Genomic DNA, 144,179 nt, shown 5'->3' with positions numbered 1-144,179 from the left:
GAAGCACTATATGAGGGATCCAAAATCTTGGGTACTGCCACAATTTGTTGTCATTAGCCTCTCTGTGCTGTTTCCTAATCTGCAGAAAAAGAGGATCCAGCTCAGAGATGATCCTTAAAGCCTGCATCAGCAATAACATTGGGTTCTGTCCCCACCCCTTTACGGTGCTTATTTGCCAGTCAATGAATAAGCATTTAATTGTTGCTTAATATGTATCTAGGAGGGATGAATTTCTTAGTGGCTAAATAAATCTCTTTCCTAACTGAGGCCAGGTCTATAAATGGTAAGTAAATTAAACCAATAACATGAGGATTGCTCTACTCAGATTTCTTCAGGTTTTCTCTGAAGAGTAACTGAGGGTCAGGGAGCTACTGTATGCATGGGTCTGGCTGCTAAGTTAGCATCTGAGGAGTGGTGCTAATCCAGGATAATTGCTTTTCAGGTCCAGTTTACCCTGGGTGTTCAAATATGGCCATTATTCAGATTATGTCCTATAATAGCTTTCAAGTGATGGAGGAGGAGAAGATATGAATCATATGAGTAGACATAATTACATGTAGTAAAAAAAAAAGTATTGAGAAAGTTCAATTAAAGCCACAAATATACACACAGTAGATGTGTTTAATCAGGACTGGAATTGCCCATGGGGCTGTAGAGAGTCATTAATGGGTTGACTGAGTTGATCTATTTTTAGATAAAAATGTGTTTTCTCTCCACATGTCTCACCCACAGCTCAGTAAAGGATTCTCAACATTCCACCATCAAGAAATGAGTCCTTTTAGTTAAACCAAACTCTGCTTCCTCACATGAACATATCTTTGTTCGTTCTTTTTTTTTTTTTACATATGTGTATTTTCCCTCATGTGAAACATATTTTTTGTTGTTTTTATGAAATGCAATGGATCCTATTTTTCTGAACTATATATCAATATATGTTAATATGTATTATGTGTGCATTCTTTTTTATTTTTTTTATTTTCAATTATAGTTGATATTCAATATTACAATAGTTTTAGGTGCACAATATAGTGGTTAGATATTTATATAACTTACAAAGTGATCCCCCTTAAAAGTCTAGTACTCTACTAACACCATACATAGTTATTACAATATTATCGACTATATTCCTTGTGCTTTAACTTACATTCCTGTGCCTATTTTGTAACTGCTAATTTGTACTTTTTAACACCTTTTCACCAAGCCTCCCAACTCCCCTCCTATCTAGCAGCCATCAGTTTGTTCTCTGTATTTATGAGTTTGTTTCTGTTTTGTTTGTTCATTTATTTTGTTTTTATGATTCACATGTTAGTGAAATCATATTACTTGTCTTTCTCGGTCTGGCTTATTTCACTTAGCATAGTACCCTCAAGGTCCATCCCACATGGACATATCTTTGGAGCGGTAGTCCCCAAATGCTTTTAAGCTCTCTCAGTAGGACTTTTCTGTTTTCAGTGTGATAGCAACGTGAGGCACTCTTTAAGCATGTATAGCACAATACATTTTGACATGGGCTAGGGAGATACCAAATTTGAGTGGCTGGGGAAGCATAGGTCTGGGAAAATGTCACTGTGGAGATAAATGGGAATCAGAAAGGTTCAGAAGGGAAGCCTCAGACCTCAGGAGTAAACAAAAAGAGAAGACGGAAAATTAACAAAATATATACTTAGTCAAATTCCTGCCTATTTGGAGCCTATTGTTGGCTTATGTTTATATCTTGGATATTTTTTGATAAAACTTTGATTCTGATTCTTCTGAGTACTTACAGCATTTTATTTACATTTTTACCACTTGAGAACTTAGGTGAGGCAAAGTTTTCTTATTAATTCTGCTCACTTATAAAGGTAACTCTATGTTGGTTGATTAATTTATTTAAATCTAATGTGGAGATAAAACACCACTTTTCCTAATTTCTAGAAAGCTCAATGGTTAAAGGGCAAGTAGGTAAAGAAGACTCATTCCCAAAATACTAGCAAAGTTTAAACTAGTACAGATAAATGCTATATGTTAAAGATCTCTGTAGCAATCTTTATAGAGTCTATAGTAATATCAGCCCACTTTATTGCATGCTAAAATGCTACATGGTTAATCTCCTTTCACCCTGCCAACTCTGGAAAATGGATACTATTTGCAGCCCATTTTACATATAAGAAAAGAAAGGCTTAGAGATGCAAAGTCACTTAGTCAAATTTACTCTGCTATGTAGGAAACACAGCAGAGATTCCAATCCAGGCCCTGAGACCTTGGAGGTGAAGTGTTAAACAACTCTGGGAGATGGCTCATACAATTGAGAAAAAGAAAACAAACAGACAAAAACCAAAACTAAAGATAATTATTTGCTACAGCACTTATGGAATCATGTAAATATACATAAGTTTATAGACTTGGGGCCTGAGGTTAAATTGAATCAAGCTGAACTAAAATTGTCACTAACCAGCACTCCTACAGCGCCTTTCAGATTGACTGATGGGCTCACCATTATACAAACTGAAGTAAGAGGTCATTGCCAAATGTAGGAACTTAGAGTAGACTTGTCACTAAGTAAGAAATTTCAGGGGGGGGGGAAATGGAAATTACAGCTGATAGTATTACTAATTCAGCATTGTTGTTATTCTCTGAGTCTCTGCTAGTGTTCTTTTAGGAGGAGCACTGATGGGAAAATTCCTCTGGCTGGTTCAAATACTGTGGCCTAATTCGTTCCTGGTGCCTTTCAGCGAAACTGTGCTTTTGGTTCCTGTGACCACACGTGTAGGATAACATTGCCATCGTGGCATCTGTGGCCGAGACACACAGCTAAGTCTGGGAGGTTTATTCCATTTAGCCCTCACTTGTTCTAGTTCTCTGCACTTTTTTCCATGGGGGTTTTGTTATTTGATGTCAACTCAGCAGGATCTGGACTTTATACCAAATTTCTCTCAGCCCCAATTTAAGATAAAAAAGTAACATAAAGGAGTAACTTGGATAATAAATGTCATCCATGTCCCAAGGTAGGCTGTTGGTTGAAATGATCTATATGGCTAAGAACAGGTGTTGTGTTCCTGTGTGACCTAGGAATACACCTGAGGGCTGAGACAAATAAAAACAACAATATATCTAGACATCTTTCCCAGGCTTTCTGCACCTTGCTTACCACTGTTCTCCCATGATGAGAGTTCCTTTTTCAAATACAACTATGTCTATAAATTAGCAAGAAAAAGACATAGAAAACCATAGAAAATTTTAATAGGTAATTTGTCAAAGAGGGTATATAGAAAACTAATAAACACATGAAGAGATGTTCAATCTCATTATCATCAACATAATACAACTTTAAATTATGGTGAGACATTATTATATACACACACAAAAATATTTATAACAAACAGGCAAATAAAACTAAGGGAGAAATTGGAAAAAAACAAAAAACAAACTCTTACACTCTGTATTGGTTATTCATTTGGAAAAACTTTTTGTGAGTCTCTACTAAAGCTGAAAACATATGTGTATACTATAACCTAGCAAGTCCACTCTAAGTTATATATCCACCAGAAATGCAAAGTTATGTTCACACAAAAAATATATAAACAAAAATCATGTGAAGAATATTCATAATACTATTCATAGTACCCTAAACTAGAAACTACCCAAATGCCAATCAGCAATAAAATGAATAAGAAATGTGGTATATTTATACAATGGAATATTTTATATACAATCAGAATGATTCACAAAGACATGCCCCCATATAGCGGAATTTTACAGGCAGAATGTTGAGTGAAAGATGCTAGACAGAAAAGAGTGCATATGGAATTGTTCAATTCAAATAAAGTATAAAATAGATTATAGTTATGCTGTTGGAAGTTAGAATAGTTCAGACTCTTGGAGATGTAGTGCTTGGAAAGATTTTTCGGGCTGTTGGCAATGTTCTCTTTCTTGATATGAGTGCTGATTATATGTGTGTGTTCACTACCATGGAATTGCACACTTCTGACTAAAGCACACTTCCTGAATCTAAGTTATGTCTTCAATAAAATCATTGTGTAAAAGGGGAGGGTGTATATTAATCTGTGTATCACATCAATGAGGTTGCATTTATCAGATTAGCTAGCAAGCTCCTTAAAAAGCAGACCACGGAGTCCTAATAGGACAAGAAAGATTTTATATGGATGGGAAAAAGGCAGAGAATCTGACAGTTTCTGCGTATAAGACAGCTCACATTAGGCCCAGATGAAGATCTATTGTGTGTGTGGCTGCATCTGGAAGGCAAATACTTTAAAGGGCCTGCATCAGGGCAGGTGTAAGCAGGTATGATAATGGGAGAGAGAAACATATGCTGGAATATAAAATAGAAAGCTAGAGCACGGGACTTTTAAAAAACTTCTCTGATTTCAAAATTTACCCAGGACTAGACATACTCAGAAATAAGGCTAATGTAATTTCAAGTGACATAGAGCTTAATTAAGCTTTCCCTAATAGTTCAGAACAGTATGCCTTTCAAGCCTTGGTGATCTTACATGGTGCCTTTTCTTAGTTCTTTATTAATAATTCACTAGGAGAGGAGCTGAGAATGGGGGGAAGAAAGTGGAATGAAATCCATAGAACATTTGTTCTATAAGGAGTATGGACAGTGAAGGTTGACCAGCAGAACTATGTGATTTTTATACATGAATGTAATGCAATTCAAAATAGTTTCAATACTAAATACAAGGGCTTAAACTAATAATGTTATTCAGAAGTTAATTTTAGAGAAACATTTTATATATTTATGCATTATTTATTTCATAAATAGTTTATGAACTCTTATCATATGCTGCTATTAGATACTGTTTTTCAAACCTATAAGAATCATGAGCAGTCGCAAAATTTCTCAAAGAATTTGAAATTATTGCTATAATACAAATTACAAAATTTTTAAATAAAAGAGTGGAATGCATCTGAAATAGAATGTGCTCTTTAGAATCTTTCTGATGAGTTTAAAATATATATATATATGGCAGATAATTGAGAAAGAAATAAAATAGTATAAAATATCCTGAACTCTAAGTTTTGTTGAATATGTTCCTAATACCAGTTAAAAAATGTTTACTTTTTTTTTTCTGTATGTCTAACTGGTATCACCATACAAATATTGAGTCCTTGTAAGAAACTCTTACGGTGTTTATTTTTGTCGATGTGATGAAGCGGCACTATTTCTACTGGCAGGACATGCAGTGGAGTGGTCACTTTTTTTTCATTTCACTTTTCTGGGACTTGTTACTTTTTTTGGTTGCAATGAAGACCATGGTGCCCACCGTTGATTTTAATCTCAGGGAATTCCAATCCTTCTTTTGGTCAGGGAGAGCAACGGTGGTCTCACATCAGGCTCTGCAAACTGAAGTTAACCAGAAACATTCCACTTTTTTCCTCTCTGAGTGAGCAGGTCCTCGTGGCAAATCTGCTTTTGTCTTTCAACAACAATGTTGCTTAATCTCCACAGGGTTTACTCCTGCCATTCCTTTCTTTTTCCTACAGCCGATTTCCCCATTTGTAACAAAGATACCTGCGTCTTCAAACTTTGAAATAGAAACATATATTTTTAAAATAAACAAGCTGTTTTGAACGTAGAAAGTGGAGCCCCATCAACTGATATCTGTCTGAGGAATTCATATTTCTTAGAAAAGGGCTGGCCAACCTTTCCTGGGCTAACCTGGCCCTGAGTCTTAGAAACATACTTCTGAGACACTCCACTCTCTCTACCGGTATAGGAAACTTTATATAAGTATCTGCAATTGCAATAAACAGAGCTCTGGAACAGAATCCTAAGTGAGATATAAAATCATGCTTTGAAAGTTGTACATTGTTTTGATTCTATTTTCCATGGGCCATCAGGCTACTTTTTGTTTATTGTTTGTCATAATTCTGCTCCTTATCTAACCCTCCTCTTCCTCGTAGCAAATAAAAAAGGACTTATAATGACTAATTCCAATGTCAATGGAATACTGTAATTCTCTTTAATGATACCTTGTGTGATATGTTACATTAAATCTAGAGCCATGAAGAGAACTAAGTTTCATTAATGTCTATAGCCAATGCCTTGAGAAGGTTACTGAACCTTCATGTTTTCCTCACCAATTAAATTAAAATATTTCTTCATGACATTAAGGATCTTAAAATTTTTCTAGTTTACAGAAAGTATAATTTGGGGTCGATCTGGCACTTTCAGTGTAACCAAGAATTCAGATAGTTAATAATCATGTTTCCCCAAAGAATTTTTCTTTACCAACCATAAAATGAAAAACAATTCAAGATTTCTAAAATGGCACAAATTAAATGCAGAAATTGCGAAACATGTCATTCATAAAAGTAGATCTATAATAAATTACAACTTATTATTATTAAAGAACAAAATGAAAATAACCTTTATTAAAGATTGAACACATAAATTCAAATAGAATGGAATGCAACATAATAAAAGTAATTCATCATTTAAGAAATATTAACAACTCAAGCTCTGAATTCAGTCTACTGGGGGAAAAATATATTCCAGTCTCCTTGGGAGGCCTATTAATATCCTTGAAGCCTCAGTTATGGCATTTAAAAAGTGGCTTAATAATGATACCTACCTCATTATTTAAATAAGATAATGGGAAAGAAATAAGTTAATGCCTGTAAATTATTTGCCACAGTGACTGGTACATAATTGGTACTCAGTAAATTTTAGCTATTTTTGTATTGTCATTATTTTCATTTTACATACACAGAAGATTCTGGTTATTCATTGTAGTTATGTTCTGAAAAGTCCCTTCAAATATTGAATAGCAAACACTGAGTCATTGTCCCTAAGAGAAATATAGGATTATGCTCATTCAAGCCTATATTTTAATCTATTATATTTTAATACATAACCTTGCTTTTATAATATATTATACCTTAATATATATTGTTGATCCATTAACATTGAAGTCAACCAAAAGCAATACAAGTTGTGCCTAAATAAAACTTATAAAGTTTATAACTTCTCCATAAGGAACAACCTAGCCCTCTTGCACTTAGGAATACTAGACTACTGTAGCCCAAACCTCAGAGTACATTTTAAACAGCAAAATCACCACAAAAAGCACAAAAATGTGAAAAAAATCACACTAAATAGGCCATGTAAAGGACACTGGGCATGTGCATTTCAGGTGACTCAAATTTTTTGTAGCCTACGAATGACTGCAAAAGTCCTGTGAGCATTGATTTTGAGATTACAAAGAAATGGTAGGTTATTTAGGATTCCCAAATACAGAATCCATAAATAATGAGGATTAACTGTATTGAACTGAGAATACATTCAGTTTACCTAGATAAAAGTGTTTAAGAGGGAAGCAACAGGAAAATAAATGAGAGATTTATACTCATGCCAGGAAAAGATCTGATATGTTATATTAAAACATTAGTCCTTTTGCTAATTCTGAGACACTATCACTAAAGAGTTTTAAATGAAAAAAAAAGTCAGATTTAGATATCATTTCTAGATAACTGTTTTAGAAAAAGCATTGACACCTAGGATAGAATCACTCTCTAAAATGGTGCCTTGTACTTTGTGTACACTCAATATTTATTGAATAAATTCTGTATTTATTGAATGTTCAAGTGAAGAATAGAGATTAGTTTTATTGGAGCCAGAGGCAGAGCTGGAGGTAGGGAGATATTAAGATTTGGAAACAGCCTAAGTGCCCATTAGCAGATGAGGGGATTAAAAAACTGTGGTACATATACACAATGAAATACTATGCTGCTGTAAAAGAGAAGGAATGCTTACCATTTGCAATAGCTGATCAGCAATATGCTAAGAAAATTAAGCCAATCAGATAAAGATAAAATCACAAGATATCACTCATTTGTAGAATATAATGAACAACATAAACTGATGAACAAAAATAGAACCAGAATCATAGAAGAATCGAGCAGACTGTCTAACCTATGAGGGAAGGCAGGGGGTGAGGGGGTAAGAGATCAACCAAAGGACTTGTATGCATGCATATGAGCATAACCAATGGACACAGATGGAGGCAGGGGTGGCCGGGGAGAGGTCAATGGGGGAAAAAGGAGATGTAAGTAATACTTTCAACAATAAATAATTTAAAATTTAAAAAAAGATACTACCTCTATTTAACATTGTACTAGAGGTTCTTGCCAGGGCAATTAGGCAAGAAAAAAATTGCATTCAGGAAAAAAAAAAAGTAAAACCATCTCTACTTAAAAATTACATGATCTTATACATAGAAATTCCTAAATATTCTACTAAAAATATTAAAAATAATAATCAATTTAATCAAGGTTTCAGGATACAAGAGCAATAAACAAAAACTAACTATATTTCGACACAATAGCAATAAGCACACCAAAAATAAAATAAAACAATTATATTTAAAATAGAATGAAAAAATAAAATATATTTTAATTTAACAAAAAAACACACAATAGTTATACTCTGAATGCTATAAAACAATGTTGAAAGAAATTAAAAATTTTAATAAATGAAAAGATATTCTTATTCATAGACCGAAAAACAAAATAATGTTGATATAATAGTTCCCACATTGATCTACAGATTTTACATAATCCCTATGAAAATTGCAGCTGTTTTTATTGAAGTTGTTGTAGAAATTGACAAGCTGATGCTAAAGTTCATATGAAAAGCATCTGACCCAGAATAGCCAAAACAATACTGAATAAGAACAAAGTTGGAGGACTTACTATGAAGCTATAGTTTTGAAAATCTGCTGTGGTTTGAAACATACTATGGGGCTATGATGGTTTAATGTTGACATAAATATAGACATAAAGACCAATGGAATGGAATTGAGAGTCCAGAAATAGATACTCACATTTGTGGTCAGTTGATTTTCAAAAAGGATGCCAAGACATTTTAATGGGGGAAGAAAACCTTTTCAACAAGTGGTACTGTGATAACTAGATATATCATGCAAAATGAGTTGTGTCCCTAACTCATACCATCTACAAAAATTAACTCAAAATTAATGAAAGATCTACATGTAAGATATAAAACTATAAACTCTTAGAAGAAAACAGAGATATAATTCTCTGTAGTCATGAATTTGCCAATGGTTTCTTGCATATAATATCCAAAGCCTGAGCAATAACAGCAACAAAAGATAAACTGGGCATCACCAAAATCAAAAACTTTTGTGCTTCAAAGAACACCATAAAGAAAAGACTTCACAAAAAATTCAAATTGTATATCTGATAAAGGACTTGTATCTAGAATATGTAAATAATTATTACAACTCAATAATAAAAAAAGAGACAACTAACCCAATTGAAAATAGACAAAGGATCTGAGTGGACAGTTCTCCAAAGAATGTATACAATAGCACACAAAAAGATGCCATCAGAAAAATGCCAATCAAAACCATAATGAGATTTCACTTCATTCTCACTGAAATTGCTATAATCAAAAAGGCAGATAATAACAAATGTTGGCAAGGTTGTGGAGAAATTGGAACCTTCACACTGGTGGGAATATAATGGTATAGTTTCTTTGGAAAACAATATGGTATTTTCTCAAAAAGTTAAACATAGCATTACTATGTGACCAAACAATTTCACTCCTTAGGTAGATACTTAAGAAAAATAAAAACATATGTCCACACAATAATTCTACATGAATATTGATAGCAGCATTATTCACAATATTAAAAAACTAGAAATAGCCATATGACTATCAACTGATGAATAGATAAATACTATAACATATCCACACAATGAAATATGATTGAAGTATATTTAATAAATAAAAAGTAATGAAGAACTGTGAAATAGATAAACCTTGACAACATACTGCTAAGTCAGAGAAGCCTATCATAAAGGTCTGCAGATTGTATGTTTCCATATACATAAAATGTCTATAATAGGCAAGTCAATAGAGACAGAAAGTACATTAGTGGTTTTCAGGGGCTAATGGGACAGGGTTTGGGGTAATGTATGTTAATATGTATGGGGTTTCTTTTTTTAGGTGCTGAAAATTTTTGGAATTAGATAGTGAGGATAGTTTCATAACTTTGTGCATATACTGAAAACCAGAGAACTGTATACCTCAAAGACTGAATTTTATGATCTGTGAATTAAATCTTTAAAACATTTTAAAGAATCTGTAAGACTTCTAATTCCAATCATGACCCAATAGTTGCTGAGAGAACAGTCTTCTCACTGTTAATCACTATAAACATGGATAAAAGTTGTGATAGAGGCTTTGAAGCACTGGGCAACAGGTGTAACGAACTGTCATTGTTGAAAGAATGGAGAAGTATGAGATGAGCCTCATTTTTCCTATACTTGAGCATATGAAGATGGAGCCAAATAGAATATAGGGAGTTTATTTAGCTGATGAGGCAGTTATTTGATTTCTGAAGAAGTAAAGAAGGTGAAATTTGAGAAACAGATTCCCAGTTTTGAGGAAGCTACTCAGAAGGGTGAGGATAAGGATGGGGGTTGCATTGCTTCCTTAGCCATGGCCTGAACTCTGCTCACACAGGGTCAGAATCCATGAAGCTCAGAAGAGCATAGCTCCTATGAGGCAGAACAGTAAATGAAGATTTCAGAGTTTGCTCTGTGTTGGGAGGGTGGGAGGAAGAGAGGGAGAAAAAATGAGTTGAATCACAGATTTACAAGTGGATATATTTCCTAGCAATAGTGGTCATCATCATGAGTTTTAACCTCTCCAGTGATCAAACAAAACAAAAAATGTCTTAAATAATTATTAAGGGTTATTGACAATGTCAATCCATAAAAAAAAATCAAATAATAATGGAAGCTGTTAAATACTGAGTAAATTCCATATCCCAAAGACTCACTAACTGTGAGGAAAACTGCTGTAGAATGAGAATAATAAGAAAGTTAAGTATAAGTATTTAATGAAATTTATTTCTTTAGGCAAACTATTATTTTGTGGAGTGATAGGCTGAAAGAAGATGAGGAATGGAGAAAAAAAAGGAAATTCTAAGATAATTAATACTCAATAAATTATTCTCTCGAACAGAATTCTTCCAGAAATATATTTTTCCAACAAGATCTTATTAATCCATTCACCTAGGTGAAATCTGGTTTAGAGTCAAACTACACACAGTTACGCTAAAAGCACTACTCAATTTTAGAATAAGGGATTCATATCCACGAAGGTGTGAATCAAGCAGTTAATATCTCACCCTCATGTCCTTTCCATTTGAGTAAAGAATACATCTGTCAATTCCAAACATTTATTCACCTATTGGCTGAACAAAAAGGTCAATTGAAAATGAGGTCAGGAAAAACATGAGCCTGGTCTTATCACATTAACAAGTGATTTTAAAAATTGTTTTAGCCTTGTAGTACGTGGTTAGTCATCACCATGTGCGCCACTAACTCAAACTAGATACTTGTTCTTTTGCCAAATAATGTCACTTTAAATGTGTGCAAATATCAATATTACAGTGAAATTCAGGACCTAAATTCTGACAAGGTGTGACCACATGCATGGTAATGAAATTTCATCTGTTCCCTTAAAATTTCTCCTCTAAAGATGCTTTATTTTAGGAGAAATGGAACCCATTTACGTTTAAAATATCCATTCAAGACAGCTATGAAAAAATAAACTGTACTGAAAAAATTCTAGCTCTAAGTATATATGGATTTGTTATTCACTGTAACTCATTTGTAATGTTTTCTAAAGAACTAAATTTTTTAATACATTATGTATGAGAAAGCAAAGTTTCACTGTGTTGTATATTAGGTTAAACCCTTTAAAATAAATACTAGACAGTGAAATTAATCACAATATGCCTCCATTTCACATTTTCCTGCAGTTAATGTTCATTTTTTAAAGGGCTGGCTAAGGGCCCAAAGAGGATCATGTAACATTGAAAAAAATCCTAGATCCCTGGAAAACATTATAGAGACATTCCAATGTATTTAATTTTTTTAAAATGATATTTGTCAAATTGCTAGCCATCTATTAGACTGTGAACTCTGTGAATATACCACCATTTTAAAATGTTGATAATATATCTTATTGGCCTTCCCACTAGCCAAGAGTTCCTGGTAAAATATTTTCCTACCACATAAGCCACTAGTCATCAACCATGTCAAACAATATTTTCAATTTGGATAATGAAATTCTACTTTGACTATACTTAATAAATAATCAAGAGACATATAATCTTAGCCATATAATATTTTAAGCATATTTAAATCAAGTTATATTACATATAGGAATTTAAAACAAAACATTTATATTGATCTCACATACATAAATATATTAACTATGTTTTATAAATATATTATTTTTTAATCTTTTTTGTTCAAATTATTACAGATGTCCCCTTCCCATCTCCGCCCTCCCATAGCTCCCCTCCACTCAGTTCTCACCCCATCCCAAGGCCTTGCCACCCCACTGTCCACATCCACAGGTACATATAAGATCTTTGTTATATCTCTTCCAGCCCCCCCCCCACATCCCCTTCCCCCCCTCCGAGAACTGTCAGTCTGCTCCATTTCCATGTTTCTATTACATTCACCAGTTTATTCTGTTCATCAGATTTTTTATTCATTTGATTTTTAGATTCACTTGTTGATAGATATGTATTTGTTGTCACTTTGTGGTTCATAATTTTTTATCTTTATCACTTTCTCCTCCTCCTCCCTCCTCCTCCTCCTCCTCCTCCTCCTCCTCCTCCTCCTCCTCCTCCTCCTCCTTCTTCTTCTTCTTCTTCTTCTTCTTCTTCTTCTTCTTCTTCTTCTTCTTCTTCTACTTCTTCTTCTTCTAGAATACCTTCAGCAACAACAAGACTGTGCACAAAGCCCACAAAGGAGTGCACCAAGAGTGTCCATATCAGGTGATTGGGGAGGCTGAGCCACTGGGCCCTATAGGACACCTACTCTACAAGGCCACTCTATCAACTCAAATATATAACTTTTAATTCAGTCTTATTTAGAATGGAATTAAATGGCAAATATGTATTTAAAGACTTGGAACTGAAATATGCTAAAAATATCAAGTAAATTAACAAGCTGTGTTCTCTTTGATAAATAGATAAAATATACACAATATAAAAATTACCATTATAATAATTTTAGGTGTACATTTCAGTGCCATTAAGTACATACACCTAGTTGTGAATTATCATCATCCATCTATCTCTAAAACCTTTTTATCTTCCTAGCCTAAAACTCTGTACCTCTTAAACAGTAATGCCTCATTACCTACTCCTGCCAGTACCAGAAAGTATATTCTACTTCCTATCTCTATGAATTTGACTAATCTAGATATTTCATATAAGTGGAATTATACAATGCCTTTCCTTTTGGGACTGGCTTATTTCACTTAGCATAACACTTTCTTCCATTTGTAGTATGTCATACTTTTCTTTCTTTTTAAGATTGGGTAATGCATAAAACCACACTTTGTTTATTCATTTATTCATCAATGGACATCCTTTGGCTCTTGTGAATAATACTACTATGGACATGGGCATTCAAATATATTGGGTCGGCAACTAAGTAATTGCGGATTTTTTAAAGAAAATCAAAGACAATTTTTTTATGGAACTAAATAACTTTATTCTGTAATGTATTGCCCATTTTGATCAATGACCTTTTGCCATCTTTAAGGCAGCATCATAATCCCACGTTCAAAAAACTTCTGGTTTTTATTAGCAAAAAACTGAATCAGGTACGATTTGACATCATCATCATTATTGAAATTTTTACCATTCAAGGAGTTTTGTAAAGATCGAAACAAAAAGTAATCAGATGGTGCAAGGTCAGGACTATATGGTGGATGTGGCAAAACATCCCAACCAAGCTCCATTAATTTTTGCAGAGTGACCAAAGATGTGTGTGGCCTTGCATTGTCATGATGGAATACAACACCTTTTCGATTTGTCAATTTGGGCCGCTTTTCTTTAACTGCATTGTTTAATTTCGTTAGTTGTTCAATGTAGACATCAGAATTGATCGTTTGGTTGGGTGGTAAGAGTTCAAAGTAGACAATTCCTTTGTAATCCCACCAAACTGATAACAAAACCTTCTTTTGATGAATATCAGCTTTTGATGTTGTTTGAGTTGGTTCACCTGGCCTGCTCCACGATCTTTTCCGCTTGATATTGTTGTAAACAACCCATTTTTCATCACCAGTTATCAGTCGTTTTAAAAATGGATCATTTTCATTATGTTTCTTTAGCAAATCGCAGCTGCTAATGCGTTGCGTTAACTGTGATTCTTTCAGTTCGTGAGGAACCCATGTATCTAGTTTTTGAACATAGCCAAGTTGTTTTAAGTGATTTTAAATGCATGTATGTGATACATGAAGCTTCTCTGCAATCTCACGTGTTGTACTGTGACAGTCCGAATTGATTATTGCTTTGATTAGGGTGTCATCAACTTCAACTGGACGACCAGAGCGTTTTTCATCTTTGAGTGAAAAATCACCAGAACGAAATTTGGCAAACCAATTTTGACACTGCCATTCTTTTAAGGCTTTGTCACCATAAACAGCACATAACTTTTTATGAGCTTGGGATACGTTTTTCCCTTTGTGGAAATAAAAAAGCAAAATATGACAAAAATGTTCCTTTTGATTTTCCATTTTTCAACGAACGCCAAACAAAAACTACAAAACAGATCAAAAAACTTTTTTTACTGATTAACAGCTGAATAGCCAACTATCAAATAACAAAATGTGTTTTACATTTGTACTACGTCTGCAAACCTAAAAATTCAACTGAAGCCATATATGTGTGAAACCCGCAATTACTTAGCTGCCGACCCAATACATTCAAGTCCCATTTAATTATTTTGGCTATATATCCATAAGTGAAATTTCTGAGTTCTTTGCAATTTAATTTAAATAAATTATTGATTTACCCATGGGCTCATTATATATTTTAAAGTCAGTTGTTGATATTTTGAGGGACACTTATCATATCTTCCCCTAAAATCTTTATGATCAACACATTTTCTTTCCATAACTCCTTGCCCTGGAAGGATTGATAAGATTTCTTATAGCTCTAACCTGTTTAGCTCAGTGGATAGAGAATTGGCCTGCCAACTGTCTACAACTCTTTATTGTTTTCCAATGGTTAGACCAAGACTGACTTAGCCAAATGCTCTATACACTGCAGATAGCAACGGAGGGAGCACAGCAGTGGATTATGTCTGTGTATTGGATAAGTCATTATCTTTCTTTCCTCACACTTGTATAGCCAGTGTTAGGAAACTCCTCTTTAGGCACAAAGATAACACACACTCAAGAACAATTTAAATTCCTTAGCATATTTTAAAATTCCAAAACAGAAAAAGTAAAGGTTATGATCTCATGTCACAGCTTAGAAAATGAACTTCAGTTCAGTTTCCTTTTTAAAATGTTTTCACAAAATTACAGAAAATTTTGAACAAACCTAGTAAATTTTGTAATTTTTTTGTGAGATATTAAGACAAATTGGATAACAATCTAACTCAGGTAGACTAAATTTGATTCATCCAAGGGCTTTTACAATCTCATTTTACAAGTGAATGAGATTGCTCTCTAGTCTGTAATATTTTTATACAGATGTTTACAGGTAGTCTATTTCATTTGAAAGCAAAAACTAATACCATTGAGAACAGAAGAAAAACACAAGACAAATTCTCACCCCATGATGAACAAGGCAATTTAATTCTAAATCAAATACATTGATTGCCAAAAAAGCAATGGCATCCTGAGGTGTTTAATTTGAACTTTGATTTATAAGAAATGTAACTTGAATTTTAATTTAATCATAATTGACCTTGTTACCCTATATCTGATTGGCTCTGTCTTATTTTCCAATACTCAGGAGGTCCTCCATAGAAGGGCATGCAAATGATCAACCCTCCCTGTTTATCTACTTGTCATGGCTTTAGTAGATTTAGTAGTTAAGTCCTGCTGTTCTGTGTATCATCAGCAAACAGTCAGATGACACCAATCCCCCTGAGGAATAAACCTTTAGAACTGTTAGAGACTCAAGGTATCATTGAAAAGGAGCTTGACAATATGAATGAGAATTTAAGGAGATTGCTTCCAGTCCAGTTGTGAAATAACTGATGGACAGGGGAAGAAAGAAAAAGAGTGACTCAGCTGCAAATGCTGAGAGATCATCTAATTTCACCTGCTTATTCTATAAATGAAAACATGCAGTAACTGATTACTCTTAGATTAGGAGGAGGGCAGGATTTAGGAGGGAAAATCAGTCATTTGAGATTTGAGAAACCTGAATTCCAGACTTAACCTTGCCATTAATATTGGGCAAGATAGTTTCTCTGTGTCTCAGTTGCCACAAATATTAAATGAAAGGGTGGGTTAGAATTCCATGATGTTAATCTTAAACTAGGCTGGTTTAATTCCCAGGCTAATACTACTTCTTCTTGGGAAGAGGTCTGAGGGATAGGCAATGGCCAGCTTGGATAATAAGAGTTTCCAGTGAAATATTACATATTTACAACAACTAAGAACCTTTAAACATTAATATAAATGTATTTATTCAAGGGGACTTTTCCCTTAAAACCCAAACTGACTGTAGGCACTTCTGCCTTCTATGGGGTGAGAGTGTGGAGAGAGTGATATGCACTAGTATGTGTGACTGGGTGTGGGTGTGGGTGTAAGTATGTGGTTTGGCTATGAATATTTCTTAAAAATTGAGTAAAACTTTTCTGTACTCCTCACTTCCCCTTGTAGACATGAGCAAAGGATGGATAATGGGTAGTAGCTGAAATAGATGTTTAATGAGTCCTTGAATGTGTATTAGAAACTCAGCATTGAATTTAGGTCTGGTTAGAGAAAATAGAATTAGCCTATAAAGAAGAGAGTGTTTATTTAGAACAGGGGATATATATAGCTGAGGACCAACATACTTTTATGTAGAGAAATGACAAATATTCAAAATGTTACCTAATTGCTATGTAAAATGCTTTAGTTTCAACAAATTTTCAGTAAAATCTACACTGAAAAATATTTTATTTGCTTTTCTAGAGGGAATCAAGGAAAAGAGTTATGTTCCATGTTTGTTTTCTTTTAAATATATTTTATTGATTTTGTACTGAGAGGAAGGGAGAAAGATAGAGAGTTAGAAACATCGATGAGAGAGAGTCATCGATCAGCTGCCTCTTGCACACCTCCTACTGGGGATATGCCCGCAACCAAGGTACATGCCCTTGACCGGAATCGAACCCGGGACCTTTCAGTCCCCAAGCCGATGCTCTATCCATTGAGCCAAACCAGTTTCAGCTATGTTCCATGTTTGAATGAGCAGAAATGATTGAACAAATAAAGTAGTGAGCCTCAGAATCCTGTGACATCTGGAATTTAGGGCCCGGAAGTGACCATGAAAATGTGTGTCCAGCAAGAATGCATAGATATCTTTCTTAGAAAGCACATGGGATGGGTGACCTTTGAGTTGGCATATTTGTGCATTCATTTTCAGTATCTCATCACTATGAAGTCTCTTAAAGGAAAATAAAGTAATTGGAGGAAGGAAAGAGGCAGGAAGAAGGGGGAGATAGAGAGAGAGAGAGAGAGAGAGACTGATTTCTTTCTAGAAACTATAAGCATCCATGATGCACAAACATCCAATTTGTCAAGAAAAAGAAAAAGTCAAGTTAGTTGTTCAATGCAGAGTAGTCAAATAATTGGCTGATTGGGTAAGTTTTTTACTTTCCAACCACTTGCTTTGGCATAATATAGACATAGCTCAAAAATAAATAAGAGTAGAACCACATTCACTTTACTCCAAATTCTGAGAAATTCAAACATGTTTTTAGTTTTATCAGCAAGAATCCATGTGAATGACTTGTCCCATTTGCTCTGGGATTCTGGAGTTTTAAGTGGGCCAGAGTTTTGAAGTGTTGAAAGATATTATAAAGCACTTACAAGTATTCAGCTAGTCAGACTGCTCAATTAGCTGAACATTTATAACCTCAAAATTTTGACAGAGCATAATTCATGTAAGAACGACCCCTTGGACAACAGATGGCTTTATTGTAGGTATGCCTGAGAGAAAGCATAAAAAGTAAAGTGATTTAAAGGAAATAAAAATGGAACATGTAGAGAAAGTAAAATTAAACTTAGGAGATGAATTGTACTCTTAAGAAAAGGAAATTTTTGAAAAATTTAGCTGATATATTTTTAATGATAGGGTGGTGTTTTTTTTTAATTTTACTTAAGAATATTCAAGACATTCATTTATGTGGGACATACCACAAAAACAAAATAGGCTATAACTAATATCTGGTTACTATCTAGCCAACTCATACTAACTCATATTACAAATCTAAATTAAGTATTCAGAAAAAATAAATAAAAATAACAGGGCTTGAGAAGTAAGAACCAAAATGTCAACTAAAAACCTAAATCCATAGAATTTTCGCTTCTTTTTTTAATTATAGCTATGGGATACTTATATATCAAATTTTAATTTAAAAGGGTTTATTGATTTCTAAAGAAAAAACAAAAGGTGATTGAGCCATCTAAATAAAAGTATGTATTTTCAGGTATGTAAAGTGCTTTTAGAAACTGAAATTAGTACTATCAATACATAGACATTTACTTTAGACGTGAGAAAGAAACATCAGATTCTAAAATATGCTTCATGTAGAATCCATAGAACAAACACAAAATTGCCTAATTTCCTTCTCATTTGGAGCCTATTATGTACATAGTATATTATTGCATATCTCTCTCTCTCTCCCTCTCTCCTCCCTCCTCTCCTCCCTCCTCTCTCTCTCTCTCTCTCTCTCTCTCTCTCTCTCTCTCTCTCTCTCTCTCTCTCTCTCTCTCTCTCTCTCTCTCCCTAAAAGCACAAAGCCACTCATTACTGGGGTGAAAAAAACAAGCAAATAACAACCATGGAACAAGAATAAAGTGAACAAATTCTCTCAGAGGACTAACTTCTCTCCAAAGAGGAGCTGCAAACACTCCCCTGGGAGCATCTGGTCAAACAGCCTCAGGACACGCAGCCAAGTCTAAAGGACAGGCTCTGGTCTCCATGCTCCTTGAAAGGCTTATAGGAGAGTGGATCTCCCAGCCAGAGAGGAGTACTGCCAGGGAGTAACTTCCCTCTGCTCCAAGCATTGGACCTTGAGGAAGTGAATATTGCTCCACCAGAGACTTGCTTTCTGGGTGTTCAGGACCCAGCCTGAGACTAGGCCCTGAGACTAGGCCCTGAGACTAGGCCCCGAGCCTGTAGAGCCCACTCCCGCTTCCTCTGGGCACATCAGGGAAGGGAGCAGGTGGCTCACACCTCTGCCAGCATTCCCTGCAGAGTTCTGACCCCTCAGAGGAGGTGCCTACCCAAGGTTCAGGAGAGCCAGGAGCAGTCCGTGCAGGTGATGGCATTTCCGCGCTTACTGCTCTCAGGTTATAGATGGCAACCCGTGCTACCTGAGGCAGCACAAGGGCTTCCACCTGACTCCACCAATGAGCCACAAGTGAGAACAGAACACAGTCCTTCCCATCGGCACTACTACCTCCTCACCACCGCTACCTAATTACTAAAGGCATAATAAAGTGGTACTGCTGCTTATCAGATTTTCTAAAGGAAATATAAAAATAATTTACAATGGAAAACAAATCAGTTTATACTTTCTCCCCTTTTATTTAGACACCGCCTACTTAACACTATTAAGAAAGAAACAATTTTTATAGACTAGAATCGTACTAATTCTTGACTAATTGTTTACATCAGTGGTTGACAAACCGTGGCTTGCGAGCCACATGAGGCTCTTTGACCCCTTGAGTTTTTAGCAAAGGCCAGCTTAGGAGCACCCTAATTAAGTTAATAACAATGTACTTTCCTATATAGTTGAAGCTTAAAACATTTGGCTCTCAAAAGAAATTGCAGTAGTATTTTGATATTTGGCTCTGGTGACTAATGAGTTTATCGACCACTGGATTACATGAATTATAAATGTGCACTTTAATATTTTTGCACAGTTTTGCGCTTGTTTGACCCTCATTACAAGTACAGTAGGTTAGCCTCATGTTATAGATGAACGCAGAGCTCAAAAAAATAATTTGTCAAAAAATCAAACTGCTAATACAGAGTAGAGTCAATATTCAGGTACAGAACTTCTGACTCTAAATTAGATTTTATCTTCTTTAATTATGTACCTATAACTCTAAGCATTTATAGAAATATTTTTCTAAAAAATAATTTATTATAAACCTGTTATCAATTCATTAGGGACACATTATACATGTATAATTTTAAGTAATTTTCAAAGATTTTATAAAAATGTATCAGTGCTCTAGAGATCACTGGTTGCACATGAAAATACATTTTTTTCAATGTTCATAATTTGAATGACCCAATAAATCAGAAAAAGAGTACCATGCTTCAACAATTTAGACATTCACTGTTAGCTCCTAAACTTTTTCCTTTATACATTTTTTTATAGTTTCAAGAATAATAAAACCTATTAGAAAATTTAGCTGTTGTAAGTATAACTGAATTATAAGAAGAAAAGAAATCAGGAGCATGAGACAGAGAGAGAAGGAGAGAGAGAGAGAGAGAGAGAGAGAGAGAGAGAGAGAGAGAGAGAGAGAGAGAGAGAGAAAGGAATCTAAACATGATACTAAGGTTTGTTTGCTTTTTAAAATCATGATGATTTAAGTTGAGAATAAAATGAAATATCGTGCTCTGTGGGTGCACAAAGCATTAATAAATACAAAAATGACTTAAAATTGGCATTGGGTATAAATGCTGCCCATAAATACATTTTTTAGCTTAAAAACAAATCCAACACACATTACTGATAGAAAATACAATTAAAATGCAGAACAGTTCATTAGCAAGCATAGAATATTCCACAAGTTACTTACTAGGATAAGTTAAGCCCTAACAAGGCTTCTGCGGTCTGCTTCTATGTGAGATATTCCTTGTCACTGTATAGATGTTTTTGCTCTTCTAAATGCTAAATGCTCCATGACTTTCTTGGCAAGACTGAATGTAAGTTATTCTTATCAAACATCAGACTGTCATAATGATGATTTTTAGGATCATCCAAATTAATTACAACTTACAAGTAGTGACACAGACTAAAATAGAAAGAGCTGCTGATGATCTAAGACTACTCTCAGCACGTCCCAGTGAGTTCTTGGACAGGAGCACAGTGTCTTAAAAAAAAGCACATAACCCTTTAGACCCAACAGTCAGCTAAGGCTAGTCATGTCAGCCATCAGCATAAAAAGACCTTTCAATCATTTACATGTAACTTTCCTCTAATTAGTGAGAACTGATTTTAACTTTTCCTCTTTCTTTTCCCAAACAGGACCAGATGGGATCAAGTTTAGAGGCCAGCTGCTTCATTAAAGAAAGAGAGGGAGAAAATGAGACTGAGAGCAAGAGTGGGAGAGAGAAAGAGAGACTGGTAGTTTTTCTTGTCTATCAGACCCCATGATTCTCAAAGAAATGCAGTGAGTAAATGCCTATCAGCGGAGTGGTCTTTAAAGATTTGTAAGGAACTTTGCTGGGGGCTGTGCTGATGTTGTAAAACAATAAGACATTTTCAGAAGTGCCTGGCAAACAGAGTATAAAAATATCAGGGTCTGGTGTCCCAAACTGCTAACTCCTAAGTGGTACAAGTGAGATTGTCTACTCTACTTTGAATGTTCTGTTTCTTGTCAAATAATTATACATAGAACGTTTCAAAATATATTAATTTAAATGTATTATAGTCAAGATAACATCTTTAAGTTGTAGTTATAAAGCAATTTTAAAGGATTTTGAAACATTTAAATAGAATTGGCTCTGGAAGAACTGTAAATTCTATCCAATCTCTAATGCAAACCTGGAGTTGGGGCAATGTTTTGGAAAACTTTCACAAAGCTACAAACATTTCAGTTTTAGTCCATGGGTTTGACAAAGTTCATATAATAAAATTTTATTTTTCTGAAATTTTAATTTTATTGATAGATTTGAGAATATCAACCTCTGGAGGAAAGAATGTTCTGGATCTTTCTAATTGCATTACCTCTTTAATATAATTTTTAAAAATATATTATATATAATTTTATATTATATATATATAATTAATTATATATAAAATTATGTTTTTAGGTCATCAAACTATAAGGAGATACTGGATCCATATACATTTAAAAGTAGAATTAGAAAACTGTGCCTCCTTTCAGGGCTTGATATATTTATTCATTTAAAAATGTTCACTTGGAATTTGTACATGGGAAATTCCAGATGAGGTAGCAAGCAAATGATATTTCTCTAGCAGTTTTTAGACAACACTAACAACAACTAAGATTGACAAAAGAAAACATTAAGAATTTAGTTTTGTTTCTATTCATCCTAACACTATTTGAGACAAACTGCCTAAAGTTCTTTAAAATCCAAATTTTTGTACAGAACCCAATGGTGCCCTCAGTTTTCCTCATGTGGCTTTATTTCAAATAAGAAGCAGATTTACATAATAAATAAAGGTAACTATCCTAAGAAATTCCCCTGAATCGTCTGCATAATCGAAAGAAGATAGGACAAAAACAAAAAACAGAACATCTAAAACCAAAACCAAAAGGGCCAGGTAAAATCAGAGCTCACATAGAACAGCTTCTGCTAACAGACAGGATTCCTTCCATTCTAATAGGATGGAACAAAGAATTCAGTCAACTCAGTTGTCTGGGCCAAAATGTAGGTTCTCATACACCAATGAGTGTGTGCAGCTTTTGAAGGGAGTGGTTGTGAGATCCTCTTCCTGTTTTCCTGCATCTTCAGATTAAGCCACTCTGGAGAAGTCTGAAAGCTCTATAGGAAGAGCTCAGTCCCAAAGTAAGGCAGAGAGGAGCTGGGCTTGCAAAACGCATATCCTAAGGGGTCCCTATGTTTTTCAATACAACAGGCTCCAATGCCAACCTCAGGAGGGGCAAAGAAGAGGATGTCTTGGCCAGCAGGCTTGGTCTTCTCTGCAGCTTCTGGAAGAGTTACCTGTATCCTGTCACCTGCTTTCTGTCTCCTTTCTGCCGACAGCCACTTCTAGTTGGAAAGTATTGTCCCCCAGTTCTGAAACTGTGCACTAAGTAATTCTTGACTCCTTGACCCATACCACATACATAAAATCAGGAGATCATAGTGTCATTCCTGGGCAACTATAATTTTACAAAGGGCTGTGAGAATAGTTTCCTTTTAACTAGCTTCCATGATTTATGCCAGATTTTCCAAATTTAAATCCATGCTATATGACAGAAAGACTTTTCTAAAATTAAATATTTTCTATTTTTTTTTTAAATTTCCTTTCCTACTTTAAATCTTCTATGGCTCTTCGTTACCCATATTGGTAAGAATAATTCTAAACATGGAATCCAGTCCAACAAAGTCATAAAATACCTTCACCTTCAACATACTAGACTTGCTATTTCTAAACACCTCCTGAAGAAGGTTTTCTAGAATGAGGATCTTACTTTCAGACCACCCCACCCCTCTTTCCTGCAGGTAGAGATATAGAACTAAAAGATTGCCAATCAATATGAGAAAAGCCTGATTCTGGAGTGAAGAGCAAAAATCAGTAAGAAGAGAAGAACTACGGAAATGGAAAAGAAAAGAGAAGGCAAGATTTCTCTGCCAATTCTGAAGAGATGGCCTATTAGGTGCCTAATATCAGGTAGAATACTAGGATGGGGGGAGCGTGAGGTAGAGGGGCTGGGATGGGAGGAATAAAGCAGATTGGCTACTTCACAGGGCCTTCTTCCTGGGTACTAATCTGTGCAATTGAACAGGGCCCCACGGTAATGTCCTGCTGTCACTTTCTTGAAAGTCATAATAATTTTATTTTTGAACTTGAGATTTACAAGCAAAGTCTAATGAGACTACTGAGCATTTGAGAGTGGAGATATGCTCAGAATGTGTGTCTACTGTTCGTCGCCTTCCAGTAGCACAAACTCCGGTGCACTCAGTGTGTGGGGGGGTTCATTGAGTCTCTGAGCACAAGCTGAGCTTGTTATGTCTACAACTGAGTGGGTAGGGTGCTGACAGCTCCAAGAGGCCATGCTTTCCTTGAGAATCAGAACATGCTTTGAACACAGAAAAAACCACAACAATGTTCTAAGAAACACTAAGCCCAAGGAGCCCTCTCATATCTTTCCTTCCTTCTTTCCTTCCTTCCTTCCTTCCTTCCTTCCTTTCTTTCTTTCTTTCTTTCTTTCTTTCTTTCTTTCTTTCTTTCTTTCTTTCTTTCTTTCTTTCTTTCTTTCTTTCTTTCTTCATTACTTTTAACCACTTAGGCTGAAAATGATGACTTAAAAGGAAAGGGAAAAATAAAGCAAACTATAGGTCCTTTTCCTTTGAGTCTTCCCTTATCCATGATTAAACCAAAGGTAGAGGCTGTTGGTGAGGAAAAAAAAAGTGTGAATATCAACAAATTAAATAAAAACAATTGTGTTTTGTGCAGCCCTTCTGCTACTCTAGTAAACATGAAATACATATGCATGTATGAGCTATAAAAATGTGAATTGTGTAATTTTGGTGATTTCACTTACAAGGTAAATGCTCTTATATTTTCATTTAAAACTAGCTGTACCACATAAAGATGAAATGGCAAAATGCATGCTAATTTAAAATTTTAACTTTGCTTTACTTAGAACATGAAAAGCAAATTTAAAAATCATGGCGAGTAGAGAGGAAGACCACTGAAAAAGGGAACCTTTAGGACCTTTAACAACAATTTTTCTTGCTTTTTGAGCAAGGGGCCCTGCGTTTTCATTACGTACGATGCCCCAGAAATTATGCACCTGGCCCTGCCACTTCATTACCTCCAATTGTGAGTTTATTATTGCAAACCTCAAGGAAAGGACTACTTGATAGATTTTTCTCTACCTATGAGTTGACAAATTAGTTCTGGGCCAGTTGAGGTGTGGATTAAGTGCTCCTTTCAGCCATGATTGGATGTAGTCCGAATCGTGTCTGGGGAGCCAAAGGAGCGGTTCCAACCCTGAGAATAATTTTCCTAATTTATCATCTTTTCAGCAATTGTAAAGGTAATATATTTGCATGACAGTTTTTAGGACCATGGGGAAAAGTTGCCTGAGGACCCCCTATGAAATACTCAATTGAAATATCAATGTTCAGAATACTGTATGAGATGTATGGACACAGAGCTGGGCTTCATTTCCATCCAGGCATTTTCCTAAGTGCCAGAATGCAACACACAATGACCATCAATGGAGTAACCTCCTTGAAGACTTGAGAAAGAAATCCTGAGGCTTCCCTTGGTCACACAATTTGTGGCAGATCTATACTAATAAAAGGGTGATATGCAAATTGGTCAGGATGCCCTCACAGTAATGACAAAACAGGAGCCTGCATGGGGTGACAAGGCCAGCAAGGGGGTTACTGAAGGATGACCAAAGGACTGAACAGCAGGCTGTGTGGGGCAACCAGGCTGGCAGGGGTTGGGCAGTGACGGGCGACCAGGCCAACAGAGGGAGTCGGTGAGGTGCAACCAGGCCAGCGGGGGGGGGGGGGGGGGGGGGGGAGGTAGTTGGGGCAACCAAGCCAAAAGGGGGGCAGTGAGTGGTGATCAGGCTTGCAGGAGGGTAGCTGGGGGCGACCAGGCCAGCAGGGGAGGCAGTTAGGGGCAATCAGTCCAGCAGGCAGAGGTGGTCAGAAGTGATCAGGCAGGCAGGCAAAGTGGTTAGGGCGATCAGGCAGGCAAGTGGGTGAGCAGTTAGGAACCAGGGGTCCCGGATTGTGAGAGGGATGTCCAACTGTCCGTTTAGGGATTAGGGAATAGTTGACATCAGTTTGAGTTATATACTAGATTTTTAAAAATTGTCTTTAGCATTTAAGGAGATAGAAAAATTAGCTAATTTCTCACTTAATATTCTCTGTCTTCCTGATAACATTTGGCTCTTCAAGTTGACTTCTTTCTGGGCACAGAATCAATTTCCTTTATTCCTTGGTCCCTCTCCAAAGGCAACTACTAACTCCAGCGTCTCCAATTTTACCATCTATCATTTTGTCCAGCAAGTGGACTCCTTGGAAAGATGATAAAGAGAAATGTCAATAGAGATAGTGGCAAAGGCAGAGAACATTTCCATAATAAGGGGAAAGCCTGTTTCCCTGGCCACCCTGGATGGCCTATTTCCTCCACTCTAAGTATAGAACATCAGGGCTTTCCTCACACCTGACCCCAATGCTGCCAGCTCTGGGAGATTAAGTCTCTACTCCATTTTAAGCTCTACATGTAAAACAATATGTCTCAGCCACTCTTTCAATAAATGGACTTTTTTTTTCCTTTTACAAAATTATGCTAATGATATATTGCTGATGAAAAATGTTTGCTGCTCCTTATAAGTTGCCAGCTTTAAGCTGTACTTTCCATCATTATTAACAAGTGAAAACTAAGAGGGTTTCTTGGGCTGCCTGTGTTTTGAACCCCAGCATAGAGTGTTTGAACCTTATTTTCTGGACTGAGCAGCCAATAGTGGTCGGTCACATGCCTCCAGGAGATGAATCACTTTGACTCCAAATGGAGATTATAGACACAATATCTGCCTTATGTTGATTCATGGTACAGTGGGGCCTTTACCTGTCCCTGTGGCCTGAAAAAACCATTTGTGGTTTTGATCACATGTGATTTTCCTTTGCCTCCAGCTTCCCCTTTCTGGTCAATCCATCATGCACAGACAAAGTCAACTTTCTACAACACATATTATATTGTGTTATTCCCTGCTCAGAACCCTACCAAGACTCCCCACTGGTCTCAAATCTACACTCATAGCATAGCAGGCAAGGAACTTCACAATCAGAACTCAGCCTTCCCATCCGGCACCATCTCTCTGCCCCTCCTTTTCCCTGTGCATTCCTGCCCCTTCTTTAAACATATTTTTAAATGTTCCAATAATTCTTACTTATGGGATCAGCAATATTCATTAACTAGTTTATTTAATATTAAACCTTACTATTTTAGTTTTGTATGGATGTAAAGAAAAGATATTGGTTGAATAATATCCACACACCCCAATGTTGTTTATTTAATTCTCATTTGGAACATTTGATAAAAAGCAGATTACTTTTAGCATCATCTTATACCTGAATCAGAATCTTTGGAAATAAGATATGAGAATCTGAATGGTAAGCAAGGTATTCATGTATATTTAGCAAACCCTAGAGTTTAAATATTCCATGTCTTTGATATTAAAAGCAGCATCATTCTCCTTATTAATAATATTATCTTTTATCTCAACCATTTCTATGCCACTCAAACATTAATATCTTGCCAGTGTCTACTGTACTCTGTATCCTGCATAGGGCATATATTGTCCAGAATAGACATACTTCTCCAGGGCTTGTTATTGAGCAAGCAAGAAAGGCTGAAACACACTTATAAATATTTCAGAAGATAAAAGAAATGTGCCAAAATGCTGAGGTTTTGCTGGGATTCAGTGATTAGAACCAGAAATGTTTGATCCTAGAAGCCTTCATGGAGATAGTTTGTTTCCAGGAGAGGAAAATCATTCCAACTTTTGGAAATTTGCAAAAGCCAAGTATGTGGAAGATTCATGAACTCTGATCAACTGAAAAGTCCATCTTAGTCTGTGACGGGAAAAGAGACGGTGCACATGGAGCAGAAAGTGAACCTTAATTGGTACAAAGGTTAGAAGCATACAAAAAGGTTAATTTGATAGGCAAACCATTCAACAATTTATGGGATATGAAATGAGCAGCAATATAGTTCCAAGAAATATGAAGTCATCCAGTGACAGTTACTGATGTTTATGCAACAATTATTTTTGAGTGGTGTATACATGCAGTCACTCTTTTGGGCACCAGGAAGTCAGCAGTCAAGGAAAGAGAAAAAAAAAAAAGTCTTATCCTCAAGAAAATAGACAGTAAATATTGAGGATGACTGCTGGCATCCTTTCCACCCTTCCTTCACTGAGTGGCAGCAATGCAGTGAGAGGAATTTTCCTTCACTCATGGGATAGGCCAATCTCATTAAAAGTAACCTTATTATCTCTACCCATGGTCGCTTGAGGAAAGGGGATCAGTACCTAATTCTGGATAATGAGATTATAGGAAATATTTGCTGGAGGTTAATAAAGGTACAGGGAACCAATTTTTCTTTCCTATTGGACAAGAAGAAAGAAAAAGCATATGACCTCAATTTTTCCACATGAGAGGATCTATCTTTGGATGAAACAAACATTGTTGTTAGAGAAAAAGAGATGTGAAAAGAGCCAGCTGACTCCACTATCCCAAAAGTATGCACTATCTCTGTGGGTTTTTTTTTTTTAACTTTTATAGCAAAATACACCTTAACTGATATACATGAATAACAATTTTTACATATCTCATTTTATCCTCAACCGGGATGAATATTCCATGCTCATAAAAATAGAAATTTAAAAAAACTTAAATGCGAGAAAAATACCGGGAAGTTTTTACCCAAGTCTAAGCATGAAGCTTATGGACTTAGAAATATACAGTGTGGAAGCAAACTAACAGTCCATGAGTACCTTCTACATGCTGATGACTCTGTTTAGCACTTCACAGGTTATCTCATTTTAATTTAATTTTTATAACAAGTCTCAGTTTATTTTACAGATAAGTAAACTGAACTCAGAGGGCTTAAGGAGGTCACCATAGGTTATAATGTGCCACAAACATAAATTCAAACTCGGATTTTTGGTCAGCATATTCTATCCTCTTTCCACTTCACCACAAACTACTTCTTGTGAGAAAGCATTTTCTATAATTGAGATCTCATAGAAGAATAATCACCAGGACTTGACAGTGTGAGAGTATAAATCAGAGAACAATAGAGGAAGATGCACGAGTCCTTGTGACTGGAATGATAGTGTAGTAATGGTGGAAGCATTGAGGCATCCAGAATAAAACTGTGATAAAGAGTAACTACAGTATTATGCTAAGCTAAATAAGCCAGTCAGAGAAAGACAAGTATCACATGATATCACTCAGATGTGGAATCTAAAAAACAAACTGATGAACAAAATAGATGCAGAGACATAGACACATGGAACAGAGTGATGAATCTCAGAGGAAAGGTGGGGGTGTGAGGAGATTAACCAAGGAATTTATATGCATATATGCATAACCCATGAACACAGACAATAGTGTGATGAAGGCCTGGGGCAAGGGGCAGGTGCGGGCTAGAAGGTGTCAATGGGAAAAGAGAGGACATCTATAAAACTTTCAACAATAAAGATAAACTTTTTAAAAAGAGTAATTAAATGATACTAGTGGATATGTCAAAGGCAGAATATTTAGGAATTATTAGCATATTGCAAAAGGATAATAAATTAATCTTTGGGAAACCCCAGTGAAGGATATGAGAACAAGAGGAAATAGTGAAACAAGGAATAAAAGGTATGAGAAATATTGGCTTGACTATAAGCAAAATCATATGCTAGGTTCCTGGAAAAAGGGTTTAGGAAAAATATAAAAAAAAGTCTATCCAAATAAAAAATGAACCAATTCATCGTTACACTTTGGACTCCCATATTGAAGATGTAGAGTGGTAAATAGTTGAACCAGGTTTATTTGCTTATTCATTTGAGCAAAGTAATGCCTGGGAAAATATGCAAATTTTATAACAGCAGAGATTAGATTGTCATTTCTCTTGCCTTCCCATTAGTGTTTCCTGTTATTTGGAAGGGAAGAGAATGTGGAAGAAAACTTATTGGATGCATGCTTTGGGGTAGACTTCACTATTAACTTCAGATGCAATCCTTGATCCATCCTGCTGCATGGGTCTCAGAATAAAGCTACATTATAATAATTGCAGTGAATCATGGACATTTAACCCCCACAGTAATCATATTAACTTCTGTTTTTCTATTAATAAAGGAAGTGGAGGCTCAAAAGCCTTAAGTCAGTAGCCTTAGGTTATGTCACTTGAGGTGGTGAAATCAGGATTGGAACATAGATTTGCATGTCTCCAAAGCTTTGGGTTTATCTAGATCTTATAGATCTTTCATCCATACTTTATTTTAAATGGTCCCTCCATGAGGGGGAAAAAAAAAACACCAAAAAACATAAAGTGAAAGATTCATAGGCAATAAAAAATGTTAGATATTTATTTACAAAGCAAATATATTTAACTCGGTCACTATACTCTATAGAACTTTCTAATCAATGTTCACAAGTACAATAACATGTGTAATTTACTGGCTTTTGTAGAGTAACCAAGATTAAATTTACTCCTCTACTTTAAACAGCTAGAAAATAGGACTGAATCTCTAAAAGCATGTTTTTTCAGGCTCTAGACATAAGCTAGCCCAGGTCAGTGATTCCCAAGATAAGGGAAACAAATAAAGTGAGCTCCAGGTATCTGCTAAAAGAGGGGTAGGGTAGCAGGACACAATGTAGGAAGAGTGAACCCAGAGCTCTGTGATCTTGTTGAGTTGAAAGACAGAGTTGAGTGTTTGAGGCTAAGGTGGATATAATTTTAGTGATAGAGTCAGGGGAAATGTCTCTGCACAGAAAGAGAATGCCAGAGATTTACAGAGGAGCTCCCTTAAATCTCTGGCTGAATAATATAGATATATGAGAAGAAAATAATTGAATCCAGAGGAAAAACCAGTGGAAAGCAATATCTAGAAAAATCTCCCCAAAACTTATACAGGATTGGGAAGAGGTTGTTTTCTCAGCAAAAGTTCAAAGACTTTCATATGGGACATAGAATTCTTAGAAAATATTGCATTAGTAGTGAAGATAAATTAGACCTAGACAGAAAGCAATTCCGGATCCACCTTAACAAAGCTTAATAGCAAATGTTAAAATTGATTCCAAAAAATGTATTTGTATGATAGAACAAAGACTAAAATTATTTAATAGTTAAATTTAATAAACACACACACACCACCACCACCACCACCAAATGCCTACCTCTGAAAAACATAAAATTCACAATGTCTGGCATCCAATCAAAATTTACCAAGCAGTCAAAGAAGCAAAATAATACAACCCATAATGAGACAAAACCAATCAATAAAAACAGACTCAGCAATGAGAGATGATAGAGTTAGTACATAAGAATGTAAAAACCGTTGTTAAAAATTTAAAGAAACAAAATATCAATGAATGAGGAACAATGTCGAATTGAATAGCATAAGTATAATTGTAGTCCAATTACAATTATAAAGAACTAAAAATATTTTATTAATTACTGATTATGTTGAGTATAGTTTAAAGAGCCATGAATTATCAAATAATGACCACTTACCACATGTCAAATATAATAACTCATATAATAAATAAGGATAAAATAACTACTACATCTGTTCTAAAGAGTTCACATTCTCCTCAGTGGCAGAAGGCAAGTAGGATGTTTGCTATCTGTCTGGTAATATAAGAATATTTAAAGCACCATAAAGAAAAATATAATTTAAGAGCCAGGCTCAGAGAAATGCTCTGTGGATGGTGGAACTTCATCTGAGTATTTGAGAATGAGTAGAAATATGAGTCACAATTATATAGAAAATATATCTTAGATGTAAGAAATGGTTAAAGATAAAGATAAGAATGCAAGAACACCAGGAATACTTTTTGAGAATAGTAAGAGCTGTAGTGCTTTTCATCAATTTGGGATGAGGTATATCAGGCCTGAATGTCAGAAAGAGAATTAGTATGAGTGCAATCCTGTTACTTCCCTATTAATTCCCATTGTCTTTTACTTATTATTTAGGAACCTCAGGAAAAACATTAGAAATACAGTCTTTATACTGTGCTAGTTGGTTTATGTGAGAAATGCTCACTTGTCCGAATGCAAATAACAGAATCAGAGACAGAAGCATGGCGAACACGAGACTTTTAATATGTTCTTGAGAGTCGGTGTCCAGTCATACAGGCACAAATGGAGTAGCGATCAAAGTCTATTTATCCCAGGTGTGCGAGTCCTTCCTCCGGTTCCTCATTAGTTGAGTACTATGGGTTTAATAGTTTCCTCATCCATCGCCTAAGTCTTATTGGTTTCTAAAAAAAAAAGGGGGGGGGGGGTTTGAGGCCTTTTCTAGTAGTCTCTGCCTCTCCCTGATTAGTTGAGGTGGGTGCCTGGGGAGGGGGGGTTCACACCATGATGCTGGCTCATATCCATCGTTCTTTGTTCTTATATCCTCTTCCTTCCTCCCTACATTCTGTTTCCCCTGGGGAAGTTCAGTAACTATTTCCATTAAAAGTTGGCTATGCTGGAGATGGATCACATAGACTCACTTCCTAGAGATTATTATTTTGTTAGGGCTGCCATTCCAAAGTTTCATAATCTGGAAGGCTTAAATGACAGACACGCATTGCCTCACAGCTCTGGAGGCTAGAAGTCCAGGATCTAGGTGTTGACAAGATAGGTTTCTTCTAAAGACTCGAAGGGAGGGCTTTTTCCATGCATGTCTCCTAGCTTGTGTGGGTTGCTGACAATACTTGGCTCTCCTTGGCTCAGAGATGCATCACCCAGCCTCTGCCTTCGTATTCATATGGTGTACTTCCTGGGTGTATCTGTCTATGTGTCCAAATTTTCCCTTTTTATACAAGGACAGAGTCATATTGAATTCGGGGTCTTCCCTACTACAGTATCATGTTAACACACTAATCATATCAAAACGACCCTGTTTCCAAATAAGGTCATGTTCTGCTGCACTGAGGGTTAGGAGTTCAACCTATGAATTTTGGAGGACACAATTCAACCCTTTATGGTGGAGAAGTGTTGGTGGATTTGTAATAGGGGAGGCTCTTGGTCAGAATTGTCCTTCAGGAAGTGTGATCTGTCAGTTGTATGTGAATCAGCCTCTGAAGGGCTCTAGCCATATCCTCCCACTTTGCCTTATATCCGTACACACACATACATTGTAACTAAACAGTTCCCTACCTAGATTCACCATACCTTTCCCCCTCTTTTCTCTCACTGATGCTGTTGCCATGCCTAGGGTTTCTCTACCTCACTAATGAATTATTCCTACTCTTCAATGCTCATCTCTTCAAGTGTTTTAGTCACATTCATAATGCACAGGATAAAGCCCAGCACATTTTAGGAAGTCTTCCCTAAACATGCTCCTCCCCCTCTGAATGGTGTTCAAAATCCTGCTGTCATGACCCTGTCTTTAAAAAACAATAACATCCATGGATTATAAAGCATATTATTCTTTTTATTACTTGTGTACATACTTTTTTCCTCCATGAAACCATGACACAGTTCTGGTTGGATCTCTTGCAACTAGCTGAGAGGTATCAATAAGAATATAGCTAACTCCCCCCTCTTCCATAAGGCTTATTTGTGAAAAATTAGTATGCGTTGTAAAAGGTACACCTACATTGTGCTTGCTATATGCATGGCACTGTTCTAAGTGTGTAATGTGTATTAACTCATTTCACAAGAACACAGTGAGTTGGGTACTATGATCCCACTAGATAGATGGTGAATATAAGGCACAGAAAGGCTCAGTAACTTACTTGAGATTGCATAGCAATTGAATGACAGATGTTACAATCTAGTCCTTAATCACTTTGCCAAAATGCCTCTCAAATACCTTTGCTGTCTCAAAGTATTGTATTTTAGAACTATTTCCAACCTTACCATTAAGTAGCTACATGATGTTGAGCAAGATATTGAACTTGGCTAATTTTTTTTTCAGTTCTAAATTGGGAATACTGATGGAACTATCATCACAGAATTAATACGTTTAAAGAGTGTCCAGCACTGAGTAAGCCACCCCCCCTCTCCCCCCCCCTCTCACACACACACACACACACACACACACACACACACACACTCGTGCACACAGACGTGCGCGCGTGCGCGTCCACACACTGAATAACTGAGAATTTATTGTATACTATGTGGCTAATTGAAGCCATACTGCCTCCTGCTGATGATTAATAGTGTCTGGTTTCTGAAGAAGTACGCTATTGGCTTTTTTTTTTTTTTTTTTTTTTTTTTTTTTGCCTTTTGCCTTTTGCCTTTTGCCTTTTTATGAAGGATGGGACTGGGCTGTCACTTTCTATGAAAATGAGAAAGAGGAGGTCAGAGGTGTTTTTGATAGCAACACAAAGGACCTTTATGTGGCTTTAAAAAGGATTGCAGTGTTAGGAGCCTGAGAACCTGGGCTTCATTGGCTTACAGCAGTCATCGTGACCTCTCCTCCCTCCCTGGAAAGGGGCAATGGAAAGGCAACAGGAAAAGAGAAAGAAAATTTTAGAAAAAAATTTTTTTTTCAAAAAATATAACCTTGAAAGGAAATTAAAAAATCAGAATTCTGCACAATAAGGAAACCCTGTTCGTTGAGCCTGTTGAACAGTTATCAACAATTCTTTAGAAAATGCTAGCAGTTTACATGTGGAGCCAGTTGCTTCCTAATTGCTACAGCAGGCTACCACTGGGAAGAACAAAGGAAATATTTAGCACGTCGTAAATTCTTCTGCAGCCCTGTGGAGTGGCTGCAGTTCAGATTACACGTTTATAACTAGCATTTGAGAGCAATTTCTGACTTCACTTTGAGCGAGTTGTTGGGGAAGCTGTTCAGCACTGTTCCTGGTACGTTTCTGGAGAAATACAGACCCAAGTGTTTAAATTCAACAGTCCAGTTCATTTGTGTTGGGATGCACTGAAGCGTTGAAAGATGTAACAACGAAATACGTCTTCCCTTCTGGAATTTGCTTTTTAATGGGAAGTCGATCTCTCATTGGGTGGAAAAGTGTACCTCAGATACACTTGTGGGGCTCTGACAGCTCTCAACTGAATGGTGGTCTTTCCACAGGCCAAGACGGAAGCAGTCTGAAGAATAGGCAGGATCTAAAAATAGATTCAGTTCTCACTGCCAAGGAGGGGGAGCAAGAGAGACACAGTAAACACGTTTCACATCACCATGGATGGATTGAAGAAGCGACACCACAGAGCTAGATCTAGTAAGGGCATCGAGAAGCCACTTGGATATGGAAGGTCAGAGGGTCCGCTAAGATGGCTCTCTTGAAGCTATTATACTTGTTTCACAGCTGACAGATGTGTAGGTCTGCAGAGTCTAATTTGTCTGCCATTGTAGAAGATAGTTCAATCTTCTGTGAATTTTAATGGGTACATTTTCTTAGCAACAAACACATTGTGGAATGATTGGCTGATGATTTATTATTTATGAGTTATCTCTGCCTTTAGGCCCTTGTGCTAGGCATAGCCATAAGGACTACCTTGTAATTCTTGACCCAGATGACTGATAACATATGGAAGGCAAGTTCCCCCTATGACAGTAAGTGAATGTTTTACCCCAGCACAGGGAAGAACAGGCTGAGATTCAGGTCTTTCAAATATAGAAAAATGAGTGTTTTCCTGTATGTGTGGTGGCTAAATTTTCTATCCTCACTCCAAAAGAATTGATAATCTTCTTACTATTGTGTTTTGGCTGATATTTGGGAAAATTTTCCAAATAAATCATTAAAAATAATAAAAACAAATCTAGACGAGCTTCCTATTTATACAGACTAGTTCCCAGACAAAATGTCTATAGATTGAACTTTGGGACAAATCTTGTCTAATTCTCCCAGGGAAAACAATAAACTGTGACCTCACCATCTTCTTCCTGGCCAAATTTAGGATTGCAGCCACTTTTTGTTTAAAGTGTAAAACCTTAGTGAGAAGTGGATATGGTCTTGCTCTGCAATCTGAATTTTGGTTTTGAGATATAATTAGACAATTTGATTAAATTGAATAAGGCAGCTATTTAGTTATTACATTTGTTAAATTAATATCTACAGTTTCCATTTCAACATCTTGTACACTTTTATACAACTATTGGCTGTTCAACATGATTGAATTTCTGTCTTATGTATATACTAGAGGTTTGGTGCATGAAAATTCATGCACTGGAGTGGGGGATCCCTCAGCCTGGCCTGCCCCCTCTCACAATCCAGGAGCCCTTGGGAGTGGGAGGTAGCCCAATGATCAGGGAAAGGCGACACCCCCATCATACCTCTGCTACAGCTACTGCTGGCAGTGCAAGCCTCAGCTGGCCCTGGTTACCTGAGCCTCGGACCAGCCCTGGGTGGTTGGGCAGCTGCCATCCAAAGCTTGCCTGTGCCTCAGCCAGCCCTGCTTGCCTGAGCCCCAGTAAGTGGGAGATGCAGGAGGACCTGAGGCCCCTGGAGAAATTGAGGGGACTCTGATAGCTGGCATGCGGAGTGGCTGACCCCAGCTGAGGAATGGAGGATACTCCCAACAACATGAATTATAACTTCCAATTTGTTGGACACCACAGTCAGGCTTCAGCTTCGGGGGAGGGAGAAGGAGAGGGATTGGACAGCTCGTTGGAGGAGCGTGAGCAAGCTGTCAATCAATAGGAAGTGCAGGAGGACCCGAGGCTTCCAATGGGACTGAGGGACTGGCCCCACCCTTGCTGTGGGCACCACCATCTTGAGATGACAAGATGGTTAATTTGCATATTGCCTCCTTATAATATAGGATATATAAAATCTCTATCTCAGTAAGGAAGAATTGATCAACTAATCTCAGTATATTTTCTATGCATAATCTTGTTAGGTAGTAAAGTTGCTGATTTTTAATTTGACATGATAAAAAATACTATAGGCAAACAAAAAGTGATTTTAAACCATTAAAAAACCTGATTTTTCTCCAGCATCAATTTGATGCCCACATAAACTGTAAGATTTATATTATGTACACTCTGTTGCTTAAAAACAAAAACAAGAGAAGACCAGCCATACCTATGTAAACAAGCATATATACATTTTAAATATATTCTTAATACTTAAAAAATGACTAGAAAAGGGGTGAAATCTATGAAGTGAGAAATTAAATAAGAACATTAAAAGCTTGTCAAGTAATATTATGCTCAGAAATGTACAATGTCAATTGATTTTCATGACAAATTAAAATCTCTACACAACCAAAAGATGTCTAAATGCCAGCCAATGACTTGCTTATTTCAAGCAACATTTGGTACAAACAAAATCCAGTACAACCACTCCCTTGGATTTTATTGTGATGGGATTTAGTCTGTATTCATAGGTATAAATATTGGTCTAAAATAACCAATGTTATCAGATATTTTATTGAATAGTTAATTGATTTATATTTTTATCAGATTTTTACAGACATTTTAGGAGTTACATAAATTCAGATATTTAAAAAGAACCAGCATGAGATAAGAACAAACCTAATAAACATAATTCTGAGACAATTTTTCATTGTTGTGAAGCTTATAAAATTGAAAGTCTCATGTTTTAAGAAGATGAAAAGAGGAATTCCTTCTCTGCTGTGGGATAAATGGACTATCTCACCCATGAATAATGATTAACGCTCTTTCACTCAGAGAAAATGCTTGTAGGGCTTCACACCTGCGGCATTCATGAATTACAGGCCCGTTCCCTTGAAAGAAACTTAATAATCGCTATTCACAGGTGAAGTGTGCTTCAGTTGGATATAAAAGTTGAGATAAAACCAGTCAGCTTTGTTTCCAGTGCTGTTATTTTCCCAGCATTCCATCCCCTCCAGTCACTGCAAAAATACTTGAGCAGCTTTCAAGTTATCCAAAGGTAGTGCTGTAAATACCTTTTCTTCTCAGCTTAGTTCTGTATTTATCAGAGATTCAGAGGTGGTTTTAAAGGTCAGAAAAACAAGCTGCCTGAAACCTTGGATTCAAACCCAAGTAATGAGGTCGGCATTTTTATAATTGTTCTCTTCTTGCTGCCATCCAGGTCTACCCTGACCTTAAGTTTCCTCATACTGAGTTTCAACCTGCCAAATGGGGCTAGATAAATATAAATACAAAATATAAATATTAACATGCATTTATTTAAATAAGAATATAAATCTAAAGCATTATATATCATATGTATTGTATTATATAATCGTATATACAAGCTCGAGTAGAAATTTAAACACACAAATGTAGATTAAAAAATACATCTAAATACATTTTCTAATTTGATAGAGAAGTTTTTAGCTTTCTTCACTGCTTCAAGGAAGATGTTTAAGCATCTCCTTTCCTTTTTAAAATATATTTTTATTGATTTCAGAGAGGAAGGAGGAGAGATAAAAACATCAATGATGAGAATCATTGATTGGCTGCCTCCTCCTGCACACCCCCAACTGAGGACCAAGCCCACAACTCAGGCATGTGCCCTGATTGGGAATCAAGCCATGACCTCCTGGTTCATAGGTAGACTCTCAACCACTGAGCTTTATAGGCCAGGCAAGGCATCTTCTTTCTCCTTAGAGGCCACATTGATGGCCCATGAGCCATCTATGAATTGTTTACATATTTTTCTTGGTTCAAAGGGTGTTTTAAAAATATTGAGTTATAATGTAAAAGCTAGGATATTTTACATTTAAAATTCTGAATTTCCCAAATTCTTGAAAAGTCTGGCAACATTGCACCCTCAGTCCCTCATGGTACAAAGTGATAGGAGCTGAGAGCTGGATTGTCGCAGGCCTAACTTGTACGTGCCTCAGTTACCATTTCCTGCCTGAACCCTGAGTGTGCAATTCTAGAATAACCAATTTGATATGCCTTCATCAGCCCTCATATCTCTTAATATGGTCAGCATTTTACTAGTCAGAGAGACCATAACTGCTTCAAAGTCTGCCCTTATGAGTACTTGGATTTTAGGAAGAAATGCATTTTCTTTAAGTCCTTGATTTTTTTAGGCAAATATCTTACAAAACACTGGAGGTTGAAAGATGATTAGGCAATTCTTCCTTTAAGATTACAATTTATTTGGAAACAAAGAGAAGCACATTAAACACACAAATAAAATGCATTAGTAGGGCAATTAGAGCATGCAGAAGAGAGTTACCTCACCGAGGCAGGTTGTGCTCAAGAGCTAGGTTCAGATCTGGGCAGAGAAGGCTTCTCTCCTGGGCCCTAGAGATTAGGAAGGAGTTAGAATGGCCAAGGGGGTTGGATGGAGTTGGGGGACAAGGGTCAAATCAGGGTTTTGTCTTGTTTTTCTGTTTTGTCTTGGGTTTGTTTATGAAAACCTACTCTTTGACTTCCATAAGGGTGATACTTCTATTAAAGAAAAAATAAGAGTACTCAATATATGTGTATTTAAACTATACATCAGTTATTTCACCAAAAGTTTTCTTTCTCCAATCCTGAATTCAGCATTACATCCATTGTAATGTTTTTATGAACATTGTCAAACTAGCTTTACCACTGTAACCCGTATATTCTTCAAATATATATTCATCTCCACTTCATAAATAACCCTCAGTTTTTTTTATCTATGATAAAACCTTGGAATATTTTATTAAACATACTACAACTGTTTGGTAAAATGAGAAACACCCAGCCCTCCCCGTCAAAGAAACCTTATAAAGAAACTAAGGTTTCTTATGTTAGAGACTAATGTTACTAGCCACTATTAAGATTAAACAAAGTTAACCTCAGACATTCAAAAGAGAGAAACATTACTTTCAAGTGTTTAACAGTTGAGTTTTAAATTTGGTCAGATCCAATATTTTTGGTGTGACAGAGCCAAATTGTTCATTAGCATTTGAAGTCTTAAAATTCCAATTGATTACAAAAACAAATAACAAAATAAAAGTATGACATTCTAATTTAACTACAGGGCCTAGAATTGTGTCATCAATAATTTATTTGTAAGATGCAAATAAAACATATTATTATTTTTAAAAATAAGTGGAGTGCTGACCAGGTTAGCATTGGCATGCATTAGAGGACAGTAATAATTTTTCACACAACAAAAATGTAGTTAATGTTTGGGTATCAGGATTTGTTTTTAGGTAATGCTATCTTTTATTTGAAAGGAATCATAACCAAGTTATGAAACACAATAAAAGGTGTTTAAATCTCTTCACACACGTATGCTCCTTTTCAGTGAAATGTCAGTCATCATGAGGCATTTCAAGTGCAACCCATACAATAATAATCAGATTAGTTCAAGTTGGCAGTTCCCAAAGTGTGTTCAGCTTCCAACTGTATGACCCGTTCTCGTCTCTTTGTTAGCTGAAGTGGTAGGCCAGCCAGCTTCTTTCTTTCAAAAGCTTATAAAATTCATGGTTAAGAGGCAGGTCTATGAAAACTTAAAAACAAAGGGGAAGATGAATTCAAAAGCAGCTGCTCATGCAGTTTGATTGCATGATTTCCCTGCCAGTCATGATGTCTTCACAGAAGCGTCATACTTAAAAGATTCTGAAAGTTGATTGATTGTTCTCAAACTGCTACATAGTTTTATTTGATTAACCACGTATATTTTTGCCAATACGTCTGGCTACCTATTTAAAGTTAGTGCATTGCTGGCAGTATTACAAAAACAGATTTTAAGGATTGGAATCAGATTTGGCAGTCAAGGATTCGGTTCCAAACTCATAGGTGATCCTAAAATTTCATTTGACATAAAAAAAAGAACAAACTTTGCAGTCAAAAATAAAAAGCTGTACATTCATTGAAAAAAGCTTCTTGGCTGCCAAACTTGTTTATTTTTCCTATGTTTTTGCTCTATCCCTGAATCCTTTGAAGAAAGATCTTGAAGTGATATTATTTAAAGATATGTAGGCACACATATTTAATCAAGATCTTTATTCAGATGTGAAGTAAAATTTTGCTTCTTTAAAGTTAAAAAAAAAAGACATTTTCAAAAGTTCATTGAAATAAAAGAATCTTTGTCCTCCCTCTTGGCATTTTAAGGTTTTAACGAGTTGTTTATATATCTCAATGGCTTGAAAAGACAGATGTATTTTATGTAATCTTCCATGTAAGCTTTTTTCATTTCCCTTATAAATTACTTTTCCATATTTTAAAATGTAGTTATGTTTGCAGGGAAAAATGGCCAAAAAATATGAGCCGTTATTTGTTGGCCACCACGAACCTTTAGATAAAGTAGGTATAAATCACAGTAAGCAATAAAATTCCATCCTAAAAATAAACCACAACTTTATTGAAGAAATATCTATTAAAATTGTGTTGTCTCATTTTCATCTTACAGAACATTAATGTATGGGTTTCATTTGAAAGCTAACAGTTCACAACCCATGTTTCATATTCTAATTAACATAAAAAGAGATCTGTTTCAATTAAAGAAAGCAACGCTCCTAAAGATCCAATGATGAACTGCTTTTATATTTTGTGAGTTAGGGCAGTAAATTACATATAACACACTGAGAAAGAAAAAAAAAAAGAAGTACAAAGAATTCAACCCCAGAAATATATAATTGAATAATAATAATTTAAGTACACATGTCAGGTTGTGTGTATAGCAAGTTCAACCGCAGAAGTGCAGACCTAAAGAACTGGTTTCCTGCTTTTTTAATCTCTATAAACCCTTCCTGCTGCTTTTAGCTCTTACAGGTTTGAATTCAAATGAAAGGTAGATCTTAAGGTCATTTGGAGCTGAAGTCCAGAAGACAAACAGAAAACATAACAATTTCTGAAATGGCTTAAACAGACTAACCAACATATGCTTTGATGGATGATTTAAAAAGCTCTCAAAGTTAAAGGGACACAGTAGATAGGCTTCCTTAATATTGTTGTAGTGGGTCATGAGATTCCTCTGTTTTATAGATTCCTGATTGTAAGGAAATAATCTATCCCAATTTTTGCAATTAAGGTCATGTAAATTCTATTATTTGTGGGATAATAAAAAAAAAGCAATGTGAGAGCTCCCCCTATTGACTCACAATAAGGTATAGTGTACCCTGAAATATACTTCCAAATATTTATAATATAATCAATATAAAATTTGAAAAGCTTAAGGGATAGTAAAAATAATCTGAGGCCTAATGACATTTGCTCTCATGGAATAAATTCGCAACAGAATTGGGACTGGGACCCAGAGTCTTTGTCTCTGAGCCCTATTTTCTCTGCACTATAGCAGGACACCCAGCAGGTTATATAATCCAAGGTGGGACAGGACTAGCGAGATCCTATTGGTCTAACTCCACCTTGCTCTGGTCAAGGAAACCCAGAGAAGCTAAAGGACATGTATACGTCACACAGGAAATTGTTGGCCTAGAAATCCCACTTACAAGCTTCATCTCTCTGATATTTTTACTCTGATAGTGTGTTCTGCAGTGTGCTTTGGCCTAAACCTTTGCTCCTTTATCATCTAAAAATACGTTTTTCAAACTATAAGAGTTTGAAATTCTGGAAGACATTCAGACGCTCATGGTCCTTAAATTAACTCTTCTCACTTTTTGATGAGATATATTTTCTCTAAATAAACTAGAAAATATATATTAATAAGATCTTTGTATTTTCTTACATGCCTCCCTTCTTAAATTATTTGTAAGATAACGTGTGCCATTATGCAAAATGGGAAATTTCTTTTAAAATAAATCACAAAAAATTATAAAACGTATTTTGCTAATTTGCCGTTTGGTGAAAATATTAGTAATTTTATTGGCCAATATTGATATTATCACATTACTATCCTTCCTGTAATTCATCAGGAGATATTGTTGATTCCATTTAGGGATGATCACAATTTCCCTCTACCCCCATATCTTTAAAAAAATTATGGGGAGATAGATTTATAAATTGAACCAATTTGTTTACTCCTGGAGGGCAAATGTTGCATTTTATAGATCTATTTTTTCAATAAACACATTTGCAAAAAGAACACAAGGCTTTGAATGACAGCTTTTGATTTGCCATTGTTTGTCATGTAGCTTCTGTTGACATAGGTCTGCTCGGAGGTGTCACCTATGGCTGCACTCCAGTTGGAGTGCCTTTCAGAATCCCACTACCTTCTACATGTGACACTTTCAAAATGCAGAGATCCAAGTCCATGTGACCACATTTCCTCCATGTACCCTGTTCTCTTAACCTCTATTATAGTTAGCTGTGGAAGTGCATGTGAACAGAAACCAAATGAAACATTTGTTGAACAAAATCTCGTGCTTATTGATAAAAAAAGAATAAAACTCATGTTTTCAACTAGAAGAGAATAATTCTTTCTACAGTACTTGAAAATTTGACCCAATTCACATATTCTTCATACTTGTGTGATGAAAAATGTAAAAGTAACAGAAATGGACCTATTTGTTATGAAAATTAAGCATGCACATGGCTTTTTTTCTCTCTGGAATCACCCCTGTATTTGGCTGTTAACTTTCTGGATCGCCCCTCCCCCAACCAGCAATACTCCACCGCACAAGACAGAACAGCCTTCTTAGAAGCTCAAGGCAGGCAAAGAGAATTTATATAAAGTACTTTAAGTTTGAGAAATAGATTATTGTATTCCAGAACTCTTTATATTTAGAAGATAAAAATATGTCATATTAAGGTAACTTTGATGATGGAACTTTTAGAACTATAAAAAAAATCACTAATGCATGTTAATACTTCCCAGTGTGAGTACTTTCTACAATATCAGAATGAGCAAGTCATATATGATCAAGAGAGGCTGATTTCGGCAGCAGTAAGAGACGAGGCAGAAGCAAGAAAAAGGGGGCAGGTGGTAATGGAAAGATGAGTCAGGAGAGAAAGGGGACTTCAACCAGGTGTTTACACAGTTATACAGTCTCTATAAGCAGTTATCTAGTCCCCATAGGAAAACTCAATTGGCTTCAGCTGCATTTCTTTCCTGTAGCTGTGGAGAGTGAGTGTATCTAGACTAGGCAGGGACATTTGGTGAGGGGCACTCAACACAGCCAGGATGATAAGAAATTTGGCTATTGGCAAAGAACAGGGGAGCTCACAGTCACCTTATCTGCCCGAGAAGTCTTTGAAATAAGTATTAAGATCCACAGACCTCATCCCAGGCTCACCAGTCAATGTTCTGGGCTAAACCCAGGTTTTGGCAGCTGACATTTCTGGTTACCAGCTGTTACACACACGAAGTAAGTTCTTTACTTTCTTTGAACTTCATTTCCTAAATCCAACACATTAGGACAATTTTATTTAGCTTGTAGGGTGGTTTTGAGAATTAAATGAGATAAGGCATGCAAAATGTCAAACAGGCAGTAAATTATAACTATCACTTTCAGATAAAATAAAACTAAGAATGAGGACAAAAGAAGTTGGGTTTCAAAAGAGGTCTATTTCTAAAACATAATGATCAATTAAATAAAGATACCTATTTCTAAAATAGTTCACAGAATAGTAAGTAAAAAGAAAAAAAACCTAAAATATAGTTTTGATAAATATGAAAAAAAATCACTTGAAAACATTTTATATTCATTTTGGATTAAAAAGATACTTTGATGCAATTAAAATGTGCATACTTATTGGTGAAACTAAGTATTGCCATTCATTCAGGAATAAGGCAAGAGGGATTGTTGTCTCTAATCACATTTTTCCAGCTTTGTTGAGATAAAATTAATATGTAATTTTTGTAAGTTTAGTGTATACAATGTGATAATTTGATGCATGTATAAATTGTGAAATGATTACCAAAGTAAATTTAATTAACACACTCATCACCTCATGTAATTACAGCATTTTTCTGATATTATTTAATATTGTTCTTGAGGAGTTATCAGTCTAGTTGGATAAGAGGAAGAAATACAAATAATAATTTGTGGGTGTGTATTGCCTAAACACTATTTCTTGCTTGTAGGACACAGTCATTTCTGATTTACTGTATAGAGTTGGGGGATACAATAGTGATACATGTGTAGTTTCAGTTTAGAAAGTCCTCTGAAAGAGAATTATCAGGTAGATTTTCAATGGAAATAATCATTTATTCTCTCCCCCCCAAAAAAAAATTAGCAAATGAGCTATTTCTACTTGAAAGTTTGGAAATAATGTCCTTAGAGTAATTTGAAACCTGTAGCTTTGAATGATGTTGGTTACTAATTGCTGCCATTACCCCTAGCACACCATCCTTCCCACTACCCATGTACACAGAAGTTGAAGCTGCAAGATAAAAATTCTCATGAACAGATGGTAAAATGAGTTGGTTTTTATGAAAAGATAATATGTCCTTATAACATAGTTAAATGGAAATCAGAACATGTAATAGATTTCATTTTGAGTTCTGGACACATATCTGAAAAATCAAATACACAGTAGAACATAAGCAAAAATATTTACAATAAAATAAACTTTAGATATGGGAAGAGTAAACCTTCAAATTTATGATTTAAATAACATAGCACAAGTCAAAACCTAAATTAGCAACCTTTTTCTTATTTTTTGAAATTATATAAAAGTTATAGGTGTTTTTAAGAAGAAATCAAGTTTTATTAAATTATTTGCACAGATAATTTTTGGATTTTTATTTCTGACAATATGCAAATTAGGTACCCTTCTTGTTTGTTTTCGGGAGATAATACCTCCTTATACAAAAATCCTAAAAATGCTGCATGAAATTTTTTTAACCATCTTTTTAAATGCTTAACAATTCTGGCAAGAAATAAAGGAGACAAATTCATAGAGGCCAAAAAGAACAAGCAAGCATGAATCCAGAGATCTAACACAGCACTAAATTGGACAGATGCCCAGGGAGACATCTGCTGGGCCCTGGTAGCCCAAATGGGCCAAATGAATGGACAATAGGTAATAACCAGAACCTTCAAATGGCAACATCTTTATTAAAGAATAAACTAGAAAAAGTACTCCACCAAAAAGAAAAATTTGGCTGTGGATGGAAGGAGGAAAAAATTGCCTTCCCTGAGCATTTGTAACCACAGGCAAGGCATTACTCAGGTCCTGGGCCAGAATTTGTTCTATTTGTGTGGTCTGAAACCCCAAGATGAAAATTTAGTTTAAATCGATCCTGGGTTGCCAGTGCCTCTGGCCACCTGGCAGAAGCAACATTTATCTTCTGTGGGGGAATACATGTTAAATCAGGGCCATAAAAATACCCCCATAAAGTGTTACAAATATGAGGTCTCAATTCAAAAATTAGGAAAGACTACATACAGATTTATTTACTATAAAATATGTATGCTTAATGCACTTTAAAAAATGTAGCAGAAAGGGTATGACAAAGGAATAAAAGATTGTTTCAAATATTCAGGAATATTTTGGGGAAAACCCCCACTAATAGAGCCTTTACAAATAAAAATGTATAAAATAAAAATTATGAGAACTCAGTGGATAGACTAAATAATAGATTTCACACAGCTGAAGAGAGATGTAGTAGATTGGACTATGTACAAGAAGTTATTCAGTTTGTAGAAGAGAGAGATAGAGATTAAACATATTAAACATAGGTTAAGAAACATGTAAGGCAAGGTAATAAGGTGAAACATATAACTATTTGGAATTCTAAAATGAGAGAGTAGAGAAAACGCGGAAAGGTTATGTCTAATAACTTTTCATCATAGATGAAAAATTCAGAGTGAGACAATTCATTGCATTTCAAATAAGATATCATAAACACACCCATAATTGAAAAAATTGTAGTAAAATAAAACTTCAAGACAAAAGAAAAGCTGAGGAATAGATTATTTATGAAGAAATAAAAATTAGGCTGATTTTGTAAAAAAAAAAAAAATATCTAGAAGAGAGCATGATAGATCTTTAAAGTCTCAAGAGAATACTATCTGCAAATCTAGAATTATATGAAAGGATCTATAAAAATATTTCATATTGAAACTAAGCAAGTTTACTACCAATTGACCCTCTCTAAAGTATTATCTAAAGAACAAACTTCAAGAAGAATAAAATGTTCCCAAAAGTTTGCTGTGCAAAAAGAATGATGAGCAAAGAAAATAATAAGAAATGTGACGTTAATCTATGCAGCTTTCGATCATATTAAGTGATAATTGTCTAATCTACAAAGTTAGCAACCAGAACTAAATGACTACAAATGACATATAAACTGAAGAAAATTGTGTTCACAGTGCATTCTAAATTTCTAGAATTGCTTGGGAGAAGTAAATAACTGGATTAAATGTGGATTTTATTAAAATAATTATTAATTTTTAAAATTATTGAGTAAATACAATAGACTAGAAATAGCATGTAGAACTATTAAACTACAAGACATCATACATACATGCATGCATGCATAAACACAGAAATAAATAAATTGAAGAAGAATCAATTAGTAACTAGAAAAAGGATTTAACCACAGCACTGATTAAAGATGATACTATTATGCAAATATTTGAAAACGTAAATTAATTGAAATTTCTAAGAAAATATAACTATCTAAAACTGGCTACAAAAAAATTTTTGAATAGTCCTATTACACTAGAAAATTTTAAATCTTCCTACAAAAAACATTAGCACCAGGTGCTTTTAATCATGAGTTCTAAAACATATTTAAAGGAAGAGAGAATTTCTATTTCCAGTGACTTTCCAGAAACCAAACAAATGAAAGACTACTCTTAACTTGTTTGGTAAGGAATTGCCATGATTTAAAAAAAAAATCAGAAAAGAAAGTATGAGAAAACAATAGAACATTTCACTCACTAGCAGAGATGGAAAATAAAAACAAAATATTAGCATATGAAATTAACAATATATGAAAAGATTTTATTTTATGACCGATTAGATTTCTCTCAGAAAAGCAATATTAACTGTTAGAAAATGATTTAATATAACTCACCACTTTAATAAATTAAAAGAAAAACATGCTTTTCTCACATTAGAAGCATCATTAAACAAAATTCAATATTTATTCACACATTAAGGAAAAAATAAAACAAGTTAAAATCTCTTGGCAAACTTTCTCAAACTGACAAATATAATATCTAAAGATCTCCTACAGTAACCATCTTTAATAGTGAAGTACTAAACATTCTCTGAATGAACAAAATAAGAATACCTGCTATGATCACTTTTATTCAAGTCTGAATTATAAGAACTCACCACTATAATAATGTAAAAAAAAAAACCAAAACACACGAGATACTGAAGATTCGAAAATAATTAACTGTCATTATTCTCATGTAATATGATTGTCCGCCTAGAAAATTCCACATAACTTGCAGATATATTAGCAAAAGCAATAACTCAGCTCCTTTGTTGATAAAAGACCAATAATCAAATTCATTTTTATATACCATGAACAAAATACAGAATACAATTTTTAAAATTATTATTTACAATAATATATAATGTACCTAGGAATAAATCTAACACATGGTGTATAAAACCATGTGTTATGAAGAAAATTAGAAGCTTCAATATAAGACATTAAAGAAAATGTTGAGCACTGATCATTTGGTTGAGCATCATTCCAAACACTGAAAGATCACCAGTTCAATTTCCAATCAGGGCACATATCCAGGTTTAGGAGTCAATCCCCAATCGGGGTATGTATTGGAGGCAATGGATCCAATGTTTCTCACACTGATCTTTCTCTCTCCCTCTCCCTTCCTCTCTCTAAAATCAACAAAAATATTAAAAATAAATAAATAAATAAAAGGTTGGAAAAAAAAACATACTACAGTTATAAAGGAAAGACTCTTGTTTGGAAGATATCAATTCTCCCCCCCAAAAATCAAGATATTTAATTTAATTCCAATAAAAATCCCAAGCTTATTTTAAAATATATATGAAAGAGCAAATAGCAAGTATAGTCAAGATCGTGCTCAGGAAGAACTAACAGATTTGATTTATAATAAGTAACTATAACTTAATAAATGTGGTATGGTGCAAGGATAAACAAATACCAAAAGGCACAGAACAGAGAGCTCAACAGACTCATGCATACATGACTGAGTGGACCATAGATCACCAAGGAAAGGGTTCAACAAACAGAATGAGCTCTGCTGGTTATCCATATGTTAATAAAAACTAAATAAAATCCCTAAGTTATGCCATAAATAAAAACAAATCCCAGATGGATTCTGAACATATGTGAAAGACAAAGTTTTTAAGATTCTTAGAACAATAGCCAAATAGAGAAAAGCAGAAAGACTTGGATAGACATGTAATAGAAAAAGAAACTCAAAAGATGTATAAATAAGAGATACTCACCTCTTTAGTACTCAAGAAATTCAATGGAGTTAAATTTACAACCACAATAATGACAAAATTTTTGAAATATTTGTCAATATCAAGGATTAATGAAGCAATGGCAATTCTTAAAATGCTGGTGGGAAAATAAATGTAACAACTTTGGAAACAGTTAGGCATGCTCAATAGATTTAAAAGATGCATACTCTGAGAACATTTCCACTCTTAGACATATACACAGAAATTGTACAAAATATTCTTAACAACATTGTAGTTATAAAAAATTGAAAATCACTCAAATTTTATTAAAAGAAAGATGAGATAAGCATATAAATATTTATAGAGAATATCTTGGGGGGAGGATGTTTACAAGTTCTCTTAATGAATTTCTACACAGGGGAGTGGAAAGTGCATTGACATAATGAAATTCTGGAGAGTTTTTTTGTTTTCTTAACTAAAAGTATAATGTCATTAAGTTGGTTTTCACTTAACATACAATGGAATGTAAGTACGACTTTTTTGTTTAATCAAATAGGTGGAAAGCTGATAGTTGTATAAGTAGATGTTAAACAAGGACTCTCAGTTGATGCACTAAGCTAGTTTTATTGTTAATAAAGCTAAACAATAAGGGAGAATGTGCCTTATACCTAGAATCTCCAATACCCAAATACATCTAGCAAAAAACTCTCAGTTTAAGGATTTTAAAACTCTTAGTACATGTTGAAGAAGGGCCAGACTCCTTACACTGGCATTCTATTACTGTCTTGAAAAACAAAATGCCTTGTGATAAGTAATCAGATACTTATATCATTATACACCTTTTAAAACAAAAAGTTCTGTATGCTGACTGTCATAAAGAGTAGGAAGTGGGGAATGGATGCTTCAAGAGATTGAGTACTAATAAAGAAAAAAGCATCCTTTCAACTCAGAGGACAGTAGCTGATTTTATTTTCTAGACAAGTTGGAACTGGAACTCATTCATACCTGATGATTAACAGCGGCCTTATGCAGGACATCAGATAGTATCGGTATCGGTTTAGAATCCGATGGAAACTTGTCTGCACAGTTAAAGTTGGTATGAAGTACCATGATACATCATAAGGAGCCTCAGCTCAGAATATTTTGCTCATATTCAAAACCAGAGCTTAAGCCAGATCTTAATTTTGTTTTAGCTGCAAGAAAAATACATATGGATTTTGTTTCTTCCCATAGAGGGTGGCCCAATCTATCAAATGAAAATACAGTAAACCCAATTAAATTTGAATTCCTTTTGTAAGCCAAAATGGCATAAAGCAACAAAAGCTATTTCCAGCTATTATTGGTGGAAGTGCCAATGGGGAGAAGAATTTCCTGAGGCCCTCACAAGAGAATGAAATTTCATAGAAAGTTTTACTGATGATGTATATTATTAGTAGGTATATTTTTAGTACTAATATTTAAAAAAATATTTGTTTTTATTTTTAGTATCCTATATTTTCCCCAGCATTCCAAGTTTCTTTTTCAATGGTTTGTCTGTGAATTTTCAAAACTAATATAGAGCAATGACTGTATTTAGCTTAGACCTGAGAGATCATTTGTAAACATCTGAAAGAGTTAGATTATGTAAGTTTATTTGTTATAGATTTGGGCCATTCATGCCAAGAGAAAATGAAGTCTCTAGGTTAGCCAAAGGTGAGTCTTTGTATCTTAACCTAGGGGTGCGGCATTGAGTTTTCCTGGCTTCATTTGCATAGAAATAAAGGATTCAGTGATAATGGTGAAAGGCAGTAGCTTTTGCAAGATACTTGGATTCCATTTCATTGTGTGACTAAAAGCAGCCCGGCCTCCGGAAAAATACTATTTCTTTTTTCCAGAGAAAGTCAATATCAGGAGGTAACTACTAAGTATTTAAGCTATAGATTGAAAAACCATGACCCCTTAGAAATTTTGTGCCATCTCAAATCACCCCTGACAAATAGTATAATATAAAGAAATGTCATCTAAATTGTGCTTATATTTCAAAAATGCAATAAACAATACTTGTCACAACCATCCTACCTATAATTATTGACATGTGTGTTAAAAATCTTAAAGGAAAGAAGTAAATGTGTAACACATTGTGTTGGCCCCCTTCATTGTACACTATATCGATGTTGTAAAAGAGTTTTAATAATTTGGTCGAAGAGGCATGGTGGGGATAGTCAGCAGCAGTAATGAAGTAGAAGGATCACAAACTCTGTGTTTATACACTTACACCACACTGACCTTGAATTCCTTTGGGAGATGGCCTTGCTCTTTTCTACAGCTGTACATATTTTTGTCCTAATCTCCTAAGCCTTGTAACAAGAAGCCTCTAAATAATTCTCTTCACTTGCATCACCCCATGTGTGGGATAGAATCCAAGCACGTGGTGCTTCTTCCATGATATAAACTCTCTGCCCACTTTGGGGACTCCTAGAAAGTTTCTCAGACCTTACCCAGGACATAGGAACTCCCCAAATTTCTTCTGTGACTGGTCTTCCAAGAGGCCCTTTGACTAACAGAACTCAGGGCAGCTAACTTAGAAAGTAAAGCTTCACAGGTGGGCATGAAGATGAGCCTCTGCAAGCATGTTTGCTACAGACAAGACAATGTGAACTGGGAATAAGGAATCCCAGCAAGCATACACCTTTTATTTCATCTCCTGTTAGGACCACTAACTATCTGGAGATTAGAGCTATTATAATACAAGAAGGAGTTACACCACAACCTAGATGAAGAGGTGGGACTGTGTCTGCCTATACATGCTTTGACCTTAGCAAAATGATTTTCTGGATTTAATTCAGTCTTTCAATGACTTGATTTTGCATAAAATGGGTCCTTCTTAAAATGGTACTTTCTGAATTCGGATGATGCTTCTAATTAAGGATGTTCATAGGACAAATCAAGCTGATGAGTGGGGAAAAAAACACATTACCTTTTTTCAGGCAATTCCATGGGTTCCAATCAAAAGTTCCATGTCCCATTAACAATACTATAGCCTGATTATTCCTCCTTTGTCTTTTTAATTCTTCTTTGGCCAATAATATCAAATAAATCCCTTAACCCTCAAAAAAGATAGTTGCTAAATTTTTTAATAAGAAACTCCACCCAATCATTGTTCATTAGCATTTATTTCAATTTCTTCTTACTTGTGTTTTAAAATTATACTTGAAAAGCAAGAATCCTATATAATAAAAGTATAATATGCAAATCAACTAAACAGGGAATGACTGGTCAGTGGGGGGTGGGGCCAGTGAGCAGTTAGCACCAGGCCTGCCAAGACATGTGCCAGTGGGCAGAAGGAAGGGACAGTGATGGGGGAGGGGGGGGGGTTTGACCAGAGGCAGTGGTGGGGCGATGTGGGGCAGAGCCACCTGGTCGACTCCCATGAGGGAGGTCAGACTGCAGCTTAGGCCCACTCCACTTGGGCTAAACTGTCAGTTGGATATCCCCCGAGGGCTCCTGGACTGCGAGGGGGTGCAGGCTGGGCTGAGGGACCTTCCCCCTGCATCCCCCACCCCCTTTGAGTGCATAATTTTCATACACCAGGCCTCTAGTTGTCAAGAATAATGCAGTATCTAGAATGCACATAAAATATAAATAAGGTACTTAAAAATGAGAGGGGGAAAAAAACATGAAAATTAGGAAAGATTTTTTGTAAAATAAACCTTAATTGGATTTAGTATTTAAATTACTTACAGGTAAAACTAAAACTAAGTAAATGCCAACATAAGATTTACACTTGGATGATTATTATATATAAAATGTAAAGTATAATATGAACCTAGTATATAACATATAGTATTCAGCTGTTATAAATACATGACAAATTATATTAACTTGGTTAACTTTTTAATATAGCTGGCTATAAAGTGTGTCTAATATGCTCACTAAAATCTTAAACACTTTATATGGATGCTAGATATCTTTGCCAGAATAATTTACCAGATAGAGTAGTTTGCTATAACTGAAGATATGGCCATTGTAAGAGAGGATTAATTGGCAAGATTTTATTTTGTAGTTCAGTTTAGTTTTCAATTTCTCAGGCTGTTTCATAAAAGATCCTACTTTAATGATAATTGAACCAATGCACCCGTAGTTAAGTCTGTATGTTTTAGATTTGTTGTATTGTTGTTTGCAAGCGTATATTTTACTTATTCACATAAGCGGCATTCTGAATTTTTAAAATTTTGCCTTACATATTTTACTGTTCATAGAAACTCATATAAATGTATACAACTTCTAAAGGCTTTTTTCAAGCTAGATTTTTTTATCAGTAATGTACTAAACAGCATGTCTCTAGTTTTTGGACATCAGACATTTCCAAAATGCCTCAGTAAGATTCTCCATTTTAACAATTTCCTTTAATAGATTTTTTTAATATCAATAAAATACCTTCCTTTGTATTTTATAATTCTTGGATAATGTTTTTTTCTAAATCCATAAAAAAAAGAGGCATAGATTATAAATTTGTCTTTTCAATATTTATTTTGCTATCATATATATAGCTGAGATAAAATTTACTTATTTTCATTACAGGCTAGAACCACCAAAAATCCCTGTGTGTGTCTATATTTTTTTAAATTATTATTGTGAAGAATGTTTTTAATCAAACTATAAATTGAACCCCCAAATTACTTGGATTGATGTAAATGGAGAGAGGTTTATGTGGCTTTTTGCAGTAATGACAGCCAACTGTCAGTGATGGATGAAGTGAAAAGTCCATGACTGATGCTTTCAGATGTCCACACTGAGTGTGGTCTATTCACCGACCCCTCTGTGCAGCTATATAGTGTTTTACACAGAGGCTTATCCAGAAAGAGCATTTCCTGTTTCTCCTTCAGAAAGCTACCTACTGGCCTCCTAAAACACCAGTGACATCTTTCTTACACAAGCTGGTTTGTTCTCTAGATTAGTGGTCCCTAACTGTGGTCACAAGATCTGGTGGTCCAACAAGTTATTGCAAGGAGAGTCTACAAATGCATCTTCCAATAAAGTCAAACACTGGCTCTTGAATGAATGAGCAATATATTTTGCACGTTTATGCAATGTCCTTTTCATGTACAATAAATTTTTGTTGTGACTAACAAAATATTAACCATCAAAAACACCATTGAATTCATTCATGTCTTTCCCTTTTATATGTTCACAATCAAGAGGTACTAAGAGTTTCATGGATTATAAGGAATTGTATGGAATTTCCATGGAAATTTATGGAAATTTTGACATTTAAAATAAGGTCTTCCTATAACAAAAGTTTGGGACTCTAGGCCTAAAACCAGTTGTGTGTGTGTGTGTGTGTGTGTGTGTGTGTGTGTGTTTCTGTTAGCTTGAATACTCAGTACATTAATATGTACAAATGTGAAACATATGACATTGATGTGAAAACTATGTTTTAACTATGAGTCAAGTTTTCATTGAGAAGTTTTTGAAATACAATATTTTTCAAAATTAATATTTGCTGCTATTTATGCATATCTTCTTGAGAAAAGAAGATGAATGTCATCATATTATGGACTTCATTTTACAAAGTCACATCTTCATAAAATTCAGCCACCAAGTTGATTCAAAATGGGACAACAGAATCGCTTGCATGGTGCTCCCTTACAAAGCTATTAGGATTTTAGACATGGCACATGGTAAGAACCTTAAAGATGATAGAACAACTCCAGCAGACAACAGATTTGCCTATCGTCCAGTAGCATCCTCACAGGCCCTCTCCCTTGCAGGTCCAGTACAGAACATTAAAAACTGTTTACGACAAATTCTTTTAACTTACGGTAGTTATCCGCTGCCTGTAAAGCACCAGGGCCTTCTTTGATTTTTTCCTGAGAACTCATCTCTCCTGCAGTGAAGACTTAGAAGTAAAACCAAGAGCATGTGTAAATAAATTGTTTATTAGAAACCCTTGCCCATTTTCTGTAATCAACAAGTCATTCATCACAGCAAATGCTTATTCAGCACATCCTATCTGACATTACTTCTGATGACTGGCAATAGCCAAAGGGGCTATCACATGGAAGTGCTTTGTGGTCAGTTCTTTCCTCCCAGCTGTTCCTGTGCATTTGGTTTGCTGCACCAGAGGCAGAGGGAAGCAAAAAGATCCCTACTAGTTTATGTGTTTCAGAGAGAAAGGTTTCAGATTGATTTGTCTGAAGGGTGCCTAAACCTAAAAGTTATTAACCCAGCTGATCTTTCCTGAGCTAACCTGTATGTGGTTATGGTAACTTAGATATTTGTTTATTAATTCAACATATATTGGTTAAGAGTTCTAATGTTCAAAAGACAGAGGAATAGCCTAGGTCAGTGGCCTAGGTCAAGCATGTCAAACTCAAAGGCTAACACAGGCCAAATAAACAAGGTTTAAGTTTATATGGGTTGCAAATAAAACAAAAACTTCAATTTTCATAGAAATGTAGGTTTATTTCGATAGAGACATGCTGAATACAAAGGGCTAAAATAAATGAGTAATCGTTAACATAAAATAATAGAATATTTTAATAAAAATTAATACTTTTTTAACATTAACTTACCAGAAACTGAGTAACTCTACAAACTAATAAGTGTAACACAAATAAACCTATTTTTCTTATTCTCCAAAAGTGAAATATTTCCTATTGGGGACACCAAACAAGTCAGTACTAATGATGTGGCAATCGGCTGCTGAAATATTCACTGCTAGTATTAGTGGAGAGAAATGGTGCACCTGCGTGAAAGGCACGTAAGGGAAATGAATGCATCATGATTATAGTAATCAGTCATTAGCGAACGTTGTAGTTCGTTATTAACAGTTATGTATAACAGGATATTGTAAAAATTAAGTTTCAAAATTTTTATTAAAATGTTTCTTCCATACTGTTATATTGGCTGGGCCACAAGAATATTCATTGTGGGCCACATGCGGCCCGCAGGCCACAAGTTTGACATGGTTGGCTTACATCCTCCAGAAAAAAAGGGGAGATCAGGCTTATTGCACCTTGCCTAGTAAAAAGAAAACTCCATGTTTAAATCAGCCTAAAGGTTAATGGGGAGGGGGGGGGGTGGAGAGGAGGTGGGAATCATACAAACACATTCCTTTTCCCCAAGGCGAGGCTACTGTCAGCAAGAGAGATTGAGTTAGCAAAGGCATTTCCCTATTTTTCCTGAAAATTTCAGCATCATGAATTCCACCCATGCATTCTGCCCCATCCCACTTTAAAGAGAGCATCTAAGTTTGCCAACTATGTAATTTCTCGTCACAAATACATAGCATAATAAGGGAAATAGCTGAAATTGGTTTAACTGTTTTAAAATAGCCATTCCATTGCACTGGTGAAGAAGGAAAATGGGAAATGAAAACGGACCAAATAATTATTCTCTACTTGCATTTATAAAGAAACACGGTGATGACAACTTATGCAGACTTTAGATTTTATGGTTCCACTTTAATATTTTCAGAACACTTGCTCTATATTCCTTCCTGCTAGTGATGGATGCAAAGGGACCCCAAAAGAAAGTCTTCCCAAAGGAATGAATGACCACACTGCATATGTCATGTGTTTGACTTTTATTTGTTGGCCTAAGAATGTACACATAACATAGATATTACAGATTTATTTTATTACTACTAAATACTTGGTGATCATGTCATCAGATATTTTAAAACTTTTAGATTTATTTCTACAAGCTTTGGAATAGAGAAATGACTACTTTTCTATGAGTTACTTTGTAATAAAGATTTTATTGTCCTATAATTCCTTTCTTTTTTTATATGTACCACTACTGTTTCATTTAAAACCATCCTACCAATTTTCTGCCTTCGATCATTGGCTGGGACAGTGCTAGAACTTCTATTACATCCTTAATGTTCTATCTCATTATTACTTTTTGCCCCATTACTAATGCTCACAAATAAGATTTTAACACATGCAAAAAACATCTGGTATGCTCCAGACCATGAGGTCCAGGAGAATTGTGCTACCTGAAAAGGACTTGATTCATTTAGCACTGCTCATTTAAAATGTTTTCTTTGGTTGGTCCAGTGCTTGTTTTAAATACTTGAGTGCTCCAGTGTAAGATTTATTATACCCATTAGTATTGCTTTGTTGAAACTCTAGTATGCATTCTAACAAGTATCTACAATTTATGATGGTAAGTTCAAAGTTGTGTAATTATTGTAGTAATTTCCAACTCATTCACTTGTCATTTTTTATTTCCAGACCTTCCCACAAAAATTTCCAAAATTAAAAAGGCTCTTGTCCAACTTGGTCTTTGTTCAAAAGTTAATACTTTTAAGCTTTTAGTGAAGCAAAAGTTTGCCTCAAAATATCAGCCATTATTTTCCTATTTCACTTATCTCACCAATTCTTAGAAAAATTGGAAAAATTACTAAAACACTCACATTTTGCTGGTTGCTGGAGGTCATTTTTCCAGAATGTAATCTTTTGGACTAATGTTTTAGATTCAGTAGATGAAAGGGTAGTAAACTGCCTTCCAAGATGCTTTTGAAATCCCAGTTAAGAAGACCATGCCAGATCACACAGAGAAATGAACTTAGTCTTCCTGCCTCTGTGATTCATTTAATATAGAGAAAGCCACTGCAGTAAGATGTAATATTTGAATAGCACTGTCATACAGAGCATTGCATGGGCATTCTGGTCTATCATTGCCCATGGTGCCATTCCATTCTTTTACCATTTTACAGCCAGTACTGTAATGATAGCCAGTACATATGCCCATGTGTAGGTCTTTGTGTCCAGTAGGTCACTTTGTTTTAGTTTTTCAAAGAGATTTCTCTTCCTAAATAATATGTCTCTTGTTGACTAGAACAAAAAGGTTGTGATCAACTGACAATTAGAATATTACATATATTATTTTCAAGAAATTATGATTCTTCCCATAGAAAATTCTTAGACTTCAAAAAAAAAGAGAAACCTTTTTCTAAATTTTATTTTATTGTTTAAAGTATTACATATAGTAGTACCTATATCTCCTTCCCCCCCCGCCCCATTGACCTTCTTTTTATAACACTTACCCATTGAAAACTTTATAAAGGTGGTTTGCCATTAGGTAATTCTAATATCTATTTACAAACTTTTATCAGTAGAATAAAATATTATTATACATCTCAGTATATAAAATGGCAAAGTTTCTAATTAGAATGGAAGTGGGGATTCAGAGCCCCATCAGCTCAGCCCTTCTTTTGCTGCTCAAGATAGTTGCTGAGGCAACTCCAAGAAGTTTCAGGTTCCAAAAAGCAAAGCTTGAAAAATCTTTCTTCAAAGCCTTTATTTTCAGTCTTTTGGCTGTGGTGTTATGAGTTAATAGGTATGACACTAATATATTTTCTTGCTAATCAGTCTCAAGTAGGAGACACAATATCGGCATTTTTCACTCTAGCTCCTGTCTGGATCCAGCCTGGGCACTACTATCCCAAGTCCTACTTCCCTCTAGCACTGTTTTTCTCTCTCACCACACCTACCTGCTACCTATCTTTGCTACTCTTTATAGACATTCAAATATGCTTTTATTTCTACTCTGAAAGCTATCTAAATGACACATCTGCATGACATCACAAGGTACCTCCTAAGTCCAATCAATAGTTACCCTTCAAGTTCTCAGGTTCATCAACTTTCCCTTCATTCTTCCTGATAATCATTCTTTCTAGTAATAAATCCAAATGCTATCTAGGGTGGTGGTCTTCTGACATCTATAATAATAATTTCATAATATCAAAATATCTGAAGCAGACAATGAAGAAAATTTTTTCCATAAGGAAAAAGTGAGCTTTTAGGCTAGGATTTCTGAAAATATCTGATTTTGGATAAAACATTTTATGTTTTAACATTCTGGAAAGCAACAAAGTCACGACAAGATTTATTATAACTTTTGTTGAATTCAATGGCATTAAGCAGGCATGCCACATTTTCATGTGTTTTGTCTGCTGTGTATATTCCAGAATAAAAAGACTGTTTATAGATCCAGAATTTGTTTCTCTATAAGCTGCCAAAATAAAACACCAAGTAGGTGCCAAATATCATTACTACTTAAGCAAACACTTCCTTTATGAAATGTAGCAGCAAAAGAAAAATATTCTAAAGTCAAATATGGCTTGCCACTGATGGACTTTCCTATGTTAATGCCTTAGAGAATACATGGGCTTAAGTTTTAGATCTATCCTGATTAAGTTATCTTATGTTTCTGAGCTTGATTAACTTGGAAAATACTTAGGTATCTATAATCAACTGTGGTCAATGGCTAGAAAAACAAAACAAAACAATAGTCCAATTTGGCCATTCTGCTAGGGTTGAATCTTTTGTTTGGGAGGGAGAGATGAGAAATCAAGAATGGAAGAGGAAAAGTAGAGTGACCTTCTTCAACGGAGAATTAAACTCAAACACAGTTAGACAAATTAATTGCTTAATTAGTTGTCACAATTTTAAGCTCTTCGGTAAATAGGTGTCTGTATCATTCCAACTTGAATGCTCATGCACCATGACACATTAGAACACACTCTTATCAGAAGTTTGTTATTTATCTCTTGAATAGACTTTAGACTTTCCTGTGTGTCAGACTCTCTACTCCTCACAAGAGTGATTGTAGATATAGTGAGGGGAAGTGTGTCTGGAAAAGGAAGAGGAGTTGTGTGAAGAATATATATAAGGGGTCTAAAGTATTTTAAATGTATTACAATTATTTAGTTATGTTTTCTACAAGACCTGAAAGTTTCAGCTTTATATCTAATAAGACAGGATAAATATCAGAGAGAAATAAGAGTTGGAATCCTGAACAGAAATATGGTGCTCTTAGGAAAACCTCTGTGGCCAATGATATGCAATAAGATGATTTATTAACAGCTCTTTCTCTCTAGGCAGAAAAGCTTATGAGGGCTATTGTAGGATTATTTAAAGTATACTTTTTATATCACAAGGCAGCTTTTCAGATGCATATTGTTCATATCATGCAAGCAGAAATATGTGTCCAGTAGGTTCAGCAGAGCACCAAAATATGTGCTCTAGAAAGTACTTAGACACCACTAACCCCTGCTTCTGGTGTCAGAAAACCTAATCAATGCACCAATTGTTGAGTCAGGTCTCAATAGGGTAGAGAATTCACGAGAAAGAACTAGCTACAAAGAATAGTGCTCCTGCCCTAACTGGTTTGGCACAATGGATAGAGCATCAGCCTGTGAACTAAAGGGTCCTGGGTTTGATTCTGGTCAAGGGCATGAATCTCGGTTGCAGGCTCCTCACTGCCCCAGGCCCTGGTCCAGTCTCTTTAGGGAGGTAACCAATCAATCTCTTTCTCTCAATCTGATGTTTCTCTCCATCTTTCCATCTCTCTTACACTCTCCCTAAAAATCAATGGAAAAGTATCCTGGGGTGAGATTAATAAAAAATTAAAAAGTTAAAAAACAAGAATAGTGCTTGTAATCTCTCAGGTAGAAACCCAAAGACCCTTCAGCAATTTCTTATATATGGCAACTGGTAGTCATGATTATATATTGAACTATTATAATATTTGCATAGGAAATTTAACTTAGAAGTCACCAAAGAATTACTAGGCTCTTTACTGCTTATAAAACACTTAGGAGGGTACCTGGGAATGAATACAAATTAAATATATGAGTCCATTTCTAAAAGATACCATATTTTGATTAAAGAGTCAGTGGAAAATATTTTAAGAAGACTATGGTTTTCATAAAATAGGAGTTAGTTAAAAAATAAAAATAATTGGGGATACAGAGACTTCCAATGTCTTAATTGCATATTACATATTGCATATGATGATTCTCTTTAAAGAAAGGCTTCTGCCTGAAGTCATCTCTTTTGATTCTGTCTTCAGTTTGTGGTCCTGCCTGCACAATCTTGCCACGGCCCTATCTCTGCAGCCCTATCTTTGTCTGTCATGCTCATCCCCCTTTAAGAGATGATGCTTTGGATAGCCAACCACCAGTCCAGCCCAGTTGTACACCCAAGCTTATGTACTTAATATATACAAGACCAGAAATCTCAACCTCCCTGTTCACAAATATTTGAACAACTGGTTTCATCTCACACATTAGCAGTGTTCAATAACTGGATATTGAGTAAAAGGACGAATGCAATAATATATACATTGTATGATATTCCTACTCCAGATCTAAACTAACTTCATCTCTCCCTGAGTTTCCTAAATTTCTACAATGGGTTATTTTCTATTTGGGTTTTTTTGTTTGTTTGTTTGTTTGTTTATGAATTCACATGCTATAAAGTGACTTCTCACCTAATGGAAAAATATAATTATCCCTATAAGGGGGGAAATGTTTTGAGCCATATGGAAACTGTACTGCCTGGAGTGCCTGATGACCTTGAAGCCCGATGCTCTACAATTCAGACCACTTTCCATCAGACTTTAATATGAAATGCCCAGACCCTCTGGCTCTATCAGCTCCTAGGTTTCTTTGTGTTCATATTAGATGTTCTATGGGTACCTGACCTCTAGCTAGCACTATCAAATGATTTATCACATTGGAGTTCAGATTGGTTCATATTTTGAATGTGGGTGAATGGCAGAGGTAGTAGCCTGCTGTGCTGATAAGCAGGCATTTTCTGCTGTATGAATGAGACTATAAACAGAAAAATGAAAAGAAATGGTTTTTGTTTCCTTGCTGTGTGACTCAATACCCTTTTTAATGTCTTTGTGTGTTTTAAATTTATCTAAAGTTTATATAGCATATGCCAATAACTCACAGTGGGATTTCCTGACAGTCTCACTTAGGATAATTATTTAGCTTCTTCAGTATATCAGAGAGAAAACTGTGTCTTTCTTCCCAGAAACTGAATGGTAACAAAGGATTTCCTATACATATAAAACTGAGTTTTATTTAAATTTTCTCCATATTCCACATATATGATGAGCTTTTTATTTTTATGTTAATTCAAGGTACTTCGGGTAAGATCACACTTTCTTAAATTCATAAAGTTGAAAGTCAACTTATATCTCTGCACAACTTTTAAAAACATTTCTTTAATCCATCCTTAAAATTTTCCAGTCTATCCATTAATGCACAAAATAAGGTATATTTCAAGGATGTGTTGCTCTGACAGAATTTTATGGTGAATAACATTGGCCACGTACTGTTGAAATGAATATTTTTCCCATTGGTACATTATGTAATAAGCTGCAACCTCAGCGTGAACATCTGTACTGTGGGAACACCATGTGTAGAATGTTGAGGTCAAGTTATGTTAAACGTGTTCTCCAAAGCCATGGTCTCTTTCATAATTAATTGCACACAAATGTCAACCTTACTATGTACCTAACAACTACACATCTATTATTATTTTGAACCTACAATACAATTCCCTTATGACAATGCCATTATTTTAAGTGTACAATATATCTAGTATGCTGAGGTTCAAAGAGCAGGCTGCCTCTTTTGTCCTCTATTTTTCAATATTTTGTGGACAATCATTTTCTTCATTTTGCTGGTTTAGGTTAAGTTTGCTCTCCCTTTTCAAGTTCCTTAGGTGTAACATTAGATTATTGATTTGAAATCATTTTTTTATTTTTTAATGTAGGCATTTACAGCTATCCCCTCTGATCACTACTTTTGCTGTGAGAGTTAAATTTCAATATGTTGTGTTTTTGTTTTCATTCAATTCAAAGTATTTTCTAATTTCCCTTGTGATTTCTTCATTGACCCATTTGTGGTTTAATTTTCACTCATTCATGAATTTTTCAGATAATCTTTTCTTATCAAAATTTAGATTTGTTTTATTTTTTTGTAGTCAGAGAAGATACTTTGTATTGTTTAAATCTTTATAAATTTATTGGGGTATGTTTTCTAACATGGTCTATTATGAAGAATGTTCCATATGAACTTGGGGAAAACGTATATCATGTTGTTTGGTGGAATGTTCTATAAGTGTCTGTTAAGTTGAATATTTATTTTAGACAAAAGTATAAAAGCAATTTAGTAGAAAGGTAAAAGTAATTTCAACAAATAGCGCTGAATAAATTGGCACATAAATCTATCTGAAAAAAGAAAATTCTATTCACACCTGGCAGAACATACAAAAATTAACTCAAAATGGATCACACACAAAAATTTGTAAAAGTAAAAAACTGGAAATAACCAACATGTTCATCAAAGGCAAATGGATTAACAAATTGTGGTGTGTCAATATGAAGGAATACTACTTAGCAATAAAAGGGATTTAATTATTGATACATACAACATTGGCAAATCTCAGAATAATTATGCGGAATGACAGAAGCCAAAGTGAGTACATACTGATTCCACTAGTGTAAAATTCTAGAAAATGTTAATCTATAGTGACAGAAAGAAAATCAGAGATTCAGTGGTTTCGTGGGTTTGCTTGTGAAAGAGGGGAGAGGAAACATGAACAAAAGGCCCAAAGAAATTTTTCAGTGATAGGTATGCTCATTACCTCAATTGTGGCTATGGGTGTATATAATTCCATGTAAAAAAAAGCTTGTTGTATGTCAATAAAAGTTCAATTAATCTGTTTAAAAAACAATACAAGTAATGAAATTATATCACTCTTTTGGTTAAAATTATTCAGAGCCTCTGAAGCCTCATAAAGAAGCCAGCTCCATGCCTACACTGATTTTGATGATATAGTCCCTATAAGTTTTCCACATATATCATGTGTTCCTAACATGGAGTTCTCCCAAGACACCCTAATTTTTTTAAATTTTATTTTTCCCCATCACCATTTATCCCTCCCCCAAACTCTCTTTCACTCCCACTTCCCCCTCATCTTACAATCACCACACTGTGGCTTGTATCCATGAGTTGTTTCTCTTCTTTTTCACTGTCTCTCCAGGCCCCATAATTTTTAAATCTTCCCATTGGGTAAACACTGCTTTGTCCTTGGTTTAATGACAGGACCTCTCTTACATATCTGATAGATACCTGCTTGGAAACAGTTTCAATCACTTTTGCCAAGTTTTCACTCCAATTAATCAAGAAATTAGGTCTGCCTGTTCTGTAACCCCATAGCACCCTGATCAAACTGCTTGAATTGCACTCTTGATGGGCTGAAATTTTTTGTCTATTTTCAAATCATCTTTTGAATTAGATCATGAGCTTTTGAGGCTATAGAATCTGTTTAATTTCACTTTCTAACAAGTAGGTAGCAGAGTTTGAGAAATATTTGTTAAATAAATATGTGCTCTCAAACCAATAAGGTAAAAACATATATTTATTGCTTACATTAAAATCATCGTATGCAAGAGCCAGCTATTACTATTCTAAATATGTCCTGAAGGTAAAGATTATCCCAGGAATCATCCAAACATCTCTCAGAGAAAGAAGAAACAGGTTTACATCATACTTTCCATCAATAAATTATTCCACAGACTCCATCATCTTGATTTATATCTCTCTGAGCCCAGTCAGATCTTGATGTTCATACATCTCAAGTATCCCAGTTCTCACATTAGTGAAGTTAAGACAAAGCTATTTAATTATAACATTGCCAGTGTTTTTAAGTAAAAAAACAAAAACTATAAAACTGTTAATAAGAGAATAAAACTAACTTAAAACCATCTTTTTACTCTAGCAATAATAGTATAATTAAAATTTAATTCATTTTGTCATATTTTCTTTAAGTAATCTTAAAATACCACAACGCTTTAAAAATATTTTTTGCTTCCTGGATTTTCTGTTTTGATTTTATTAAATGCTTGCTCTTTCTTAATTAAAAAGACTGCTGGAGGATAAAGGGGTGGTAATACAATCAGGCTAAACTTTTTCAGATTTCCTTCTTTATTGCTTTCCACCTTAATGAAAACATTCTCACACTAAGCCATGGTGGTATAAAGAACAACAAAGCATTGTAGTTAGCATTCTAGAGTAAGTCAAGAGAAAATAATTTTGTTGTTCTCTAATGAATCTGAAAACAAGATAACTTTATAATGTTTAATGTTTAGATTTGGCCCAGAAACATTTAAGATCTCTATTAATTGCCTTGTAATTATTTTCACCTATTGAATCCTGATGAGCAATGCCCTTTTTCTTCAATTGAGCTTGAAAGGCCAAATGACTAGTGACTGGAAAATTTTAGAAGGGACAGTATTATAAAACCAGCTTCAGAAGAGACTCCTAATCCAGTTGATTGTGCCTCAGAGAGTCTGTGAGTTCCTTTTCCATAGCTGAGCAATTCTTGTCTGCTCAGCTTTAAATAACTATGAAATCCAGACCAGTGGAACTATTCCAATTTGTGGACAGTGTGATTAATTCAGAGAGCTTGGCATGGTAACAAAGTCAAGTGTTTCTCACTGTGAGAAATCCTCAACTTATTTCATGGATAAGATTGAACAGATCTGGAAGTACATGCTTCTATGGGAATAGCATTAGGGAGTAATGCATGGTAAGGAAGGGGCTAGAAAAACATTATCTTTGCTGGTAGTTTCTCAAAGTTTCACCAAGAACTTTGAAGAGGTCTTCAGGAATTATAAACAACCAGTAGGGGATAAACCCTCAAAGTTCATTGTAGCAGGAAGAGGTGACTCATTAATTACACATCAACATTGATCCAATTATTCACTGTACATTGAGCATCTGTGACATGCAGGGCGCTGCTAAAGATACAGTGTGGAGTGAGAAAGTTACAGATTTCTGGTCTGAGAAAATACCCTCAAAGGATCATATATAGCAGAGCTGCCTTATAAGTATACCAATAACCTGGGCACCATCTAAGTTATTGAATAAAAATTTTGGATAATCTGTCCTGGAAATATGTAGTTTGACCTTTTCCGCCCAATTCTTATGCATTATAACAAACTAGAACCACTACTCTTGAACTTTCATTCAATGAAGAAACCAAACAAAGAAGCTACTATGAAATACAGCATAATTTGATTTCTGCAACAGAAGATTTCAGAATTACTATTTACATTTTTTTAATTAAATTATTATCTGTGTACATATTTTAACATTGCCCCCCCATACATACCCTCCCTCCCCAGAGTTTTGTGTCCATTGGTTGTACTTATATGCATGTATACAAGTCCTTTGGTTGATCTCTTATCTCCCCCAGATCTCCCTACTCTCCCCGCTGTAACTTTACAGTCTACTTGTTGCTTTACTGTCTCTATATCTATCTTTTGGTTTGTCAGTTTATAATGTTTTTTAATATCCTTAGATGAGCCTAGGCCTGCCAGGGCAGGTGGAAAGCTTGGCTTTCTCCATCTCCAGGGGCAACCTAGCCTGCTCTCTTCAGCTCTGTAGATGCTGCCATTTTTCTTGGGATTTATCTTCTATAATTAAAATTTTGTATCCTTGAGTGGAGGCCTGGGCAGGCCAGGGTGTGCAGAAAGCTTGGCTTCCTCCATTGCCGGAGAAACCTAAGCCTCCCTCCTGCTCTCTGTGGTGGCAGCTATCTTGGTTGGGGTTAATTTGTATACTCACTCTGATTGCTTGCTGGGTATAGCTGGTGGGTGTGATGAATGGTGGTTAATTTGCATATCATTCTTTTATTAGGTAGGATAGGATGTCTTAACAAGAAGATCTTTAATATAAATTACAATAGAGATATTACTGCTTCACTCTATACTGAAAACTACAGATTCTTTTTTTGCAAGTGTTTTAAGTATATTGCAACATGTGACTATTATGTGAGTTGTATAAACAATTGCTGCTTTTGACTTCTAGGCTTATTGGAACAGTTTGAATATTTTTATTGTTTTGTACTTTATTTCTCTTTTTTGCTTATATAATGGAAAATTACACTAAAATGCTAAAATTAGATGTAATTGCTGTGTTATTACCTAACCAAAGTTAAAACTAAAATTCTACTTCAAAGCTTTTGTATGGAAGGTCAATAATTACATCTTATTCACTTAGGGAAACCAGTTAACAGTTTATGTAGAGAAAGAGAATGATGACTTAATGAGAAGAGTTAAGAAACAGTTTATAAAATTGTTGCTGTGTTGGTTTCTATAAATGTCAAACAAATTTGTGTTGGATAATGTTGAGAATGTGTGAAGATTTGACAGTTTGTAGTAGTTGCTATCAAGTTTAAGCTGGAAATTGGCTTAACTCCCTAATGTGGTGGAAGATGCTAAAACTTCAATGAGATGTTAAACCCTGCTTTCTAACCTCTCATTGCCTTAAAGATTTCAGGACTGTCTCTGTAAGAATGGAAATCAAATCCTAATGTCTGCTCCAATTTTATTTGAACTCTGTCATCATTTTTTCCCCCTTTACAATGAGAACTCTGGTCTAATTCTCAAATACTATAATTTGTGACATTCAGACAAAGACTGTGAGTCAACCTGAGCCAACTTTGAGCTTTTTCTCTTTGTGTTACAAGGTGGCTTCCAAATAATATTATATTCATAAAAAAACACTAATACTATTTGTCAGAGAATTAAGGAACCACAATAAACAGCCAACTACTATCCCTCTGTGGACAAATTCAGTCAAACAGAAATTGTTACACATGTAGTATAAGTATAAAATGGAGTTTAAAAATCACTTATAGCCTCATTTTATATTAAAATTTTAATATAAAAATATAACTTCATATCTACCAAAATATTATGAGCAAAGAGATTCAACACTTATAATGAATGTAGAATATAGCTTTTTAAAGATATAGGTAATTCTTCACTTCTTGGCAAAAATAAACCATCAGAGAGGAGCCATGGTTGAAAGGAAAGCCATGGCCATATGATGTGCTATTTTCATTGTTTATTCATGAAGAACCTGTTTTCAATTGCTCTAAGTAACAACTTTTTTGGTTAAAAGATAATGATATACTTCATTCATGAATCTTCTTTTGGTTTTATAGTCTAATTCCCTAAAGGTAAGGAGCATTTAGAAGGCATTCTAGGGCCTAGTTTCTTAAGGTTTTATTTTTTTTTAAAGCTAAACTTTCAAGAAATTTAATGTAACCAACATAATATTTATATAAGCTATAATCCAATTGAAAAATATTAAAACTTGAAAAATATATTCCACATTCTTATATATTTTATAAAGAACAACCATAACAGAATGGTAGCTTGAAAAAAGGAAAAGTCATTTATTTATTTTTATTTCACTGGCTAATGCAGATTAAGAGTCATTTGCATAATTTTTTGTAAAGACAGGTTTATATCAGGGCATTGAAAACAGATGAGAAATCGATTGGTTAAGTGTGTGCTTAGAAGATATCTCATCAGGAATCCATCTATAGCAGACTCCCTGTGCCACCTGCAGCACTAGCTGAACATAGTTTGAAGGATGAAGGAGAGGAAAAATAATCTATGGTAACAGAGTCAGAATAGTGGTGGGGGGGTTTTGTTTGTTTGTTTGTTTTTTTAGAGCAATTACTAGAATGAAGCTTGAGTGAGCTTATGAGTCCAGGCAATGTTGCATATCTTGATCTGGGTACAAGTAACATGGGTGTGTTTACTTTGTACAAATTATTGAGTCAATTCACTCAAGACTTGTGGACTTTGCTGTATGAAATATTTCAGTCACAAAGCTTACCAGAGATATGAAGGGACACTCTAAAAGACAACTGGCCTGAATTCTTAAGAAAACTCATCATAAAAAACAAAATAAACAAAAACAACCAGATATAGTATGTGAACCTTGGCTGAATTTTGGGTTAGGGAAAAATAAATATACAAGAGCAATTATAGACATGTGACATAGAATGGGTGGTAGATTATATCATAAAATTGTTGTTAATTTTCTTAAGTATGCCAAGGGAATTATTATGTGGTTCCTAGGAAACGCTTGCTGATGTACTGAGAATGTCAGGATGTCTGCAACTTACTTTCAAATCGTTAAAAAAAAAAAAACAAAACAAAACAAACAAACAAAAAAACCTACATGAATGTGTGTGTGTATGTGTGAGTGGGAGTGGGAGAGTATGTGTGATAATGTGTAAATGTATGTGTGAATGTAACTGTGTGAGGGAACTAGTGACAGCAAATGAAATGAAATTCTAACAACAGTGAAATCCCAGCGCACAGTATAATCTCTTTTAACATTTCTGTATTTAATTTTTTTTCCGAATAAAAATATGACTTTAATAAAAGGCAAGGGAAGAAAAATGACCTCTTGACCCAAATTCTAAGTTTTGAGATTCCTGCCAAACCATCCTGAGGACCCAAGATGAGAAAGCGTGAGTGCTGGAGGAGAATGTGGGAATAATAGGTCGGAGACACGGGGTGAGTTACATCCTCACATACAAAGCTCCCGAGCACTCACTGTCCTAAATTTCATTTTTATGTGGCACACATTTAGAACATTTAGGAGTGCCCTGGAAAGTCATAACAGCTGGGCTGCCAGTGCTCAGCCCCAGGGCTGGGGGCAGTTGGATGTCTGAGGAATTCTGCGGCCTCCGAGAGAAAGAAGCATGTTTCTGAGAAAGGGCCCCAAGCTGCCTGGGAGCCCACAGTGTGAGAAACAAGCCACTGGATGGGCCCTGACAGATGTTATGAAAGGGTGGTGTTAAGTGCCTTTTTCAGGATATTAAACCAGCATCCTAACTGGCAAAAAAATGAATTGTCACTGACATTATGTCGGCCCATTGGAGACCTTCTCTGCTACTTTCCATGATCTGGGAACCATTATACACGGGAGATCCATATGCTCCTGGGCAGGAATTTAAATAATGATTTCTAATAAAACCTGTTTTCCACTGTTCCAGCCCAAGGATGGAAACAAGTCACAAAACATAATATGTTTAAAGCTGCTCCCCCTCCCTTTCTCTCTGTTTTAAAGACCTGAATAATGGAAGAGAGATTTGGTGATAAGGAACAAAAAAAAAAAAGGCCCTTTCGGTCCTGGCCAATCTGCTTAGCTAATGGCTGAAAGCTGACACCCCTAATGAAATAAAAATGTCTCAGTTCAAGTGCATAGCTGCACAATTGTTCACAACCCTGAACTCTGGCTGTGATCCTGGGGATGCGTACTAAGTAATGCACTGACAATTTCCCATGACTTCCTTCCTCTGGCCTCTGCCTCTGAAAAGCAAATAAAAGAATCCTGCACAAAACTCACGGACGGTAACGGAACGGGATCTTGGCCAGGGGGTGGTGGTGGGGCTTTATCATTTTTATCTCTCTGCTCTGCTTAGGAAAGCAGAATGCTTGTTTATCACGTGGAGTCCTGAGCTTGCTTTTGGCAGTGGGTTTGTTACAAAGGTGAGCCCTAGCTGGTTTGGTTCAGCGAATGGAGTGTCTGCAGGGTCCCGGATTTGATTCTTGTCAAGGGCATATGCCTGTGTTGCAGGCTTGAACCCCAATAAGGAATGTGCAGAAGGTAGCTGATCCATGATTCTCTCTCATCACTGATATCTCCTCCCCATCTCTCTTCCTCTCTGAAATCGATTATATATATATATATATATATATATATATATATATATATATATATATATATATATATATATATGGGTTTTTTAAGGTGCAGGTGAGATAGAGACATAGAGGGGTGTGCAGTCTTGACGCTGTCAGGGACCCCATTCCGCAGGCCTCACGTTGCCTTCCCCGCTGAGCTCCGTGGTGCAATGCAGGCCCAGGCTGGGGGAAAGCCCTGTCCAAATGTGCTAAGACGGGATGGCTGTGGTTAACATGGTTTCCCCTGGCTTCCCTCACAGTGTGCAGTTGTCTGATTTCAATCAGTGGCAGTTCCGTCCACATGTCCAGCCATCAATCTTCCGCCGCCCCTGGATGAGTGTGTCCCAGCACGGGGCATGTTCCAGTTAAAAAATAGCCTTTACCACAGCTTTCCCCCCTCAGCCACTGATAAGTATGCCTTTGATATTTTTATTAAAAAAGAAAGAAAACACATTGGGAAATATGTTTCATTTCTTACGCGGCGCAGACCAAAGTCCCTGAGGTTGGGGAGGATTGAGGTCTGCTGAGAGGGAAGACAGGGAGGGGGGCTGAGCTCTACCTTTGAAATTCCAGAGCTTGGCCAGGTGGAGAGCCTCCCCTCCTGCACAGCCCTCCCCCACAGTCTCCGGCAGGGATGTGCCTTCCAGTTTTCCACAAGCAGCAGCCCAAACTAAGCGCCCTTCTCCAGGGAGGAGCATGCGTTTTAGGGAAAAGCATGTCTCGGAAAGACAGAATGGGGAAATCACTGTGTTCCTCTCTGCCTTTAGCTTTTCGTCACGCCCGCGGATGGTTTTGGTGGCACCTCTAATAGACGAGCTACATCTCCTGCTTCCTTGCACATTGAGCGGTGGGAAGGCAGGCAGAGTGTGGGAGGCAGGGCAGTGTCAGTCCCAGGCAGGGCTCTCCTGGCGGGACTCCTGGAGATGCCTGCCCACTTAGTCAGCGCAGGAGAGACACAGTAAACATGCTGTATCTAGGTTCCCCGTGCCAAGCCACGTATCAGCAGGGGTCCGCCCACCTACCTGGCACAGTGATTAGAGAACCCGCTGGGAGTGCAGGGGTTTAGCCGCCCTAGCCTGGCCTCCTGGCCCCTCTGGCCCTAGGCTCATCTGAAAAGTTAAGGAGAGGCTGCCTTGGGTAAGGTTTTCTTCGATTAGTTTTTAAAATGAGCTCAGCTGTTCAGGGCTGGGAGGTACTTTGTCAAGTACTTATTAACCCTTGTACCCGGGCAACAGAAACATGGAAAATCCTATCCAGTCAAGAGGGAATATGCTAATTGACCATCACCCCATCACAAAGATGGCTGCACCCACAGCTGAGGCCAAGTTCCACAAGAAGCCTTAACGAGCAATCAGCAGGGACCTGAGGCTTTTCCCTCCCCCGCACTCGTGTGGCTTGACAGGGGGCCTCAGGCTGTGCCCCCCACCCCAGTGCCAGGCCAAGGGACCTGAGACCATGCTCCCCACCCAGCAGGGCTTGACGGGAGCCCTCAAGGTGAACTTTCTGTCCTGGTTCTGGGCTAGCAGACCTCAGGCTGCTCCCCTGGCTCCAGCGCCAGACTGGGGGACCTCATGCCATAGCCTCCACCAGGTGGGGCTTAACAGGGGATTTTAGGCCATGCCCCCCCCTACACACACACACACACACACACACACACACACACACACACACACACACCCCGCCCAGCGGGGTTTGACAGGAGACCTCAAGGTGCACCCCCAGTGCTGAGTTGGGGGAACTCAGGCCACACCCCAGCCCAGCGAGGCTTGATAGGGGACCTGAGGCTACGGCTTCTACCCACTTAGCAGGGCTTGTCAGGGGATCTCAAGGGATGCTCCCAGCCCCAGTCTGGTCTGGGCTGGGGGACCTTAGGCTATGCCCCCCTTCCTGGCACCAGCCCAGGGGTCCTGAGGTTATGTCCCCTGCCTGGCAGGGCTTGGCAAGGGTGGGACTGGCCAGGTCTGGATCTAGCCCAATGAGGAGTGAGGGGGACCAGGTCTGGGTCACATGCGATTTTGAGGTGCATGTGAGTGGGCAGGGACTTAACTCGGGGTCCCATGGTATGCCCCAGATTCTGAAAGGAGGAAGGTTTTCTTATACATTTTACTAATTTTCTTTCATCTCTGACACTTCTATTATAGAAAAAGGGAAAGTAGCAATATTAAATTATTTCCTCTAATTAATCCCCTTTTAATGTGCATGAATTTCATGCACTGGGTCACTAGTTTAAGATAAAAGAGGATCTCTAAGGATCTCATGCATAATCTTCTTAGGGGGTTGCAAAACCATCTGCTTTTTAGTAATGGCTCAAACATCTAAAAAAAAATATGTAGGAACATTGGAGAGGGGGAAGGGAAGGTTTCTAAAAGGCCTAGAGTGCTCATTTGAGCTGTACAACGTTGTGGGTCAAGGAGCAATTCTGTTTTGAAAGATAGAATTAGAAATAACAACAAAGGACCCAGAGTTTGAGGAAGCTTCCAAAAATGTGTCCTAGGCATCTGATTCTAGATATGCTGAGAATTAGGGTTCAAGGATGGGACAAGCCTTTTGCTCAGAGCAGGACTGCAGACAAAACTTATAGAAGGAAGCACTCTCAATGTGAAGAACTGATTCATGTTAGAAAAGACAAGGTGAATCATAGCAGTGCCAAAGGACATGAAAGTCTCAATTTCTTAAGTATTGTTTTAAGCCATGGAAACGGTTCGTCCATCTGGTTAAGCCTCTCACCATAGACTGACTTCCTCCACCTATTGGCTTGCCAAAGTTCATAAAATTTTACTAGTTCTGAAATTTTAAATTGTTGAATGAATAAAAATTCTGCTTTTGTTGGTAGTGATGATTATGACCCCTCTGGTTTAGAACATGAAGACTAGAAAAGAATAGAAAAATTATTCGCTCAACAAATATTTTTGGGGAGTGTGATGTGTTAGGTACTGTTCTTAGAGGTGAGGATACAGCGAAGAAGTACTTATTGGAGTTCACATGATAGAGGCAGAGACATGCAATAAGTTATTAAATGAAAAAAAGATAATAAATGTAAATAATAATAATAATGCAGATGGCTAGAGGTGGTCTTTCTGAAAAAAATGTATTTGAATAAAGAACTGAATGATGAGGAAGAGTGAGCCAGAGAAACATCTAGAAGAATGTTCCATGCAGAGAAACCAGCCTGCAGATGTGAGAAAAAGAAATTAGCCTGTGGCAAAGTGATCATCCATCCCAGTTTGCCCAGAACCGAGGGCCTTCACAGGACACAGGACTCTCAGTGCTAGTACAGGAAGTCTTAGTGGGAAGTCCTCCCCATCGTATGTGTTCCTGGACACACTGCATGAAAGATTGTAATAGAAGATGAGTTTGGAAAGTTAGATAGAAATAAGATCAATCAGCCGAAGTTGCCACACAGGATCCAGTGATAGAATAAGAGTAAGCAGGAAGATGGCCTTGGTATAAAGAATTTAATATCGTAGATCTTCATTTCTCAGTGGGATCAAGGGAGGGGAGAACCATTTGGGGGTAAGAAAACTTATTTGTGAGAAAGGGGGGTGGATTCATTATCAACTTTGTGAGAGTTTAATAATGAGAAAGCTGAATTGTTAAATTTTATTGGGTAGCAGGAAAGTCAGACATTTGATATTGGTATTGAGTTACTTGGGCTATGTTGTAATCTGGTGCTCACTAACTCATTCTGGTGAACTCAAGTAGAATTAAAGCAGAGCATTCAATCTAGATGGAAAATAGGATGGGAGGTAACAATTAGATATACTGTATAATGTTATGTTTGGGAGAATATTCATATCCTGTTTTGACCCCTATCAGAAGTTTCTGGAGATAACATTAAACAGCCATTTATAAAAAGCTACTGGAGGCTTACCTGACCATTTCATTGATCCCTATGACTACATAGTAGCCAACAACTGGGAAACAGCCCCATGATTATGTTTGAGGGGTAGCTCTGACACTTTTTTAAATTTGACTCTCAAAAGAAACAGCCCATCTCTGGTTGAAAGCTGAATTGTTAGTCCACATTCTTATCGTCTTTTAAACAAACTCAAGAACTTTCTTTCTTATTTGTTGCACAGAGTCATTCTTGCTGTCCTGGAATCTATTCTCAGCAGAGCAGTCGGAGCTATTTGTTAAAAACAAATACAAGTTCCTATCACATTCTGCTTTAGCCTGCCAATAGCTTTCCATTGTAAATAGTAAGTATAAAAATCCAAGTTCTTTTGCTTGGCCTACAAGACCATACGTTATCTGGCCACTGCCTTCCTGTTTTCACCTTTCAGACTCTCGTCTTTCCTCAGTCCACTCCAGCCACACAGAACCTCTAGCTCTTCCAGAAACACTCCGATTTGCTTCCAATTAAGGGCTCAGTGGTCCTAGTTCCTGGAACACTTTTCTTCACATCTTTGCTGGAGTTATTACGTAGTTATTACTTAAATATCATTTACATGTTCTTCAATATCTAAACTAGCCATGGCCGTCCTGTCACTTTCTATCACCTTAGCCTGTTTTATTTTCTTTATAGCTCTGAGCAGCCATCTGTTGCATGTATTCAACCAGAATGATAAGAAATCAGGGATTGCTTTGAGCAGCTCTGGCCCACCTCCATTCCTTTCTCTGTGAAATGTGTATTCTACCAGGCAGTTGAACCTGGGGTTACTGTCCTTGTTCAATAATTTGTCTCTTGGTTACCCATTCTTTCCTTTCCTCTGATGTCGATGTATATGCTTTGAATTTATCTCTTCTTACACAGCCATGGTAAGATCTGAGTCTTGAATTTGCTCGGATGTATACAAGCTCACATATGGGTTGCTTTGGTTGTAAGCAACATGGATCTAACTTTAAGAAGAAGGAAAGGACTCCTGTATATTACCCTTCCTAACTCACATACATGTTTTTGCATACTAAGCTAGCTAACAATAAAAAGCACGAATCCTTGCTTTTGCTAGTGATTGTCTTGTACTGTGACCTCCCACAAAAGGGTCATTGGTCTGGCAGATGATTTAGACATCCCTAGGTTTCCTGTCCAACACAATATTAATATTATCCTTCAGAATACTCCATTTATCATTGCCAACATTTAGGCTTGCCAGAATTGCCTGGAATACTATAAATAGCATAAAAAGATTATCTTTTAAATGAAAGGGAAAAAAAACACCTCTCTTAAAATTCATAAGGCAATAATATTATTTTTGTCTTGTTCTCAGTCATTTCAGTGTTGAAATGACCAATGACATACAGATGATTAAAACACAAATAAACCATAGTATAGTGAAAAAATACAAAAATGTTTTTTAAAACATTGGAAGTTTATATTAAATAAACTAGGATGTTTCATACATGCTTAATTTCTATATTAAAACTTAATTTCTATATTAAAACTCCAGGTGTGTGTTAGTTAACTTTAATAAAGAACACTTTACATGTTGCTTTAAAATGTTTTTCAATTACTGTGCTTATTTATCATGTAATATTGCTTCATTTTGTCTTCTCCTCAAAAGCCTTTAAAGCATATGAGAATAAAACCCACATTGGAGAAAATACAATGTAATGGTTAAAAGCCTGAACTCTGAAGCCAAACTACCGGTACCTGGGTTTGAATTCCTAGGCCACTAATTACTAGCTGTATGAACAAACAATTTGTTCTCTTTCTCAGTTTCTTCTTCTATGTAATGGGAAGAATATCAGTGTCCATCTCATAAGCACTGTTATTTAATGATGGTACCTTATTTAATGCATTTTGTAGATGTGAAATGCTAATAACAGAGCCTGGCAGTTAGTAAGCACCCGATAAACATGTGCTCTCATTGCAATCTTTCTTCCAGATTTGGAGTCATGCATATTATTATTCAAAAGTGTTACAAGACAAACCTTGGGTCCCACTAAGGCTCCTGGGTATGGCCTAAGCTCCCCTGACCCAATGTGCTTGTCAGTTCAAATCGGGTTAAAAAATCAACACTGTGGACAGCGTGGAAGAAGAAAACTACTCACAATAGGAGTATTGACAGTGTGTCTGGAGGAACACATCAAAGGAATTCAGAATATCTGATTATTAGAATGTCTGATTATCAGACAATGGCAGAATTCTTAAGAAAATCACATAAATGTTTGCAGTCATAACATAGTAAAGTTTTCTTGAAACAGTGATAAATAATATGTAGAAATCTAAGAATTACTTTTAATGATGCACTGAGAAAGATAAATTTTAAAATAAAAGGTACACTCATTAAACTATAATTTAATTAAATGTATTAAAATCTCTTAGCTATCACATCCATGGGTCAAAAGAAACAGAAAATGTTTTGAATTTTAGAGGGGGAAAAAAACCCTCTAAATCAAAAATAAGTCTGAAAAACTTAAAGATTTTAAAATCAGTCATGACTGTAGGGATTATAAGAAACAAAAACCCCAATTCAAATTAATTCAAGCAAAAGAGAGAATTTATTGGGTTGCATAGCAATCCCAGACTGGTTTCAGGCATGGTTGGATACAGGCACTCAGGTGATGTCATCAGGAATTGCCCACTTTCCCTCCATTTCTTCACTCTCGTCTAGCCTTTTCCTATGTAAAGGAAAGATAACCACAAGCAGCTCCAGACTTACAGGGTTTGTACAGCTTGAAATCTGGAAAGAAGCAAGATCAGACTCCTTACTCTATAATAATCTCCCCAAAGAGCTCTGATTGATGCAGGTTGGGTCAAGTGCCTAAACTAGGCTAAGTACTTCGCCTTAAGGGATAAAATCATGTGCCTACCCTTGTATTCAGGAAGTATGGTAATGAAATTGATGGCCCCATCATAATCACAGTATGAGGGAGAGGAAGCAGAACAGAAAAACTTTTAAAAAATAAAACCAGATGTTTGCCACAATTCAGTAAATATATAGTTACTTTGTAGAGGTGATATAACTAACTTGACTAGGGCTTGCTGATCAGAGTTGTTCAAAGAGCATTTACTGACTTTTGGTATGGACATATCAATGTACACTCATAGTTCTTCTCTTTTATTCTCAGGTACTATCAAAAGAAATAGAAGCAAAATTAAAAACAAAAGCATAAATCCTGTTTTTAACACTTGAAGTAAATAAATTTTTAAAGATTGACAAAAGCAGTAGAAGTCATGTGAAGCTGCATGGAAGGAGGTGGACAACAGTGGAGATTAAAAGCATGGTGGTGGCAGTTTTCAAAGGCATAATCAAAATGCCATTATAAAGGGGAATTATACCAGAAGGTCAAAATATTTTGCAGAAACAAGAGTAAGCTATTGAAGGCAAAAGACACTATCCCTCACCCCTAACAAATAGGATGTTTAAATCAGAAAAAGAGAAGCATTTACAGAAAGACAAAAAGAAAAAATTATACAGAAAGCTGTATTTACTTGAAACTTCCAAATTTGTGATATTTACTTGAAACTTCCAAATTTGTGATATCTGAAGAGAAGACAAGGTCTGTTAACAAAAACCAAAAACAAAAATCAACTCTTGCTGGTTTGGCTCAGAGGATAAAGCATTGGCTCCCAGGTTTGATTCAGGTCAACCTGTACTTGGTTGCAGGTTTCCTGGTTCTGCTTGGAGTGTGTGCACGAGGCAACCAATCAATGTGTCTCTCTCACATCGTTGTTTCTCTCTGTCTTTCCCTCTCCCTTTTACCCTCTCTAAAAGTCAATGGAAAAATATCCTCAGGTGCAAATTAACAAAAATCACAAAACCTTTTTTTAAATCAGCTACATTAGAGCACTATCTTGTGGCACACCCACTAACAGAAAACTTTTATTCTAACAAGTCCATAAACACTCAAACCAGACAATAATAAACCATAAGAAGAAATTAGCATACATCTACGCAGAGAAGCCATAAGAATAAAGGAGAAAAGAAGCAGCAGCATTTATTAACAAAACCAGATTAAAATTTATCAGGTTAAAAAAATATTGCCATGAAACACACTAAATGCTAAACAAGTATTTTGCTATACAAATATTTTTAAAGTACATGTGCAATGGTCTCTGAGAACAAAGACCACAAAACACAAAAGCTAGAACTTAGGGAAGAGAGAGAGAGAACTTGCAGTAGGTAAACTAGCATAAGTCAATAAGGAAGCAGGAAAAATAAAAGCATCAAAATAATCGGGGCAAGCCCCTGCCAGTTTGGCTCAGTGAACAGAATGTAGGCCTGCTTCTGGTCAAGAGTACATGCCTGGGTTTCGGGCTAGGTCCCCAGTAGGGGGCCTACAGGATGCAGCCAATCAATGATTCTCTTTCATCATTGAAGTTTCTCTCTCTTACCTCTCCCTTCCACTCTGAAATCAATAAAAATATATATTAAAATAAATAAATAAAAGGACAAAAGAAGGAAATGGGAGACATCTGTAATTCTCTTAACAATAAAAATAAATTTAAAAAATAAAAGTATCAAAGATGATAAAGGAATTAGAAGGAACTCAAAAGTGAACAGGCATTGGGGAAAAATAGTAATGGACACAGATGAGAGAAATGACAAAAGTAATCAAAATACAATTCAGATAAAAAGTTTTTAAAAATTAAAAAGTATTGGTAATAGAAAATGGGAAGTGGAGACATACCATATGCATAATTAGCATCTGTGAAATAACTTAAATAAAATTAATACAGAAAATATCATTTGATAACAATGCAATGAAATAGAAATTACAAAAGTAACAAATGCCCCACCTCCTAGAAATTAGAATGTTCTAACTTCTTGACCAAAGAGAAAATTTAATCTCAAATTGTAAAATGTTAAAAATGATAATTCAAACACTTCATATTAGAATGTATATAGCTAACAGTATTCAGAGAAAACATTTAGTCTTAAATATTTTATCAATAAATAGCAAATATTAAAAATAAATAGAATATGCATATATCTAAAATATAAGAAAAGAAATAAAAATAAATATTAAAAATGAATTAATAAAAATGGAATTCATCAAAAAAGAAATAATCCAATGAATAAATACATAAAGCTATAAATAAATCCAAAACTGCTTTTGTTGAAAAAAAATATTAAAGCATTCACTGACTAAATTTTTTAAAGTTCAGAAATAAAGGAAATTAAGGAATTATAAGAGTATTTTGTCTAATTCTATATCCAATAAATGAAAATAACCTGGATAAAATGACATTTTTATTGGAAAATGTAGTTTACCAAAACTGTCTCCAAAAGTAACAAAAATATCTAATGACCTAGATGAAATAGAGAAAACTGTCAAAGAACTTCCTCTCTAAAAAGTGCCAGATAGCTGAAACCGGTTTGGCTCAGTGGATAGAGCAATAAAAATAGTTAATAGAGGGTTGCCACCCAAATTTTGGAAGGTCATGTTAAAATCAGTTTCAGAGTATAATGAAACAAAAAGGCTTTTTAATCTTTTCCAGAAAACAGAAGATACCCTGATTCTAAAACCCAATAAGGATCGACCCTGCATTAGTTTCTGTACTATATAATAAATTACCACAAATTTAGCAGCCTAAACAACTTATTTATGATTTCATATTTTCCATGGGTCAGGAGTCTAATAAGTATGGCTTAACTGGATCTTCTGCCATAAACCTATCAGCTGGGCTGCATTCTCATCTGGATGCTTGATTAAAGAAAAATCTGTTACTGAGCTCACTTAGATGGTGAGCAGAATTCATTTATTTGTGGCTGTAGAATTGATGGTAGTTTGATTTTTCAAAGCCACCAATAAAGTGAGAGACTGTAAAGAAAGTTAACTAGCCAAATGGGGGTATAAGGTAAGATAAATATGGGAGTTATGTCTCATAATCTTTTCCATGTTCTATTGGTTAGAAGCAAATCATGGATTCAAACCACACTCAAGGGAAAGTGATTAAACAAGGGAACAAACATCACAAAGTCACCTTAAAATCTGACACAGCCCTTGACAGAAAATTATATGGGCCACTTATTTATAAATATCATACAAAACTTTTGAATAAAATATTGGCAAGAAGAATATAGCAACACTTTAAAAAACAGAAAGTTATAATCTAGTGCAGGTAACTCTAGAAATGCAAGGATAGTTCAATATTGTAAATCTATTATTATAATCCATTGTATCCATAGGTCTAAAACAAAAAAATATGATCATCACCATATATACTAAAAAGGCATTCAACATTAAAAAACACTTAAGTACTTAATTAACACTTAATAAGATGACCCCTTAACATAATAAAATATATCTTATTTTAATAGTCAGCTACATGATTCTATCTAAATTAAGAACAAGAAAAATAGCCATTATCACTATAAATTAGTTTAAAAATTATATTGGAGTGTCAGCATTGCAATTAAAATACAGAAAGAAAGAAGGAAAAAAAAACTATGGAGACATAAAAATAGAAAAGAAGTAGTAAAATTATTACCTTTTATAACTGGTATAAAAATGTTCTTGGAACTGTAAGGAGATCTAAAAGCTATTAGAAATAATAATAGACTCCAGCTAGTTAAGAGGGTAGATAATAAATATAAACCACGACCAAATTCAATTACATAGATGAGATGAATATAAAAACCCTTTTCTGTTGTTCTTGTGAGGAGAGACATAAACTACCAATGTTCCACCCCCTCACCAGCTCCTCCATCTTACTCAATGACTTTAAAAACGTTAGTTTTATCCCCACTCTGTGGTCATTGTCATAATGTTGTATATGCAAGGCCACACTGTTTATGAACCATATCTCTGTTCTCTCAAACCAAGACCTGCAATTCAATTCCTTCAAGAAGACTTCTCTGATTATACTCAGCACATTCTCTGCATGCCATGACTCTGCATGCCCTTAGCACTGATGGCAGCAGTCTGTCTTGTCCTAATTTGTGTTTCCTGATATACTGTGTTTTAATTAAGTGTTAAGTGGTATATTTTTGGTTTGTCCAAATAAATATTTTGAGAATCTTATCCTCCTGACCCATCACATCTAGCTGGAATAGTCTATATCCAAGTATTCAATAAATGCTTCCTTTAAGTTTTAAAATATTTTAATACAGAGAACATACTTTCATGTTTCAGACATTTAAAAAGACATAATGACATATAGTTAAGAGTCTTTTTCCATCCTAGCCCCTGTCTTCTCTGTTCCTATCACCTCACAGGTAATCCCTAATATTATTTTCTCATTTATATTTCCAGAAAAGTTTTATTTCTGTGTAAGTCAACACAGTTATAACTTCTCATTTTCATATTCTTTTTATATAAATGATAATGTGTCCATTTCTCTAAACCTTGCTTTATACCTTTACAGTATATTTTAAATATCTTTCCATTAATATAGGGAAAGGTTTTCTTAATTTTTATATTGCACATTTCATTATAAGGATATACTTTCATTTATTTAACTAGTACACTATTACTAGACATTCATGTTGATTCCAATCTTTTGCTACTGCACATAATGCTTTCTGGTTGACATATTAGATAGATATAGGTAATTTGCATTAAAATTATACATAGATCACTGGGTCAAATGGGAGTTCCATTTTTGTTTTTTTGTTTTTTTTATTATACATAGATATAAAAACAGATTCATTTGCAATGAAATTATATATTGATAATCTAGAATACCCTGATCCTTTAAAGTAATTTTTCATATTTATGTTCTAATTTAGGGGTGTCGAACTCAATCAGAGAAGGGGCCAAAATCTAAAATCCAGCCTAAATCGCGGGCCGAATGGTTTACTGAACAGTCATAAACTGTCATTGTGATGGAAACGCAGCGGAGTGCAGTGATGACAGCGCGGTGCGGGCCACATTGCAAGGCCTGGCGGGACGGATTTGGCCCGCGGGCCTTGTGTTTGACACATGTGTTCTAATTCATGGTGTGAAAAAGTCTCATTAAAAGCCATCTCCCATCTTCACTGTCCCTGCTTGCACTGCAATTGTAAAATGGAGCCAATTATCTCCAACAAGGATGAAAATTACTCAAGAGAAGGATTAGCCTTACTCCTAAAATTCAACTTTGTGGCTGATTTTCTCTCTTGCTATAAAAACCTCTTCATTGAGTATGCTATTCCTGGATACACAAGCAGATGTTTTATGTGCACTGCTGAAGCAGTCAAAATAACTACAGTTGCAAGCCATCTATCACCACACTGAGTAAGAACTTGGACTTTGAAACCAGACTACTGCTGGTGACTTTGGGCATCTTGCTTCACAAACAAGTGCATCCTTAAAAGGTGGATAGATAATAGCAGTTCCTACCCAATGTCAGATGAGTAACACTATATGTTTTAGTTATCATTATACTCTTTTTAGTGAATGTTAGAAAATATGTACTCATTGTGCTAACTGGTTTGGCTCAGTGGATCAAGCACCAGCCTGCAGACTGAAAGGTCCCAGGTTTGATTCCAGTCAAGGGCATGTATCTTGGTTGCAGGCACATCCCCAGTAGGAGGTGTACAGGAGGCAGCTGATCGATGTTTCTCTTTCATCGATGTTTCTGACTATCCCTCTCTCTTCTTCTCTGTAAAAAATCAATAATTTTTTTTAAATATGTACTTATTGTGCATAATAAAAGCAAACTTCTTTCATCCTGCCTTCCACTCCAGAGAAGACACAGTGGTGTGGGCATGCTCAGAGTTTGCTCCACTGCTGCCTAGAGCTATCATACTTGATTAATTAGACCTTACAGAACCATTGGCCCTGACACCAACCAGAAAGTAACATTTGTACCAGCGATTTTGCACAACATTCTTTATGGAGGCATAAGCTGAAGCTTGCATCTGTGAACTGCCCTAGATTCCTTTTTTGTTTTTTTTTTCTGCTAGGAAATACTAATTTTTAAAAATTCATTATTGTTGAAAGCATTACATGTCTCTTTTTCCCCTAAAATCCCCCATCACCCAGCCTGAGCCTTCACCTCCTCCCACCCCATTGTCTGTGTCCATTGGTTATGCTTATATGCCCTAGATTCTTTATTTTATGATCTGCAACTGTACTTGCATTACTGTAATCTTCTCTATATAATAAACACCTAAGCTGTGGTATTACTTCAGCACGGTAAATAATAAAGCAACAAAGTCCGCAAGAACTATAAAAATTGAATTGAAACTTTGGTTTAAAATAATAATAATCAGAGAATTCAGGCAAAGTGGAAAAAAAATATCTCATTGTACTGAGTAACCCCAAACTCCTCCATCACCCCCATTGAAATCACTAATAACATTGAGTCTATAATATGACTAACATTTCCCTGGGAGGCTAACACTAAAATTAGAAACAAGACTAAGGCCACTGTTGCTGTTAATGCTAAGGATTGCATGTTAATATTAAGTTATTTCTTTGACTAGATCAATTTAATGTTAGATAGATGACGTTTGTACTAAATGTAATGACTTTTATATTTATTTGTTCTCATCAGAATCTTTTTGGAAACAAATCATTCTAAACACCTAAACTAACACAATTTATCAACTACAAATGTGATGTGTTAACTCTTCTAAATATTATACCTTAAAAACTGGCTCCACATTGGCCCTCAGACTGAAGTGTCCTTGTGGGAGCCCCTTTCACATCCTATGTGGTTCAGGGTTCCTGTTCAGGGTTTGAGTTCTGAAAAAGGCCACACACAAAATGAAAGAGACTAGGAAAGAATTAATTTGGGAAAAGGGGGCCAGGTAGGAGTCCACCTCTAGGGAGAGGACTACCACTGCTCTGGCCTTGCTATCTCTTTTATTAAGGTTATGAGATACACCCCTATTCTTCAGGCAGGAAATTCCAATAATAGACAATCTGCAAAAATTTACATATGACTAACAGGTGGAGGCTGCTTTAATTACCAATGTCTCAATTAAACAATGAGTGATTAGCTCCAACCATTCAGAGCAATTTAAGGTTGACCAGCCTTCCGTATTCCCTTTTCACATTTCTTTATTAGTGACAATAATCGGTTTCCCAGCAGGTCCTGGGTTCAATTCTGGTCAAGGGCATATCCCTTGGTTGCAGGCTTGATCCTTGGCACTGGTCACAGCATGTGCAGCCCCATCGATGTTTCTCTGTCTGTCTTTCCCCCTCCATCCACACTCACTAAAAATCAATTGGAAAAATATCTCTGGGTGAGGATTAACAACAAAAAACTGGCTCCAAAACATAAAAGGGAGATTAACAGCTCTGAATGGAAGACTAAATAAAGACTTAATACATAGGATTCTAACCAAAAGGTTTTTCCTTCCTTATAATTTCCAAAATAAAATTTGTATGAAGAAAAATGCCCCTCTCCTCGAGTCAGGCTGTCTATTGCTCTCTTGAAACCATCTTCCCATCTGTCTTTGTTTTTTCCTCTATTGCAGGAGCTGAAGGGCCGAAAACTACATTTCCCGAATGTCCTTGGCCACAAGGTTCCAGTTTAAGGTGTGAGAATCAAAGGCCCCTTCATGAGATTTGCTTGGCTGGAAGGGCCATCCCCTGCTCCTGTAGAGGCAGGAAGGCGTGTGGGCTTTAACAACTTTGAAAAAATGCATGACAGTTTTGCCCACATTCTTCAATGGCAAATACTAATCTTGTCATTTTCTCATGATTCAGGTTTATCTACATGAATACTGACATCAATAATTTAGGCCCTATAGTTCCCTGATATCCTGTGATGTCCTCCAAATTGCTGAGCTGGGAGAAGTCCTTTTTCTAGTAATGACAGAGAGCACTGTGTTTTTCCTATGGGCACTTTTAGCATGTCTCTAACTCCTGCTTAGCTATCCGTTATTGCTTTCTGTTACTCTTGGTTCACTTCTTTCTGTCCTCCAAATTTTCTGTCCCTAATTTATTATGTTTGCAAATTAGATTACCATGCTTGCTGGTTACATGCATAAAGTGAGGTGCCCTTTATTCACATAGCATAGGCTCTTCTCTAAATGAGATGCACGCATTGTTGGTCATGGGCTCTGGGATCTGGGTTACCTGCAGAAATGCTCCATGGCGGGCATACTGACAGGTGAGCCCAGCCAATACAATGGAGACTGTGTTTCAATAAGTGTACTTACTAGCACCGGGCTCAGCACCAAACTGGAGGGTGTCTCTGGTTGACAGAGATTCGAAAAATTCACCTTTGACCTAAAAAATAAAACTTAGGAAAACAACAACAGACATAAATTATATAATAGTTACAAGGTTGCTTAAATGTTAGAGTCACGTGAATTGTGAAAGTGACTAAGAACTTTCAGCTTCAGAATTCAGACATATGAAAGGCAAAAGAAAATATAAGGGTGGGTGGAGGGGAAAAAACCCTGTCAGTAGCTTTGAGCTGCCTCATTTTTTTAATGGAAAAATTGTTACAAATGGGTTCTTCAGCATATGTTATTAATTTCATTATTCTGGCTTCTTGCCAGCCAAGCATCAAGCCCTGGTTTTTGTGATTTCAGTTGCAACTAGTAAAACTCATGTGGGCATTAACAGAAACAGACAAGAGAACTTTTTTTTAAAAATCAACTCCAAGTGACTATTTGAAAAGCTTTTATTTCACAAAACCAGTTGGAACATTTGTTTTTGTTGATGAGAAAATTATGCTTTTCTAAAATTTGGTATTTCTAGCCTTATTTGAAGGACTTTGAATGTACTCACAGGTGAAGAATATTTAAGTAATGTTTTAAAATGTATAAAATTTTTTTAAAAAATTCTTTTTCCCACTGCATTACACAGGTTGTTTTTTTTTTATAATAATGAAGACAATGAATTAAAAAAATGCTTTTTTTCTATATTAAAGACAATGTAGTAAAGCTCTATAAAGAGAATGCCAAGTTTAATAGTAAAATTGGAACATTCTTTATTAAATCTTTTGAGATAATATAATTTTTATTATGAAAAGTCATCATCCAAGTCACAAGAAAATACGCCAGGATTAACATCTTCCTTATCTTTAAGCTGCCATTTATTGAATGCCAATTATAATCCAGGTACCTTAATAATACTATTTGCTACTTATCCAGCACTCATTATGTACCAGACAATGTGTTAAGTGTTTTTATATAGCCCTTTTTAAGAAATTCCTGTAAACCTTTGCTTCACATAAGAGAAACTAAAATCAGAGACAATATGTTTTGCCCAAAGTCTTATCTATGAATATAAAAGCCATGCGACCAGAATGACTGAAAAAACCGGTTACTATGACACACTGCAGCCAGCCAACTGGCCCGATCTGAGTGGGGCTGTCCAGCCAATCTCCTGTGGCCCCTCCCTCCACTGGCCTAGCCCCAATGGTCCCAATAGGGCAAGCAGTCCGGACCCCACCCATGCATGAATTCATGCCCTGGGCCTCTAGTTACTAATAAATGTGACTAGGGAATTCAAATCCATGGAAACATCTGGTTCTAAAAGCCAAGCTGACCAATTGTCCCAGTTTGCCAGAGATTGGAGGTTGCATGGGATAAGGGGTTTAGGATTCTGAAGCTGGAAAATTCCTAAGTAACTGGAGATGAATTGTTCGCTCAAATAGAACCTGCCATTTTATCAGCTTATCTCAGTCTGCCCTGCCTCCAAAACTCTCTTATTTCAAGCCCATCCATTACCTTAATTTTGCATTCTTTCTTTAAAGAAATCCAGAGTAATAGTCCTCATATCACTTTATATTTTTAATGTTTAAAATCTTCTTAAGAACAGGAGACATTTGAAATGGGTATATCCATTTTACATAAACATTTTATAATTTGTTTATTCAACAATTATTTATTGAATGCCCTCCATCTACTAGGCACAGGGGTTACAATGGCAAACAGGACAAAGTCATTGTTGTGGAGCTTACAAAAACATGAGGAAAAAACATATTAGGAAACAAATGAGTATATTATACATTTTTTGGTGATTCAATGTTGTAAAATAAGGCAAGGAAAGTAGAGATTGGTCATGTTTTGTATTTCATATATTGTAGTTAGGGAAGGTGTAAGAAATATTGAAATAGAAATAAGGTTGGCATAAAGGCCTTGGGGCTGGAGCTGAGAAAGTGGAGATGAGTGTTAGATCAAATAGAGGCTGTGCTACGAAAATTGTTGGGGAAGCAATTAGGTATGAATGAGAGGTCATTCTGTTTTTTTCTTTTCTTTTCTCTGTCTATAAAGCAAAAGAACAGACTACTCAATTTAGAAATGCTATCCTGAAATCTCCTACTTTGCAAAAGTTGGCCTTGGTAGCTAATATCGTTAGGAGTCAGGTTGGGTGAATAGAAAGAACAACAGAGTGATGACAAAGAAGTATGCATAAACTCTCATGTTCCTTGTTTTTATTATTTTTTATCATACATTTACAATGTATGGCTTGAGCTTGGTGAAAATCATCATGCAATTTGAAGATCTTCTTGAGTCACTAAATAAAATTTGACATCTATTGGTGGTAAATTCTCTCAGGTTTTGGGGGTTCTATGTTTTCACTGAGCGGATGTAAAAATAATAATGATGATAACCACATGAATGCCTTGCATTTTTAATGTCCTTCTCTTAGCATTATCATTTATTCCTTATCAAACAGAATTGATTAGACAGGGAGCATATTAACAATATCATGTCCTGATGAGACTGAGGCGATCTGTTAGAAGGCACATTTGTAGACGATGGTGAAGCCAGGGCTAGAACTGGACTTCTTTCTTAGGTCAGTGGTTCTGTGTATGATCTGCATGTCATTTTGAAGTGGTGACACTATTAGAAGGTATGCACTGAAGGAAAGGTATCAAATCTATAAGCACCTGTCTTCCTTTGCAATGTCAAACACCATTTCACTGCAAAGTCCAAGTATCTCAACCCATTCTACTTCAGGTTGAGTTCTGTGCTCATCCGGAAATCCTTCTAGTGGTCTGAAAGGTTCTTGAACTCCTTGGGTCAGGCACCTTCCTTCTGATCATCTTTTGATTCCCCTCAACCTTTCTTCCAGAACATTGATTCATCAGCTCTTTTGCTCTCCAACTCCCACATAGGAAAAATGAAAACAATAAATATTTCAAGCACTGTCTGTTGGTCTTAGTTTAGACAAGTATATTACTCTCCATCCCCCACCCTCCTCAACCCTAAACCCCCAGCAGAACTTCTTCCTTTACCCACATTGCTCCAATCTCACTTATCCTTGAAAACATCTGTTCAGCTCTAAGCCTCCTTCAAATTCCTTCCCAATCTTTCTGATTTTCAATTCCAATGTTTAAAAGATATATTCTCTATCTTCTTTCTTTCTCACCAAGTTATCTCTTTAATTAATTGTTAGATACTATTATTTTGCTGATCAAATAACCTTACTCCTTTCTACATTGAGACTGCCCAAGTTTTAGCCCTCCTTATCTCTTGCTTCTCACTGGTGCTTCTGTCACATTTCTTTCTAATCTAGCCTGTCCTCAGATTGCTGCAGAAAGTTCTTCCCACACCAAACTGATGACAGTCTCCACTACAAAGAAACCTCAATTGACTCCTCATGACCTGAAATATGTGGTCCAAATCACTCAACTGGGCACACAAGACTCATCACAAGAGGATCCAGACCTCCTTTTCAAGCTTTATTTCCTGCCTCAATTACTCTTCCTCTTTTCAAAACTCTATGCAGGTTCAAATGCTATTCCCTCTGCCTGGTAAATGCTCATTCATCCTCTAACGCCCAGCTGAAGGGTCACCTTTTCCCATTCTCCCGTTTGATTCCAAAGTATTTTGATTTTACCCCCTTTCAGCAGTTCTTGCCACATGGCAATCCTATTGTTCTTGTTATGTGTGCTTCTCCCTGACTATGCTGTGTTTGGTTCACTGCCTGGCACATAGTAGGTTCTCCATAAACTTTTCAGTTGATAAAAAAAAAAGGAAATGCATGACTAGACTGAGTGCACTGGGTAACTTAATTACTATGTATCAACACATATTACCCCCCTTTTTTTATTCACAAGGGGAAACAAACCTCAACTTTATAATAAATTAGTAACTTAAAGAAAGTGTGTGTGTGTGTGTGTGTGTGTGTGTGTGTGTGCGCGCGTGCCTTCGCCCTAATAACTATTCCCTCAGTGTATTCAACTACTGTCATTTTAACAGCTGCCATATATGTAAATACTGCAATAAATTTAAGCTTGCAGTTTATGGCAAGAAAGTGAAAATGAAAAATTCCAGTGAAACACTAGACTGCAGCCATATCACAGGCTAAGCATTATAGATCATGCCCTAGCCGGTTTTGCTCAGTGGGTAGAGCGTCGGCCTGCAGGCTCAATCCCCAGTGTGGAGCATACAAGAGACAGCTGATCGGTGATTCTCTCATCATTGATGTTTCTATTTCTCCCTCTCAGTTCCTTTCTGAAATCAATAAAAATATATTTAAAAAACATTACAGGTCATATCAAAAGAAGTAAAACTATATAAAGTACTGAATCTTTTTTGAACTCAAACTAATACTACATAGTTTCTATAATTAAAAGGGAGAAGTATATCACCAACTGTGAATTTTAGTAAACGCTATTAAAGTAATATCAGTAAAGAAAATAGCCAGTAATATGTGAATTATTACTTCCCTTTATTTTTTGTCTTTTCTATTTTGTCTATAAAAGGCATGTTCTGTTTTAATAATGGGAAAATTAAAAACAGCATACTTACATAATGGTTAACTCTTTTTAGGTCAAAAAAATGAAAGTAATCAATGGTAGATGTATTTTCAAGTTGCTTATATTACATATTTTATTAGTGGTAAATCAAATCTCTTTAAATTTCTTTTAAAATTAGACTATTAATATTACTCCCAGTATTTTAAAAGTAAGCTTGTTTAAAAAAAATAGTTTAAATTGAGCAGGAGGTACAAATATTTCTCATATACACCCTGCCCACACACAGGCATAGCCACTCCCATTATCAACATCCCCCAACAGAGTGGTACATTTGTTACAATAGATGAACCTACACTGACACATCATAATTGCCCAGAATCTGTAATTTACATTGGAGCTCACTCTCAGTTTTGTGTATTCTATTGGTCTGGATAAATGTGTAATGACTTGTATTCACCATTATAGTCTCATACAGAGCAATTTCACTGCTCTAAAGATTTCTCTATACTCCTTCTACTCATACTCCCTTTCTGAAACTGATCTTTTTACTATCCTCATAGTTTTGCCTTTTCCAGAATGTCATATATTTAAAATCGTGTAGAATGTAGGCTTTTCAGACTAGTTTCTTTTACATAGTCATATGCACTTCTCCATGTTTTGTTCATTATTTGATAACACATTTCTTTTTAGTGCTGAACAATATTTCATTGCCTGGATTATCGCCATTTATTTATCTATTCACCTACTGAAGGACTTCTTAGTTGCTTTCCTGTTTGGGGCAATTATGAATAAAGCTGCCAGAAACATGTTGTGCAGGTTTTCTGTGAACATAAGTCTTCATCTCCTTTGGATAAAAAACAAGGAGTGCAATTGCTGGATAATATGGTAACATATTAAAACATACCGGTAGTTTTAAACTTGTCTTCCAAAGTGGCTCCCAAACCTCTAACATCTTGGTTAGGGATGGGCAAGTGGCTGGGAAGATATGCGTAAAATTCCATTGTACCTTTGCTTCCACACACTCCACTAATCTGAAGGGTGAAGTGCTATCTTAAGTTGATCCATTCTCATGTGGAAGTGAGAGCAAACATGTTTTAGTATATTTATTAGTCACATGTATATATATTATTTGTCAGTGGACCCTATTTACAAGCACTTGGCCCACATTCATATTGGTAAACTTATTGATTGGCATAAACTCTATCTATTGACATAATCCTTGTCATTTTTCTGAAAATGCTTTCCCAAGTTTATTGCTTAATCTTGCTTATGATAGGTTTTGACATATTGTGTTTAGATTTTTTTTTATGCTTTCAAATATCCTGATTTTTCCCTTTTGATTACTTCCATAATTACTTCCACTTTTTCTAAAATCTGGGCTCAGATTACTATTTAAATAAATTATTTTTTTGTATGTAGTTTTATTTTTTGACATGCATTTTTAATGTATCTGAAACTTACTAGGTTGTAATATTGGAATCTAGTTTTTCAAGCCATTGTCACAGCACCATTCATTAAATTTCTTTCTGTGCAATGTATTAGATTTTAAAATTTTAGTTTTATTAAACAATTTTACTTGGTTTGATAGATTTTTAAATTATTTTTTTGCTTATTTTTACTTGTGATGGTAACTTTGCTATTTAGAAATGCTTACTACAATTATTAAGATTTATTTTTAGATTTCCTTTTCTATTCTTCAATCTGCCTTTTGATTCTTGAACCTAGGCCACTCTGTCTTGCTAATATTCTGTATAGTATTTTAAATAATTAGTAGAGAAAGTTCTCTAGCTTCTTTTTTAAAAAAAAATGTCTTGCCTTTTTATTCTTCTGATAATTATGATTTCCAAAAATTTCACTAGGGTTTCCACTATTGTAATACTATCTCTGTAACCTAATTTGAGAAAAATTGCCATCTTTTCAACATTAAAGTGTTTACCTAACAGCATAGGAAGATAATTATTTTTATTAAAAATAAAATCATCATAAAGAGGTTAAAAGAGAAGTATGTTTAGGTCAGGACTACAGAGAAAAGTTTAGGTAAATGCTTGATTTCTGGATCCAAGGCCAAAATGCCAGTCTTCCCATTGCCCACCCCTGTAGAACTGAATATTCTTTCTTTCTGCATGCATAATCCCCATGATGAAAAGGATCGAGTCTTCTTTCAACTCTTAGATGTACATGATGTAGATTCACATCACTTATGTACATTTTTGACTTTACATCCATAACATAGTATACCTGGAAAATTCATTTTAATTTTCATTTGAAGGGCAAAGGAAGCATCGTATATCTTATAATACAAGAGGAAGATTACCAAAGGGAAAAGGAAAACGATCAAATGAAGCTAATCTCATAACTCTCTTCTTCTTTAAACACAGAAGTAAACTAAAGCCAAAAGCATTCAGATGCATAAGCCAACTCTCCGTCTTGATCTTGGAAAAGTTAAGGGTTGGTTGTTCCTCAACCTTTGCTTCTCAGAGAAAACCACAGTGACTCTATTATGTGAGAGCTCTTATTTCAGGATGTTGCTGCAAGAATTCCTTGGAGTTGTCCCTGTAACCTTGAGCAATCCCTCTAGACTTCTTTCACTAATCAAACACAACCATATATAATCATACATCACAAAGAGAAAAAGTATTCTACATCTACAAATTTGATTATAAAACATTATTTTGTCAAAAATGTTTATTGTGTGCAACAACTGTAATTCTTGAATCAAGAGAATTTTTTCTCCGAACTTCTCTGGTCATTATGCCGAAGTGCTAGCATAAATACTTGAGTGTTGTTTTGATTATTTATAAAGGACTGCACTGCAGGCTCTAAGTTTTCCATTGCTTTTTTCTTTGCTCTTTTATTAGATGTTTTGGAAATGGGGGAAATTTTGGTATCTGGTGAAAATATGGGATTTTTAAAATTGTACTATTCTCAAAGCAGGAATTTCTGATAACTAATTTCCTTCTCACTTAGGAAAAACTACTTCCAAGTCCCTAACAAAAGAGTCACTATTAGGAAATGCTTCCAAAAGCATAAGTACTGGATTTTTCAAAATAATAGAGTTCTTTCTCAAGTAGAATTAAAATAATATTAATTAATTGAATTATGATATTTCCCCTCTACTCTTAGAATAATATAATAATTCAACTCTCTTGATCTGAGAAATGATTTTATAAAGCTTTGTGATTATAACATACACTCTCTGTGTCTGTCAAATACTGTATATTGAGAATTGTTAATTTTTTTTTAAAGTGGTGTATAATACTGGTAACATCCCATTCTAATATAGACTAAAATCTTTAGAGCATCTTAGAGGTAATTGCTATCAGCAAGAAATTCTGATGTTAGCATATATGTATACTTATAATTTTCATAAATTAAGAACATCATAAAGATTGTATACTGAGTATATGAATTGTGTTGAAAGCCTCTAATTGTGATATAGGATCAAATCAAGATTGTCAAAAGTGAAAATGAATCTGGTCCAATCAAATTACTTCCTGGAGGCAAAATGTTATGGAAGTCTATCATGTTCTGTGCTTTAACTGAGAAGTTTGCTACAGTTTGGGGTCCAAGGTGAAACTGGAGGGAACTTGCATAATAATTGATTAAAACATTTAAAAAGCTGGCATTTAGAATATACTCACACTCTTTTTCACTACCAAGTCTTTTAAGTCATTATTAAAAATAGTAAATTTTATACAAAATGTTTAGACAATAAAAAGTATTTAGGGGAAAGTGCAAATTCTGAAAAAAAAATAGTTCATATCATGTTTAAAGCACTTGTGTATCCTAGTATAATTGCTGAATGTCCCTCATTTCATTGCTGTGCCTCAGTGTGTATGACAAATAACATAAGCACCTTAACTAGATGTTTGGGTGGAACATCAGCTAAAGAAAAAAAATTATATATATACTAGAGGCCCAGGGCATGAAATTTGTGCACCAGGGGCAGAGGGATGGGTTCCTTCAGCCCAGCCTGCACTCTCTCCAATCTGGGACCCCTTAGGGGATGTCCAACTACTGGGGAATCAGGCCTAAACTGGTAGTCGGACATCCGTCTTACAATCCAGAACTGCTGGCTCCTAACCACTTGCCTGCCTGCCTGATTGCCCCTAAATACTTCTGCCTGCCAGCCTGATCACCCCCTAACCACTCCTCTGCCAGGCTGATTGACGCCTAACTGCTTTCCTGACAGCCTGATTGCCCCCAACTGCCATCCCCTGCTGGCCCAATTGCCCCCAACTGCCCTCCCCTGCAGATCCAGTTACCCCCAACTGCCCTCCTGTGCTGGCCCGGTCACCCCTAACTGCCCTCCCAAGCCAGCCATTTTGTGATGACATGGGGCTGTCATCTTGTGACCACATGGGGGCAGCCATCTTGTGTACGAAGGTCAATTGCATATTGCCTCTTTATTATATTGGCTATATAAATAATACAGCTAATAATCAACTTTCTATATATTTCATTTAGAATGATAGTTTGTGGTAGGTAAAATATGATAAATAAAAAATTAGCATAACATACCAATTGTTTATAAAATTTTAAATGTATTCCACTTTATTGATGATGTCTTCATTTAGCTAATAACTACCACCATCGATTTACTTCAAAAATATAAAGTCCTGATTTCATTTTTCCAAATCCTATTTTCCCCATGACATAATGGAATTTTTAGGAGCTAAATGCTTTTAACAGAAGGCATGGCCACATGCTTCTGCTACTTCAAATGGCTGTGTGCAAACTCCATTCTTGAACATCAACCACCTAAATTTGCAAAGCCTTTGGAATCCTTTGGATCAAAGCATCTCTTAGGTGTACATTTCTATTGTTAATTTGGATGTTAATTTAAAAGTTTGCCTGTTGGGTGGAATGGAATTGCACTGCTGATTTTATTAAGCTGATCAAACTTCATTATCTTGTAGCAATTCTTTCCCATTTATTGTTCAGGATAAACAGATGCTCAAACTAATCCCAGAAAATGCCAAGTAATAACTTTTCATTTCAGTGCGGGCCATGGCAGGCACAGGTGAGGAGAGTTAAGCAATTGCAGGCTGTCCTGCTGCTCAAAGCAGCCAGCAATCTCCAGGATCTTGTCATTATGACTCCAGCAGATGCGCCAGCTTGGGAAATAGCTGGAATTTTTCCTTGCCTGGAGATGTTATAAATGTGTTTTATTCATGTTGCATTCACACTACCCAGTACATGATATTTGTTTATAATTAAACATTGAGTAGTGACCAATAGAAACCTACTTAGCATCGTTTTCTGTTTTGTTTAGCAAGATTTCTTATTCGCCGAAACCAGTTTAGCTCAATGGATAGAGTGTCAGCTTGGGGACTGAAGGGACCCGGGTTCGATTCCAGTCAAGGGCATGTACCTTGGTTGCAGGTATATCCCCAGTAGGGGGTGTGCAAGAGGCAACTGATCGATGACTCTCTCTCATCGATGTTTCTAACTCTCTATCTCTCTACCTTCCTCTCTGTACAAAATCAATAAAATATATTTTTTAAAAAAAAGATTTCTTACTCAATATAGCAAAACTTATATAAAGTGACACTCAGAGAGCATTTAAAAATATGTGTTGAACTGATAAGATTGTTATCCAACTATTTCCCCTGAGAAGTATTTGAGGGCTTATAATGAAAGCCATTTATTAGTTGTTTTAAGAATAAAATAAGGCCTATACTGGTTTGGTTCAGTGGATAGAGTGTCGGCCTTTGGACTCAAGGGTCCCAGGTTTGATACCGGTCGGGAGCATGTACCTTGGTTGCAGGCACATCCCCAGTAGGGGGTGTGCAAGAGGCACCTGATCGATGTTTCTCTCTCATCGATGTTTCTGACTCTCTATCCCTCTCTCTCTTCCTCTCTGTAAAAAATCAATAAAAAATATTTTTTTAAAATAAGGCTATCTATTTTTTAAGTGTTTCTGGTTTGACAGATTATAATAACTATCCTGATTATTATTATCATCATAGTCATTATTCTCATACTTAAAGATAAAATGTCACATGGTAAAGGATCTGTGTAGAGATCACTGTGCCAGCATAATAAAGGAATAACTCAGTTCCATCCTCAAACTGCTTGGCCCTATTATTACTTGGGCCATTGTTTACCAAGTACAATGCCTTAAATTACTGTGGATCAGGGTTATCTCCTTTCTGTTTCTGATCCTATTAACTCACTAATTGTGTGAATACAAAGAAGTCACTACTTGCTGAGTCCCATTTTAAAATCTGTAGAATGCTACCATTGTCTGCTCCTCTGCACTCCCACAGACCTTATAGTTACCTCTGTTATGAAATATACTTAGTGCTATTCTAAACATTTTCCATCTCCTAACTAATTTTACCTTCACTGAGGATAGATAAAGAAAAATAAAGTTCTCTGGTTTGCCAGATTTGTTCAGAGTTGTTAGTCAATTCAATTTTCTTGATGACTAGGTTTTTTAGTTTAAACTATACCTGTCATCCACTTAAGGAAGTTCTAGGTGATGCATATGGAACCCAACCTGACGTCTTAGGGATGCTCAGTAACCGTAGACTTCCCACCCCGGCTTTATATATACAAAACTTCCAGATCGCTCATTGGGGTCCTTGTTGGCCAGGACTTTTGTGACAGCAGCGATGGCCCCAAACCAGCTCTCACCATTGTAAATGATCCCGCAGGCTACAAATAGGAGGGGTCTGGTACAAGAAACACTGAGCAACAACGTCTTTAAGCGCTTACTATTTCCATATTGAATAAAAACAATAAATTAAAAAATGTAAAATAAAGCACTTAGGAAATACAGAAAACGTAAGTGCCAAATTATCAAATATTATAGGAAAATGTAAATGTTAGTACACAAAACACCAGAATATAACATATATTTATTTCTAACATGACTGAAGACTTAGTGGTGATTGATTCAATTGCATTGGAAAGTGCACTCGTTTTCCACTGCTTCCTTAACAAATTACCACAAATTTAGTGGATTAAAACACAAATGTATTACCTTGACTGTTTTTTTTTTCTGCTCTGGCTCTCACAAAGTCAAAATCAAGGTGTCTGCCAACCTGGCTCTCACCTAGAGGCTCTGAAGAAGCCTTTCCCACACTTACTCAGCTTGTTGGCAGAATTTAGTTGCCTGAAGTTGTAGAGTTGAAGTCCTCTTTTTCTTGCTGGCTGTTGTGAGTCATTCTCAGTTTCCTGAGGCTTCCCATATTCCTTGGTTTATGACCTCCTTCATCTTCAACACCAGCAACTGGGGGAGTTCCTGTCACCCTTTAAATCTCTTTGACTTCCCCTTCTGCTTCATCTGCCCTATCTAGCTAGAGAAAGCTCTGTTTTTAAGGTCTCATTTGGTTACATTAGGACTACTCAGATAATCCAGGATGATCTCTCTCCTTAATTACATCTGGAAGTCCTGTTTGCTGTTTAACATCACATAGTCACAAGCTCCAAGCATCAGGGTGTGGGCATCTTAGAGGTCAGTCAGCTGACCACAGAAGGTAAATTATGGAGGATTAGTCATCCCACTGGATCTGGTTTGTGTTTATCCACTTTTTGGCATGCCTAGGAAGAAAAAAACTCAGTTGGGGAGGAAATTCATTATATGGGGTCTCTAGTGGAACCTTCATCCACAAATCACCTTGCAGTTGAGAGCAGAGTTTTGTAGACCTCATAGTCTCTTTGTTCCCAGGGGACTTATCAGAGATCAGGACCTTCCAAACATACACAAGATCAAAGAGTGGATTTTTTTTGTTTTTTAGTTTCTGACACACCTCAGTGTTACATTAAAAAAGTCAATATTCCAATTTCTGTCTTTGATGCCTACACTGATATACATTTATCTCCCTAAAATAAATTTTTAATTGATAACTTTTAAAGTAAAATAAAAGTTGGCGGCAATCCAGGCAGAATTGTTACTATATGACATTGGTTCAGTGCTATTTGAATTAGATCATTTGTGCTTTGTGCCTCTTGGACTCAGAGTTACTGAAAAGCTAATAAAAATTTCTATTATTTAAAGTAGCTTGGGGAATAGAAATAAAGAATTCACTAGCAGGTAAGTTCCCCAAGTACAAAGATGAAGGTATTTATTCACTGATACATTTTAAGCCCCCAGCATAGTCCCTACCATAGGATAAGCTTTCAGGGAATATTTTTAAGTGAATGAATGATAAATAAATGAAATTTTAAAATGCTATTTTCACGTACAAATTAACCTAATTCCAGACAATCTGCTGAGATTTTGCTTTTCTGTATTTGCAAAGAAGTTGATGATAAGACCCTGGATGATTTGTTTTGTGTATACATAAATAATAGGAACATAGGAATACATTTTACTTTTATAGCCAATACACACTATCCCCCATGAAGGAACAAAGGACTAGTCTTGACACCTCACCTGTCCCACTGGCACTGTGTCCTAAAGACCATTAAGTTGGTGCAAGAAGCAAAAGGACAATTTCACAGACATCACAGAGGAAATCTTCCTTTCTCTTGATGGGGTAGTAAAGTAGAAAACATCTTCCTGTTTGGAGTGACTGAAGATGAGTGGTAGGGCCCAGAGCACCTCCTTCTAGCCTCCTAACTCCAGTCTACCAGGTTTCTCTTAATTAATTTCCACAATTCACAATAGCTGTGAATTGGATGAAAATAAGGATAAGATATAAGGAATTAGTCAATAATTTTATGGATTTACATGTCTTAAGTTATATAAGTTTGACAGGTTCCTAAAAAACAAAACAGGAAACGATCCGCTAAGCAGGCGACTGTCAAATTTCTATTCACTGTGCTTTCTCTCAATTGTGTCTGGTAAAGCGAGGGGTGGGGAGGGAAAGTGCCTTATATTCTTCAAGGGAAATACTTTAATTTGGGATATTCCACTATGGAAGTCTGAATGAATAGAAAATGATGATCAAAAATCAAAGATTTTAAGGTTTATAAAATCTTATACTTCTCACAAGTACAGATTCACATTTGCATTCTTCAAGCATAAAGAGACTTTGAGGGTTTGGACTGTGAACCGATTGCATTCTGTAAGTTAGAGTGTGTGACTGGGCTCTATTTGGAATAAATTAACTGAAGCTGAAAGGGAGGATGAGAACATCTCCTCTTCCAGGGACTTATCTGCAGAGCTGCCTCAACTAGAAACAAAGTCAGTCTCTGAAAGTCACAGCCTCTAAAGAAAGAGTGGAATTCACTTCCTTATGTACAATGGTTTGGAGCTTACAAAGTAATAAAGTGGGCAGGTTATAGTTCACTCTGTTTTTGAAGAACTATTCTGAAAACTAAGAAAGCTACACAGAAAAATAAACCCACAAAACCATTCAAAACTATGACCTGTATAGTACACTTAATTTGTATATATGTTTTTCTCATAATCTTTAAGAAGTTAAAAGGATGTTTAAATTTTAGTTTCTAGGCATATATGTTTTGTTTTGTTTTCAGGAGACTTTAAGCAGAAGAAAACATTCTGAAAACTGTGAATATAATTTGATATGAGTTGCATTTAACAGCTGGAAGGATTTCACACTTAGAGCCCAATTTACAAAACTTTACAGTTGGCATTGTTTCAACTCTAGTCCTGGAAGCCATAACTTCCCAAAGATTGTTTTCTGGATTTGGAAATTATTTGTGTATGGAACATATATCATTTCAAAAACCAAGTTACCATAGCTGAACCTGGCCAGGCATAAATGAATAACTTCAAAAGAAATGTCTGAAAGTATTTTCCACTCCCCCTTCCACTGAAATTGAATGACCAGTTTTATTTCTTTACTGTCAAAATTCTCTCTTTGCAAGCAAGCAATCTATACATTCACATCTCATTCCCTAAATTAGCAGAAGAAATTTGCTGCTTTGTTTTTTAAAAAATTGCAAATTCTATTATGATAAATAGTAATAACAAAGTACAGAAACAATGTTAATTTTGTTCTAATTGTGTGTATATGTATGTGCATGTTTTGGTGGTGGTGATGTGGGGGGATGGTTAGAATAATAGTGAGAATAAGACTCTGAGGGACTGAAGTGGGTTTGTTTTAACTTGTAAGAATAAGGAAGAAAAAGAATGGTTGCTCATGAGACTACCAGCAAGGAAATGAATAAACTCCATGTTGTTATTGCTACTCTTGGCTGATTTGATCTGTCCCACGTCCTGTGCTCCCAGAACACTGGAACACTGATCGACAGTGGGAAAGGGGGCAGTGTATTTCTCCCTCAGAGGCTCTCCTCGGTGGGTTCTCCAGGCCAGAGCTTCCTTTTGTGCATCCAAATTTCTCTAGATTCAAGAAAATAGATCAAAGCTTGGACTCTATTCTCAACTTGTAATTTGATGCAGCTCCAAAGAAAATTTTACAAAATTGCCAGTAATACAACCATCATCATTAGGCATCAAGTTGTCTTGGCCTTGCCTGTTCTCATTGAAACATCTCACTTTGGATTTATGAACCATTGCCTAAACACTACTGAGGAATTCATTTTGAACCTCACATTATTATATAAATTTGGCTTGCTGTCATTTGTATTAGCAACCATATGCAAATGCTTTGTTTAAGAGAATTTGGTGGTTTTGAATCTTCTAACTAGTAGGGTGGAAATGGCAGGTATCTGGGAGTCATACAAAATGCTTACATTTTAGTGCTGTAATTTATTACCTATTTAACTCTGAGCAAATTGCTATACTTCTCTGAGATTCAGTGTACTCATTTGCAATATATTGTATTAGAATATCTTAAAGATATAATCATACATACATATATTTCATACATATTTAATATATATTTTACATGAATTTCATATATATACTAGAGGCCAGGTGCACGAAATTCATGCATAGAGGAGGGTTGTCCCTCAGCCCAGCCTACATGCTCTCCAATCTGGGATCCCTCTCACAATCCAGGACTGCTGGCTTCCAACTGTATGCCTCCCTGCCTGCCTGATTCCCCCTAACCACTTCTACCTGCCAACCTGATTACCCCCTAACCACTCTCTTGCCAGCCTGATCAACATCTAACTGCCCTCTCCTGCAGGCCTGGTCATCCCTAACTGCCCTCCCTGCTGGCCATCTTGTGGTGGCCATTTTGTGCCCACCTGGGAGTGGCCATCTTGTGTGTTTGGAGTGACAGTCAATTTGCATATTACCTCTATATTAGATAGGAGATGAGGCAATACCTGGAATAATACATAAAAGATAATGAGGGTCTATGAATCTGTATTTATGATCCAATGTGATGTCAAATGCTGCATCAAGCTTTTGAGTTTTATAAGTGCCTGCAGAATTATAAAGATAATTTTAGAATTTATTTTAAATATTTAAAAACTATATATTAGTGTATTTCTTAGTTTAAATGAAATAAGGCAATGAAACTAAAGCAAATATATAAACATGAATTTTCTGCCAATTGTTGAAAGTATTGACTTATAAAAGGAGCAGTCAAAAAAATAAAATTTTAAAAGGATACTGCAAATGGGATCACTGAAGACTGTTTGACAGTAGGCTTTTTTACTCCTCAAATGTGGTCCCATTAATAAATTATGTTGACTACCATGAACAGTATTATTATTTTTAATCCTGAACCAGCCCCACTGCCACTGGTACAAAGCTGAAGATCTAGAATATTTCAAAATATTAATTTCTATTACTCCACTACTCACTTTAAACAGATCTTTGGCTATGAGTCTAAGTAAATAAACGGAAATGTGCTGTGTCCTTAGTAATGTTCTTAATTCCTGGCCAGTCACTAGGAACTATGCCATGAAAACAAGTTGCACTCAGAAGACAAGTTGGCTCTGAGCACACACGATTACAAAATCTGCTTATCCCCGTTTTGTTTTAACACCTGTGAAAAAAATACAAGGTTGTCATGTGGCACACAAAAGGCTCAGGTGTCTCCCTGTTTAGAAGCTGGCAGTCCTGAACAGCAAGAGGAAATCAGGCTGTAGTATTAATAAATATATGTGGACACTATTACACTCATTGGCTGTATTCTGGTGAAATAGTCAATCCACCAAATCTAACAAAAAAAAAATTGTCTAAAGCTGAAGGCAGCATATATTACGACATGACTTTGAGCTCGCCCTGTGATAAAATATGAGAAGCCCATGTACTGTACTGTTTTGTAAAGTAGGAGAGCAGAGTGTATCCCTGAGCATGAAGTTAAAAATAACAACAGTAATAATAGCACAGGTTTTAGTGCCAGGCACTGTTGTAGGTGGATACTGCACTGAATGAGAAAATAAAGGTCTCTGCTTTCAGGGAGGTCACATTCCGGTGGGAAAGACAGATGACAAATAATAAGCCTAGTGATTCCCCTTCCGGTTACTCTCAGGTCACTCTGCTCTTTCCCTCATTGTGTTCACCAGTGAGATGAAGACTCCATGGGGGTGGGTCAGGGACAAAGAGGCAGAGAGAGGACTTACACAGAAGACACCTCATTGAAGAAGAAACATTTGATCAGATGTCTGAAGGAGGAAGAAGAACCAGAAATGATAGAACTGGAGAAAACATACTTGTCCAGGATGAATGCAGACACTTAAAGAAGTGGCCTAAGCAGAAACCGGTTTTGCTCAATGGATAGATAGAGTGTTGGCCTACGGACTCAAGGGTCCCGGGTTCGATTCCGGTCAAGGGCATGTACCTTGGTTGCGGGCACATCCCCAATAGGGGGTGTGCAAGAGGCAGCTGATCGATAATTCTCTCTCATCAATATTTCTAACTTTCTATCTCTCTCTCTCCCTCTCTGTAAAAAATCAATAATATATATATATTTTTTAAAAAGAAGTGGCCCAAGAAAGCAGAGGAAGTGGCAGTCACACCTGCTTCTGACTAGCTGCAAATATGCTCTTCTCATGACACCAGGCAGAATCACTTTCCTGGAGTCAAGGCAACTTGAATGATGTTGTGGACATTGATAATATATTTGTTTCCCTTCTTGGCAATGTCAACATTTTTGTTGGGCCTTGATAACGTGCGATCATCTCATATCCCACTTCTTCTAAAGGCTGTGAAGGACCATTGTGCTATTTCTTTAAGAACATTCTTTACCAAGTGTTTTTACACTTTGTGTTTGCAGAACTTGTTGCAAGTTGGGTCTTGTTTCTTGAAGTATTTAATGTTTGGTGCTTAAAATAGAATATAATATATAAATCCCATTTCCCCACATGGATCAAATAGTTGAGAGCAAACAAAACTTATCTAGTTGCAGGGAGGGAGGGGAATAGAAAAAAAAATCAATTTCAGAAAATAAAATAAGTTACTATTAAATTTCTATATTTTAGTAATTCTATATCAAATTAGATAGACTAAGAAGACAACATATAATAGAAAGGAGTGATGCATATTATTCGGAAAAGCGCCTGAAGACAAGCCCTGTGGCCATTTCAGTTCTATTTCCCAGACTATGTCTTACAGAAGGGAAGATTTCAATAACATTTGTTTAAGATCTGGGTGTTTCAAGTAGTTATTTGAATAAGTGATAACTTTCCTTTAGTACTACTATTTTGTTTCATGATAAAATAATAGAACTGTACACTACTAGCATTATCACCAATAAATTAAAATAATCATTATGATAACCATTTCAGGTCTGAAACAGTTTGGTTCAGTAATGTTGCTATAACTGACTAGGATTGTCTTTCACTTCCCATTGTACAATATTTATGCATGGATAATGGTACCACTAAATAATCATTGAAATAGACCATGGCTTACTTATTCTTACACCGCTCTTGAAATATTTCTGATTCATGGTGTTCCTGCATGTCTTTTCTTACTTTAAAAGTCTGCCGAGGTGCTCTCTTGATTCACCAGTGAGAAGGCTGTCTGTGTGTTTCTGAGTGAGAGTGTGTGAGTGCTGGTGAGTGAAGCCACAGTCCTCTGTTTGGGATTCCCCTGTGCCCTCTGCCATGTGTTTCTGCTTCTGAACCTCTGGCCAGACTCACTTAGGCCAATGGAATAATTCAGCAAAGTTCTTTAATTCAGTTCTAACAGTCCAGTGGGGAAATATAAAAGAAACCAGATTTGTAGTGTGGGTCTTCAGCCTCTCTTTTCTATTTCCATAGCCTCTAACTCTTCAGCTGCTTATAGCTACAAGCCTTGGGTAAGCAAGTAGTAAAATGTTTAAAATTTATTTTAAACTCCCCCTATCTTCATATGGGTGAAAGTGATGGGGGATAACTTAAATATTCCATATAATGAAACATGAATGTAGAACATAGGTGGTGGGTACATGGTAGTTCATATAAAATTATTTCAATTTTGTTTTATGTTTGAAATTTTTCTTAATAACATTGGAAAATAAAATTTAGGAAGATATTAAAAAGTTATAACTAAGAGAAATGAGTAAAGAACACGAAGACTTGGGATGATATGATGCTTCTGTGCAGTCAGCGCCCACAACAAAGGCAGAATGGCACAGTAGCTAAGAGCCCAGTCTTTGAAGTTAAATATTTACACGGAGAATCCAAACTCAGCTCTGTCATTTACCAGCTGTGTAGCCTGGATGTAACTGTTCTGTAAGCCTCTCTTTTGGCCTCAGTAATATAGAGATGATAGTGCCTACTTCATAAAAATATAAACACAGAAAAGTTTTAAGAAAATACTAAGCAAATGCACAGTTGACATTACTAACTTTTATGGAAACAAAATGCCATGAATAAGAGTATAAACTAATAAACTAACTGCATAAATACTAGCCTCTTAAATGATACATATAAAGGTAACTGGTGTGGAATATCACTTAAGATGTTTTGAGGTGTAAATAATGAAATACTCAAATAAAGGTTTCTGTAAATTTCATAAAACAAGAAGTCAAGAAATAGGTGGCTTCATGGTAAGTGAACTCAGCAGCTAAACAAGATCAGAGTGTTGGGGGAGAACTTTATTTCCTCTCATGGTCATATGTTGGCTGCAGCAGCTTCCATTGTAACTTCTTCCCAGCATAACATCCAAAGGCAAGAATAAAAAGGAAGCTATTCTGTGCAAATATCTCTTTTTATCAATAAGGAAGCCTAGGAACCTCACGGCATATTTACTCTTGTGTCCCAATAGCCAGAAATGAATCACATGTTCATCTGTAAATATTCACTAACAAAGGAGACTAAATTTCAAGGATTGGTTTTGAGCAGTCATGGTTTATCCCCCTCTATTTATACTAGGGACGCATATTCCCTAAGTGCAGGATTGCCAAATATCTGGGGAGCAAGGAGGGGTGGGGAGAGAAATCAGGGTTACATTGGGGAGCAAGATGATAAAAATGGCCATCTTATATATAAAGGAATAATAATGTTAGTTAAAAAAACCGCAAATTACATGCTAATCACAGTAACTTTGTGACATAAAAGAGAAGAATCTCTGTGACACAATAAAAAAATTAAAGTTGCTAGAACTATTTCTACAGCAAATGTTTTACCAACATATTCCACACTGAAGTTAGTTACTTGGTGAATCTATACTATGTGCAACTTTAAAAAGTGAAAAATGTTTAGGAAACAAGAGATCCACTTCTAGACAACAAATTACTCTTCTGTCAAATGTCTCTGGTGAACTAGAATACATTGTATACATAAAGTTTTTGCTTTACATTTGTTTCTTCAGGGTAAATATTAGAATAAATCAATAGATTTGTCCCTATTACAGAATAAAAACTTACAAGTGCCTGTTGTTATGAAAAATATATTTACTGCAATGTGTGCATTTATTAGTTATAAATAGTTACACCAAGAAACTGGACATAAATGGCCCAGTTCAGTTCACCTTTACCATAAAGATGTTCCATATGTAAAATGCGATATTGTGGACTGTGTTTGGTTTAATGTAAAAATACAGTTTATTAATATTTAGGGAACTATTTAAGATATTGTTGGGATTGCATAAACTAATACTAAATTTTTGGTAGATTGCTCTGGTATTAGATGCTAGAAAGGTGGATAAAGTAGGGCACTATGCATAAAAAGCTTTTGGATAAACAAAGTTTTACATGAATAGGGAACCAGGCAGCCCTTTGGAAAACATGCCCGAGGTCCCCAGGTCATAGTATTTTGTGAGCCTTGTATTGAAGCCAAAAATCTTTGAAAGTCATTAGGGAGCTACCGTACCTACATTTCAGCTAATTTAGCATCACTTAAATGGGGCCATGCGCTATATCTTTGGGTCTGGATTTCTTTATTTGGAATTATTTAATGGATTTATCGAAAACCAGTGTATGTTTTAAATCTTATTAAAAAGTCCTATGTTTTTCCTATTCTGACAATGCATATTGTTGCTGTGAATTCTTTTTTTAATTTTATTTATTTATTTTAATATATTTTTATTGATTTTGTACAGAGAGGAAGGGAGAGAGATAGAGAGTTAGAAACATCGATGAGAGAGAGTCATCGATCAGCTGCCTCTTGCACACCCCCTACTGGGGATATGCCCGCAACCAAGGCACATGCCCTTGACCGGAATCGAACCCGGGACCTTCCAGTCCCCAAGCCAACGCTCTATCCATTGAGCCAAACCAGTCTCGGCTGTTGCTGTGAATTCTATTTACTTAAAAACAACAAATATTTACTGAGTTCTTACCATTTGTACACCCTGTCAAATGATCTGGAAGAGCAACAGAGCTTAAAACATAACCACAGGATTTCAAGTAACCTAGAATTCCATTTTAAGTGCTCTCAGAAATATCTTTCTCTGAGGTGTTCTGTCCGTTCAAGACTCTTTTGGAATAATATCCTTCTATCATAGATGAAAGGAAAATAAAATAGAGGAAGTCAGGTAGAATAAAGAAGAGACTTTTGTTTTAGGCACAGCTATGTGCCTAAAAACTTTGTTGCACAAGGAGCATGTGTTTTTTTCGTAATAAAGTAATAAACATTTATTTTCAGCTCAGTATTTTTGTAACACTAATGATAATTAATCTACATGTGTAAGTGTCATAGGAATTATAATAGGTATGTTTTAGTCAGCTTTCAAAATGGCCCAACAATCTCTGTCTCCTTGTCATATTTTTACTCTTGTGTATTCCCCTCTCACATTGTGTCAGGGTTGGTCTATATGGCCAATAAAATATGATAGAAGGAAAGTATGTCATATCCAATCTGAGGATATGAAAGACTGAGGCTTCCTTCTCAGCATCTCTCCCCCTTATTACTTGTTGTAATAGAGGACTATTTCTGTGGCAAATGTTCTGCTGTGTCATGAGGAGACTTAGGCACTCAGGTCGCTCTATGGAGAGACAGGTTCATACGTTGAGGAATAAGGCCTACCAGCCACCATAGAGCTTGAGGGCAGATCCCCCATCCCAGGTGATGACTATGAACCCAGGCAACATCTTGATTTCAACCTCATGAAAGAGCCACCTGAGTCAGAACCACCAGCAAATCTCAGAAACTGTGTGCGATAATAAACATTGTTTGTTTGGGGGTGGGGGGTGGGGTAAATTGGGGTAATTTGTAATTATCAAGTCTAAAGCTCAAAAAAAAAAAAAAAAAGAACTCTTTTCTAATCTGTAAGGCTGGACTTTTGAGACTTGAGAAATCCATTCTCCCATTCAATTGCTTGATTTAAAAGTAAAAAAGCTATCAATTTTTATCCCATGTTTGGCAACTTTAGAAAGTTAAATCTCTACTTGTTTTATTGTTGCTGCTGTTTATTTTTAAATCAAAATAACTCTCTAGCCAAAACTGGTTTGGCTCAGTGGATAGAGCCTCGGTCTGCAGATTGAAGGGTCCCAGGTTCTATTCCAGTCAAGGGCATGTACCTTGGTTGCGGGCACATCCTCAGTGGGGGGTGTCAGGAGGCAACTGATCGATGGTTTTCTCTAATTGATGTTTCTGACTCTCTATCCTTCTCCCTTCCTCTCTATAAAAAATCAATAAAATATATCTTAAAAAATAGCTAAGAGATTAACAAAATTTATTAAAATACTAAAAATGTTGCCAATTTTTTCTTAAATTGACAAAACCAGTACAGTAATAATAATGCTTTTAAATTTAATTTTACCAAGATTTTTTATATCAATATTTAAAGTGCAAATGAAGTTGGAATACTTAGGTTGACTAGTATATACAAAAATAAATAATTTTCCTCTATATAACCATTTACATATAAAATCACTTTATATATAAATCTAAATTATATGAATATTGTTTCATAAACATTTCTGTGATTTACAGTGATAGTTTAAATCACAATTGTACTATTAGTGGCTACTCATATATGTGCATTCACATTCACATACATATACCTACTACTTATATATGTTTTCATACTGCACATACTCTTAACAATAATTCATAGAGCACATGTTTCATGTCAGTTCAATATTATTCTGCTCTTCAATGAAGGGCCACCAGAGCAAAGACCATAGATTATAAAATTTTCATAATTTCTTGGCATGAATGTCACTGCTGCCCAGGAGTATATTAAATTAAGTTATTCTACAATAGAAAACCTTCTAAACTTTTTCTTCTTGAAATGAAATATATTTTTTATGTAAAAGAGTCATGAAATAATCAAATCCCCCATTCCTATGTCAACTTTGTAATTTTACAGTCTTATTTCAAACATACCACAGAGGAAAGGAAAATTGATAAATCATGAAATAGAATATTAGAAAAAAACTATGAATCTTACATGTTTTTTCTACTAAAGAAATAATTCAAGGGAATTAGAATGATTATAGTTTGCATGAAAAAAAACCCACCCCCAAATCTGGATAAGAATGTAAAAGTAATGTGGAAGTTGACCTAACTCTGAATTGTAAAATGACACCCAATGGAATATTTATATTAATACAATGAACAAGCATATGGGTGACAGAAATTTTTGCATTGAGTCAGAACTTTTCAAATTACTTTGAATAACTAGATTAGTTTATTTCTTTTACTGAGAAGACTAAGCTTCATTAAATTCTGAGCAAATGCTTATGTTAGAGGTAATTTCTTCTATTTCTTTTGGTGTTGGAGATTCAATAATAACTATAATAATTTCTAGAATCCAGTAGTTGGAAAACCAAATAGGAAAATATGTAGGAACCTGGGATTCAATACTTTATAGTTTTATGTATTTTGCTTAAGGTCTTACCAGAAGCAGGCTTATGTCTCTTATATCCATGTGTAATAAAGCATAAAAGCAACCTGTAAACCTTCCCACCTCCAACACCTAGAAATTCAAGAAAGAAAGGTTTTCCTTTCTTTTAAATACAAAGCTAAAATGCACCAAAAACAAAAAAAAGGTTTTTCTATGTGCTGGGAATAAAATGAGAACTGAACATCTGAGTAGGTAGCTCATGAACTGATGGACACTATTGTAGTTAGCTCTATGCTATAGTCTAGAATTTATCATTTAAATTTATAAAATATCCACATATGTAATTTCTCATGAACAAGATTAAGAAGCTATAGTCAACAACAGAGTTAGACACTAATAAAATGAATAATAGAGACAATCTGACAGAACATATAAATAAGTATTACTAAAAATTTTAAAAACAAAAAGAAAATTGAAATTATATAAGAGCCTTAAGGCATCATGAAAAAAAAAAAAAAACCTGGCAGACTTGAAAAAGAATCAAATAATAGAAACCAATAAAGTAAAATTTTACTGACTGGAAGATATATTTACTTTAAAGAGAGAGAAATAAGAAATTGACCCAAAGATAGCAGAGATAGGGATTAAGAATGGGAAAATCAGAATGAGGTTGAGACATGGAACACAGAATGAGAAGTTACAACATATTCATAAGTTCCAGATGGAGAGAAAAAAATAGAACATGAAATAAGTAATATTTAAAGATAATTTTCCTAAATTAATAAAGACTTGAACCCTCAAATTAAAGAAATATGAGCTCTAGGCATGATAAATAAAAATAACTTCATACAACTTTCCAGAGCATCACAGATAAAGAAAAAAATTTTTTAAGAAAAAAAAAATCCATCACCTACATAGGAACTAGAATTAGATTAATATTTAATTCCTGAAGCAACAAGTTAAAAGAAAATGGGAAAAACCCAAGCTCATTGTACTGAATGAAAATGACTGCAAACAAAAACAAAATATATTGGGGGGTAATGATGGATAAGGACACATATGTAATACCTTAATCAATAATTTAAAAAAATGTTAAAAAATAAAATAAAATAAAAATACTATTCCATACAAATAAATTGTTGTTAAATCAAAACAGAGGATTTAAAGGCAAGTTGAGACAAAGTCTATAAGGCAGTTTACCATTTACAAGAATGTCACTGAATTAAACTCTTTAAAAATGTATTTTAACAAAAAACTAAAAATGGAATACCCATTTGACCCAGTGATCCCACTTCTAGGAATATATCCCAAGAAACTAGAAAACCAATCAGAAAGGATATATGCACCCCTATGCTCATAGCAACACAATTCATCATAGCTAAGATTTGGATACAGCCTGAGTGTCCATCAGCAGATAAGTGGATTAAAAAAATGGTGATACATCTACACAATGGGATATTATGCTGCGATAAAAAAGAAGGAGTTCTTACCATTTGCAACAACATGGATGGAGCTGGAGAGCATTATGCTAAGAGAAATAAGCCAGTCAGAGAAAGATAAATATCACATGATCTCAACTCATTTGTGGAATATAATGAACAACATAAACTGATGAACAAAAACAAATCCAGAGACAGGGAAACGTTGATCAGATCATCAAACCTCAGGGAAGGTAGGGGATGGTGGAGGTAAGGGGGAGAGATCAACCAAAGGACTTGTGTGCATGCATATAAGCCTAACCAATGGACACAGACAATAGGGGGGTAAGGGCATGAAAGGGGGAGGGTTAGGTATTAAGGGGGAACAAGGACACATATGTAATACCTTAATCAATAAAGAAATTTAAAAATGTATTTTAAGAAGGAAATAATATTTGGTTGTATATTTTCTAAATTATTAATTTTGAAGTACAAAGATGAGGTGTATGTAAAATACTGGATAACTTACTGAAGGAGACACCCTAGAGTAAAGGCTCTCTAGTGATTCTTTATTGGCTAGAAGGAGAGTGAGAATTTCTGAGAAGCTCAGGTTTTGTTAAGGTCAATAACCATGTCACATTTTAAGATTTATTTTTCTAATAAAGTAAAAATAGATTATAAGGCTTTCAGGGGGGGAAATGAATAAAGAAAATTTGATCAATGTAATAGAAGGCAGGCAAGAAAAAATATAGAAAAAATAGGTTAAATAAAATAAGATTTTCTATGCCTCCCTATTTCCAAGAATTTAGTTAAAAACCCTTATTATTGAATAGGAAAAAATGTACATGAGACTACCTAACATTATTTTCTCAAGGTATTTTTAAATGGAAAAGAATTAACTTATTATATTTAACATAATTTAGGTAAGATTAAATTATAAGCTTGGAATATTAAATAAGTTAATGTTATCATCTCTGAACAATCTAAAATTCAGATGGATTAGGCTCTCAAATAATTCTCTAACATTTTGTGAGATATCTGCTGACCTGTTCTCTAACTGAGAATATCTAGCATGTTAAACAAGATTTTTGGAATGCCCAGTTGTACTTGAACAAACATGGTGACTGAGCAAACCAGTTCTTTCTGAAGTGGTTTCTACATCCTATAATAAACTTAAAAATAAAAGAACATATATTAGTGTTAGTTTCCACAGTTGGCTCTAGTTCATCTGGATACCTGCACAGAATTGGCTCCTGTCAAGTGGAGATGTTTGTTTCTTGGCCCCGGTCATCTTGATATCCATACCCAGTCATGCATGTGCTCATTCAGCCCCACTCTTCAGCTGTCCAGAGGGTGACTTCACTCTGTCCTCACAAACCAGTGTTATAAATGGCAGAATTTCCAACAGCCCTCTTAAAATAAATGTACCTGGCTTTGTTCTTTTCCATCTGGAATGCTCTCTTTTCAGCGTTCCTATGTAATAGCAACAATACCATAAAAAATGTGAGTGAAATTGGATTTATTTGATCCTTCTCCACTCAGGTCACAATTTAGGTAACATGTGAATTTTAATTGTAGCCTTATGAAATCTAAGGTTTGTGTTCAAGATCAAGGTAAATCTTGAGTGGTGACTTAGAGGAAAAAAACTAAATCCTGTTGAACCTTAGTTTCTTCATTTGTAAAATAAGAAAACAGTACCCAAAACTGCCCATCTCTAAGGATTTTTGTACATATTAATGAGATAAAATATGTCAACCTAACTTGAAATTTGTAAAATTTATTATATAAGCTATTTTTTAAAAATCTTGCTCAAATTATTGATTTTACTAGAGACAATTTTTAATATGGTGACTGCTTGGACTCTGGATATTTTTAGGTAGGTATTCCATTTAAAACACATAAGTAGAGAGTTATCTATACTTTTTCTCAAATGTTTTTAAAATCATCTTGAAATGAATTAGATATTTCTCATTGAGAAATTCAATTACCACCAAATAATAGATATGAATGTAGTCACCCAGGTTCAAGAATATAAAAAAACAAACAAATAAAAACAAGTCACCTAAAGAAAATGGGAAAACTAGCACTACCTACTTATTGTGTTTAAGAGTTAGTAATGTCATTTTTAAAAACAAGGCTGTGAAATGAGCTTTCAGAAATATTTTATGAACTGACTAAATATCTGACAATTGAAAACTTAAAAGCCTTTTTCTTAGCTATTCTGCAAGTCTATGAAGGGAAGCAAGAAAAGAGATAAATATAAAGAGTTTGGGTCTACTATAAGAAATATTCCTCTTTTTTTAAAGAATGATTTTCATTACTAACTCCAGTATTCTGTAAGGTTAGCCAATGGCAGATTACTTTAACCAGTGAATTACTAACCACAAATGTTCTCAATGTAACTCAAAATATGCTGAAGTAGATTAAATAGATTTAGTAACTGTTCAGAAAAAAATAAAACCAGATCAGAATAAGGCAACACACATAGAGAGAAACAGCCACACATGCATACATAAGGATACATATACACACTATTTCCTATTACCATTTCTTTTTCTCAAATAATAGCAGGTAAAATCAAAGTGGCTTTATACACATTTAAAAAAATATTCTTTCATAGGGAATAGAAAAGAACATCAACTAGGGCTGGTTAACATAACTCAGAAGCAGGGAAAGCAGTGTGACACTGTTGGTACCACACAAATAAAAATAGCTCTCCGTGTGTACCCTCTCTTCACATGAAATCATTGTGCATTCTGCTGACCAACTGGCAATGCCTACTCTGCAAGTCCAAACTTTAGGCACCAAGGAGTGCAAAAATGGATAAGATGGTTCTAGCCTTCAAGGGGATTTCGTTGGCAGCTATATTTACTATCAATTAAATGCAATCCTTGCTTTTTTACTATCTCATGTGGTCCATGGACAGGTCTCAGGACAGAGAAATAAAGTCTTGTAGCCATGTGCCCATATTTAGTAAAAAAAAAAAAACAAAAAAAAACCTTACAATTATAGTATTTCTATAAGATTTTATAATGCACTTAGCTAGTACACTGGTGGTCCTTTCCATAAAGTAGTTTTGAAAATAAATATTTCAAAATGTCAGAGGAACGGCAAAATGCCCTCTTAACAGATGAAAAGTATCAACTTTGAAATGTATCTTCATTAAGTGAGAGACAAATCTTTCAAGGTAGGCCTCTGTAATAAAATCCTACATCAACATTATAGGTAAGTACCAACATCCTGGTGACTTATTTTTGAGGAACTCCGGGTGCTTAGTGGAATACCAGTGGTCTCAGGCACTTAGAATTTTAAAAGCAGAATATTAATTACCGTTGATCCTTCAGTTGAGATTTATGAAAACAATTCAGAGTGAGAGTGAATTCGGGTTTGTTGGTTTAACCTGAGCCTATGATATTTTCACCCAAGCCATTGCATTGGCACTCGCTTTGAATCTCCCACTTTCCCATTTTGAAACACAGCAAACGTTTCTAAGTCAGATTTTTCTAGTTGTTTTCTAAAAAGGTTTATGATCACAGCTGCAGTGGTTATGGGTCAGTTTATTGTACATTGCCCTTAGATGGGCCCATATGTCCAACAGAGTTTGTTTGATACCATACCTTCCACAGACATGGGGCAGTTCTTGAGGTGTGCCTATAAACCTGCCGTTAAGTGGGCCAGCTGTACTCATAAACTTACATGAGCAACCTCAGTCCACCCGCCTTACGAGAGTCATTGGCAATAAATCTATGTTCAGTCTATATATGCACTTTTAAGTATTTTTTACACTTTGGAAAAGAAAATATAAAATCTACCCAAGTCTTCTGTGATCCTGACTGTAATCCTGAGCTGATTTCTTTGGGGCATATAAATATCAATAGTATCTTTAAAGGTCTTGTTTTCTGTTTCTCTGTAAGATGTTTATTCTTCTCTTCAACAGTCTTTTTTCCTCAGATTAAAAAAAAAAAAATGATGAACCATCCTTATTTTTCTCCCCCTGAATTCCTTTGATAAAAGCATTGAGGGCTTGGGCATGATTCGATATATAGTCACTCTCTCATTCATTCAGTGTGGTAGTTCACTGGGAAACCATGGGTGAGCGAGTGTGAACACAGTGATCCACACTGACTGGGCAGTGAGAATATGCTCCTTCAGGGTGGTAGCCAGGGACCACACCAGTAGCATGAGATGGACCCTCCTCACTTTCTTCACTTACCATCAAAGGAATGATGGTATAGGAATAGTACCATTAGAGGAAGTTGTTCTATCTGAAATAGAGTTCTTAATCAAATGTGGGGGTTTTTTAATAGTATTATAATTTCATGATATTTTTTCATTACTTATTTTAGCTATTTTTCTGGATGCTTATTATGGCTTTATATATTTTTTTAAAAATACTTTCATTTGAAGTCAGAAATTTTGAGTGAAAATTCCAAGTCTACAACATATTAACTAAGTGTTTGGGGGAAGATTATGCCATCTTTCTAAGTTTCTTCTACAAAATGGAGGAAATACTGCGGGTGGGATAGTGCTAAATAAACATTAACTAAATCTCGAATCTATGCCTCTCCATTGACTCAGTCACAGCATCATTTCAAATTTTCTACCTATTTCCAGAAATTATCATTTTCCCCTCTCCTAGCTTCCATTCCAGATGCCTGGAACAGGAAATGTTTTCTATGTGCACTATTGTAATAGCCTCTAATCTAGTATCCCACTCCCCAGGTTCTCCACTTTCTGGACCATCTCTCCATAAGAATTACATGATCTGGTTATTCTCCTGGTAGAATTACTTTAATTCCAAACATATGCATATATTTAAGTTTTTTCTTACATTATAAAACATTTATGCCAATTTTAAGGAGTCAAAGTATTTTGTTAAAACCAAGTTTGACAAGAGTTTTAAAATATTGTGAGAATATAAATTGACTTTCCAACTTAAACAAATTTTAAAAGTCTTATAAAAATTTGGGGGTTTTTTGCTTGAATGAAGTCATACTATTTGTGACAATATGAATGGACCTAGAGGGTATTGAGCTAAGTGAAATAGATTGGACAGAGAAATACAAATATCATATGATTTCACATATATGTGTAATCTAAAATAAATGAACAAGCAAGACAGAAGCAAACTCATAGATGCAAAGAACAAATTATGATTGCCAGTGGGGAAGCGGGGAGCTGAGTGAAAACAGGTGAAGGGATTACGAAGTACAAATTGACAGTTACAAAATAGTCACGGGGATGTAAAGTACTGCTTAAGGGATATTCTAATATATAAAGAGCCAAGGTTCCTCATGACCTAAACGTCCGAACGGACAACCAAACACCAGGCTAGGGTCCTGGCTGGCCCATCAGAAGTCAGTCTTGGGTCCTGGCCACCTGTGGCACAGTGGCGAGAGGAAGCTGTGGGAATGAAGCCATGTTGCCATCAGACTGACTTCTGGGTTCCTTCCCCCACCCGCAGGCTCCAGAGAACCAGAGCCATGTGGCAATGGGATTGGACCCTGGGGGTCCCCAATTGTGAGAGTGTGCAGGCCAGGCTGAGAGACTTCCCTGAGTGCATGAATTTTCATGCACCAGGCCTCTAGTAGTCAATAATATTGCAATAACTATACATGGTGTTAGGTAGATGCAAGACTCACTGGGGATCACTTTGTAAGTTGCATAAATGTCTAAACACTATGCTATATACCTGAAACAATTATAGTATTGAATATTGACTGTTATTGAAAAATTAAAATTAAAAACAATGTTTTCTTTGCCTGAATGTTCTCATCTTAAAGTATCTGTGTCTTTGATAAATTAACAACAGTGGGTTTTCAATCATTTCTATAAATATAATCAACAGTAATTTATTTTAGAAAGCATAAGTGATTTTTGGATAAATATATTTGACATTGTATTATTAAGCATTGTCTCAGAGGGACAACCCAGTGATGATAAAATTGAAACTAGTGATGAAGGCAAAAGGTACAATAACTCTTATTAAGGTCTCCTGAGGTAACAATTATTCAGAAATGGGTTAGGTTTTTTCTCTCTCTCTCTCTCTCTCTCTCTCTCTCTCTCTCTCTCTCTCTCTCTCTTTCTCTCTCTCTCTTTCTCTCTTTGTGTGTATGTATAATATTTTTAAGTATTAAAAAAGAATTTATATCTCCACCTTATTTCTTTGTAGCAAGAATGTAGGCAGAAAATTTTCTCTATAGCTGAGACCTTTCCTTGAGTTCCATATATATATATAAAATCTCCAACAGCTAATTTAACATGTCTACCAACCTGTCCCAAATATAATGCATATTCTATACATTAATACCAATATCATGATCTTCTCTAAACTTTGACTGTTTCCTATCACAGTGAATAGAACTAATATCTATTAAGTTATATAAACCACAAACCTTAATTAATCTTTAAAACATACCTTTCCTTCAACAGTCTGCTTGCCACAACTAATCCATTACCAAATTATGCAACTTTATCTACTAAATAAGCTCCCCTTTCTGCATTATTATTGCCAACTCTATAGTCCAAGCTATCACCATCTCTTCAAAATCTACAAAAAGCTTTTTATCTAGTCTAACCAAATTTGCTTTAGGCCCCTTCAATCCAACTCTATATTCTTTCAGATACTTTCTCCCATTGACCCTCATCCTAACTACCCCCAAGTCAAAACTCCTCATTGGGTTACTATTGCTATCAGACTAAAGACCAAATATCTATTATGGTTTATCATACTCTGAATGGTTATTTGTCTACTTGCTCTCTCAGTTTCATCTTGCACTTTGATCCCTTTTCTCTCTCCACTTAAGCCTTGATGGCTATCATTAGAACTGCTTAATCATCATTTTTCTTTCTTGATTCATTAGATCTTGAATATTCTTTATTTTTCCTATTTGAAAAGTTTCAAATTTTAGGACCATGACAACCTGGCTAGACTGAATGTGTATGTTATTATAAGCTCTCTACCATGATGTATATCTTCTTTCTGGTACTGATAGTATTTTAATTTTACATTTATTTTGTGGTGATTTATTGCTATTTTTTTAATAGACATTTAATTAAATGAGTGAATTGTCCAATTTTGCTCAGTGTGTGTCACATAGTGAGTGGTCCACCTTTCAAAGTGGCCAGAATGAAAGTGTTCTCTCTGCAAGGAGCAGTGTAGTGACAAAAGGGAAATAGGGATCTTGGAGTTAAATACATATAAATATAAAACCCTTTATTGTACCTCTTAGAAAGCATATCAACTAGCCTCCCAGATTGTCAAGTTTTTCCTCATCAAACGTGATGTTAATGATGCTTTCTTTTAGGGCTGCTATGAAGTAAGGGACATGGAGTAGGCCCTTATTGGATAAATAATTTAACAAGCGCATTTATTCAAACAATTTTTAAACATCTAATATGTGGCAGGCATCATCATCATTTTTGTTCCTCAATATGGATACATATTCATTTAAATCAGTATTAGTTGTATAAATTGTTTGACATCAATTGTTTCATTATCATTAGTCTTTTATGTGTGTGCATGTATTGTTTCCCCAAGAAGATTAAGGGCCAAGTGTAATATACTAAACTTGTTTTTCTCTTAAATGACTTTCACTTATTATTGAATGCTGTACAAAACTGGCAATCAATATATGTTAGTTGATTTTTTAAAACAACTTCTAATACTAAATACACAGCTAATCACCAGGAAGGATGTTTTAAAGCAAGCAAAGAAGAGGTTCATAATCTTTGTTCTTAGAAAAGTTTAAAATCAAACTACATAGAGCAAATAAATACCAGCTTATATAAGAAGTATTTTAAAGTATTACCGAGGATGTCAAGAATTTTTTCATAATATATGAAAAGTAAATAAATTAGAACAAATTAGTAGTTGTCCATGAATACCTTCTAAAAATTTATAACTCTGGTTCTCTTTCTTGTCCAAACCAACTTTTAAGAGACACTCTAAAAAATAGAAACATTTCCTTAAATATGTTTTATGGTAGTGAATATGGAAAATATTCTATTTTATTTTTAAAGAAATCCTCAAAGGAATTTGATGCCAGGGTCAAGCTAAGAGTTTGTATTCAATAGTCTCAGTTACAGTTTAATTGCAAAAAGTTAAGATGACCTCACTAAACTAGGAACATTTAAAAATGAATTACATACAAAATTTAAATTTCCTCTAATTAATTAAATTTAATATACCTGTAAATGTTGTGTATCTTTCCTGAAATAAAGTAAATTGTAGAACTTGATTGATCTTTGGCTCAAAGAAATGGTCTTGGCTAAGAATTCAACATCCTGGCTATGAATTCATAAAATAAAACTTGTATTGTCAATTCACATAATATTTACTCTTAAAAATACATTATAAAATTAGACAAATTCACAACAGAACGTTTAGAATATAGAGAGTACACAATGGCAACTTTATGGGTTAATGATACAAAAAAGGAAAATTTGTTAAACTCAACTCTAATGGCAAATTATACAAGCTGGAGTTTTAGGGATTCATCTCAGCTTATTTGCAAGAAGCTAGAAAGAAAGTCCCAGAAAAAGGAGAGTTACCTCTAAGAAAGACTTAGTTGTTAAAAGGAGTTGCTATTTTGGATTCTGAGTGCTACAGGGGATCTGATGCCAGAATTTGTCTCTCAGGCCAGTTCTTTATTAAAATCATATCTTAGTCCAACAGAGAGCTGAGGATCCGTGAAAAGCTGTTCTGATGAAACTTAGTAAACTTCTGTTGAGTAAACAGGATGGTGCAGGTATAAATCTGGAGCTTAATTAATCATCTTTTTGCAATATGTCGCACCTATTTTTTTTATAGTTTGTAATTTATTCTTAAGTTTTATTTATGATGCTTTCAACTCAAGTCTATCTATATTTCCTCTTGTGTTCTTAGCCTTTGCACTTCACTCAAAAATCAGCTAGACATTCATCTATGTTACTATATTTAACCCAAAAACCACATGAATAAAATTTTCTAATAGAATAGCTAACTCATTTTTGTATTTTTAACCAATTAGCTTATTACTATTACTTGCATAAGCCATTGCTTCCTTACTGATTTGAAATTCCATCCTTACATTCATTTTTAATTGAATTTATTGGGGCAACATTGGTTAATAAAATTATATAGGTTTCAGGTGTACAATTTTATAATACATCAACTGTATATTGTGTTGTGTGTACACCACCCCAAGTCAAATCTTCCGCCACCATTTATCCCCCCTTTATCCTCTTCAAATTTTATACATATTCATTTATTTATGTATTTGTTTCCAGTGATCTATAAATTCTGAGAGGACCACACTGTTCTAAGTAATTATGACTTATAATTTATTTTAATATCTGATAATGTAAGTGGACCTTATTTTTATTCCTTTTTAAAATCTTGTCTTCTTTATTTTATTTTTTCCAGGTAAATTTTAAATTAATGGTCAAGTTTCTAAGAACTTGTGGATATTGCATAAGAATTTCATTAAATGTATGCATTAATATGTGGGAGAAGTGACAACTACAATTTTGAGAATTCCACCTTAGAACAAGATGTATCTCTCCATTTATTATTTTATAGTTTCCTTTTCAGTAAAACTTTGTAGCTCTATTTTCATAAGCTTTTGTATTTTTAAAATAACTTTATTGCAAATTAGTATATATTTTGTATCTCTTGAAAGGGATCTTTTAAATCCATTATATTTTGCTAAATGATCTTTACTGTTATAGAAAAATAAATCATCTTGGTATTTATTTTTGACATGAAATGCTTGAAGAATGTATCTTATACAGTGTCTACTCAAAATGCTTTGTAGCTAATGACATTTTAAATTGTAGGTAAAGAGTAAAACACATAGACTTAAGTATCAGAGATACTTGCAGTTGATATATCTTGGCACTACCATTTCCTCAGCGTGTAAAATTGGAAAAGCTTTATATTCTCTGATCTCAACACCTTTATTCACAAAAGGGGACTGCATATTCCCTTGACATGGTCAATGTGGGACAAAGTGAGACAAGTTTTGTAAAGCACGGACCTGAAATATAGCATAGAGTAGGAATGGAAGGAAAATATTAGTTCCTTCTTCCTCATCCCATTTCTTGTAGAAAATATGACTTGGAAATTTCACCTTTTAGATATATGAACTAGAAGAAAAGACTTGCATATAAACACATGCACATACCATCCTTAAATATTTGTATTATTTATTTAAATAACTTTTCTCCTGGTCTAATTAGTTGGTGACAAAATACACGTTTGCATGTACATATTTTTTTATAATCAATAATTTTTTTTTCTTACTGCTGAAATAATTTCAAGGTTAATTAAGTGGTAATAATTTCAAAGTTAATTATGTCACAGAATTTATCTGTAGAATCACAGCCCGTCACAAGATTAGCGAGCACTCTGCCAGTAAGTTCAGCCTGAAGTCACAGTCTTTATTCCTTCACTGTCCAAATATTCGCCGACTGGCACAGTACTGGTCACTAAGGATGTGAGCGTGACAATCTCTGCCCACTGAGATGTGTAGCATTCTCAACCATATCTTAAGCAATCAGCTGGTCGACTATTTTAGCACAGTGTCTTCCCCACTTGGATCTTCAGATAATGTGTCTGGTCACCCATCTCTTTCTCCTGAGCTGCTGGTCTTCTCTGATTTTCCTGTCTCTACCAGATTACTAAATGGTTCTGAGCCCGAGCAGACAAGCAAACTGTTAGGCATTCCATTTTTGTCTCTGGAGTTACTGCCCAAATCTTTATTTCATTTTATGTTGATGCCTTAGGAGCTGACCTAGAATAAATGGGAGCTACCAACTGCCAACTGTGCAGTCAGCTGCGTGGTTGGGTCAAAGGTGCTGGCTGAGCTTGCAAATTCTAAGGGTTTGCCAGCAGCGAAGGTATTTGCCTTAGAGGGCCATGGTGTCCTGGACATGCCTCATCCCACAGTGCTGCTGAATGTGCCAATTTCAGGCAATGCCCAAATTTGAAAAAAAAGAAATCCAAAGAAAGATGTTTCCTTGACCCTCACTCAAAATACATAAACCACCTGCACTTCCATGGTCACCCTAAGCTTTGCCCCAGGCACAGCCTCCTGTGTGAACAGAGGAGAAGAAGCGAGTTTCTGTTTCCTCCCAATGCTGGGAAGTGGCACAACAGCTGGTTTCCATGAGCAGAGCACATATTCCAACACTGCGAAGAGAAACCCCCACAATGCTCTTTTATCTATAATGCTAAAGAGGGTCTTCTTACAATCTGTGCATTCAGCACATTTATTTAAATTTTACTCAGACTGACTCCTTGTTAAGGAAAGGTTGTTCTTACATTTTTAAACATTTACCTTTGATTACACATAATTTAAAGGCTGACTTTTTTTAATTTAAAAAGAATAATGGTTAACATCTAGAGAAAAAAAATCTACTGATAAAATCTATTTGGTAAAATGAGGGAGGTCTGGCCTGAACTTAGCTGTAGAATCATTGTTATATCCACGTGAAAGTAGAAACCACAATAAGGAATATTATTTTTCTCTTAAACGATGCACCCTCTGCCCATGCTGTGGCACATCCTGACAAGCGCAGGGAACTCTAAAAGTTACTGATGACTCTCACCCCGGGCTTAACTCTGTTTTTTTTCTAAATGCTTATGTAGCATACAAATTATCTGCTGAAGTGCAGCCAAGGGTGCCAAGTGAACAGTGCAAGAGACGTCAGAAGGAGTGAAATTTGGAAATGAAATGGCAGCCTTTAAATAGCCTAACTGTGGATATCATGATATGACTTCAGCGGGTCTCCAGTTATTACTGACAGAGTACAAGGAAAAAACTCTCAGAAGGGTTCAGTCCCAAAGTAAATACCTTTATAGTCAATTACCACTACTATAATTACCATACTATTGTTCAATATTTACTCTTGTTCCCGTTCTTTTGTTCACTTGCTATCTTCCCTTCTAGAAAATTGTTCAAAATTTAGACTGAATCATTTGCAATTTGAATTAGTTTGATCACTGGAATCATTAATTTAGGCATAAATGTAGGAACATTCAAAATGAAGAAAGACGTGTTTTTAGGGCTTATAAGGGTTGAGGACGTAAGCCAATATTAATATATGTTTTGCTAAAAAAATAATTCTTGAGGCTTTAGATGAATTGAGATTCATTCATATGAATGTGCGTGTAACTATGGAAAAGGAATTAATATTTATTAGCTTATATGTCAAGCACTATGCTAGGTAATTTACATGTGTTTTCTCATTTATTCTTTTTAAGGCATTTAGAAATATGCCTATTGTCTCCAGTCTACAGGGCAGGAAACCGGAAACTCACAAAGATTACTAAGTAAAGTATTTAAGTTTAGAGAGAAACTACTTTTTTAGAATTTTAAAATTTTATTGAGATTAAAAGTAAAATATAGTCTGTGCTCTAAATTTTTTTTTACATTTGGTGGGAGAGATCAAGGAAGGTAAAGGGATAATAACTGGTGATGGACAGAGACTTGACTTGGGGTGATGAACACACAATACATTATACAGATGAGATGTTGTGGAGTTGTGCACCCCAAACCTGTATACTTTTGTTAATCAGTGTCACTCCAATAAATTCAATAAAAAGGGGGAAAATAAAGTAAAAGAGACAAATGATGTTTAAGTGGCAGAACCTGGATTGAAATTCAGCTCTCATAATTAAAATGTTCCCAGAGCTCTTTCTCTTTCTATGACATTCTTTAGGATCTCCCATTTAATGAAAAATTGAAAAGACAAAACTTACAATTTAAATATACTTTTGCTCAGTAACAGAAACAAACAAACAAAAAAAAAACTAAAAAAGAACAACATAATTAGTTTATATTGACATCAGTTTATAAAAAAAAAAAAGTATTTGTTGCATGTAATAATGAAAATTTTTCTTTTTTAACAGTAAGTGATCTGGTGGTAAGTTTATCTTCACTAAAAATTAAACATATATTAGGCTCATAGCATAAATACAAAATGCATGCATATTTTTCACATTTTAGATAGAACAGACCTTCCCTTGATTTATTTTTTTAATTCTTAGTTATCAAGAGAAACTAAAGTTCTTTCCTTTCCTCCCTTAGCCTAGTCACCAGTATTGGACTTAAAATTTTCAACTTCCAAACACATTTTGTGCTATTGGTTATGTCTATATTTAAGAAGGAAATACAAACCCACAGTAAGATTTTTTTTTTTTTTTAAATTCTGTTACTGAGTGGAAACATTGGTACAAGTCTGGGGAAGGCGGGGCACCCCCCTCTCTTCACCTGTGGTTGGTGGTGTTGATGTTTCTTTCTTAAGGAGAAAATGCCTCTGGATAAGGCACATAGAGGCCCCCTCAATGAGCCATAGTCTGGACACTATTATAAATGGCCCCTTTAAGAACACAAACCCATCAGAAAATCCCATCAGAGGATATTCTCATGACAAACAATGGTGCTCAGCCTTCTATTGTAGTAAATCAGAAGTTAAGAGCCAATGTTTATTTTTCCTTCTGCCATGATAATGTACCTGTAGTAATAGGGGTAACAACATTTCATGCACTTATTTTCTTTAATTTTATTCCTTGGAGATAAAATTAATATATGCCAATGGAAAGTTTACTTTTTATGGCTGCACTGTCTGCCTACAAAGTTTATTTTTTAGGGCTACAGATGGCTATTAACCACGTGAAATTTGGCTGGTGCTAGTAAAGGACTGTTTTTTTGTTTTGTTTTGTTTTTTTGTTTTGTTTTGTTTTTACTTAATTTAAATTTTAAAATGGAAGCAGTGTAAAACATTTCAGTTAAACATAAATATATTCATTGTTTTGGTAAGTACTACCTGTCACTTTAGCGGTTGCATCATATAAAATATTATTCAAGTTACATTTTATTCTTATCTTTTTTAACGTGGCTACTAGGAAATTTAAAATTACCTATATGATCAACATTTTATTTCTACTGAACAGAGTTGTTCCAGAGCAGTGTTTCCCAAACTTTTGACATATGTGAACCTCTTCTATAATTTTCGTAACACTGAGTACCCCTCATACTCATGAATATGTAGAATTAGGCGCAGCTAAGCACAGTGCAGTGTATATCCCCACCAAACTCCGGTGCAACGCGTACCCCCACCAAACTCTTCCTGTACCCCTGGGGGTACGCGTACCACACTTTGGGAAACACTGTTCCAGAGGAATAGAGCAAGAATTCTCATGTGAGAATGCATGGGATCAAAGCTTATCCTGCACCTACCACCTGTTTGGCCATGGGCATTTGCTCAGCTTGTCTATGCCTTGGCTTTCTCATTTATAAAATGGGCATGATAATATAAGTACCTATTCCATTTGGATGAAGATTAAATATTCTGAGATGTGTAAAGTGCTTAAAATAGTGCCTGGCATAGAATAAGCATTAAATATGCACTTGTAAATTAAAAGTCAAAGCAAACTATGCTTCTTAGATGAGGCAGATCAACATCCTCAATGAGAGTAGAGCAACTCCAATTAACCTAAGGCTCTAGACTGAATATCTGTAATATATGAAGAATTATAACATCTACTCTTTGTTTATTAAGTTCCACAAAGAGTATGCTCACAGCAGAGATGAACCAAAATAAACATCCTTTCAGAAGCTTAATACTGCTTGAAATAACACATCTAAACTCCTTGCAAAAGGCAAACAAAAACCCAGATGCTGTTGTTGCTGTGGTGTGCTCCTCCCTCTTCCAGGAATGTTGGAACTGTCAGTGCACCTAACAACTCTCCTTCAATATCACTTGTTGGGGATGACAATCAGCTACAACCACTAAGAGATTTAAATATTAGTATGTCTCTATTTTACTGTAATAACCAGTTGTGTCACTTAGACATAAACTATCTGGAAGAAAAAAAAACACTAAAACACATGCAAAAGCTTAGTCAAAGAAATAAAGTATAAATAAAAATTCTTTTAACATTTATGTAGACCGAGGAAGGGCTAGACAAACCTTCTCAATTATAAAGTTGCATGCTCCTTTAATATTTTTAATTCATCAGTCAGACATTCAATTAATGTCCATTGTGTGCGTGGCCCTGCAAAACAAGACATACTCCCTATGCTCAAAGAACTTCTATCTTCTGTAGACTCCGAATTAAGGCGAAAGTGAACAATTTGTAATTGTAGATTTTTTTTTTTTCCTAACAAAACAAAAGGTCCATTTTGAGTAGTTCATCATTTACAATATATTCACGTTTTTAGGGTTTGTTTTTTTTTCCTTTTTTCTCAGTAATTCAGAAATGTAATATCTAACTTGAGAGGGTAGTTATCTACATGTTTCATCAAGTTTTCTTTATTGGTGGCTACAGGTACACATGTGTGATAGAAATAAAAAACTATGGTCAATATTCTATAAACACTGCTATGTGTCCCTAGACGGTGAAAATATGCACACGTCCCTCCACAGACACAGATACTCTTCAAAGTGAAAATAAACCCCCAAACCAAGTTTAGAAAACCCCCAAGTAACATTTGGAGCAAAATTAGGAGTAGATTGTGCTTGTCACGTATTTTCAGAATGTAGTCTACCCCTCACCCCACCACCCCCAGTCTGTGAAACACATCTGTGATTTCTTTACTAACCATTTTCCAGCCTCTTTCATAAAATAACGGTTGTGTTCTGGTGTTTTTCATTTTGAATGCTTAGAGCATGTCTCCCATCTCATCCACTGCCACATTGTTAAATCCAAAGTAGACAGAGAGAGTGATCGCTCTGGTGTCTCCAGTTGGCAGCAGAAGAGGTGTTGTTTTCAATTACTGTGTATAAAAGCTCAGCCACAGGGAAGGCAACTTTTCAGGAGGATGAGAAAGAGCGACCACAAATGTAGCCTGAAAATGACGACTCCAAAACGAAGCCTTCCTAAGGGATTCTCAAAAGCGACACTGGCTAAGACTGCAAACTCTCCCCTGGATCTTGCCTAGCCCCATAAAGGGAAATTATTTGTTGTCTAGGTAGCCGCACTTGACCAAGGAAGTCCCTTTGCCCAGCTGTTTGCTCCAAAGGATGTCTGCTCCCAACAATAGTAACAGTGAACACAATGCAGAAGTCTTGCTAATAGAAAAGATTTGAGATGAACACTCTACATCACTTCTGATTTTCCATATTTTTTTAGTAGAACCAGGTTTGCTCATAAATTGCCAGCTGTTAAAGTCACTAAGCCTATTTTCATCACAACCACCGCAGAACAGGACCCCTGCAAATACCTGAGGCCTGCTTTTCTCTCACTGTACGCTTTATACACTTTATATTGTTTCAGATGAAACGGACCCTCCGCCAACATTTCTGGAGCTTCACTGTTAATGACTTAAAGCACAGCCGCCAGGTTCAGGTGGTCAGCTGGCAGATCTGCAGGCATGGTGGCATCTAAGGCAATCCTTCTCCCTTGAAAGGCCAGGGGATAGTTTCAAAAGAGAAGAAAGGAGGGGGGGGGGGCGGCGGGAAAGAAGGAAAGAGGTAAATAACTGGAAGTCAGAGGAGCCACCAAAAACTTTTCACCAAAAAACTCAGATTTTTAAAAGAATGCTTTGTTAAAAGGCAGATTGGAAACGAGGAAAACACAGGCGGGCGGGGGGGGGGGGGGGGGGGGGGGGGGGGGGGCCGGGGTGTGTGTGTGGATGAAGTAGTGCTCTTTCAAATTTTGTGCAACCCTATCATAATTAAGGAAAATGTAAAGTTTGGATCTTGAATTATGATGGATATCTATTTTTCATAAGAACCAGAGATTTTTTGTGGTCTCTCTTCCACCCCAACCCCCTCTAAGTGACAGTAAACTGTCAGATAGAGAAGGAGCTTTGTAAAAAGTAATGTTATATGAAGATTGTGAATGTTTGGAAGAGATTTCATGAAAATCACATCCTAACAGCTCTAACTGCTCATGCACTTTGCCTCTGAGAAAACATTCTTCTCATCCCACCGCTGCTCCTGCGAAAACGCTGGTTTTGACAAGCTGTGCTCCTGGTAAAATGTTATTGTTGGCAAGTGCGGATGGTGGGGAGACAGCTCCGGGGGTTCCCTCTCGAGTGGAGATGTGCAAATTGACTACAGCACCTGTGGGAGAGTCAGGTACCTCTGACCCAGATTCGCTCAGTTTTCTAGCACCCTGTCCCTTTGTTCTGTAATGAGAGCCAAATGTTCCCTTTCTCCAGTCCCTCTGGTCCTGTAATGCGACTCCGATGGGCCCCCTCGCCCTTCCCCTGTTGCTACCAGTGGCCTGAAATTGAAAAGGGATTTAAAGGCCCACGGTTCTCTTGGGTGTTAGGCTTGCTCTCTGCTCCCCGAGTTCTGAAATAGCTCTGCCCTGCTGACTTTTTTGTGTGTGTGTGTGTCCATGGTAGCCAGGGTGTTAGCAGGTCAGTTATGGCATCTAAACTTGTATTTATTTGTTTTGATTGGTAGGAGAGTCATATTTTTCAGGCAGGAGAGACTCTGCTCCCAAATGTAAAGTCCAGTGAATCCTGTTATGCTACCTAGGACCCGCAGCAGGAAATGCCTATGTCTGACGGGTCCAGTGATGCTGCAGCTTAAGCCCATGTTTTTCTGTGACCCACACCCCCCACGCCCCATCCCATCCCCCACTCTTAACCCCTCATCCCCCATCTCGGTGAAGACTCAGGGAAGCGAAGTCCTAACAATGTGCCAGGGCAGTCTGCACTGTGCTCCAAATTACATCTGAAAATGTCAGGACGTGGCCTGGTTTGATTTAGAAAGTTTATTCTCTACCTAAGTCCCTCTTCCCAGCTGTCTAAAAGCCGGTGCCACAAAGAGATCAATCAACCACACTTCTGCTCAGCGGACATGCAGCGGTCGGCCCCCAAATCAAAGCAAGTCTTGGGAAAACTTCCGAAAAGAGAAGTCATAGATGCTGTGTACAGAAGAACTTTGTTAAGGGTTCCTAATCCCATCCCCCACCCGGAACTTGCCTCCAATCAGAGTGAAATTGTCCCGGAAAAGTTCACAGAGACCATTGCGTTTGTCATTTCTAAACAAGACCACAAGAAACTTGGTCTCGAATTTGTCAGACCAGGTCCTGCTTTTCTAGGCACCCCACCTTCCGTTTCTGCGGAGCCCCAAATAAATTGTATTGTTGTTGAAATGCCACCTGGTTTTTTTAAAGATGACCTCTTTGCCAGGGTAAGGAGTTAAGCTAGAGTTAAAAATAATAATAATAATAATAAACAACAGTTTGGCTTTCATATACCAAGTGAAGAGGAAGGGTCAAGTTCAAGAGCTCTTCGGAAGGGAGATTTTAATTATAATTTATTAAACACCAGGCATTGTGCTAAGCACTTTACATGCATCATCTCATCCAATCCACGCCACAATCCTGTGCTATAAATGCTATTGTTGCCCTACTTTGCAGAAGAGGAAACTGAAGTGTAAAGAAAAATAAAGAACTTCCCCATGTTAATGCATGACTGAGCCAGGATTTGCATCAAGATTTTTTTTTTTTTCTAATTCCAAAGCTCAGATTTTTAACAGAAATGCTGAACAGAATTTTGAGAATGAACAGATGATGAGGAGAGAGAGACAGACCTTGAGGTGAGAGTGATGATGCTATATGGAGCCTAGAAATGTGAATTAAAATTCACAAGAATACACAGTTTGACCTTCCAGGGGCTTGAACAATCTGAATCAACTCCACCATTTTACAGATAAGAGAACTGGGGTCAGAGGTAACTTAATCTATGCAAGATCACATAGAAATACTGGCAGAGCTCTAGTTGAAAGCTCCTCAAAGTCCCAAGCTGTATTTTTTTCACTTTATCAATTTTATTGACTAATACTTTTGAGCATCTCTATTTTCATTATAAGGCCTATTAATTTATTTTCAAAAATTTTGACTATAAATATAGCATTGTCCATAGATAAGTCTTTATAGCAGAGGAATTTCTACATGTGCTGTAGGTCGGTACCACTCTGCTTCCAGGCCATTTTCACATGCAGCTGTAAGGCCCAGAGGAGGGAACTATTAAATTATAAGACTCTGAGGTCTGAAAAACAAATCAGCTGGCTGGCCTAATGATTTGGTGAAACTGAAAGAGAATTTAAAAATTTGTATTCTATTTTCCAACATAAGTATTAGGGTATTTTCCTTGTTGTACACGTTGAGCATTCTCTGTGCCTTTCAGATTTGTGGGAGCATAAGTATATTATCTTTTGACCATCAACATTAGCCAACCATGCCCTTCCCCTGACAAAACTAACAAAATTTCTTTCTTTTTTAAAAATATATTTTATTGATTTTGTACAGAGAGGAAGAGAGAGAGACAGTCAGAAACATCGATGAGAGAGTCATCGATCAGCCACCTCTTGCACACCCCCTATTGGGGATATGCCCACAACCAAGGCACATGCCCTTGACCGGAATCGAACCCAGGATCCTTCAGTCCCCAAGCCGACGCTCTATCCACTGAGCCAAACCGGTCTCGGCCCAACAAAATTTCTAATTAAAAGAGAATAAGCACCATTTATGTGTGTTTGTTTCAGATAAACATTCATTTACCGGGCCATTTTATGGTACCATGTTCTGGCCAAGGTGTTTTGCATGCATAAATTTATTTAATTCTCACCACTATTCTTAGACCGATTTTTTTCAGGTAAGGACTCTGGAGATGAGAACATGTTTTGTTCAAGTTCGCACAACTAATGAGTAGAATATCTGGGTGTCAGTTCACCTGCTCCACAAAGCTCCCAATCTTCCCACCACGACAACTCTCCTCCCATTTGTGATGATTCAAATGTTCCTCATTGCCTACACAGCAAGAGGTCCAAACTGCTGAGGGAGACACGTGATCTTCTCATGACCTGAATTCTGTACTCCCGCTTCCTTTCTCCCTGCATCCTCTAGAAATAAACATCCTATATGCAACCACAGGGAACTCCGAAATTTCCCTCATCCTCCAGTTTTAAGCCTGCCAGCCTTTGATCAGATTTTTTCCCTCTTCCTAGAAGTCTCTCTCCTCACCACACTTATAACTACCTTGAAGATCATTAAGGAAATGGAAAACATACTGCGTGTTTAACAGTGATGCCTCTTTTACTTCCAGAACACATTGGTTTTCCTCCACTATCTCATTTTTCTTGGTTTCAGAGTCACTAGGAAACTATGTGATGGCATGTGGGAGAATTTTTCAATGCACACTTAAAAGGAAAAAGAAAAAAAAAAAAGGACAGTAGCTTTGGAACAGAAAGAGCACTTGGGTCTGCTGCTGCTTCAGTGTTGCTTCTCCAGGCATGCCTTCTATGACGGCATTCTTCAGGCATCCTGCCCAGCATGATGCACAGAGGAAACCACTGCTGGTTGGCAAACCCCACCCACAAGTGTGGTGGGAGCTGATTCTGCACTCTGTCTAGTCCTGCCAAAGCCAACAGGAGAGGCCCAAAGTACATACACTTAACCTGGAAGGCAAGTTTAAGTCCATGCGAGGCTGGACAAAAATATTAAATCATACACAGTATCATGGTGTCCCCAGGAGTGCGAAGAAGACGTTTTAGACTTAAGAAAAATACATCTTGCCCCAACACTAACACAAATGTGGGAAAATAAAAAGAATTACCTAAAAACTGTGATCCCAAGAGACAATGATCCAAGAAAGTTGTAAAAAATAAATAAATAAATAAATAAATAAAGCAAATAATACAAAGTCTGCAACACAACAAACCACGCCTAAAGAGTCTCAAGTCTAGATGATGAGTTATTGTCTCTTCTTCCTCCCCAGCATGGAGATGTTTTCATCCTTCCTGTCATCCTTGTTTAAGCCCATTAAGTATAACTTAAGTCTCTACCTCACGTCTTCAAGGAAGTATCTAGCAGCTTATAGAACATGGAGATAATAAACACTGTCCTTGTCACAGTCGTAGCTTTAAGAAAGGCGATTTGTGGAAAATCCAAAACTTTGCACTATTTCTCAGGATTGCAGATACCACTGTGGGACTAAATCTTATTACACTGTCTTACTGAAAAGTCTCACGTGAAGGTATTTTTGGAAAATTCAATTATATATCAATTGACCTCATGAACTAGCTATAAAAGGAGCCCTGCTGAGAATAATATTGGAGGAGGAGGTACTTCTTGATACATGGACTATGACCCCTACTTCATTTGTTTCTAAGTTCTGTTTCCACTCATACTTTTTCTTTGTTCACAGCAGAGGCCTTCTGTTCCAAATAGACTAGAAAGCTGTGATGCTCATACAACTTTCAGAATTTAAATTTTTTTTTCTCCTCTTGCGAGGTCTTTACCACTTCTTCTAAGTGGCACAGCAAGTAAAGTGGAATTTGAAATAAATAGTCTCTCAAACATATCAAGTATAAAAATATGTAAAGAGAATATTTAAACCCAAATGGGAAAGGAGCTGGAAGGCAAAAGCAGGGGAAATTTGAGAGACTTGAGTTTCAGGGGGTATTAGAAAAAAAGAAGTATATGTAGATAGATACCAGTGCCAAGGCACCATAGAAAATAAAAACTAAAGTTCAACCCAGACTTTTAGCTATCAAACAACATACTAAATGTCCTTTAAAGTCTACTGAAATTCTCACCAAAATCATATTAACAGAAATTTATTAGGCATAAACAGCAATTTATTAGGGAAAGGACAGCCCTGATGACTCACATCCATTTACCAGTTGAATACATTCAGCTTATAACATGCCAAGTCAATTGAAACACTAATAATAAAACCTTCTCCAAAAAAGGTTCACATTCCAAAAGGAAAAACAAACTTTTACATAAATAATGAGTTTACAGAGGAAGCAGAATACCCAATAATCAAAGCAGCACAGAGGGCAGAGGAAGGAGTGTCTAATTATCTAGAGAGTGGCCGAGAAAGCTTCACAGAGGAGCTGATTTATAAATTGATCTTGATGGGAGAGTAGGAGGACCAGCATTTCAGAATGACAACAAAGCCATCATGTAACACAGTGAAACCTATTCATGGGGAGCAGTTCCAGGTATAACTGGAGGGACCATTCAATTCCATTGAACAAGCATGCATCCAGAGCTTACTTCTGCCCTCGGCATTAATGTAGAGTTTCTGAAGATATTAAGAAAAGAAAAAGAAATAAGATATGGACTGCTGTCTGCACTGATTTGTAATCATAACTGGGAAAACAAGGCTTACAAACATGAACTAATAAGTGTAATATAAAACAGTACATCAAGTGCCAACATTGACTAAAGACACTAAGCACTGTAAGAGGTCAACCTTTGAAATCTTATTGTTTATAAAATTACTAAGCAAGACAGTGGAGGGTCTATTTTTAGAAATATAATGAGTGGGAAACTGGTAATTATAGTTCATCTAATTAGCATTTATTCCAGATAGGTCATCGGAATCAATCACTGGAAATGAAATGCTTCATTGTTTAGAGAAAAATTGGCAATGAAGCAAATCTTACCAAGAGATTCTTTGCCAAAAAAAAAACAAAAAAACAACAACTCAGTGTTCTTTCTTCTAACCTCTAATGGGATAGATTGCAAAGTGTCTTTTGCTTTTTCCCATGATCTAGTTGAACTTTAAGAAAGATTTTGAGATCACATGGTAGACTTCTTGTTAAACTGACTGAGTATACTTAAGCCATTATTGAGGCTGAGAATTGGGTATCAGATGGCAAATTAAGAATAGGATTTCATTGAATCACAGCAACCAGGTATGGAGCCACTTCCCTGACCCCTGAGCAGGGGCCAGGCATTGTCAAGCCATGGGACTCAGGGAATAAGTGGGCACAACAAAGGAGCAAGTCACCAGAGACAACAGCCATATAACTGGTCATCTGCAGTCCACAGATGACCAGGGGAGAAATGGAAGTAATAAAGAGGAAATAAAAGAGATGCCCCAGGATAGCCAACAAATTGCTGCATAAGTATACAAATGAATAAGCACTCTACCTGGAGCTCCGTAATCACAAAAACTATCTCAATATCTAGCAGACCTTTCTTCTAATGGACTAGCTCTAACAAATAGCTATAAATGTCTTTAGTTAATCTTCCAAAAGAGATGGAATAATTACTTCTAAAAAAAAGTTTACTTAGTATGTAAATATGTCAACATGCTGGCTAGTTGGCTAGAGGAGATGGAAGATAATAACAGAGTCTTTGGTGATATTTGGGTGCGTAACCACTACTTAGTGCCATCAATGACACAATGAAGCTATGATGCCAAACATAGCTGGTTATAAACACTTCATTATCCTTTTGAAATAAAAATTAGGTAGGGCCAAAGCGTGGGCTTTACTCCCAAGGAGACCTAATCACATAAGCCCAGTGCATGCATTCAAAATTCTCTCTGTGTATTTTCATCATCTGATTCAGCTTTCCTCAAATTTGGTCTGGGCTGTGAATGGTGTTCTATCTATCTATCTATCTATCTATCTATCTATCTATCTATTATATCATCTATCTATATCTCAATCTCTCAATCTCTTCTTTCAGGCTGAAACTCTTTGTGTTCTTTTTAAAATGTGATATCATCCCACAAATAATTTATTTGTTTTATCTCCCTAGGGCTCAGATCTCCTGGTTGTGGTTAACTCCAGAACCCTGCCTATAAATAGATCTTGGTAGATATCCCTTCTTAGGATCTATCTTATCAAACTTCACAAAATCAGTAGTCAATCTCTCCTCCATGACTTCATTGTTCTCATGTCTTCCCAAGCTGTGTCTTATTTCTCTTCTACTGCCACACTATAAATACCTTCTCTCAGAATTCAGCCTTAAGGATAAACAACTTATGGGAGTTTCTACATGTTACTACCTCAGTCCTCATGAGGAAAGTGGGAACATTGTCATCCAAAAGAAAAGAAGAAAGTCTTTAGCCATTGAAATGAAACAGTAATGGTAAAATTTCAATAACTAGTCAACAAATTAGAAAAGAACTTAGCCAAACTGAAGGGACTTTTCTATTACTGCTGAAATTACCCCATACTGCCCTAACTGGTTTGGCTCAGTGGATAGATTGTCGGCCTGCAGACTGAAGGGAACCTGGGACCAATATAATGTTTGATCAGGAGGCTGCTGATCAATGTTTCTCTCTCATCAATGTTTCATTGTTTCTAACTCTCTATCCCTCTCCTTCCTCTCTGTAAAAAATCAATAAAATATATATTTTTAAAGAAATTACCCCATACTATGATTGCTTTTTTCTCAGTGAGAGCTACTGACCTTGCCCTTACCTCCAAAAAAGATGATTTTCCTACCAAGTTACAAAAATACACCACTAAGTGGCAGAGAGGTAAGACAAAAATAATCCTTGGAGGTTTCCATGATTTAGTCATCTGCCTACACAAATATATATCTAGTTTTCCACCTGACAATTATTAGACCAGCATTAATAAGATATCCTTATACTTAATTCCTAAATAGAAAATAAACTCAGACTCAGCTTAGTAATCAGATATATATATAAATAAATATAATATAAATAGTTAATATTATAATTTATGTATTACATAATTCTAATAATTAATAATTATATAAATAAATATAGAAAATGTAATGACAAATTATAATCTACTATATTTATTATTAAAAGTATAAACATCTATTAATATCTCAAATATATTAATGCTCAAATAGACTGAGGACCCAGCCCTTTCTCTCCCAAACATATACAGACCAAATCTGAGGTCCTACTGATTTATTTTTTTACAAGAAAGTTCATAGCAGCCTTATTCATGATAGCCCCAAATAAGAGACAACTCAAATGAGAACAGATAAGCAAATTGTATGCAGTTAACCCTTGAACAACACAGAGAATAAAGGCACTAACCCTCCCAACACACACACACACACACACACACACACACACACACAGTAGGAAATATGTGTATAAGTTATGACTCTCACAAAACTTACTAACTACTAATATCTTATTGAAGCCTTACCAATAATTTAAACAGCCAATTAACACATATTTTGTATGATATATGTATTATATACTGTATTATTACAATAAAAATAAGCTAGAGGAAAATGTTATTAAGAAAAATCGTAAGGAAAAGAAAATGCATAACAGTACTACGTGATTCTTTTCATTTTAAATCTGCATATAAATGGACCCACACAGTTCAAACCCAACACAGTCAACTGTATATCCTTACAATGGTAAAACACTTAACAATAAAGACGAATAAATTACAACAATGAGGCTGAATCTCAAAAACATTATATTGGGCAAAAGATGCCAGGCACAAAGGAGTACAAACTGTGTAATCCCATTTATATTAAGTTCTAGAACAGGCAAAACTAATCTATGGTGATAAAAATCCAATAGAGCATATGGGGAGGAGAAATAGACTGAAAGAAGACACAAGGGAACGTTTTAAGGTAATAGAAATGCTCTATTTTGATTTAGGTGGCAGTTACATTTATCAACATATTTGTCAACTCATCAAACAGTTCACTTAAAATCTGTGCATTGTATTTTATGTAAATTACTAGAGGCCCAATGCACGAAATCCACCCAAGGGCTAGGTCCTTGCAGCCCCAGCTTTGTTCAGAAAAATGTCCAGAAGGTTGTTCCACTCTTTGGCCTAATTAGCATATTATGCTTTTATTATTATAGATACCTCAAATTTAAAAAGATATTTGTACATCCACATTCATAGCAGCATCATTCACAATAGCCAAAGCATGGAAGGAACACAAGTGCCCACTGAAAGAAGAATGGATATACAAAATTTGCTACATACATATAATGGAACACCACCCAGTCCTAGAAAAGAAGGAAATTCTTACACATCCTTCAACATGGATGAACGTAAAGGGCACCAAGGCAAATGAAAGAATCCAGTCACACAGACACACACACAAACACACACACAGACACACACACACACACACACACACACACCAAAAAACAGTATAATTCCACTCACATGTAATACCTAGAGTAGTCAAAATCACAGAGACAGAAAGTAGAGGTCCCACTCATTTAAGCCCTCCTGGTACTCCTTCGGTACTTCCAATGCTGCTTGTACTTTAGACCACAAAGGAAATTAGAATAATACATGGCAGACCATACAGACTTGAGTAGCCATTGCAGTCAATCTTGTAGACTCTCATGTGTTTCAAAAGCATAGGAGATTTTCACTCTCACTCCCCTCACCCCTTTTCAAATTGGCATTTACCAAAATAAAAGAGGAAATGAAATGATACAAACCACTTTCATGAAATATTATTGGTCTGGTTTACATGGCCAGTAGTCCATAGGTATACTCAGTTTTATGGATTAAAGTATTATGATTATACCTCACATTTTTAAAGATAAAATGAATTTAAAATATAGGAAAAACCAGAGGAAAAGAAGGAAATATAGGGATTATGGATCAACCTTCAATTCAAAAGGTTTTTCAGTGTATCTGTTCTCAGGACTCGCAAATCAGACACCCAATCTCACACAGAGACTGTGGGATTGATGTCTTTGGGTTGCAAAAAGGATAAAAATTCTCCAGTCTCTGGCTTTCTGAGGTTTTGTGGGTTTGAACAAGACCCTTACTGCTATTTGGACTTGGGTTTTGTGGTTAATATATGATAAAGGGGTTGTTACACAGTGATCCTTGTGCGTTTAGGTCAGCTGTGGCAATCAATCAAGAGACACTTCTTTTTTGGCAGCACACACTTCCATAAAAAATTTCCCTGGCAGACTCAAGTTAGTTAGTAATGACAGAGGAACCTCTATGTCAAATAATACACTTGATAAATTTTTCATGTGCTATTGACTGACAGAGGCTCTTGCATTCTGGTTAAGGAGCAACACAAGCTTCAAAGAGCACAGAGACCTCCTTCTTCCTCCCAAGCTAAAGTTGGTTAACTTAAACACATTATACCCATGAAAGTTAAAAGAGACACTTGAGGGGTAAGTTTGCTTTATGTGTGTCTATGCTCTCTTATATCCTTGTCTTTATTTTATTATAAGTAATGTCCCTAAATTATATTTTTCATTAAGATAGCTCATATTTCTGAATGATCAATTCCATTCAACAAAAATTTCTCAAATTCCTATTGTATACTTGGTGTGGTGCCAAGGGTACTGGAGAGATAAAAAGATGAACAAGACACTGTCTATGATCCCATTAGATCTTACATTCACATTCATGTATATGGTTATTTTTTACTGTTGTTTTTTTAAAATATATTTTTATTTATTTCAGAGAGGAAAGGAGAGGGAGAGAGGGATAGAAACATCAAAGATAAGAAAGAATCATTGGTTGGCTGCCTCCTGATGCCCCACACTGGAGATCAAGCCCAAAACCCAGGCATGTGCCTTCACCAGGAGCAGAACCATGACCTCCTGGTTTATACTCGACACTCAACCACTGAACCACACTGGCTGGGAAATTATATGGTTGTTTTCATCTTTCCAGATCAACAAGTGCAAGGAGATGGCCAAAATAGGGGAAGTATATTCTTTTTAATTGATTCTAGGTTTATCTTGGTTTGTTTGTATTTCACACTAATAAAATATTGGCATACACATGGTGATTCTACTTTACCTTGGAGAGAGGGGTGACTATGGAGCAGCAAGACTACAGCTAAATAACCCTTTCATTTGTCTTTCTCACCCATTTCAAGTAAGACAATGATTATTCTAATTTTGGGAAGGATAGAAGAATCTATTATGACCTATAATGGTCTGTTATACCAATTCTGGGAAAACAGAAAGAAAAACTTATCTAATTTAACCAAAAATGAATTCTCTTGGATTGATTAAGAAAACAATTTTAAAAGTAAGACTAAACTACTTCTAAATTAACTCAATGGTTCTTCTGTTATTAACAGGCCTTGTTAAGAAAACTCAACTCTCAAGTATGGAGAGTGCCCAGTAACTATTCTGTGATGCCTATGCATACGTCAGGATGGAGCTCAGATGAATAATTAGAACCTGATAAAGGAGAAGTGACAAAGATTCTCTGTATAGTGATGACTATATGCAGTAGCAATGTCAAAAAGGTGATGCAAATAACATGAATTTTTTTTTCTAGGTGCCACTGTGCAATAGAAATACAATGCACAACCCATGTAATTTTTAATTTTCTAATAGCCACATTACAAAAAAGCTAAAAAGAAACAAGAGATTAGTTTAAGATTATTTTTATTTAACAAAATACTTCAAAAATTATCATTTCAATATGTAATCAGGATTTTTAAAAATCAATGAGCTGTTTTGTTTTGTTTTGTTTTGTTTTGTTTTTCTCCTCAGTCTTTGAAATCCAGTGTGCATATCTCAATTTGCACTGGACATATTTCAAGTTTTCACTCATCATAAATATGTGGGTATGGCTATCATACTGAGCAGCATTGATCTACATAATTCTTAACACAAGAAATACCACCATTTAACTACACAAGAGTATTAGTGTTAACCTTCTGTGTCAAAGAACTAACTAATAGTGAGAAATTTTACAAAATTTAAATAAGTTTCACATAGTAAAAAGTGAAGTAAAAAGCCCATGTTTTGAGATAGCAGATAAGATAATCCAATTTAAGTCTTGTACAGAATGGAAGAAACTTCAATTAAGTTTGACAAGTAATTCAATATTTTTAATGTTCAACAGTATTCCCCTACCAATTACCTAATAATCTGATATGATTTTGTTTTGAACTTCAGATAATATTTGCTACAGCAAAAAAAACAAAAGTTCCATCAACCAGTTCTCTGAGTGAAATGTAGTCATTCCTATCAATCCAAATGAACATGTTCATAAAGAAAATAAAGAACTTTAAACTAACATTTATATTATGGTGGTAAAGTCAAACTTCTCATCAGCAATAACAACAGTTCCTATTGTAGTTTGGCAGGAAGACAACATGCAATGCAATTCACCACGGACTTCTAAAGATCAAAACCAACCAGATCTATAATCGTGTGTTCAAACATTCTCATTTCGAAAAGATAGAGTTTATTTGTTTCTGAAACAGCTAATTTGGTATTCACATAAATATGTCCTTAACTTCCCTTCTAACACAAGTATGAATTCCTCCAAGACCACAAGAGCCAAGTTTATACTTAACTATAGTGGAAAAGTTTGTCAAAATGATATTTTTCTATTACTGAAATTTTGTTTGTTTAAAAACTTTTATGTTCTTAATAAAAATGGAAATGATTATACAAGCAACCCCATAGTAACTGTGCATCCACCCTTTATGTAAACCATTGATAAAGGCTTTATACTAAAAATAAAATTTCTTGTCCTGACTGGTATGGCTCAGTTGATTGTCATAATGTGAAGATGAAAAAGACATTATTATGTTCTTAATTGTGCTTACTTGTTTGTTAAGTCTGAGAAAAGAGTCAAAGATATTAACCTTAATAACTTTGCCATGTGTATTTTTGAAGATATTTTCATTCTCCTATGGCATAAAACTTCTGTGTGGATAGTCATTCTGCTTCTAAAAAACAGCTACGCTCCAAAAATGATAGAGAGATAGATAAACAGAGAGATGACTGATGGATAGATAAAAAGATAGAGTGGAATTGGAGAACATCATGCTGAGTGAAATAAGCCAATCAATGAAAGAGAAACACCACATGACCTCACTCATTTGTGGATAATAAAGATCATTATAAACTGATGAACCAAAAGATAGATACAGAGACAGTAAAGCAACAAGCAGATTGTCAAATTTCAGCGGGGAGGAGAGGAGGAACTGGGGGAGATAATAGATCAACTGAAGGACTTGTATACATGCATATAAGTACAACCAATGGACATAAAGCTCTGGGGAGGGAGGGGATGTGTGGGAGGGAGGGAGGGGGAAAAATCAATAAAATATGTAAAAATAAATAAATTAATAAATTAAATTAAAATAAATAAATAAATAAAATTAAAAAAAATAAAAAAATAAAAAGAGTGTATGTATAATACACACACACACATATAACATTTTTAACTTCATTCTAATACTTTGGTTTTATCTATAGTTTCATAGACATAACACTTAATGAGAAACTGGCCTAATGACCAGCTTAAAATGGGGCAGAGACTTGAATGGAAGTCCCTTGCTCCATCCTCTAATGGGAAACACTACCTGTAATTACAATGTGTTTACAAATACTGATTTCTATAAAATTCATGTCCCTTTCTTGTTTCTTATCATTTGATGATTTTACATAATAATTAATATTTTAGTTACATGATAATGGCACTGACTCTAAAAATAAATTCTTAAATTTTATCTTGGCATTCCTGGATATATAGCCTTCTATTTATATGTTGGTCACTCATCAGTTTTCAATTTTTTATTTTCTCTACAAATTTTAAATTTAAGCTAATGTGTTCTGCTTGACAACAAAATAATTTTATAATATATAGTACATATTTTTGCATATGTATTTAAATCATTTTTTATTTTTATATAATAAAAATGTGATATAAATGTAATTTTAAATAGAATAAAAGATAAAGGAAACCAAAAATAATGAAAAGTCAAAATATGCACACTGTGCAAAAACACAGTCACATAGACTTCGCCTTGTGTAAACTTCATCCTGCCTATGTGGGTTTTAACATATTTCCATGGCTTTAAATAGGAAAACATCTTAAAGCTCAGCCCATGGGAAACCCAAGCTTGATTAGTTTTCCCTTTTACTACAGCCTGCAGAGTGTAAAACACAGCACATCAGAATTGAATTTGTCATCTCCAGACCTCACAGGAATTTTAGGAACTAAAAAGTTAGGAAGCCATCCTGGTACTTCTCTTTGCTTTAATCAAAGTCGAAGTTTCAATTTAAACATTCAGGAAATCTCCCTTATTTAAAGCAATCAACTCGTTGCTGACAGGGTCTGGCCTTACTGTGTTTAATTTTTTGGCATCAAGCAAAACTTGATTGGTCACAGCCAGTGTATGAGGCGTCCTTCCCTCCCCTCGAAGAGGAGAGAAGCATTCCAGATCTTTGCTGCATCCAACACAAATCTAGAGATATTGATGTGTATTGAGACCAGCAATGCACAGGTATAAATCTAGATGAGAATGGTGCTCATGTTTAAGACCTATCAGGGGTTTCAGAGTCAAACAACTGTTCCAATTGCAAGCGGCTCAGCTGTAATATAATATTCTGAGACAATATCAGTCAAGTTTCTTTACTCCTTCAATATATCTTTCTTTTATCACACTTTTTGGAATAGGTGTCGAGTCACCAACCTGCATTTTATTATTAAGATTTCAATTTCCTGTTGATCAAGTAAAAAACAGATTTAGTGAGGCATGTGGCAGGAGACGGTTTGTGGCATGCTTAAAAGCTAGACACCAGAATCTCCCAGGAAAATACTACCATATTTAAGAAGCAGTCTCATGTGACACATGAGACACAGCATAGAGGTTGAGGTAGATACAGACATAGGGGTAGAGGCAGAAGTTGAGATAAAGGTAGAGATATACACATCTAGCTACTTTTAAGAAATCTGTAGGAAAAAAAATAGTTAACAATAAAACTAAACCAAATGCACTAAGATTGAAGAGAATTATTAAAGCTCTGAGAAATAAATCATGTGTTCAAGGGTTGAGAATGGGTACATCTCTTCTCTGAGCTCTCAATGTTTTGTCTTCTTATAATAAATCTTCAAAGATGGGAAAGATGATGTACAGTCTCTTTAGTTTTGTTAATCCATGTAGTTATAGCCAAAAAAATTACTAAAAGTATTCCATACTAAATTAACCTCTGACCTTTGTAGCACTCAATTGAAGTTCTCCTATAATCTGTTTTTCCTAATTATAAATTCAGAGATGTGAAGTATATAGTGAATTTTCTAGTTTTTGAGTGAAGGGTATCTAGACATTATTATATTTAAACACTTTGAACTTTTAGTAAGGCAAATTTTAAAATAAAAAGTAAGTGGTTATATTATTTAATGTTGTCATAATGTGTAAAATGCACTCAATTTTAGGATGCCCCTAAAATTAGATTCTGTATAAGATTATGTTATTCACAAAGTGCTTATTTGGCCTATGTATTGGTCTGCTAGGCTGTCATAACAAGGTACCACAGATGGATGGCTTCTCACCATTCCGTAAGATAGAAGTCCCAGATTATGGTCCAGAATGTCCATTTTGAGAGTCTCTTCTTCACTTGTAAACAGCTGTGGGCTCACATAGTCTTCCTTCTCTACTCACAGGTGGAAAGAGGAAGAAAGAGAGGTCTTTGGTACCTCACTGTATAAAGTCACAAATCCTATTATCAGGACTATACCCGTATAACCTTATTAACCCTGATTCTCAACTTACAGGCTCTGTAGAGCTTCTAAGTTGACATTTGGAGGGACCAATTCAGTCCACAGCAGCCTATTAACTACATCTCAAATGTTTATATTGCTTACCTACCAGCAAATTAAAAAATTCTCTTTTCCACTATGAACTCACAAATCCACATACACCTTCTGTAAATACACTGCATACTATCAGAAATAAACTACATTCTTGGAAATTTGTGCATTTGTGTATTGCAGTATGAAATTCCGGTATGTTTAATTAGAATATTTAATCTTTTAAGTGCTGCTACTGATGAAAAAAAAATAATCAATTTAACAAATAATTCCCCTCGGATTTTAGTCAAAATCAGATGCTGCAGAACAAAAATGTTGAGAAATTCAGATTATTTAAAAATCAGACCATCATTCACAAAATGGCATATGATAATTGTACTAAATGATTTCATGCCTTTTCTTTTAACAAACAGGAAAGAAAAATTGTATAAAAATTGTCTACACATAATATGAGAAAAGTTGTTACACATTTCTTTTTTGTGTGTGTGTGCAGTGAAATGCCTATTACCCTTTCATTTTTCAGCCATAGCATACCACAGCTCAAAACCCAAGGGCAAAGAACTCACTTAACTAAGATACATCCCATACATCACAGAAATGCGGCTGCCTTTCCTGAAAGATGATGTAATATTTAAGGCAGGTATATTGTGTTACTGGGTTTTCTGTATTTTTTCCTTGTAACTGTCACAATTTGGATATGATAAGTGGGGACAACTATTTGATATACTGTATTTTATTTCCTAGTCATGCATCATTGGAGCCAGAGTTTGTCCCAAGTGTGGTCCAGAGAGAGCCCTGGGGGCCCTCTGGTTAGTCTATAATGCTTCACAGGGAGGAAGAACTTGACTGGAGCAAGGGTATTGAGTAGAGAGTGATCACTGCAGAAAGCAACTGAAGTTGTGGTAATTCTTACCCACAAAAGGAGGCCAAAGAGCAGAAGCCTGACAAGTCTGAAATGTGAAGATTTATCACCCAGGCCTCATGGATAGAGGGCAAACAGGAGACGATTAAACCTGAGGACTCCTTCCCATTCCAGGGCTGAATTTTCTTTCTTTAACAAGCCTCAGGACCCCTGCTTGTTCTCCTTTCTCCAACTCAACCCATTGTCTCTTTGCGTGTTCTGCACCATCACCTTCACCCAAGACTTGCCCTCTGAGTATTCTCCTTCCATAATTATCACCAAGGATGTGATCTTTTCTTTCACCTCATTGGTTGTCTTTGACTGGGGAAGAAAACAGAGAATAAAGAAATAGCAAATATAGAAAGTTACAGATATCCCAAAAATTCATATACTTCTTTGAGATGATAGCTAGACTTTATTTCCAGGAATAGAACTCTCTGCTTGCCTCTTCCTCCTTGCCAGGAAAGTAAATACTTTCCTCGAAGGCAGTCCCTTCTAGTTGAGGGGGCACTTAGTGTTGTTCATTGGTACTTTGTGCTTTCTATATGTTGGTGATGCATGAAACTATATTAAACAGTCCCTGTCCTGCACAAGAAAGTTCGTCTCAAACCATTCCTTCAGGCAGTATTTTATTACATTTTTCATATTATTTTTTAAAATACCATAGCTGTCCAATGACATTTTAAACAAAAATTTCAAACATTAAAATGCGGTGTACAGTGAAAAGTTTGCCCATCCCCTTTATCTCGGTCCTACAATCTGCCCTGCCTTCACTTCTGGCTGTCCTTTGGGATAAGCAGTTTAGATTGCCACAATATATTTTATTGATTTCAGAGAAGAAGAGGGAGAGAAAGATAGAAGCATCAATGATGAGACAGAATCATTGATCGGCTGCCTTCTGCAAGCCCCATGCTGGAGATCAAGCCTGCAACTTGGACATTTGCCCTGTTCAGTAATCGAACCCTGACCTCCTACATTGATGCTCAGCTGCA

Source organism: Pipistrellus kuhlii, unplaced genomic scaffold (genome assembly GCF_014108245.1).
Source record: "Pipistrellus kuhlii isolate mPipKuh1 unplaced genomic scaffold, mPipKuh1.p scaffold_m20_p_5, whole genome shotgun sequence".
Taxonomy (NCBI): Eukaryota; Metazoa; Chordata; class Mammalia; order Chiroptera; family Vespertilionidae; genus Pipistrellus; species Pipistrellus kuhlii.
This window is presented reverse-complemented; position numbering follows the sequence as displayed.